Source organism: Astatotilapia calliptera, chromosome 7 (genome assembly GCF_900246225.1).
Source record: "Astatotilapia calliptera chromosome 7, fAstCal1.2, whole genome shotgun sequence".
In the NCBI taxonomy this organism is placed as follows: domain Eukaryota; kingdom Metazoa; phylum Chordata; class Actinopteri; order Cichliformes; family Cichlidae; genus Astatotilapia; species Astatotilapia calliptera.
The window spans coordinates 12,154,300-12,298,478 of NC_039308.1; the positions used below are offsets into that span (position 1 = coordinate 12,154,300).

Genomic DNA, 144,179 nt, shown 5'->3' on the forward strand with positions numbered 1-144,179 from the left:
TCATCTACTGGCTGTGGGATTAAGAAGCTCCATATAGAAAAAGAAAAGACAACTTAATCAAACTGGTACTCGTTGCTGTGAACTTGGATGTTTGAATGTCACATTGCTTCAAAACGTATCTGAAGTGCAAGCGAAATGAAAAGCATCATGTGATTAGCTGCATATATTTTGTATTCAGTATTATTGTTGGTACACTGTTACTAATTTTTTTTTCAAATGTAAATTATATGCTAATTTATTGCATTGTCACTTGTACATTGATTTCACTGCATGCAAACTGAAATTTAGCATAGTGAAAAAAATGCCATGATACGGCCCTTCACCAACTTTTTTTTTTAAGTAGATAAATGAATAAAAAGAGCAGCTTTTAAACAGAATCCTCTGTTAACACATTCATTTTTACTATGCTTGTCAAAACATATTAGAGCGTGCAACCTTAAACTTGCATGGCAAGGTTATTTCCATCATTAACTGGGTTTTGCTCAGGTTCAGTGGTTTGGAGACAAAGAGGTGGAGCTGAGATAGTTTAGATGTGCAGCGGCAGGATGGTGGCTATATTAGACAAAGGATGTTGAACATGGAGCTGCTAGGCAGGAGATAAAGTAATTCAGTTTTATTTATATAGCGCCAAATCACAACAGTCGCCTCAGAGAATTGGAATCAACATTATTTATTTGTATAAATGTTAATAGCCATCCTCAAACTAAGCATTTAGTCTTTTTATTTATTGTATTATTATTATTTATATATTATATTTATTTTATTATGTTATATATTTTATCTTTATCGTTTCTTCTCTAACCCTGGGTTTTAGAGAAAAGACAAAATAACTTTTACTGGGGAAAAACAATTAATGTATTAATGTTCATCAGAATGTGTTTTTTTTCTGCCAGCTTATTATCAATACTTGTGAAGAGAATCCCACACTGGAACAGCATGGAGTTGGAGTTATATGTTAGGGTTAAGGATTGCAATACCTCAGCAGTGATTCCTGTGAGAAGGAAACACTCAGGATGAAATATGGTGCCAGGGTGGATGCCCCACTCACAGGGTTTAAGAGATGTATACTCTTTTTTTAAATTCAACTCTTGGAACATCCTTAGAGTGAGAACGGCTGATGGTGTTACACCAGGATATTGGTTACCAGCTTTAAAGAAGTGCATTGATTTGCTGCCTCAGTTTAGGGTGACCATATCAAAGAAGGGACTTTTGTTCTGATCCACCTTACTCGAAATCCCCAGCCACATCATTATCTGAGATTCAAGGATAAGACTTTGTTTGAGCAGCGTCAAACAACTTGCCAAACATTTTTGTTGATATAGTTTTATTATTGGACTTTACGTTCTCTTATCCCCATCAGAAAGTGTCTAGGTCCACTCGTAGGAAGCTCTGAGATTTCCACTCTCCCTGGTAATTAATTCCAAATAAACAGTAACTAGCCCACTTGGCTGGGAAACACAGCCATCTCTGTCTAATCCAGTGTCCAATTACTGGGGGAGACAGATGGCCTGTTTGGTTTAATGTAACCAGTTTAGAATACCTGTATGTCTGGCCCAGCTTCTGTCTCTTACACTGGCCCTTCTGCAGGGGTCTGTGATTACATTAGCCCCAACCTGTGGAGCTTAAGGTGACAAGGAGAGAGAGAAAAATAAGAAGCTGAGGGATCGTGTATCTGCAGATGACCTGACAGCCATGAGGTGACTGCCTTACATGAAACATTTACACCTGATTATGTGAGCACATACGTCCATGAGAGCTTGCTGTAGACTCAACACACAAACAGAAAGAAACAGAAGCCATCCACTGGATACTGTGAATGTACACATGGACAAGAAGGCTCCAGGCAATGAAAGCAAGATTTACTGGTATTTACCTTTCTTGGTTTCAGGGCTGCAGGTCTTAAGTCTCATGAGTTCAGGCCTTAGAATCCCACCAATCCATTGAGCTGACTTATTTGTCTGGGATGGTGACATGAAAAAGTAGTTTCTTGGTTGACTGGGAGGACTAACAATAGGCCATTCAACAATAGCTACAACTGCACTTTTAACTAATCAAATATAACTTAAAAAAATAAATTATGTGATTTTCTCTTAAATGTTAGTTTAAAAGAACAGGTTTTAGCTCTCCTGTGTTTGTGCAACATTTCAGGATACCAGTGTGCAACATCTCAACTGATTTTTTGATTTCCAATTCAACTGTAATACAGCAGGAGAAGAACCAAGCAAGGGGCAGCTTCCAGGATTAAAAAACAAAGCCAAAGCAGAAGTTCCACAAACTGCAGTTCAGTTGCTATAATGTCTCCAGAAACTGGCTTCAAAAGCAGCTTGGTTGGTTGGTTTTTGGGGTATGCAACCAATACAGACGTGTAGCATGACAGTGATGATGCTATGCATAGTTAGTGGAGGGGATAGAAACAGCAGAGTCCAGCATGAAGGTAAAAAATCTTTTTTTAAAAAGCTAATCGCTCAACTGCACAAACACAAACAAGAGTACCCCACCTAGCACTTCATTGCATGCTCACAACTAGTTATAACATGAAGACTACAGGAAAGAAAAGTGTAATCTTTTTACCATTATATGTTACCTTTAATAGTTAAGGAGATAAAATTAGTCTCTCTGACTTGCAGGGAGACACTTGAATGGAGGAGTGATAGTGTGATTCCCAGTACATCGGCTTAGTAAGACTAGGAGCTAGCAGGCTACTTATGATAAGAGGTGTGGAGAGGACGAGGATCAGATTTCTCTAGCAAACTCCTGACAATGAAAGAAGCCATTGCTGTGTTTTATCAGCAACACAATATCTTACAAGCTATGACAAAACAAAGCTGTGCAAAGATACACCAGTGATAAGACACCAACAATTCCCAGGTTGAGAACTCAGGCTCGACTACGTGCTGGAATTCCTCCGAGAGTTTTCTGCTGTGTGTCCAACTTAACAATCTGCCACCCCTTGAAGTTTAAAACCCCAAATACCTGTGGATTTACTCTTGCCTGTGGTCCTGTGGCCCTGTCATACCTCTGTTTGTGTGCCCATTCTCCAGCTGAGAGGTGTGAGGATTAGCATAGTGATGAATAACATAGAGTAGCACTGTAAAGGTTTATCTTAATCAGAAGAGCTGTGCCACTGCAGTATGTGCGATGAGTGCTTGAAGTGTTTTGGACACTCTTCCATTTGAACGCAGTGCAGCAGGACAAACAGCTCCAGATGGTGTGGCTGGAGACACTACATGCGTGGATCCAGGGGGTCTGACAGGCAGGAATGCTGGCCTGGGATGGGAAGGTCATGGCTTCAGCACCTGCTATCTACTGGGCTCTGTCCTGTTAAGCCCTGCTGCTTTTTCCCACAGCTGAGGCCCAGACTGAACTGCCATGGGTGAGATCAAAGGCCTGAGGGCCACTAGTTTCATAGGAGAAGGCAACAGTCATGCTATCACATACACCAGGACAATGTGCTTTTCTTCACACCTTTCTCAGTGGACTAAACACACTAATGTGTATATGGATGCCATACTGTTATATTTCAGCAGGGCAGTGTTTGTGAATGAACTAAAATATGGCACATTGAAATGTATTTGTATACACCACGGGAAGCCTAGAACGGAGTTGTTACTGGCGGGTTGTGCAGCAGAATGTGGCTAATGATGTGGCTATTTTTATTTTGGTGGAAAATGGAAAAAAAGAGGAAAACTTTAGTGGAAGCTCTTCTCATCTAGAAGAACACTGCTGTATTAAACCAAAGTCTCACAACTAGGCAGCTGTTTTAGTAGAACCTCCAATCTGTTGTTTGGGAACATATTAAAGCCTTTATCTAAATGATTGAGTGAAATAAAGTTTCCAGGTCATAAAAAGTAAACTGTCATTTAAAAACATCTTAAATAATGTAAAAATCATATTTTTCCAGCTACTGACTTTCACAGTCATGTGAAAAAGAGGAAAGAACCAGCTTTAGCAGCAATACTTGAAGTAATTCCCCAAAGTTTGATTCTGTTCATCTGGTTGTAGCGTTTTCAGTGGGAGAAACGTTTCATCACTCATCCAAGTGACTTCTTCAGTCTCAGCTGACTGCAGGTTTCCCCAATCTTATAAACAGTACATTGCATAATGACTGACACTAGCACCACTGAAGGAACAATGGGCTGGGAGGTCAGTTCGTTGATCATTAATATGCAAATTCTCATGACCATTGATTAACAACCACTGATCAAAGCTCATTGATCAAAGACCACTGATGAATGGCCATGAGTACCATTCACAGAGAGTTGGAGAATGGCTGCAATCACAGCATTGTAAGATGGCAAAAGATGTACCCTTAGGCCCTCTCTTCGATTCAGAAATGGTCTTTCCCTTTTCACATAAATGGCCTCCTTGACTCCGCGCTCAAATCCTCCTGTACACTATGTTACTCTGTTTGTGTTGGGGGACCCGGTCCTTAGGGTGGACCAATCTGTGGCGCAGCGTGTTTTGGGGTTTAAAAGCCACAGAGACTCGGTGTTTAGAAAAAATGTGTCTCAGCTGTTCCAATACTCCTGACACGTACGGGATCACTACGGGTTTTCTCTTAGGCAGCGGTTGTCCTTCTCTCCTGGATCAGCTGGAGCTTTCTTTAGGCGCCTTTCCAGCTTTGACAAAAGTCCAGCTGGGATAACCACATCTACTCAGGGCCTTCTTGATGTGATGTTCTTCTGCTTCCCTGGCCGCCGTGTCAGTGGGGATGGTGTTCGCTCTCTCGTAGCGTCCTGATGACACCCAGTTTATGCTCCAGTGGATGACGAGAGTCAAATTTTAAATACTGATCTTTATGTGTAGGTTTACTATACACATCAGCTTTTAGATGTCCCCCACTACTGATGGAAATCTCACAGTCTATGAAGGCTAACCTTCCACTTTTCATATCCTCCCTGGTGTATTTGATGTATCGGTCCACCGAGTTAATGTGATCCGTGAATTGTGGTACGTCCTGAGATTTGATTTTCACCCAGGTGTCATCCACATACCTGAACCAATGACTTGGTGTTGTTCCAGGGTAGGATAGCAAAGCCCTCTTTTCCACTTCTTCCATGTACAAATTGTCCACGATGGGTGAAACTGGGAAACCCATGGCACACCCATGTTTCTGCCTGTAGTAATGACCCTTGTATGTGAAATAGGTGGAATTAAGACACAGTTCCAAAAGCAAACACACTTGGTCGGTGCTGAGAGTGGTCCTGTTGCTGAGGCTGGGGTCATCCTGTAATCTCTTACGGACTACCTCCAACGCTTCCGTGACTGGGATGCAAGTGAAGAAAGATGTAACATCGTACGAGAACATGGTTTCATCTGCCTCCATAATGACATCTCTCACCTTCTCGACAAAAGCCAAGGTGTTCTGGATGTGATATTCAGAGCTGCCCACCAACAGGTTGAGGATCGGAGCCAGAAACTTAGAGATGTTAGAGGTGACTGAATTGATCATGCAGACAATTGGTCTTAAAGGTGCACCCTGTTTATGTATCTTCGGTAAACCATACAGACTTGGTGTAGATTCCCCTGGGTATAGCCTGTAGTATTAGGTCCGGTCTTGTTCTAACTGCTTCAGACAGTCTATCACGGTCTTGTTTCAGGGGCTCATAAGTATTTTCGTCACTGAGCAGTGACATAATTTTCTCGTGATAGTCTTTCTGGTTTAACAAAACCCTGCGCCTACCCTTGTCTGCTGGAAGGATGATAATGTTGTTGTCATTGCTAAATGATGTGAGTGCCTTCCTCTTCTCCATACTCATGTTGGATGCTGGGGGCTTCGTATTGCTGAGACAGGCTGAAACTTTCGTCCGTAGTTGCTCTGCTTCCATGTCTGCAATGTTGTTGTTTCGAATTGCTGTTTTTGTGGCTGTGATCAGTTCCACTAGCGGGATTTGTCTCTCACCGCCAAATTCAACCCTTTAGCAAGGATGTTTTTCTCTGCTTGGTCGAGCTGTCTGTCAGACAAATTCTTCACCCACTTGTCCACTGACCTCCCAGCCCATTGTTCCTTCAGTGGTGCTAGTTTCAGTCATTATGCAAATGTACTGTTTATAAGATTGGGGAAACCTGCAGTCAGCTGAGACTGAAGAAGTCACTTGGATGAGTGATGAAACGTTTCTCCCACTGAAAATGCTACGCCCGGATGACCAGAATCAAACTTTGGGGATTTACTTACCTGGATGATTGAGCATGCATCAAGATATTTTGGCCCACCGTTCTTTACACCATTGCGTCAGTTCACTGAGGTTTGCGGAGATGCGTTTATGGACCTCAGATCCTTTGAAGCTCTACTGCAACACCTTGAGTCTTTTATTTTTCATTTTTTGTGTAGATTTGCTGCTGTGTTTGGGATCACTGTCCATTCCAGTTTTACGACCCAGTTTTAACCCAGCTTTAGCTGTCAGGTAGGTGCCCTCACATTTGACTCCAGAATGCTTTGGTATACAGAGGAGCTCATGATGGACTCAATGACTGCAAGATGCCCAGGTCATGTGGCTGCAAAAAAAAAAAAACCTAACTCATTACCCTTTCACCACTGTGCATTACATTAGGTATGAGGTATTTGTATACATATGCTGTGTTCCCTTTTCACCAAATGCGGTGATATGCATTATGGTCAAAGGTCTCTGCTTCAGTTTCATCTGTCCATTATTCCAGAAGGCATGTGATTCATTCAGCTGTGCTACCTTCTTTTTTAGAAGAGGCCGTCTCTTAGTAATCTTTCTAAACAAGCCATAGTTGTTCAGTCTTTTTTCTAATTGTACTGTAATGAATTTCAGTGTTCAACATGCTAACTGAGGCCTGTAGAGTCTGAATGTAGCTTTTGGGTTGAACTTCTCAGATTCATGCATCTGAATGCTCCACAGCAGCAAACTGCCAAAACATCTGCTTTTATAGCAGATGCTATTATACATGCTGAAAATCAGTTATTCAAGGGTATTTCATAAGCAGCACCTTTTAATTAATTTGGAAACAGTAAGTGTTTACTTAGCCTTTCACAGAACTGCACATAGTCTAATGTTTCAATCTGGAGTGGCAATAAGATAATCTCTAGCTTATTCTGCTGAAAAAACATGTTAGTGTAAGTTATAGAAAGTAAATATAAATATATACAATTTTACTACAATAATACCACCACATAGCTTAAAGTGACATAAACTCTAACTTGCATGTATCGACTTACATCTTTTCCTATTTTACAGGGATCACAGGTGGGGCATTCAGCATCTTTGCCATTATAGAATTCTCCCAGAGATTTCTACGGTATTAAGGATTCTTTAATTGGAATCTTTCTCTCTTCATCATCAAAACCAAATCAAAAACAGGGCTAGAAGACTCAGATTTTTGAAAATTTAAAGGGTTACCAAGCGATATCCTAGTAGCAGCGCCATAGTGCTGTTTTTACTACTCCCTGTTTTCAGAAAGCTAAATAAACTGTCAATTTTGGCTTTCTCCAAAAGCAGTGTGTACTGTTTTACCAGCTGGGTTGTCTTTAAAGGATACGGCTTTGTTACATTACTGTCCTCTGTCAGCAGGACAGACAGCAGGTAAGTGGATTATATGTTTAAGCAATCAATAGCCAATCACTTAGGCCAGTGGAATAAAGCCAAGAGCCCTTGCTTGGTTGTGGATGGGGCTGAATAATTGTGTGTGTGTGTGTGTGTGTGTGTGTGTGTGTGTGTGTGTGTGTGTGTGTGTGTGTGTGTGTGTGTGTGTGTGTGTGTGTGCGCGCGTGCTGTTGAACTGCGTACTCTATATGCAGCACGCTTAAGGACATCCTCACTTCAGGACATTATGAAATCCATCAGGAGTGAATGATGTTGTGATTCATCCTTTTCTGCTCCAGCTGTCTACATCTAATAAATGAGAGTAAAGCTAATGAGAACAAATGAGGAGGCAGTGCAGAAAACTACAAGGCCATTCAGTTGCATTGTAATGCTGCTTCTGTCTCTGTTTTGCATGTCCTTCACTGCTACAGTAAAAGGTGAATCTCTTTGTAATACATGGACATGTTGAGGACATCCAGTCAAGGCACGCCAAGCGTTTGACAGCTCCAGTAATGTGAAACCTTTTAAAGATCTATTCTTTTAGTAGCCTGTAATTGTAATTAATTTATGAGGTAACAAAATGTCTTCTGGAGGAAAAAGTCATCCTGTTTAATAGTGTCTGTAATTTCGCCGCTCTCTCGTTACAGTGAAAAAGTGGCTGTAAAGATGAAATGGTCTGCTTGAAAGCAATTCAATTAAGTGAAAAAGAGATTCATCAGTAAGTTGTAATAATAAGAGAACAGAAGTCCATTACCACCCTTGTTCTTGTCTTTAAGATGGTAAAAAAAAAAAAGGACAAGTCACTCCTACGAACAAAATTGTGCAGATAACACAATTTTCATAAAACTACTGCAGCTATCATAACTTTCAGTTGCAGAAGGAAATATTTGGATTTGCAGTATTCTATGAGGTTCTGTGAGCCACTGTAAACTTTTGGAGGTCTAAATCATAATTGGTGATGACTCCAAACCCAACCCAAACTCTAACCCTAGGCAATCAGAATGTATAATTTCTGATTTTATTAAATTGTTCTCCAGTGTCCTGGCCATCAGAAACCACAACAAGACATACAACAAGTTGGGAAACATACTACACATAGTCATTGCACAAAAGTGATTACACTTCATTTAGGTTATGTAACACAGCAACCAAATAAGCACTGAACTCAACAGAGCGGTATGTGTCAGAAGTAACAACAGCAGTACCGTGTGATTTTTGTAAAAGTCACAGTGAGATATAGATGAAGGACAACCTGTCTGAGCTTGTAACTTTTTTTTCTTTGCCTGAGGATAAGCTTTGTGCTTCTTGTAAGACTTCTTGAAAAACTTAGCAATGTCCACTTCTAGAGAAATATAATTAAAAAATATCCATCCATCCATCCATCTGGGACTGTGGGAGTTAAAAAAACCTCAGGCCTCAGTCACACAGGCATAGACACTAGTCTATGTGAAATTTCCCCTTGTGGGACTAATAAAGGTATCTTATCTTATCTTATCTTATCTTAGTCCATGACTCTCTGGCAACCACTTGTTTATTGGGACTGATGGTTGCCAGGTTTGTATGGAAAACAAGTCGGTGTCTTCCATACAAACTACAGGCAACCGCTTCAATCTGCTAGTGCCCAAAGCATTTATAAGTAGGTTTTTTGGTGCAGTGCTTTATACAGATTTGCAACCAATTTCACATGGCAGTAGCAAGCAACCTCCTGCAAACAACTGCCATGCAGTTGGTCAGGGAATACATGTTATTCTTTAGCAACGAATGGTTACCATGGGGTCACTGACCAATACTGGGAAATAGTAACTGATTTCACAGCAATTACCAGCAACCACTCACAATCGGTTGGGGAAAATTCATTTTTCCCTATTGAATTGATCTAATGCTGATTGGTTGGGTTGAATAATACAACAACCTGCTAGAGCAGAAACCTTCAGTAAAGGTGAGAGGATTGAAATTGTGAATGGGTTTAAATACCTTGGGATGATTCATGCACGCCATTATTTCTAATATGTCAGATTGCATCACATGTTGGGGCCAAGCTGAGGAAACAGTCATTAAACAGTGGATTCATGTATACCGTGACTGGATAGAATTCTTGTCTGCGCTGAATCCAAACCACATTGAGGCCCATGTGAGCCATACATTTCTGGGCACTTATCAAAATACAGGTATATTTACATATTCCTGTACTCTGTCAGTATATATGCCCATGTAACTCAATTCTATGACTCGTTCCAGTTTGAGGTAAAACGCAGCTTTTCTGAGGGTTTTTTTTTTTTTTAGTTTAACCTTGGTGGTAGTTGTAGTCTTGGCCTTAATTTATTGTTTACACTGGTGTCCTTCAGTGTACTCAGTTTCTAGAGAATTGCATTCATTCCTTTTCAGCCCTGTCCAATTGCTGTGGTATTGGAAATTTCACAGGCAGGCCTTTGTTGGACTTAATATTTGGCAAAATGAATATGTTATTGCTCATATCCCAACACCCGGGCAGTTCTCTGCATCACCCAGCACTGGCTGGCATCTCTGCTCTGGCATGTCATTTTCAAGGTGTGTCTAAGTAGTCTCAACTATGATCCATAAATATACCAGCAACAAAAAGAACATAGCAACACTGCCAGACAAAGACTGCTCTGTGTTACTTTATCAGCTTAGTATGTTAAAACAAAAGCACTTGCTAATTTTGGTCTGGTGTAACACAAGAAGAACTTTTTGAGAATATTGTGTTCATACAGAGGGAAAAAAGAGAGGAAGCGCTGTAATAGGGAAGAGAAAGACTTGGCCTATATGAAAAATAAATCTTATAAAGTAGCTGTGAAATATGATCAGTGACATGAGGACTTTAATCTAAGCAAAGCATATTAAAGGAGAAGGAGCCCTGATTCAGCAGATGTTAAAATACCAATTCACATTTTTCTGCCTTAAAACAATACCCACATGCACATATGTACATCAAAAGAGTTATTGGTGACTGTAATTCTTCCTCCTGTCTGTGTAGTGTAGAAATCCTTTCTAATTTGCTCATGTACTGACTGATTTATTGTGTTCACCACTTCAGTTGACAGCTAAAGCTAATAATTAATAGATTCATAGTTTTACATTTTAGCATCAATTCCAGTAATGGCTCAGTTAGACTAAAGCTAAAACAGGAACCTCTTAGGAACAATTGGTAATTGCTTGGTGATTGTGTTGAATTTTTTGCTATCAGTGACTGACGGCAAATAGTTGGGATGAAACAACTTATTGACCAGAGGCTGAGCGTGCAACACCTTCAACCTCTGGACGACCACTTTCAGTCTTAAGGTTGCCTGGTAGGAGGCAACCTATCTCCAAACAACTTCAAACTGACTCGAAGTGACTGCAATCACTATATATTTAAACTCTTTGAGGTTTTGCTAGACATGGAAAGGAAACAATTAATGTGAAGTTCTGTATATGAAGACAGTAACAGATTTGGAAACATAACAAAAATTGCAAAAGATTTGCTGTACTTTCTTTCCAGTTTTACTTAGTTCAACCGCAAACTGATGCACATATGTTGCTTTGAGGATGGCAGCTGACTGCAGGTGGTTGCAGGTGTGGTCCCATGCTTTCAAGCAACCATTTCAAAAGCAACAAGATCACAAGTCCAATGCACATGCTCACAACAGTTTTGGTCCTGTCGCCGTTTTCTGTAGTGCTACTGTAGTATAATAGGTTTGTGCCAGATGTCATACTCATGTCTATTACCTTGCATAGCTGCACTATGATATTACTATTTAAGCCTTGAATTTAGCAATTTTGGCACTGGCATTTTGTTTTCTTGCTTAAAAGAGGACATGACTATATTTAAACAACAGGGTAATGCTGTCCTGCTGTCCTGTTTCACAAGTGTTGATGAAGTGATTCTCTGTGATATCACAACCTCAAAAGGTTGCTACTTGCGCTCATCCTTCTTTTCATTACATTTTCCCAAACAGTAAAATTCTGCTTATAACAACATCAGTATTAATTACATAATTTATAATGTTTAATTGGAGTGTCTGATTTACTGCAGAAACAGCATTTTCCTTATTATTCTAACATCACACAGTACCAGGTTATAGATATTAAATTGCATCCCACTGAGCATTACTGAGCATGAAACATGTGGTGAAGTGACTGCCTTTAAGTTCTATAACCAAAATGAATGAAATTCTTTTACATCAAATTTGTTTGTTGTTGATTAGAAAAACTAATATGCTGCAGTTTAAACAGCTAGAGACATTCGGCTGTTAATATAACATAACTGTTATGTAATTAGGATCCTGGATGGAGGACATTCTATTCTAACAAAACACTATTTTACACAAATAAACATTGTTTTCTGAAAGTGCACAATCTTGCTTCTGAGCATTGTAAACCAATGCACTGTGCGCTGTTGTCTGGTTATCTTTTAAATTCATGCATCTGATAAAATTTCATTTTGGTATCTACTATCACACTATTTCACCTTCACAAGCAAACCCTGTCTGAGGAGGAAGAAAGAATTTGTTCCTAAACCCCATATTCCACGTTTCAATGATACATGTTTAATTAAACTAACTTAAACTGCAGAGTCCTGATACAACATAAGCTTTCATCACTGACAGTGAAATGACTTTATCTGATGTATGGACAAGAAGAGCAGTCTGAGCACCAGCAAATCTTTCAGTGTAGTCATGTGTATGCAAGCGCTGTATTAGGATAGAGTGAGAAAATTTTGAATTTGTCCTTCAACAATAAGGTGCAGACAAAAAGCTGACAGCAGAGACAAATGAACTCACTGCTCTGTCCTTGGACGTCTGGGAATTGCCAGAGCTTAACAATGACACTCTGCTGTGCCTGTACAAACCATCTCCTCTTTGATCTTGCATTTTTCTTCTGGCCATTGCACCCAGAGGAGTTAGCTATAGAGGGAGGACTCATGGTCACAGTAACACACATGTGTTCTCTTGCATAGCTATTCAACATATGATAAAGCAACTGAGACAACTTGCCACAGTTCTTCTGTCTTGTCTCCACATGTAATCCCAGACTGACTCCATCAAGCTGAGATAAGGGCACTGAGGGGGCCAGACCAGGTCTCCTTGTACTTTTCATTGCTTGAGATAGCTGTTTATCTGACTCTGGATTTGTCATTGTAATAAAGACTCGATACAGACTTTTGGGACTGATCAGATGCCCCCAGTGGTTTTGCAATCTAGAAATCTAAAGAACCTTGCTTTCTTATGGGCTTTACGGTAAATCCCTTCTTTAATGTCATAAATACAAGTTACATGGAAAGAGAAGAACAAAACGCCCTGGTTCCAAAATGAATGTTTAATTTAATTAGTCATGTCTTTAGACATTAGAAGAATTAGCTTGTCATTTTTAATGCATACACCCAAGGGCAGAAGGAGAAGGCAGTGGAAGAGCATGATAATGCCATTACCTTCCCATCTCATTCCTCCAGAATCACATGATGAGCAAAAGAGGGGTATTTTCTACTTGAAGTTGGGTGCAGTGACGCAGAGAAATGTTAAATATTCTCCACCTTGTCTTTCTCTCTGGCTTCCCTTCAAACATAAATTACCGATTTACTTGGCAAGCAGAGTCCTTGTAAAGAACTAATTTATCTGAGGAGTGTCTTCAAGGCCAGTGTGGCCATTAGAAATTAGAGCGAAAGAGCATGGAAGTAGAGCTGGGCGATAGAACGATAACGATATGTATCGCGATATAACTTTTACTCGATAGAGAAATTAAGCTATCGCGATAGACCTCGCCGCTCTTGTTCCGCTAAAAAAAAAAAAAAAAGGTCAGCCAATCCAAATTAAGCAGCGCAGAGCCGAACCAATCACAGCCGCAGCGTCACGTCGCGGACTTGTTTACGTCAGCACAAGTGCCAAGCCGCACGTGTGTTTGTTGGGAAACAGCCAGCGGGTAATGGAGCCAGCGCGTAATGGAGAAATGAGTGTGCCGACTAGAAAAATCAACCGAGCGTGACCGAAGAGAAACAGATGATGGTTCCAATGCCGGAGAGATTGTCGAACGGAAGAGCCAAAGAAGTTCCGTAGTGTGAAGGTATTTCGGCTATTTCAAGTCTGACAAAAACAGAGTAGCGTGCACTGTAAATGTGCCGAAAGCAAGTCTGGAAATACAATAAACTGGTGCATGCGTCACACTGTGCGCCACGTTATTGTTTCGGTGAAATGAATTTCTACAATACTGTTACTGTTAATTCTACTCTCTGCAGTGTTTAAATGCTTACATATACACACAGTTACTGTCCCTCCACACATACGACTCTGTTCTGCTTCTATGCCCCAGCTTTGTTTACTTTTTCCCACCGAGGCTTCTAGACTTCTGATTGGCCAACATTTCTGCACGGTTAGGAATCTAGCGCCACCTGCTGCTTTGGCATGTTCATAGCAGCGTTTTCCTTCATTTCTGCCTTTATGTGTGGACGGGATTATTTTTTAAAACGAAAACGGAAAATCTCCGTTTTCAAAAATACCCGTGTACGTGTGGACGTAGCCTCAGTCTCTGACTGGAAGCGCTAATTCGTCATTCGGCTTTTGTCAGACTAAAGTAACTGTTAAAACTGTTTGAAAACTGTTTCTTTTCCAAATATTTATTTATAAGTGACTTATGTATGTATGTATGTATATATATGTATATATTGTACTATTCTTAGTTAGCGTATTGTCTGTCTTGTCTTAATGTTGGTTTAAAATGGAGCACTGTAACAAAAAATAATTTCCCCCAGGGATCAATAAAGTATTCTGATTCTGATTCTGATTCTGAAAAGCTAAGCTATACAACAAGGAGAGATTGAGAATTTCCTTTTAGTTCTCAGTTTATTTGATATTGACAAAGGTTAGTCAGTTTTGTCTGTTCTTCTGTAAAACAAACTAAGATTTATTTTTAGAATTAATATTTTGTTTCTAAGTGGAATTGACAATTTAGTCTGTTTCGTTTGTTCTATTTTGAAACTTAAACGCTTTAGCGGCTGCCTTTTGTGTAGTTTGCAATGGAAGTATTACAAGGCTTGTTTTATGACATACTCAAGAAAAAAGTGAATCTCTCGTTACATTTCAGAATATCTCAGTTATTAACACTGGCACATTTAATCGTGAGCAAGACCCAGAAGCACAGAGTCGGTCAGGCCACTGTATCACCTGTTTTAAATTTTCAGCAGCTTGGGCAGAGCTGGCCTCTTAATGTAACATTAACTGTACGTCTCGTTTCATATTGAAATTTAAGCATAATCCCACAAGTCCAGTTAAAAAAGAAGTGTGCGGCTCCTGGTCGCACACGGCAGCTGATCATTTTGGGTTAAGTGTTTGAACAGTTCTGCTTTCAACAAGCCCTGACTGCTCCAGTGATGACCCGAGCAGGACAATGAAAAAGAAATGTGTTCGGATGACTGAGCTGTCTCTGGTTTTTACCCCAGCATTAAAAAGTTGTTTTTCTATTTAATATTTTGTGAAGTACGCAATCATAGCAGAAAGTTCACTGAGAAAATCAATACTTCTCGTAACTGTTCATTAAATGTGTAATGATGTTTTTACATCTGCTCTGTGGACTGTGCCAGACTAGTGGCACAGTGTTGCCAGTTCCAGCTAAGCTGAGCCACTAACAGCTGTAGATTCATATTTGTCTTACGGAAAAGTGTGGTATCAATTGTCCATTCTAGGGTCTGTGTCCACAGCCAGCCATTTTTTAACTGAAATCCCCCATGACCCCAGTTTTAGAGGGCTTCTCTCAAGCGCTGTAATCATTGCTAGGCTACTTCTTCAGTGTTAAGTTGCAATTTACTGGCTCCTCAGTGACAACTACAATCAGTTTCTTCTTTGCAACTGTTGAGAGCTGATATTCTAAGACCCACCCCTTCTTGATTTTGATTGGTAAGTGAGAGCACTTTGGTGCTCTAGTTGTAAGCACAGAAGCTCCTCCCACCTGCTGTTCCTTCTACCTGCTCCTTGCCAATCTTCTGTTAGCAAGGGCTGCCAAGAAAGCTGGCTTAAAGACAGGGGGAAAGGGAGCTAAAATGTTTTTTTTTTCTCCAGACAGAGGATGAGCTAAGGGACTGCACCAATGCCCAGTATAAAATAGATGAATTTTATTTGAACTCAGATTCATGCAAACATACTTAAAGCATTTGGAAATCTGCATATTAGGATACCTGTGAAATGTTACTCCCTGTTGCTTGGGTTTGAATCATTCTTTCATTCATTTTTCATATCCAAAGACCCACAGAATGTGGTACTTTCTGCTGTTTTAACTGGCTATAACCATGAAACAGCATTCCAATGGTAAAGACCCATAATATATAGCTGATTTGGAGCATGTGCATTCGTTGATCAGCCTCAACATTAAATCCAGAGCCAGGCTGACTGACTAAAACGTTTTACATAACAATACTATATTCTGTTGAGGTTCATGAAGGTCATAGCATTCATTTGATATGTACCGCTCACCTAAACATTGATGCTGACCATCAAACACCTTCCCTGACTGCACAAGGGTTCCCCAGAAGTGATAACGGGTTCAGACACCACAAAAACTATCTAGGAAAGGCTTGAGTAACATGACAAAGACCATCACCGTCAAGCCAAAAGAAGCCACACTTGCCTGTCAACATCCTTGTGCCAGAAACCACAGGACACTCAGCTTTTCCGTATCCATACCCTGACCTAAATGATATTAGGCAAGCATTTTTTGTGCAAGTATTCTTGTGGTCTATATGCCTTACTTGTCCCAGACTGGCTGAAAGCTAAGTGAATAGTAGGGTGTCCACACAAGAGATTTACTTGCATATTTGCTCAAACTAAATCTGAAGAAACACTTGAATGTGGAAGTCAGCCATAGCACCAGTGCAAGCAGAGGATGGATGAGCTGTCCAAACACGAATAGTTGATGCCAGATGGAAAGAAGAGAGTGGGCACATACACCAGGTTTTATAGCCCTTCCATGTAAGCAAGAAAGGCCTCACAAACTGCATTAGAGTATCAATTTATCCTGAAAAATGGCTCCTTAGTGATACATTTGTTTAAAATCAAACAGAACAGAGTCATTACAGGCTGTTTATGATTGGTATTTATTTTTCTAACAAAGGCTCACATTTAACTGTAAACAGAAAATACAAAGTCATATAAATGAACATTACATGTAAGGTTCACTATTTTTTTTTCTCCTGATGAGTAACTGTTCAGGTGAAGCTGTGAAGAAGCAGTTTCCTCACAGAAAACGGGGACATCGTGTTTTCTGCTCAGCATCCTCATTTGTAATGTTCGCACCAGGAAATGGTTCAACAAAGCCGGGTTTGAAGCAATGAAAAGGTAGACTGCCAGGATGCTGTACGGCCAGTTTTGGTTTTAGTCACATGGCTTCGGCACGACCTATGACCTTGTGACCTCACCTCTTGGCCTTCTTTTCTTTCAGGATCTTCTTACTCTCCTCTCTCCTGCGTTTGTTAACGGGGTTGCGTGGGTCATAGATCTCAAAGGTGTCCTCATCCTGCATGTTGGCATCCTTGACTTTTCTGCTTTGCTCATCAAACTGCAGAACATGGGCCATCCTAAATCAGACAAAGAGAGGAGGTGGAGAGAGTTCAAAGAACAGCAGGACAGGATCCACTAAATCACTGCTCTGTGGAACCGTTACCTAGAGGCCAGTTTCTCTTTTGCTTTGAGAAGTTTCATAACAACAAACCCAATAATTAGTTGAAGCAGGGGAAAATAACTACTTGATCTCCTGCTGAATTCATAAGCTTGCTCACACAAAGAAATTAACAGTCTTTAATTTTAATGGTTGCTTCATTTTAATGGAAAGAGACAGGATATAAACCAAAAATCCAGAAAAAAATATTACATAAAAATTATAAATGGATTTACATTTCATTGAGTGAAATAACTACTCGATGCCATACAACCCAGCTAGAATTTGGGCTCCTGCAGATCGGCTCTGTGGCTGTGTGGGAAAGAATCAATTACAGATACTCCTGATAGGTGGCTGTAGCTCAGGAGGTAGACAGAGGTCATCTACCAATATGAAGGTTGGTGGTTCAGTCCTTCGGGCAAGATACTGAACCTTTAGTTGCACTCCAATGTGATCATTGGAGTGTGAAAATGTGTGAATGTTAAATAGAAAGCATTTAGGCATAGAAAATAGTGCTTGTATGAATGTGTTTTGCATAGCATAGCTGCAATGGCATCACCATTGGGGAAAACCAAAGAGGGTGGCAGGAACAAGTCTGTAGACCTACACAAGACTGGAATGGATTACAAGATCAAGAAGCTGGTTGAAAAGGTGCAAACGGGGCTGTGGCCCCCCCACACCCTCTAGCTCTAGCAGATCATTACATGAAGGAACCTTTTAAAAAAACAAGCGCGTCCATGCTCACAGGTGTACACACGGGTGATCACACCCACAAACTACACCCTTTTTGGCTCCTACCTCAAAGCACACTGTGTTCTGTTGATCTTATGTGCTGCACAATAATGTTTAATATTTAGTATTTACTGTCATATTCCCATATATCATTGTGATGTTGTTTATTCTATTACTCTTGTTCTCTTCTGCTTGTTTTCTTTTTTCTTTCTCAGCAGGTGACTGATATATGCATTTTTTCTTCTTCCTTTTTTTTCTGCTCATTCTGTTGGTTTTTGTCTTTTGCCCTTCTCCCCCGTCCCTCTTCTCAGCTGTTTCTCTTTCCCTCTTTCTTTCTCCCCTTCTTTCCCCCAGTCAAGTCTGTCCCGTATTCAGTAAGTGAAAATAAAATGAACAATAAAAGGTGAATCAAATGGACCATTACGGCAAGGCTGGGATGGTCAATTTGGTAAAGTAAATCCGTTGGGCATCTTTCTTTGCCTTTAGACAACAATTCTGATGGCAAAGGAGCCAAACGGGACAGGCAAAAAAAAAAAAAAAAAAAAAAAAAGAAAAGGTGCAAACTGTTGACAATCAATCGTCCTTTGGTCAGATGAAACCAAAATCGAGCTCTCTGGCAGATAATTACACACTAATCAACGTATATTTTGAAACTACAACATTATTTTATCTATTTAAGGATCTGAAAGGATTACTTAATAAACCTTTAAACCCAGTTGAAATGTTAAATCAAGACTAAGAGTCTAATTTGTCAATATAATAGTGTTCTTTAAACGGTAGCTAAAATGACTTAAATAGATGCTCTAAAATCACCAGTGTTTTTTGACATTAAGCCTATAGTATTGTGTTTATTTACCTAGTGTGGCTTACCCTCACTGTGGCTTTCTAAAAAACCAGATACAAGGAGGAGGGCATTTCCCAACAAAAAAAAAATACCAAGGTGAAGTCCAAGGGGGCTTAACCCTAGTGACTCTGGTGGTCCTCTAACTTTGCTACAGTTTTTCCACAGACCCACACATTAGCACTCTAACACAAAGAACTGACATAATAATCATGGTTAACTTGCATTCACATTCTTCTTAGCCTCATTTCCTGAGCTGAGAAGTAATTTTCCCAGCTTCAAGTCTTTTTCAAAATGTAAAAAAGGCAAAAATGCAAAACTGTAATCACTACATTTTTATCTTAATCGGTAATGGTTCCAGTTAGTTTTGCAGCATAGCTGCAATGGCAGTGAATGGCACAGTTCCCTCGCAGCAAGGTTTGCATTTTTAACCTGCTGGTAAGCTTTGGGCCTTTATCTGTGGAGTTTCATGGTCTCCATCATCCCCAGGTACTCCAGCTTTGTCCAGCAGTTAACCTTTAGGATAACTGGTAGTTCTAAAATGACTGGCTTAATTGTTGTTGTGAACCTGAATTCACACAAGAGTACATCATTACAATGTTTTAAGCATTTTAAGCATCACTTTAAGCATGTTAACTTGTGCCTAATTATGGCCTCACAGGGTTGCTGCAAAGGTGGCTTTACACTGTAACTGGTTCAGAACTGGTTGTGTGATACTCAGATACCTTTATAAACTATTACCCCCCCCATCTCCCCCCGGTGCTGGTACTGGAATTGGGGGAAGGGAAAGTAAAATATAAACCACACACACCCACCATATAGGTACAGTGCTTTAGTGTTTTATTTAATTTTTTAAAAAATCTATTAGACAACCTGTCATAAAAAGACGACGACACAACTTTTAGAAATCTGTCAAAACTGGTTTAAAACTTGAGATTTAATTAGGGAAATAAACTGAATTCATGTATGAAAACCCAAACTTGAGCTGGTACACATATTATGTGCATTATTTGAGTCAATCCTTCGATGAAAAATACCAACCAACATTACATGGTGGAACAATTGTGGCGCCAAATTCTATTTACAATCAGCTCATGCTATGCTTGTCGTATGAAACCAGAGCAAACCAGAGGAAATGCAAACGTAGTTTTGTTCATACCTAAAATAAGAAAATCTTTAAATGTTTCCTTCAAAGTTCACGATTAACAGATTGTTTCAGTGTGTTTCCACATGCCTGTATTAAAAAAACAAAACTCCATGCTGTAAACTTAAACAAGGGTTGTTCTAGCGTGCATGACCTCTTCTACGTGTCTGTGCGGTTAGGGTGTTTTAGTATGTTGGTGCGATCTGGATTTTCTCCTGTGTTCATTTGAAATCGGCAGGAGTTGTGACAGCTCATCTAGAATGCCACGGTTAGACTCTGGCAGGCCCTGAGGACTCCTGCTGCGTGAGCATGCCGCCTCTGATAATTTGTCTAGCAGTCTCTGTGATGACAGTCTGCCGGTCATACAGCCTCAGAATCATCCAGCTCTGAAACATGATGTGGAAAGGCAGCGTTAGGGGCTTATCAAAACCGCTGTGCTGCCATAACGCGAGTCTACAGAAGCTTTTCCTCTATTTATTTGTCTTGCATTCTTTTTACTCAAGCAGGGGGTGGGATTTACTGAATATGGAGGAATGGTGAAAGCAATGGAGGGCTCTTTGCTTTGAGAGAGTGGGCTCTGAGGTTGTGTGTTAGCAAAGCAGAAGGAGTTGGGGGAGGAGGGGGAGTCAGAATTTGGAGACACAGACACAGATGGAATAGTTTACCTCCTCTGGCCCAGACTTGACTTCCAATGTCTGACCTGTTGTAACCCACATTCTGTTCGCAGTACTCCTAGAGTGGCACAGACTTCCCCACTGGTATTTTTCTAGGACTGCTATGCTACTGCCCCGTCCCTCCTTTCTCACCATACCTGGCAGGGGCAACACCGTGAGGTGTCTACAGCCGGGAGAGGCCAGCCAAGGCTTCTCTCAAATTCATTAGGACCCCCACATATGCACGCTGACACACAAACGCACACCCAGACTGAACTTCAAGGAGGCTTCTTGAGACTAATAGGAACTACAGATTTTGTTATTCTAAATCTCTTGCACACAGACACTTTGCTCACGTTCAAACACATGGTATTCATTTCAAACCCTCACTCTGTGCAGTTAGACTTTGAGATCTTTGGTGAAAAACAGAATATGAGAGGAAAACACACAGTCAGGCCTGATTTCCTGATGGCCAATCTGGTGGCTGTGGCTTGAAATCCCAACGTGACACACATACACAAGCACACAACCTGAACTTTCACACACATTTATCAGAACTTGGAGTGAGCTTTAGATCTTATAGAGTTCAGGTTCATCTGTACAAGGAAGGATTTTGTTTTTCCAGTGTCTCATGTTTGTTGCTCCTGATATTATGTTGTCTTTTAGCGATAGTCATCATAATATCAATGAAATAATAAAACATCTTTTTTCTAGCTAGCCTGTCATGCTTAAACTTCACTGTCCACAAAATGGTGTGTATGCCGGACTGCTTCTTGGGCTCTGGGAGGACTGATGTGCTCACGTATTGCTCAGAGTTTCTACTATTATTGACTGCAGTGAACAGTGAATTTAAGTTATAGACCAATGATGTGGTACTTTTCTTTTCTTGATATAGAATCAGCATTTCTGTTAACAGTTGGACAAGTAAGTTTGTTCATTATATTAAAGTAGTCTAACCAGAGAAAACGAAAAACATGGACAAAGATTCCCTGTCAGAAAAATGAAGCCACTGCGGAAGTGCCTTAAAAACTGCATTCTGTCTTAAAGCCACCAGATGGCGATAGCTGGGGTTGCAAACGTCCAGCCCGAGCCTTTTCCCTCCATAGAAAGCTATGGGGGTGGGCGGAGACAAGGCTTTCTTTGTTGACCTTTTTGCTCATACCATGTTTTGCTCATTGACTTGTCAGTCACAAACCATCTGCCGATGAGTCAGTGGTTTTACACTCAGACCCACCTCTTCTTGTTACATCAGTTTTTCTTGCAACCAAGATGTTGATGGCGGAAAACGGTAATCTCGAAAAATGGGAATCCAGACACCAGTGGCTGACATCATATTACTTTATTACTGTCTATGAGTATAACACTATAATCAGCAAGTTTTAACTAAAAAAATAACCAAAAGCAACATTTAAATGAAAATTTAACCGTCTTCCATTTAATCTTTTAAATGTCTTCAAATTTTAAAGAACTAAATAGTCATTTTTAACATAATTGTGTCAGGCCAGGGTCCTTCTGTGTGGAGTTTGCATGTTCTCCCCATGCTTGTGTGGGTTCTCTCCAGGTACTTCAGCTTCCTCCCACAGTCCAAAAACATGCAGTTAGCGGGGTTAGGTTAATTGGAAACACTAAATTGCCCAATGCGGGAGTAAATGTGAGTGCGAATGGTAGCCCTGTGACAGACTGGCGACCTGTCCAGGGTGTATCCTGCCTCTCACCCTAAGACAGGTGGGATAGGCTCATGATCATGCTTGACTTTGCTTTATTCAGTTGCATAAATTGAAATAAATGAACAATGTCTGGATTCTTTCCTAAAAGATGACCATGAAAGAAGAAAATGAAAATATCCCGCTCATTTATCTCGAATAGTGTCAAGCTCACTGACCATCCTTTGTCATCATCCTCTGCCAGCTCCTCCATGTCCTCCTGTGGACCCTCAGTGATGGCCGATGACAGCTTGGACTTGAAGCTGTTGAGCAGGGCCAGCGTCTACCGTAAAGATCAGACATCATTAAAACATACGTTAACAACTACAGAATTTACAGTCTATTTCAATTTCAGTAATTTAGTGCAACAAATTGTGCCCTCTTGCCTGTTCTTCTCTGCTTGAGCCTTTTTTCAGTTTTCGGTTCTTGAGCCCTTCATATTTCTTTCTTCCCTCCAAGTACTCAGCCACAGCTTCACTGGTTGGCTTTTTCTCCACTTTAGAGAGTCAAAAGAGACAAAGTAGACAGCTGTTATAGCAGCAAAGCAAGAAATCAGACAAATCTTAACTAACAACTTGAGAAATCTCTGCATGTCCGTACTTCCAACTGTTCTTTACCTATCTCAACAACTGTTTATCCAAACCACTTCAAGCTTGCAGGCTGTGTTGCCAAGGAAATGAGTTAAGTGCACTGCCAAGTTTGAGCTTGTTTGGATGAGCGACTCTGGCCTGAGGGAGCCAGAATGAAAGCCGGCCAAGAAGTTTTAACTTTTACAAAATTACATTATTTGGATGGTCTAAAATTCAAACTGGTTCATGCAAAGATAACTGGAGAGGTTTTTAATAATAGTCTTTGTTTTCCTCTTTTTGACCACTTGTGAAACTGTTCCTAAACTGAACAGAATTCAGGGATGTTTTACCAGATTTAAAATAAATGAATAAATATTTATTTTTAGATGTTCAGTTTTAAGTGTAATTAACTGCTACTTAACAAACGACAGGTAAAAAAAAAAAAAAAAAACACAGAACAAGAGCAGCAAGAAAACATAAAAGGAAAAGCCTTCACAGATGCTGCTGTACATGCTCCATGACCATGATTACCAGAAAACTGAAAAGATAGTCCGTCCATCTCAGACTGTCATGCTCTGTACGTATCCATGCTATTGCTCACCATCACAAAGAAGGAATTAAATAATCATCCCTTATTTTTTTCCTGATCAAAGATGACATACGTAACGAGCCTTAAGATTTAACCGAGTCAGTTAAATTTTAGCACAGATTAGAGCAAGTGTGAACCACATTCAGCTGATTTGAGAGGAGTGAAGGTCACTTAACTGGTCCTACTGAAATATTATCAAGGAATTAAAAAAAATCTATTATTATTATTATTTTTTAATGATTATAGAAGGTGACAAATGTAAGGAAAATAGTGGTTTGCACAATCTCCAAGTGTCTGAACCTGTTTGAAAGGACTGAACAGGAGTACATTTTAAAATTATTTTTTAAATTAAGCAGTTTATTTGAAGATCAAAAGCTCTTTTTAAACTTTTGAATTCAAATAAGACAAAGAGACTAATTATTTTGTTGTTTTATTATTAGCGTATCCTCCAGTTGATAATGAAAACTATAAATGTCGAAATACTGCACTGACTGTACTTAACAGCCTTTGTTGACTACAAACAGAAACTGATACAACTGTTAGGCTACTTCAAAATATACTAGACTAAATTATAACGTATGTGGAACTTGACTTGCAGGAGCCGGAGATTCTTTAGCTAATCATCGCTGATCTCTAATGTGGAAATAAAGCTGCACTGAAAAGAAGAGGATTAATCATGTTGTTGATTCATTCTTTTTTGCTTTTTTCTGTTTCACATCACCGGCTGGACAAAACCCATGAACTGAAAAAAAAAACCCCACTTAATAAAGCTTCTTAAATGTAAATATTTTTATTTTTCATAATCTTCTGAAAACTGAAGCAGTTTTAGACTGCAAGTCAGACAAAACAGCACCAAAAATGGTGTATAAAGATGCCACCCTGGATTTTTACTTCTTTATACAGTGGGGCAAAAAAGTATTTAGTCAGCCACCGATTGTGCAAGTTCCCCCACCTAAAATGATGACAGAGGTCAGTAATTTGCACCAGAGGTACACTTCAACTGTGAGAGACAGAATGTGAAAAAAAAATAATCCATGAATCCACATGGTAGGATTTGTAAAGAATTTATTCATGAATCAGGGTGGAAAATAAGTATTTGGTCAATAACAAAAATACAACTCAATACTTTGTAACATAACCTTTGTTGGCAATAACAGAGGTCAAACGTTTACTATAGGTCTTTACCAGGTTTGCACACACAGTAGCTGGTATTTTGGCCCATTCCTCCATGCAGATCTTCTCGAGAGCAGTGATGTTTTGGGGCTGTCGCCGAGCAACACGGACTTTCAACTCCCGCCACAGATTTTCTATGGGGTTAAGGTCTGGAGACTGGCTAGGCCACTCCAGGACTTTCAAATGCTTCTTACGGAGCCACTCCTTTGTTGCCCGGGCGGTGTGTTTTGGATCATTGTCATGTTGGAAGACCCAGCCTCGTTTCATCTTCAAAGTTCTCACTGATGGAAGGAGGTTTTGGCTCAAAATCTCACGATACATGGCCCCATTCATTCTGTCCTTAACACAGATCAGTCGTCCTGTCCCCTTGGCAGAAAAACAGCCCCATAGCATGATGTTTCCACCCCCATGCTTCACAGTAGATATGGTGTTCTTGGGATGCAACTCAGTATTCTTCTTCCTCCAAACATGACGAGTTGAGTTTATACCAAAAGTTCTACTTTGGTTTCATCTGACCACATGACATTCTCCCAATCCTCTGCTGTATCATCCATGTGCTCTCTGGCAAACTTCAGACGGGCCTGGACATGCACTGGCTTCAGCAGTGGAACACGTCTGGCACTGCGGGATTTGATTCCCTGCCGTTGTAGTGTGTTACTGATGGTGACCTTTGTTACTTTGGTCCCAGCTCTCTGCAGGTCATTCACCAGGTCCCCCCGTGTGGTTCTGGGATCTTTGCTCACCGTTCTCATGATCATTTTGACCCCACGGGATGAGATCTTGCGTGGAGCCCCAGATCGAGGGAGATTATCAGTGGTCTTGTATGTCTTCCATTTTCTGATGATTGCTCCCACAGTTGATTTTTTCACACCAAGCTGCTTGCCTATTGTAGATTCACTCTTCCCAGTCTGGTGCAGGTCTACAATACTTTTCCTGGTGTCCTTCGAAAGCTCTTTGGTCTTGGCCATGGCGGAGTTTGGAGTCTGACTGTTTGAGGCTGTGGACAGGTGTCTTTTATACAGATGATGAGTTCAAACAGGTGCCATTCATACAGGTAACGAGTGGGGGACAGAAAAGCTTCTTACAGAAGACGTTACAGGTCTGTGAGAGCCAGAGATTTTCCTTGTTTGAGGTGACCAAATACTTATTTTCCACCCTGATTTACGAATAAATTCTTTACAAATCCTACCATGTGGATTCATGGATTTTTTTTCACATTCTGTCTCTCACAGTTGAAGTGTACCTCTGGTGCAAATTACTGACCTCTGTCATCATTTTAAGTGGGGGAACTTGCACAATCGGTGGCTGACTAAATACTTTTTTGCCCCACTGTATGTTCTATGTTTTGTCTAATTTACAGACATAAAATATAAGTGAGAGCACAACCAACTGAACTAACTGATAATGAAGATATTCCTTAGTTTCATCTCTAATACAAATAAAAGGAAGGAAACTAGACTGTAGCCGTCTAATGCAACAGATGTACTGTATGAGCTGTGTGTGTCACAAAGTACAGACAGAGAGGGTAAAATCACAGTATGCTGGGAATACTTTTCCACCAAACTGTCCTCTCTGCAGTATGTGTGAAAAATTCTCTCATCGTGAATAGAAGGAGAGACAATCAGCGTGCTGACATCGGTGTCTCATGCAGTTAATGTGCTTCTGTAAATCTCAGAGTTCAGGCGTACAGTCTGTGAAGTCACAGAGTGGCAGACAGTGAGCACAGTCTGCTGGCTGTCTGAGCACTTTCTTTCCACAACAAAATGTGATGTCACACACAGACACAAGCCCCAGATCACCGTCACCTCACTCGCCAAGCTGTGCCACTCCTGACTGGATGCTCTGACATATTCAGCTGCACTAAATAAATGATGCAACAGAGAAAACACACGAGGCCCCTGCTTGTCATTTAGGAGAGAGCTGCTATTTTATGAGTTCATGAGACAACATATTTCCCAAAATAAACTAACAGAACAACAAAGAACTTAAGGCAGGCATATGAACCAGACCTTACTGAAAAGCTTGTTTAAATGACCCAAGCATGCACAACTAACTAGAGACTATACCAACTGAAACCCTTAAATATCCTCCTGAGAACCAGGCTGTTCATTTATGTCCTCTGTAATGGATATTTGTTTTTGGTCTATATCTTTTGACTTATTTCAGGTAACCTACTAAGTCCTAAAGTACTAAATAGAGGAGCTTTCCATTGATATCGCATGTGTTTGAGTGGCGTCTTTTAGCTGTAAAAGAAGAAGGAAATCACAAAAAAGTGCAATGGGGAGATTCCCTTTTCCTTGGTTCTCAGGAGAATATGATTAAAAAAAATAGAATAACAAACTGGACAGGTCATGTTTCATGTAAGTCATTGGTCAATCTTGGTTTGAATAAAAGACAAATACAAATGTGTTATAACTACAAAAAGAAAAAGAAAAAAAAACTATTTGTGTGTCTTTAAACAATAATTCATTATGCACTTTAAGAAAATTAGAAGGAGTTGCTCCAAACCAAATGTTAAGACATCGCCCTCCCTGGGCCTGGGTCTGCCGGAGGTTTTATCTTGTTAAAAGGGAGTTTTTCCTTCCCACTGTCACCAACTGCTCAAAGGGAGTTGTCTGATGTTTCTCTCTTTACTTTACAATATAAAGCACCTTGAAGTAACTGTTGTTGTGATTTGGTGCTATACAAACAAAAACTGAACTGAATAATGTAACTTGCTTCGTGGTACAGTACAGCTGATTCAAGAAGTGAGTGCTTCAGTTTTGGTGAGTGAAATTCTGGTGGATCCTTTGCAAATAACGCCAAATAAGAAATCACTTAATTTCCAAACCAAATGCACACAGATCACAAAAAAAGGGGGGAAAAAAATCAAAGTATAACACTTTCCCCCACTTGACTGGTGTCATTACTGAAGTCTGTTGTGCTGCTTAGAGGGGCAGCCCTTTTTCTGACTTGATTTATGACACAAACACGTGATCTTCCTCCATCTCTTGCCCAGTCACCTCTGCTGCAACCTATGACATGCCGGATGCTGACTGATGATGCCCTGAGGTCATGCGCGAAGAACACACATCCCTTCTCCAGCTGTTGTCACTGACTATCCCTGAGTTTGATGACATTTTAAATTATATTCCTCCCCTTTCCTGTCACCTGGGATCTAGAGAGCTACAAATCAAGCTGCTGTTATAGCAACCGAGGTGTGTTGTGGACGACAAACGCCCCTTTTACAGGATCAAGTTTTCCCCATTCTCTGTTAAACAATCAGGAGTTTTTAACAAAGTCCAAGTGGCACAATAAGAAGTAATAAATACAGGTAGTTAAACTGAGTAAACTGTGTAAACTTAAAAGCTGCTCTGCTGATTGTTTAAAAAGAAACACAAAAAAACCTCTCTGAAATGAATTTTTAGATGGCTTTGTGTTGCTGTTGTATAGATGCATGACACATGCCTTACTAAAGTAACCACAATTCAGTGATATACTGCCTTTTGTGATTCATAAACAAAATTAAGCAAGGCATTACGAAAACTAAAGGGACTCCATCATTGAGAGTACATGCAAGAAATGATGTGCTTGTGATTTACTTGCATCACTTTGTAGCTGATGATTGGTAACTAGTGGACATCCCAGGCTCCTGTTGCCTAGGTAAGCCTCTAATTTATACTACTCTATCATATGTCCCCTACTGGCAGGCTTCAGAGTCGTTGGCAATTCAGATTCAATTCCCTGACTTGCATTGCTCTGTACCTGCTGGTTGCTAGCGAACATTTTTGTCTCGAGTTGCCTAGGTAACCCTCTAATTGGCAGTAGGTTCAATTGCTTGCCTCAAAGCAGAGAAATGTTTAAGTGGCAACATAATGTTTCTGGTGGTTATGTTGCCCGTTGTCACTGAATGTTATCAGTTTTCTGTGTCCTCTGGTCACCATGTTGTACTTGTACTTGCTTCCTGGGTGTCATTGAGATGACATAATAGATGTTTTTACTGTAATCAAACAGTAAAAACATCTAATTTGATCGCATGCTATCAAATTAGGAAAATATCTGACTAAAAAAAGAAAAAAAACAAGGCAATAAGTTACCTTATTTTATCTGAGCAGTGCTTTTGAGGGTTTAAAGTGGATGAAAATACCAGAGATGTGTTTTGAAAAAAAACAATCAAGCTGGTCTAAGACACCCAGTTGATCTGCTGAGCAGTTAAAATAATAATTCCAATCACAGTATTTGGCATTTCATATAGCATTCAATTGATACATGTCCTAAAAATGAACAACATGACTGACAAGCCACCAGTGTAATACAACGCCAGGAATACACACGCAGACCTGTATAATATCTAAGTGGGATACAGTATGCTGCCACATCATTTTAGAGGGTTTTGAATGGACAGTAGTTTCAGAATGCCTCTCTTATTTTTGGCTCTGGTACCCAGTGGTCATGCCAAGAAAGAGAAATCCAGACTGCAGGAACATGCTATAATTTCTGTGAAAGCTGAAGAGAAAACTGAAGTGATGATTGTGATGAACTAAACTGTGTGTTAAAGGTGAATTCTGAAGAGACGGTTTGCATTTCAGGCCAATCAAGTTTAATGCCAGGCACAACGGTGAGTGAGGATAATGAATGGACACAGAATGACATCAGGCAGGCATGCAGATCAAGAATCATATACACACTGATGGTATATTACAGGCTGAAGAATATGCATTTAAGAATATTTTAGTGCAGGCACAATAAATTACTATTATTATTATTATTATTTTTATTTATTTTTATGTTATTTCAAGTATTCAATTACTTGCAGTAGAATAATCTTTGATAATCTTAACTGCCTTGTAAGTGATAGTAAACTGATCATCTCTAGGACTTTCCACTGTCAGCTGCAGAAAATGGGAATTTGGAGATGCCATCATGACTTTTTTTGCCATATCTCAGATGACATAATTTACCAAGAACATATCTAGTGGATTATATGACAACCCCCCCAATGATTTGTTACAGATGCAAAATAATTCAAACAAGCATCAAGTGTTCACTGAGTCAGCACTGACCAATTAAAGAGACATGTGAGCGAATGGCACCAGACGCTGACCTTAACAAAGTGGTCAAAGCAGAATCAGGAGAAAATTTTTAGCTTAAAGGGATGGCATTGTTTCTGTGTGTGTGTGTGTGTGTGTGTGTGTGTAGCCCTTATTGCCGCACAGCTTCTCCAGTGAGATGAGATAAAACAAAAACCTCACCACAGTGCTCGTCTGTGGCTGAGTGGAGTTACAAGATTTACTGCATTTAAGCAGACATCCGTCTCCCCTGCAGCGGCCATTGGGCCGTGACATCTATCCATTCCATTTAATGGAATTAACTTTTGTTTCCAACACAAAAATGTAACGAGGAACTCTTTAAAAGAAACCCCTGCCTCTGGCTAAGCTGACAGAAAAGAACAAAACAAAGGCCCCTGGCTGAATTTAAATACCTTGTAAGATAATAGAGGAGCTTAGGCTACTCGCCATCAGGTATAACAATGCAAGGCTGCTACCGTCTCAACACCTGAATCAATAAGTGGATTTTTTTTTTAGAGACTACGTCTTCTTGAGTGTTAGAACAGAGATATAATTGAGAACAACTCAAATTTAGAGAGAGCAAAAGAATTGTAGTTAATGATAGTATTGGAGTACAACATAGTGACTGGATCTTGTCCTCTTTAATCTAAAATCATGCCGCCAATTGGCAGCAAATAAACATTAGGGTCTGTGTTTCTACTTAAAAGCATGACTCCATCAGTGTTTGTGGAGACAAAAACAATGTTTGAGCTCTTCGTGGACTTTTGTAAATTTTGGCTGGTGGTAATCCCACACTTAGGCTGCTCCCTGCAGACACCCCCTGTAAACCACTTTGTTTTGTTGCACAACAACACACACAACCTCAGGCTAACCTCTGTGTCTGAGTGGTTTTTGTAATTCTCAAAAATGCGTTTCAGCGTCAGCAAAAATCCAGTGATTGACGGCATTATGACAGACTGGAGTGTGGTGAAGACCAGAGGAGATTTGGGGGCAGATTTGTACAGAATTTAGTTGGGCCAAAGCTGCAAACTAACAAACACATTGGGTTTGATGTGCAACCATGGCGGCCACTCAACAATTTTTACCCATGCAATTTTCAGAAAGCTTCAACACAAAAATGCAGGCCGTTTAGGTGGTGGGGGGGAAATAGACGTCTGCAACTAATTGACAAAATCAGAGGGTTGCCTGTCTCAGTGTCCATTAGCAGAGAATGTAGCACAGACCACCCTCCTAGAGACTTACTTCACACTTAAATCTACTTTTAAAGATCATTAAAAAAAAACCCTAAACCTATAAATATATATTATATACATATAATATACACCCACTATATCATCTGCCACCAATAAATGTAAAATATAATGGGTTACACCAGGACACTTAAGAGTGCATGTAGGGGATTAAACATTTGCACACATACCCTCCTTGACTTCATCTTTTGCAGGTTTTGAACTTTCTTCTTTTCTTTGCTTTATGGCCTGCAGTTCTTTCTTCAACTGTCGCGCCTCTTTCCGTAATTCATCACTGTAAATGGAGAAATACAGTTTTGAGATCATAAACTCAACGTATACATCTGTTATAAAAGGAATACACTTGTTAACAGACGAGAAGAATCCCAGAGCGGCAGGCCCAAAGAAAAAAGTCATCCATTACAAACAAGAAGAGAATAGTTTGAACAGACATTTGGCTCCACTGGCTTCATCGCAAAACAAACACAAGGCATACATTTTTTTTTTACGTTTCAAGAATATTAAATGTCTTTATAAACAAGTTGCTACTTGTCATTATGGTGGGCACACATACGAAACACAGAATAAAGAAGGCACATGGAAAAGCTGGTGTTGGTTCAGTAAACAGAAAACACTTTCCTCGAGAGTTTGTGCCCTTAGTTGCTTGTTTGAAGTCTTACTGAATGCAACATGATGTTCACTTTTTAAATTATAGTTCCCATTTAGAGTCAAACAAGACGCTAGCCTGCAAACGACCAGTGTCCCCCAATTTCTCAGTCAAATCGGTTCTTCGCTCATCTGATCGCGTTTCAAAACATCCAAATGGTGACAGCAAAATCACTCAACTTGACACTTCAAACAGGACTTCACTAACCAGTGGATGATGTCACAGTGGGTATTACCCATCTTTTTATTGTGGTCAAGACCAAAGTGGAGAGAGGCGAGTCTGGAATTTGAACTTTGGTCTCAAGTGAAGATCAAGAACTCAAAAATCTAATCCCAGGATGATTTAGACACTTTCCAAGTCAAGTCACAGGTAATAACTAACAAGAACCATGTCAAAGCCAGTCAGTCTAAAGCCAAAATCATCTTCCTCTTTTTTCGACTGCTTCCTTTAGAGATCTGCTTGCATCTCACCCTATCACTTGCATCCTCCTCTGTCACACCAACCAGCTGCATGCCCTTCACTACATCCATGAACTTCCTTCAGGTCCCTCTCATTTCTTCCTGCCCGGCAGCTCCATCTTCAGCATCCTATGTGTGTAATATATTCAGTCTCTCTCCTTGACACATGTTCTAAATGTCTCACTCTCTAACTTTGTCTCCAAACCGCTCAACCTGAGCTGCTGAAGAACCAAAGCTGTGTTTCAGACCATAAACTCATCCCTTTTGCGATATAAATGGAAAGTGATGAATCTCTGGGGTTGGTTTTTAAAACTGATTTACAGTACTTTTTTTTTTTGGCAATCTAAAGCTAAATTTGACCTCAACAAAATTTGTTAATGAGGTCAGTATCATGTTCATATTTGTACAAAAGAACATGCACATATTTAATTTGCATATAAATCAGAGCACTACACAAGTTGTATGAAGTTAAATATGAATGTTTTTCGATACATAAAATACACAATGCTCTGAGTGGCAGAAGTAATAAAAAACTTTATACTTCCTCTGCTCAAGTGGCACTGCAATAACTATCCCAGGCACTCCTCTCCTGGCTAGCCACCCTTGTAAAACCTTTAACTGGATGACAGAGGCAGGCCAAGGCACATCCTCACTTCCTTAACTCCAAGGTGGTGTCCTTTTTGGCAGGCGGCCTGCAGCCCAGCTCATACAAGGCCAGCAATGCTGATTATTGTTCCCCATCATATGACTGAGACTTCTGCCAGTTACAGAGCAGATATGTTATGTTAAGAAATGATAATATTTTTGTACTGCCTGACAGCTCTGTTTCATCCCATTCACTTGCAGAGCCACAAAGCACAGGTAAGCTGCACAGTCTGGGCCCCTGGCCTAGAAACATCTGAGGCATCTCCAGACCAAACAATGGCTGCTTTTGTTTCCTACATCTGCTTTTCTGGACAGACATTCATTTATATCCTTTCTCTTTCCTTTTATGTGGAACTTTGATTCTTGTGTTTGTAGCTAGTGCTATATTTGTTTAATTCTCTGACATTGTCTGTGGCAAAGTACTGAGGCATCAAACTGAGTGATATTTTAACTGTAAGTGGCTCAGCAAATATTAACAGCTGTGTCTGACTTGATGTCATGTCTCTTCCTTGTTAGCTTTCCTGGTTCTTCTGAGGATACACATAAGGAATCAGTCAGACATACAGTTGTTAGTCCTCTATTTTGAGGTCAGTATCAAGAAAAAAAAATTGCTTCAGCTGAATCCAAACTAAGTTGCCAAGGGTAGAAACTGGTTGGCAGAATCAGACACTGCCTATGCGAGGATGTTGCTTGCTCAGCTCAGTCTACAGAAGAATCAATAACAACAAACCTCTTTTCTAAGACATATTTTACATAAAGCATTGTAATGCAACACAGATGTGAAAACCCATAGGTGGGCAAAGAACGTAATAATTTGAAGACTCCAGCTGCCATTCACACTCCCACATGATGAATGGGTTTTTGTCTCTCTGGTGGTACTCTTTGATTAAAATGATAGCAGAAAACTCTCCATCCACGTTACTGCAGAATTACTGCAGTAGGTGGCCAGTTAACTATTTTGTTTTTTTTAAGGTGATGAAGGCAACAACAAACCTTTTTAATACCAACTGTCAGATTTAACAAAGATTGTGCAAATGCAAGCTGAGCTTCAATAATTTAATATTGCACTTTCATTAAGATGTTTTAAAAAAGTCACACACACAACAAACGAGGGTTTAACAGCCTTATTAGTAGTACGGATCAAGTTTCAAAAAAATGCTTGATCCTGCTCTTCCCATTTATGCAATGTTCTAGCAATTTTTTGTACTTCTTGGTAACAATTTCAAAACTTGTCTGCTATCATCTGATACGATTTGGGTACAATGGCTAATACTTGGGAATAATATTGGTATCGAATGTAGCCAGGGACTAAAACCTTTGTTCCGTGTATTGACTATTTCACTGGTACTGTCTAACCATATTCAGGAAAGGCATGCAAGGATTGAAGGATGCTGGTGCTAGGAATGCTAATGTTTATCAAGTTAAAAAAATATTAGACCTTTTAATTGAAATTAGCTGCTAGGAATATATACTGCTGTGGACACTGAAACATCACAGGGTTGACCAGCTGAAGATTGAGGTTTTAGCCTCTTTAGCCAAACACTCAAAAAAGTGAATTTGGGTGGTTCTTACATTTAGAAGAGTCTAAATTGTAATTTAATTAGTGCTGTCAGCGTTAATCTTGCTAAAATGACGTTAACGCCATAACTGCATTAACGCGGCAAATCTCCGTTAACAAGTTACCACGGTTACAGCGAGATTAATGCTGATGGCACTAAATTTGATCAAAAGAATTTTATGTTTATATGGTGAATCATATAAGATCTTGTTGAAATGATATGATACAGTCTTGCAGGAGTGGTTAGTTGCCTGGACACGATACCACAAGATCACATGAGATTTCAAACCAAAAGAAAATCACTGAGGTTTTAAGAGGCAGAAAAGCCTACACACACCACGTGTATGCTATCATTATTGTATATTGACAAAAAAATATATATATATATAAAAAAAAATCTATATCTATCTATATCTTTCCTTGTTATTTGTGTACTTGTTGTAAATAATCATTGACAGCTCGGTGGTGCACTGCTTAGCACTGTTGCCTCACAAGAAGAAGGTCCTGAGTTCAAATCAACCATCTGGCCTGCATTGGTTCTCTCCGGATACTCTGACTTCCTCCCACAGTCCAAAGACATGCAGTTAGTGGGGTTAGGTTAAATGGTAATTCTAAATTACCCATAAGTGTCAATGTGACTGCAAATTGTTCTCTGTGTTAGCCCTGCAATAGACCGGCAAGTTTTATGTTATCCAGACTCTAATTTTTTTTAACATTTCAAAAAAATAACCCTTTAAATGAACTTAATCATGGAAAGGATTTCAGCATTAATAAATGGCTTTCTATTAGCAGCAACTACTTTTGTTGGACTAATGTAATTTGCATGGGTTAAACTAAGTTGGACTCAACTGCACTAAATAAGTTGATTCATCATAAGTTGGTCCAACTGAAGTACATTAAGTTGGAATAATAGAACTGCATAATGCTAAAATAAAGCAATTTAATCGCGTGGAAATCCTTTCTATGATTTATTTAATACTTTTTTTTTTGAGTGCACCTAGTCAACACAAATTTACCTGCCTCCAAAAAGTCACATAGGCTGCAGGCATGTTGCTTTTCACAAGTTTTTGTTATTATTATTGTTGTTGTTATTTTACTAGTGGCAGTAGCCATCTTTCACAGCTCACTGAGCTCAGGTGACCATTCTAATAGTAAAGACTTGTTGGCAAAGGCTGTGCAGTACACTATATTATATTATCCTTATACAGAAGCTCCCCATTCATTTAATAGTGAGGAGATTCTGTAGTTTTGGCAGTACTGATGATCATACATTTGGGATTTCCAAATGGCCTTTAATCTTTAATCTTGTGGGTTTTATAGGAACATCATCCCTGACACTTCTCTGGCATTAATGGGCATTAATAGGAAGGATTTTGCAAGCCTATTTTTGAGTAAAGAACACACTGGACTACGTGATCATTTTTGGCCTGCCTTGACATGTTGCCATTAGGAAAACAGGAGATGTATCCAAGGCAACAGCTGAACAATCAGCCCCATAACCATGGTGCCAATAAAGAAAAAAAGGGCAGAAAGGACAGGAAAAGCCCCACCAACACCTGTTAGGACTCCCCTCAGGGCTCAGCAAATTCCTCCCAAGACCCTCACATCATAACACAACAAACTACTCTGTTTCTACACTTGTTGCCCAGTCCGAATCACAATGTTTTGTCTAATGTATGTAAACGCATGTTTTAGTCATAGATTTTTTTTTAGGCAGCCAGCATTATCAATGTTAAGATGGACATTTATAACTCAGGTTCAGCAAAAAACAAGGAAAAAAACCCAAAAGAAAATAACACTTTAACAACACTTCATTCATTGCAAGGCAAGAATAACTGAAGAAGAGAATAAAGGATAGACAAAGCACAGGGTAGCTCCTTCTTGTCCCATTTCTGCAAGTCTACCCATCCCTTTACTCAATAAGGCAATCTATTTGCCAGCAGGAGAGACGAATTTAACAATCATTTTAAAAAACAAGGCCAATCGGAGAGGCACTCATCTGTTGTCATTTGTTGCCAGATAAACAGACCAAAACTGGCAGGACTAGATATATTATCAATCTTTCTTGTGACTCCCTACTAGCCCCTGCGGTCTGAGTGTACTTTGGGGCTGCCAGCTACTGTCACTCCTTCTGAAAATTCAAGAAATGTGAAAACCAGAGAGCTGTGGATGATTAACTTTTCATAAAGAAAGCATATGAAGTGATTGGCAGTAGACCAAGTACTCATGATTCCGAACCTTGCATTTAATACTCCAGTGTCTGGCAGGAGTCTGAGGCTGACACAGGAATTTGACAACCTTAAAAATAGTAAAGTGATGACTGTATGGTTCATCAAAAATTCAATAGTTTTTCCAAAATAGACAAGCACGCTGTGCTATCCTTTTTTGGATTTCTTTGTATTCTCATCTTGCCTTCAAATGGCTTTCACGAAATGTAAATACTGACAGAAATCAAACAGTTTTCACTTAAAATGTGGCCACAGCGTGATTAAGATGGGTCAAAAGTATGTCTAAAAGTAAAATTTAACACCTCAGAGTTGTTTAGAGTAAGTACACCACAAGGGTGGCAGCAGCAGCTTCTCTTTGCTACGTTGGATTAAATCCAGTCTAATGACTGAGCAAGTGATGTGGATGAATGTGCTAGAATAACAAGGTGGCTGGGTGAACTCCCCTCGGGGGGCACTCCATGGCTTGGTCAAAAGCCAAGGAGAACTGTGAGCTGGAGTTGAAGAATCTAACCTCAACGCAGGAATTTGCAGGACTTTGCAAAGTGATCTAGGTCAACGCAGTGGACCAAGGTTCCTTTTTAGAGTGCTTCACCTGCCTAATTTCTGAAACGATGCTTTAGCCTTCATCTAATCAGTTATGCTGGAAGTAACTCATTAATGTCATAGAGTATTAACTGTATGAATTATACTTAGTTTCACATTTTCTACTTCACTTAAATATTTTGCCTTTATGAGAGAATAAGACATAAATGTGCACAGTATCAGATGATGATGTTGATTACAGTCCAAGCCTCACTCCAAGCCTCACTTTTGCTTTTTATTCACTTTGAATTATATAAAACAAACAAACAAAAAAACCCTCAAAACTTCACACATCTTAGATATGCATTGCTGTATGGACCTGTTTCCAGCAAGCAAGTGCCCCATATGGTGCAGACATGCTACAGTGGTCCAGAGATGTGTAAACCTGGCAGTTCCAAAACATACACAACTCTGCTGCCAAGAACTGGATTATCTCAAGCAGGTTTCTGTACAAATGCAGCGCTGAATGCTTTCATGATCTCTGCAACCTTTCCCTGAGAACGCACTGGGTTATGACCAATGACAAGAGACAAGTGCAGCCAATTAATTCACAGTGACATATTGTCTGCAGCTTGGTCGGATAATTAGTGTCTGATGTCTCATTTAAGGTAAACTGTCCACAAGGCTAAGGGAATGCTTTCTTAAGGTGTTTTAAATACTGAAAAGATGTTTGAAATGTGGAAAGAGAAACAGACCCAACGTGGCAGAAGACCAACAGATGAAGAATAGAACTACAGGGGCCGGTCAATTCATTAGTTAGTCAATCAACGGAAAGCGAGTCAGCAACTCGTTTGAAAAATGATTAATCTTTATAGTCGTTTTTCAACTAAAACCTTCTCCAACATGAAGATTTGGTTTTCCTCTGTTTTATATTAACGTAAACTGACTCTCCCACAAACATTTACTCTCAGGTTTTGGAAAATTGTGGTAACATTTTATAGACTAAACAACTCAACGAATTAAGAAGACATTCACAAGATTAAAACACACACAGCTTTGATTAGAGCACGTGGCAGAGTGCCAGAGGGAACATAGATTTTTCTTTTCTCTCGAGGAGTTTGACACTATGATAACTAGAAATTATATATTATATACAAATTCACTGGTTCCATGTCCTCAGATGAGAATATCTCCTGGTTTTCTTTTAAGATGTTAAAATTTCTTTGGGCCGGGAATGTTTGAAAGGAACATTAAACATTAATTTACAGCCAATATAATATACTGATATTGGCATACTCTTATACTGGCTGTAAAACTTTATTTTTGTAATATAGTACAACACTCAAAAAAGATGCTTGGGTAGCTTCAGAAATAGTGTCATTAAACAGAATGTCATACAGAATGGCTTCAACTTCTTTGTTTAAAACACACTTAGTATTGTCTGTAGCACACGTAGGAGCGTTGCATCACAGAGGAGCAGTGTGCTGATGAATACATTTTTTACTACCCCAAAACTGCTGCTGGAATTGGGCCCCAAAATCCAGTATTCTTACACTCTAAAGAAGAAAATCTACATCATAATCAATATTGAAAAGTCACTGTAAATCAGATACTGGATCCTTTATTTTCCTACATTTATTCACACCTAAATACATTTCTATGTATCATGTGTATACACCTACACTAAAAATACACACAAGTCCCTACAAAATGTAATTTTAATTAGAATATTCTACAGATGACATGAAAATAAAAATCTGGAAGACGCACTGAATTTAAAAAAAAAAGTCATTCCATCTGTATTACTAAGTCACCAAATACACATAAGTGATAACAAGTGAAATAAATAACAGGATGTGCTGTTCTGTCATTATCTTCAGTCTGCTGTAACTAAAAAGCCATTACCAGAAACAGCAGAGGGAGCCAGGCCATGCTGGCAGAAGCAGCTCACCCTGTGTCCCACAGCCATATGGAAGCGTTTTGCTTCCCCAGTCATGCCCCGTCGGGTTTAACAAAAGTGGCGACTACCACATACACTGCTTTTGGGACTTCATTCCGTAGTGTCTTTTATAAAGCACCCCCCACCTTCCCACTCAAGACAAAGAGGCCCACTTGAAAGAGCAAAGGCACTTGATCAATAGTAACATAAAGGGAGTGTCAAACTGTAAGTGTAAAGGCTTAAAGAGAGGTACCCACAACATCGACTACACAACAAGTTGAGGCAAACTCTGAGAGAAATGAATGTGTTTTGATCAATTGTATCCTTAGTTTTAAAGTTATAGGTAAACTATTATTTGGAAACTGAATGCTGAATATGAACAAGTCCAAGCATTTTGCAATGACGGAATATTGCAGTGGAATATCATCTGGCTCCTGGAAGGCAACTTAAGACAGTTTTTACATCAAGTCAAAACTATTTTGGATTCATGCACGCTCCTAATTTCATGGTTTTCTCAGCAATAGGGGGAGCTTTGTAAAATTTACTCCGTAAGTCACTACAAACCTGTATATCTCTCTCACACATACTCACACACATAGCAACTACAAAGGAATTAAATGAAAGACCAAATAGCAGAAGTCATGCAGCAGTGAAGGCCATCAGACAGAATAGAGATTAGTGACTGCTGTTAACATCCTGCCTCCTTTTTCCCAGGTGACTAGATAGCAGTTGGTGTTCTTCCTTGCGGACAAAGTAGCTGAAAGCCCAAAGCAAAGCAACGGTGGGAGAGCAAGCTCACCCTGCAACAATGCCCCCTTTGTCCTGTACTAACACTGTACCTACCAGCCTGCTCTTTGATTCCCTGCCAAGACAAACCACTGTGTTGGGTTACAGTTCTTGTAGCAAAACAATCTGCGCTTGTGTTTAATATACTGCAGTCTGCCTGCATTGGGCTGGCTGTCAGTCAGGGCACGCACGCACGCACGCACGCACGCACGCACGCACACGCACACACACACACACATCTGACTGGGGGCCCACTCTTTATCCTATTAGCACTAATGAGAGAGGGGTATGTTGATTATGTGTGCTGAGAGCTACCTGTGAAGAGGATATTGTGGAGAGATAACTGTTAAATCACTCTCTCCATTCTCCACAGGTCATTTTCATCCAAATATTATCACACACACCATCACTCTCACCTCCATTGCGCTCATACGGCTGGCTTGGACAGACGTGCTGTTTACTGCTAAGTAAGCAATTCGTGTTGAATGCCAATTTTCCTGCTTCAAAGAGCAGAGTCCTGATGTTGGTCCAGTGAGAAACAACGGAGACGTGCGAGCTTTGGTGTGTGTGCGTGCATGTGTTTGTGAGAATGTATCAAAGTAAGTGGGTGTGTATTGACAGAGCTGGAGGTAATGTAAAAAAAAAAAAACCGGTTAGACTCCACTTCATTGGGTGAGAACTAAATAAATCATGTTGGGGAAAAAGTAGGAGAACTGGAGATAAGGACTTCTAGTGGACAATTTTTCTTGAAGAGCCACTGCAAGTTTAGTGTACTTGTCACAAGGAGGCTTTGAAATCAGTTGTTTAATGTCTCTTTGGCTCTGAAGAGAGTTTCGTAACAAGTGAAAAACACTTATCAGTTATACAATATTGGGTATTCTAAGTTTGGGCTTGTGCTTAAAGTTTAAATGTGAAGTTAGCTGTATCATGGGAAAAGGAGGATCTAGTGGTTTGTTTGGCGCTTTTCAAATACTATTGACTAGGACTTTATGGTCTGAAATTTCTGAATTCTGACCTCAAAGTTTTCCACGGCAAATGTAAAGAATCAAAATGGCTGTGAGCAGGAACTTTCTTAAGTTCATCCACTGCTACTCATGAAATCAGGGTGCATGATATTAGTCTTGGTTTCTTAATAAGAACTTCAAACTTCCATCATAGTTCTTCAAGCAGGATGTCTAAAATGTATGGCTTCCAGGTTATATCTAACAGCATAGGAGCAGGAAGATTCTTCAGTCTCTGCTACTTTGATTTAGACCATTCTTTTTAGTCTGTCTTGTGAATCGCCCAACTTCAAATTTCCAATAAAAATTCATAGAGTATTCCCTAAATAGGAACAGTTTTTCCATAGCTTGAGTTTCTCTCGCTTCATAAAAACTGTATGAGGATGATTCTTCTTTATATCTCGTGTGTGAACTTCATTGATGCTTCTAGTTAGGGCTGCAAATGTTCTGACAGACACACAGCTGTATCCTACAGCTGTCAGCTTTGTGTTAGGACTCTGCAAACTGAAGCCACTAAAGTGGACGTTTGGAAATATTTATGGTGCCTTTTGTAAACAAATGGAATTATACAATTCCACTACCAGGATATAGCCATACTCCATGACATGTATTCACTATGTTAATGTGGAATGAAAGTTATCCAGATTAAAAATCCAAACATTTAGCATTAACCAGTCAGAGTGACCCACCCTCGAAGACAAATGCAAACAAAGAGTCACACTTTAAAGACACAGAAAGATCCTGAATTCGCTCAAACACTGAAATGAATACCTTTGCATTCACGCATCAAATCAAACTATCAAAAAACTTCACACACAGATTTATTGACATTTAATGTATAACAACTGGTTCAGGACTGATACTTATTGTTTTAAGTATTTAACTGCATTGTTTTTTGTTCCATCATATTTTTTTGGTCCACAACCACCTCTCCTTTTTGAGAGGAAAGGTGGTTGAGAGGTGATTTAACATTATGCGTAGGAAGAGACAAGCAGACATAGTGGGCCCTCTTGAGAAAGAGAGAAAGCACGTTTGCCTCTATTTGTTTGTGGTCCACACCTGCTCCCATGGACACTGTGGAAAAGCTTATAGGTGAGTATAAGAGAGCTGCGCATCATTCAAGAATACTGTTTTCTACTCCTGCTGGCCAAAACAACCCTCAGGTCACAACAGCTCCTAGTGGGCAGCCCACTGAAGCTCTTGTCTAAATATGGTCACTCCTGACACTGGAAGATCAAGAAAGAGATTACCATGAAGATAAACTACAGAGGAGACTGTGCTTGTCTTTTATATAGACTGTGGTTAAAAAAAACAAAACGACAACAACAACAACAAAAAGACTTCTGGAGCAATGTTCTTCGGACAGACAAGGTCAAAGTGGAGATTATTTTAGTCAAAAAACAAGCACAGCATATCAGCGCAAACACCTTACACCAACTATCAAGCAGGATGGGGGAGGCCTGATGATATATACTTGTTTTGCAGCTAGAGGATTTGGGCACCTAACAATCACTGAGTAAACCATAAACTCCTCTGTATACTAACATACTCTAATGTCAAACGCGAGGCCATCTGTCGACAGCTAAAGCTTTGCTGAAACTGGGTCATGCGATGGGACAGTGATCCCCATCACAGCTGCAAATCTACAACAGAATGGCTGGGAAAAAAAAAAAGAGAAAAGAATCAAGGTGTTGCAATGGCCCAGCAAAGCCCAGACCTCAATCTGTTTGAAATGCTGTGACTGGATCTTAAGAAAAACGTGCATAAACGAATGTTTGCAAACCTCAATGAACTGAAGCAATGTTGAGAAGAGTGGGCCAAAATTCCTCCACAGCGATGTGAGAGATTGATAGGGTCAAACACAAAACAATTATTTCCAGTGAATGCTGCTAAAGCTATGATCGGGTGTACTAACTATTTTGTAAGACTACACAGGGTCCTGTAAAAATGTATTGTGATAACGTATTTGTAATTTAACTCATTTCAAGCCAAAGCTTCAAATATTCTCTGGATCCAGCTCTTGAAACTGGATAAATCACTACACATGAATAAAAAGAACCAAGTTGGCCCTATTACTTTTTTTCATAACTAATTGGGCTCACTTTTATCTAAAAATCGAATAAAGATTAAGGTTCTCCATCTATTTCAGGTTAGAAATCTCTCACATTAGAATGCTTAAATACATCTGAGGAATATTTTAAATAAATCCAGTTAATATATGCCTGTTAAAGATAAATGTTTTGCTACTAATGACTTAAAAAGGGGTATCTATTATGCATTTTCTTATCTTCTGTGACATATATAGTTACAATGGTGGGTGCTCAAATTAAACATGACTAAAGTTTCAAATAGTGACGCCAAGGTATGAACCACTCCTCCCTACATGCCTCAAGTGCCTCAGTCTGGAAACCTTCTTTCCAGTATGGTGAGCAAGGCAGCATCAAAGTGGCTGTAAGGGTGGCACTAAAGGATGACAATCTAAAATAGCTCACGAACAAGTAACACCAAATCTAAATTGTTAAATATACATTAATTTGTACAACAAAGTCCTCCAGCAATCCAACCACGACTGCATCAGAGAAACTGTAGCATGACTGTTCAAGAGGATTTGCTGCTGCAGAGAGGCACTAATTAATACGAGCTAATGATTGTTTCTACTGTGTCTAGGCCACTGAGCTGTTAAAATATTATACAAATCCTTCTCATCTCTCTTGAATTTGTTCTTGTTGTCATGAAATTTTAAGATTAGGTCAAGGTGGAGCTAAAACAATGACATTTTTCTAGTAAAGATGCTAAAGGTTTACCATTTCCTGCTTCTCATAAACTGAAATTTGGTGCTTTTATTTATCACATCTGAATGAAATTTGTGGGTTTCAAATTGTTGTTTATCATTGTGTTGCACTGCTATGTCTTTAGGAATCTCAGACTAACAATTACCTAATTGAAAAAAGAAAAAAATATGCAGCTATGAACACTGAAAAGTAACATTTTGTCTCTTGGACTCACTAAATATTTTCCTTGTCAGAAAAATAAAAGTTACAATAACAATCAGCAATAGGTAAGGTTTAGCATCATCTATATATTACATAGTCCAATAGCTCCCCCACCAGGATGTCACACCACATTACAAGTTCAACAACAACCATAAGACGCTGCTGAAAAAACTATGAAATACTATTTTTTTTGTTTTTAGCAGCCATGTAATTTTAACTATACACAACAGCTTTTAGTGGTAAAATTTTTCAAAATACATAATTTCAGAGAGATCATTATGCAGTAGCTACGTTTTAAATTTTTCTAGTAGTTTAGTTTAATTTATTTGCAGCAGGGTTGCAAAAAACCAAACAAACAACCAAGGAAAAAAAACATACCTGCGGCTCATCTTTTTTTCTTGCTCCTCTTCAATGGGCTCTGCCACTTTCTCTCCACCCTTTTCCTTCTTTAGCTTTTTACTTATGAGCTCTCTGATCTTCTCTTTCTTCTCCGAGTCATATTCCTCATCTGTGTCCATGTCGTCCTCAACATCATCGTCAGCCTCGTCACCTGACTGGAGAAACACATCAAACACTTAACGCTGATACTTCGCCTCTGAGTGCAAATGGAGGAAAATCTAAAAGACTTACCAAAGCTGCATCACCAGATGCAGATGCTTTTTTCTTCTTACCCCTGTGAGCAGAGCAAACATAGGTTCAGACTTTTTAATAATTCAAATTTAAAAAGGAAATTAAAATAGTTTTATAACTATTAATGAATTACTTATCAACTGCTGGAACAGAGCTCAGTCTGGGATCATCTTTCAAAAGGTCATGGCTGCTTTTGCTTTTTCCCTTGAATGTCTATTTAAAAAAAGAAAAGAAAAATGCCCAGACAACAGTTATTTACATGTCTATGTACTTTTTGAAATTTTTTAATATTTCTAATATACACCTAGTTATGATGTGTGAGTGGCACAAGAGTAAATGTCAGAGGTGCCCACATATAATGGTTTTATGATCCAGTACCTGGCTGACTTGGTTCACCATCTCCTCATCTTCTTCAGCTTCCTCTCCAAATGATAAAAGACTGAAATTCCTACAAAACACACCAACATGGGTAATTGCAGGGAAATAACATATTGTTATAAATCTTTATCAATAACATTATTGGCACTAAAAATAAATTAAACATGTAGCAAACAGTAATGAGTTTAAAGAGGACCTATTAAACTTTTTACCTCTAGTTCAGGCTATCATTCAGGTTCTTCAAAGAGAGGCCAAATATACTGGACCTGCCAATCTTTGCATTCAGGTGTTTTAAGTCACATTGCCTCAGGTGTATGTAAGCCATGCAGTCTGCCTTCACAACATTTGTGAAAGAATGGTCGCTCTAAAAAGCTTCATGACACGGAGCATAGACCTGAATTAGGATCAGCAAGTTAGTTTGTGAAATTTCTTCCATCCAAGATATTCCATGATCAATTGTAAGTGGCATTATTCCAAAGAGGAAGGCTTTAGAAACCACAGCAACTCAATCACAGCGTGGCAGACCATATAAAGTTACTGAGATGCTGAGGCACAATGCATGTAATCATCAATGCTCTGCTGACCTAGAAACTACAGAGTTCTCAGCCTCACATCAGCACAATTATGACGTGCTACTGGCTTCGTGGCATGGGTTTCAATGGCCGATCAGCTCCTGTAGATGTAGCGTGTAAGTAGCCAGACACTTTTGTCCATATAGTGTATAAACCAGAGCCAAAGTTTCAAATAATAATAATAATAATAATGATGTTAGCACAGGTACAATAAATCCCTAGGTGCCAAGAGACCAAAAGCAGAGGTTTCATACTGACCTAAGCAATCTGTGTGAATATATTGTTTTCTAACATTTTAACACCAACATATACACAAAACACCAAAGATCAGGGATAACAGCACATACACCAATCAGGCATTATGGCCACCTGCCTAATATTGTGTCGGTCCCTGACTCGACAAGACTGCTGAAGGTGTGCTATGGTATCTGGCACCATGATGCTAGCAACAGATCCTCTAAATAGAATTTGGATGCCAAGTCAACACTTAAAACTCACTGTTGTGCTTCTTGTCCTCACACCATTTTTGAAAAATGAAACAGGCCTGATTGTAGGTGTAAGGCAGGTAAACGATGCACATCCACGTAATTCATCAGACCAGGCCACCTTCTTCCATTGCTCTGTAGTTCAGTACTACTGCTTGGTGCTTTCTGTGGTGGACAGGGGTCAGCATGGGCATGCTGACTGGTCTGTGCCTATGCATACACAACTGTACAGTGTATTGTGATTCTATCAGAAACAGCAATACATTTTTGGCAGTTTGAGCTACAGTATCTCAACTGTTGGATTGAAACACGGGCCAGCCATCACTCGCGCCTCAATAAGCCTTATAAGCCAGGCCGCCAATGACACTGACCACTGCATATTTTTCCTGCTTCTAACATCAATTGGGGGGAAAAAGTTAATTTTCTGCCTAACATATCTCACCTACTAACATGTGCCATGATGAAGAGATAATCAGTGTGACCACTGTCAGTGTTATGCCTGATCGGTGTATGAGAAGCATAAACAGCAGCTACAGTGGACACTTTCACTGTTTGTAAACACTTGATTTCACTTCAGAATAACTTTGTGGTCTATGACCTCTGTAGTCTTCTGGCAGGTGATAAGCTAAAGGAGCAACAACACTGGGGGTAACTAAAAACATTGGCATATAGAATGGGTTACCTTAAAGGTTCAACCTTTTTTACATAAATGATGAACCATAGACCAAGGTCCAGTATAAGACTCAGTATAAGACAAATGAGTAATATTTTACACTGTGAATCATGCAAAGCTACTCTAGTAAAGTGCAAGAAAATATATATCTATATATAGATATGGAAATAAGCATAATATATTCCCTTATGTACAAAAATGCAGGTGCTCCTGGGTACAGTCTTGATCTTGTTTCAATCAGAAAGACAGATGAAGGCCGAGCACTCACTTTGTGGCTTTTGACTGTGATTTCTTCGTCTCTTCTTTATCCTTTTCCTTTTTGAGTTTCTTTATTTCACGAGGTATGATGTCATCAAATGGAGAATGTAACACCTAGGACAGACAAAAAGAACAGCTTAAATTACAGAAGCTAGATAAACATATTGCTGAGCAGGTAAAATAGAATGAACTAAAATACCTCAGCAGATTTGATCTTGTGAGGATTCAGAGGTCTTTCCTCACCATCACACTCAACTTCTGCTAATCTGAGCATGTTATACACGGTGTCTCCAGTGACCTGGAGTGGGGATTGCAGAAAATAGAAATGGTCAGGCACACTCTTAGCACATCCTGCCTGGGGAAAACGCCACTCATCTTGGTATATTCATATATTCATTGAAGACAGCATTCAATCATGAATACAGATAGAGAATAAGTCATCATGTTCTTACAGATTTACCTTGCCAAATATGGTATGTTTATTGTTGAGTTCATCTGCACGTCCCAAGGTGAGAAAAAACTGACTGCCATTGTCATGTGGCCCTGCATTTGCCATGGCAACCAAACCCCTCCGATTGAAGCGCAACCTAGAGTGAAACTCATCCTGAAAGGCGAAAGAAAGTTTAGAAGACATCGTATTTTAGTGTCACCTGCTCATAGGAATTAGAAATCCACTTCAGAATTAAAAATAAAATGAGAAGAAAAGCAGCCTCACCTTGAATGGTCGGCCATAGATGGACTCTCCGCCTGCCCCTGTCCCAGTAGGATCTCCCCCCTGAACGATGAAATCAGGCACCACTCTATGGAACACTGTACCATCATAATAACCTAGAAGATCAAGACATACTGTATACTAAATAAACAATAAGGCAACAACAGTTCCCTCAAGAAATCTGAGCCAACAAGGATATTTAAATAAAGACAGTGCTCAGCTGAATATAGTTTCTGGGATTAAATAAAGTCTTATGTACACTCATAACAGCCATTTCTCTGCTTACAAGAATTATATAAGTAACGATGGCTAAGACTCAACATTTACTCACATTTAGTCCATCAATAATCTTCAAAATAAGATAAAAATATGACACTTACACGCGCATGGCCTAATGCTTAAAGAGGCTAGTTTTACCAAACCAATATATTTTAAGGGCACGCCTGGAATAATTCGGCCTAATTTAGCGCAAACTGAATTTGACGTTGTTCTCCAGTGGTTTCTGCACTTCCTTGGTGAATTCTTACCTTCCATGCACAGCTGCACGAAGTTCCTGCATGCTTTAGGAGCCTCCTTGGACCACAACTCAATGTCAATATCACCTGCTGTTGTCTTTAACAGGACCTGCGAAAAGACCACGAAATTATACATTCAGAGCTAAACAGTGTTAGGAGTGGCTAGCTAATGGTGCCTACAAATCCGCAACATTATGCACGAAAAAACTGAAGTTCAAATTGTAAACGGGCGCTTACCTTCCCATTTGTTGGTGGCTCTTGAATGTAAATGTTGCTCATCCTGCCGCTACGTTTCTGTGTTTTGTTAGCAGAATAAAAAATATATTCTCACACGATCTGAACTTTGGGTTCCTCGAAAATACAGATAGTAAAGTTTGTTACAGTAGGTAACTTTAAATGTGATACATTTCACATTTCACTCTTTACAGCCATATTGGCGATACATGAGTTGATTGTTTACTTCCGAGAACATAGGGGGTTTCGGTTTAATTATTGATTTTCTGTTCCGTTTTTTTCAAAGAACGTCACTTAATTTGTTTTTTTTTCTGTTTCCATAAAATATATAAAAAGCTTTTATTCGCACGTGAATCAAACTCCGAGAGTGCTGATGACAAAACAATCCAAAACTAGCTCGGTACTTCACCCCGAGAAACAGATTTTTGGATCGCTCCTAGTGCGCTATCACAACAGCCCCTCTGGAAACAACAAGTTCCGTGTAATTACAGCGTAATCTCATTAATCCTAATAATTATGCATTCTTGAGAAAAGGTGAGACACATAACATGTTGTTTATAATTAATAATTGTAGAATTTTAGCAACTTAGACTTGAAACAAAAACAACTGCACAAAGAAATCAGAGATTTAGGCGCTGAACGGAAGTACTGTATTTACGGAAGGACCACACGGGCGATCACGGCAATGGCGGCTACTGAAAAGAATGTGGAACTGAAGCGCAAAGTAGATGATGATCATGATGGGGATGGGGACGAAGAAGATGCCGAGTGGGTTGGACCCATGCCAAGCGAAGCCACAAAGGCAAAGAAAAGGAAAGGTGGGATTCTGGCTGTTCATTCGGCACACTGGCAGCTTTTTGCGACTGCTCTCTAATCACTGCTAATAAAGCGCCAAACGCCGTCCGTTAACTTCTGTGTGTGTTTGTTTCTCTCAGTACTCGAGTACGAGCGTGTCTATCTGGACAACCTCCCGTCGGCTGCAATGTATGAACGGAGCTATATGCACAGGGACGTCATCACACACTTAGTTTGTACAAAGTAAGTCAGCAGCTACAAGGAAACGTTCCTTTATACGTGAGGAAGCGTTTCCACTTTACAGCACTACTCGCTTACATCCAGCTTATTAAACCACCTTAATAAAAGCGATGCAATGTTAAAATGCCTAAACTATCAATTATTAGTATTGCCAGCATACTTCATATTCCAGGATTTTCTTTGTGCTGATCCAGTGTTAGCATTCATGCTTGTGCCAACGTGAAAGTCAACCTAAAATGGTGACGTGTATGATACCATCACCTGGGAAATCTAAACGAAGCACCAGAATTTAGTAATTCTTTCATTTAAGAGTGGGCAGCCGTTTTAATAATTATTATTGATGTATTTTCTATCATTCCAGTGACAAGGCATGCCAATTTCCTGCAGCCTTCTGTTTATAGAGGAACCTTGCAGGCTGTATTACATGTTATTAGTTGGTTGTGTCTGTTCATTGTTTGTTTGAAAAGCCACTGAGTGCTGTATCTGTAATAACAATGAAGTTCCATCAGCTGATATAAGCTGTGTTGTTTGCTGTTGACCTGTAAGCTTGTAAGATGACATTTTATCAGTAATGGCTAACATTTATCTGTTGGGTCTTATCACTTTTAGCCTGAAAGTGTATTATTGTATTATTATCTGTTTCCCTGGCATAAATTGAATGACAACCCCCCCAAAACAAATCAGGCAAACAAAGAAAAACTTTGATGCATCCATATTCGCAATCCTGATTTTTTATTTTCTCTTTACTTCAGATAAAGATTGTCTAACTCCATCAGTAGATGGGATGTGGATGGGAAAAGTGGGCTGAAGCTGAAATAACGCCATAACATTGTGCTGTTTCAGGTCAGACTTCATCCTCACTGCCAGCCAGGATGGCCATGTCAAATTTTGGAAGAAGAAGGAGGACGAGGGGATAGAGTTTGTCAAACACTTTCGAAGTCATCTCGGTATGAACTTAATTTGTGATAACTTCTTTTTAACATTCTTAGTGGCACTGGACTGAGAGGAAGTTATGGAGACCCAGTGCATTGTATCTTATAATATAACATGTCTTTAATGAGTGAAAAGGATGTGTATAAACACTGTTCTTGCTTTTTGCCCAGGTGTGATAGAAAGCATTGCGGTCAGTGCGGAAGGGGCCCTTTTCTGTTCCGTTGGTGATGATCAGGCCATGAAAGTATTTGACGTGGTCAATTTTGACATGATCAATATGCTGAAGTTGGGGTGAGTCTAAATGAAGATTTTCTGGCCAGACACAATAATGTTTTTACTGCTGATAGATTTGGAGTGCAAGTTCTCCTTTAATTTGATTGGTTTCTCTACTGTGATCTGTCTATATGTAGCTTTCATCCAGGCCAGTCTGAGTGGATCTATAATCCTGGAGATGCCATCTGCACAGTAGCCTGCTCAGAAAAGTCCACAGGGAAAATCTTCATCTATGATGGCAGGGGAGGCAACGACCCCCTCCATGTCTTTGACAAAATGCACTCCGCACCGCTTTCCCAAATCCGCCTGAATCCCAAGTTTCGAGTCATTGTGTCTGCTGACAAAGCGGGAATGCTGGAGTACTGGACAGGCCTTCCAAATGAATTCAAGTTCCCCAAACATGTGGATTGGGAATACAAAACGGACACTGACTTGTATGAATTTGCAAAACACAAAACCTATCCCACCAGCCTTGCCTTTTCCCCCGATGGGAAGAAGATGGCCACCATCGCTTCTGATAGGAAAGTCAGGATCTTCCGATTCCTAACAGGAAAACTAATGCGAGTGTTTGATGAATCATTAACGGTAACCTGCCATTCACCTTTCAGCCTGGATCATTGCTAGCGTTATGAATTTTGCACACCAATCACAGCTGCTATATGTGTCTTAGATGTTCACAGAGCTGCAGCAGATGAGACAGCAGCTTCCTGACATGGAGTTTGGGAGGCGGATGGCTGTGGAGAGAGAACTAGAGAAGGTGGATGGTATCCGGCTGGCAAACATCATCTTTGATGAGACTGGCCACTTTGTTCTGTATGGGACCATGCTGGGCATCAAGGTCATCAATGTGGAAACTAACAGGTATGCTCACAAATGAAGGTGGAGACTGAATCACAGTTGTGTTTCGTAATAAAATAATGTTTAAGAGATGTAAACGAGTATTTTAATTGTAGTATACAAACTAATGAAATCAAATGTGATAACGTCACATACAGAGTTATATAGACATATAACTCCCGAGCCCTGTGTTTCTTGTTTTCTAGATGTGTGCGGATCCTTGGGAAGCTGGAGAACATCCGTGTGGTTCAGCTGAGTTTGTTCCAAGGTGTTGCAAAGGCCATGCAAGTGGCACCCACTGTGGAGATGAAAGCTTCTGACAACCCTGCCTTACAGAACGTAGAGCCTGACCCAACCATCTTCTGTAGTGCTTTTAAGAAGAACCGCTTTTACTTGGTGAGACAGAAAGGCATTCATTTCAAAGTGACAGCGCTGCATTTTTTCCTATCTTACTATAAGTTTTTTGTCGTCTCTTTTTGAAGTTTTCGAAGAGAGAACCAGAGGATACCAAGAGCGCCGATTCCGACAGAGACATCTTTAACGAGAAGCCCTCAAAAGAAGAGGTGATGGCCGCCACGCAGGCCGAGGGCCCCAAGAGAGTGTCTGACAGTGCCATCATCCACACCACTATGGGAGACATCCACATCAAGCTTTTCCCTGTGGAGTAAGTCCTCAGTGTGAATGCTTTTGGCTCCTCCTTTCACTTTAGAAGACAGGAACAGAACTTTTCCTCTCTTTGGTTTTAGATGCCCCAAAACTGTGGAGAACTTCTGCGTCCACAGCAGGAATGGATACTACAATGGCCACATATTCCACAGAGTGATCAAGGTACGTTGTCCTTTTTCTTTATGAAGCTTGGCGATCAACTGTGGGATTCTGGCTCTGAGTGTTTTTCTCTTTGTCGTTGACAGGGCTTCATGATTCAGACTGGAGACCCCACAGGAACAGGCATGGGAGGAGAGAGCATCTGGGGAGGGGAGTTTGAAGACGAGTTCCACGCCACGCTGAGACACGACCGCCCATACACACTTAGCATGGCAAACGGAGGCCCGGGCACCAATGGCTCACAGTTTTTTATCACCGTGGTACCCACTGTAAGTAGCCCAACTAAAACCACTTTCAGACGTGTATTTTATCATCGTGTGAATAAGATGTCAATTTACTTTTCTGAAAAAGTACGACAGCTACATGTAAGATGGTGATATTACCGTTTCAAACTTATAATTAGAATTATGGTAAAAAGAAGATTATATAAATTACACCCTTTATTGGCTCTAAGATTTTATTTAACAGGTCATAATAAAAAGAATTTAGGTAATTGGGTAAATTAGCTCAAAACAACCGCAGACGAAGAACAAAATATGACACTGTCTCATATTCATTTAACAAATCTCAGGACTTATGGTCATAATGTGTCAGGTTTGGTGAAACCAAATGGCATGGCAGCGCAAACCGCTCACATCAGCTCCTAAACATGTAATTGGTGAGGTGATGGTTAGACCTGGGCATCTTTCAGCCATTCACTTGACTGTGAAACTTCTGTGTAAACCAAAGTTATTCTAGAGTCAAATGTGAAGCCATCTGTCTGACAGCTAAAGTGAAAGTGGGTTGTGCAACAGGCAAATGATCCCAAGCACAGTGGCAAACCTACTACAGAATGACTAAAAAGAAAAGAATCAAGGTGTTTCCATGGACCACCCAAAGTCCACACCTCAACCTGCTTGAAATGTTGAAAGGTTGTATTTACCGAAGTGCTCATAACACCTAGATAATGTTTTATTACATCTTGATATGTAAAACCTTAAAAATTCCTGTGCACTTTCCTTTCACCATAACTACAGATGAAGTCATTTTTAATTTATATTAACACACTGTTTGCAATGCAGCAGAAAATGCAGGATTCAGCAAAGTCTGGTGTCGCTCCTGGAACAGCATCAGTGTCAGCAATCTTGTAACGTTACATGTAAATGACCAAGCAGAGTGTTGGGTTTCATTCTGTTTCTGTGTAACATGGCAACAGTAAACACGAATACTGTCAGGCACTCAGAGTGTAACGGAAGCCTACACAGACCTGGTGCATCACATTTACCAAAGTTTTCAAAATCCACAACATCACTACATGAGCCAGACTCACGGTTTAATACGCAAATTATTCTAAATGGGGGGTGAAGTTTGAGATAAAACAAAACTATAGTAATTCTCTTTTTTTAATTTTGAGTTTGTTTGTTTTTTATATAGTTTTCAATTGACTTTTTATGAATTGTTAGTTTGAGTCTTTTTGTTGTTATATGGGGGATTTTTTCTCAGGATAAAGATTCTGTGTTGACTCTATGCAGAGCTTACTACACATAATGGGTAATCAGCATTTATACCCGTCTTGCTTTGCAGTTTTGGTGCCAAAACTCTAGTTAGCAAATCTCTTCCAGTCAATTTAAAAGTATGGGGAGAAAATATTTACCAGACATGAATAGGAGTAAACAATGACATTGCAGGCTGAACCAAACCACATGTAGCTACAGTTGTCAGAAGAGCAGGGCAGGTTATTGAGTAGTTACTGGTGTATGCTTGAGAAGGTTTGCACTTATAACATAGTTTCAGCATTGGTTTAATGCAGAAACAAAAAATCCACCTAAGTCTCGATAAATGTGCACCAAAGCCTCATTTTGCAGGTTGTGTTGACAGATTTGATCTGACTAAGACTTAAATTTGGTTAGTTTGGGGTTAGTTCTATCCATCCGTGCATTTTCTTAGCTGCTTAACAGTTGAAGGCTCTATATGGTATTTAAATGGGAAGGAGGGACTCTGAAATAGAAAGAAGACCTGAGAGTGCAAATGGCAGCAGCTCAGAGAGGTACTGTGGAGTGAGGTTGTGAATCTCCTTAAATGCGAGGAGCAAAATCTTGTAATCAAATCTACCAGAAGTCGGTGGAGCTGCTGAAGGACGGCTGTGGAATCCAATGGAAGGAGTTTTGGTGATGATGCAAGCAGTGGTTGAAGTTGTATGGACATTAGAGGAAGACAGAAAAGAGAGTTAGAGTAACCAAGGTGTAAACAAGGATGGCAGTACTGTTAGGTAAGACATACATATTTTTGGACTGTGGGATGAAGCCAGAGTACCCGGAGAGAGTGTGCAAACAGCATACAAGAAGGCTCCACCCAGATGCTGAATCCAAGCCCTCTCGATTTGACGGTGCTAACCTCTGCACCACCCTCGTTTAACTTAGTTGTGTTTTTCAAATGTCTTGCTTTTTGCCTTTTATTTAACTAAAATGCTTTTTATTTAGTTAAGGATAATGACCTCGGTCAGCAATGGACAACAAGTGCTTATAAGATCAACATATGTGTGATTTTTTTTTTTTTTTTTTTTAATTTCTTTATGTGCTTCTGTTTTTCTGCAGCCCTGGCTTGACAACAAGCACACTGTGTTTGGGAGGTGCACTAAAGGCATGGAGGCAGTCCAGAGGATCTCCAATGCCAAAGTCAACCCGAAGACTGACAAGCCATATGAAGACATCAGCATTATTAACATCACCATAAAGTAATTGTATGCCTTTGTCATGTAATGTACAGCGATTTATTAAAGAAGACCAAATGTTGTTATAAGAGTGTCTCCAGTTTACATGTCGAAGTATCATCGGGCAAGATGCTGAACCCTGAGTTGCCCCGATGCGTGCGTGTGTGTGTGTGTGTGTGTGAGAGAGTGCGTGTGTGTGTGTGTGTGAGAGAGAGAGAGAGAGAGAGAGAGAGAGAGAGAGAGAATGATAGAGACAAGTGCTGTGTGACTGTGTGAAGAATATTTGTAGTAAGAAGTGCTTTGAATGTTCATCTTGAGGTGTTTTTTAACCATCAGTCACTTTACCAGTCGAATAAATTTATTATAGAGCATCACATTATGTATAATTTACAAAAGCCATATTCAAGTCCACTGGTAACAAAGGTTTCAATGCACTTTGTGCTTCTACGTTTCCAAAAAACCCCAAAACAAATTGAAATGATGTCGCAAACTATGCGTCAAGGCTTTTCACACGTGCATTTTTCTTTTTGTAGTTGTTTAAATATTTTTATACATAAGTACAAATAGTTAACATTACATAGCAATGAATAAAGATCAAACTTAAATGATGGTTCCTCAATAACAAGACAAGTGTAAGTGTTAGGTTTAACGTTTCACTACTTTCACATTACAGAATTACTGAAGGCTGATTACCGGTGTACCATCTTAAAAGCACTCCAGAAAAACAAAAACATAAAAGAAAACTTGTGTAGGATAGAGGAATATTTTCACGACTTTTTTTTTTCTTTCGCACTGAGGTTAACACTCATAGTCTACTTAAGAAACAGCAGGTGGTTCATTTGCTTTCAAATGGAAACTCTGGAGCGAGGCGGCAGACGAGTGCAGTCGACAGATTCTGCGTGCAGTACGCTCAACAAAACGGAGGCAGAGTCGGTGCATTTAAAAACTCTGATTTTTTTTTTTTTAACCCACAACAGCTTGTATCAAAGTAAAGTCTGCTCGTCCCGCTCATCAGTGAGCTCAGTAAACAGTTGCTTAGTAACAGAAAACACTACATTCAAATCAAACCTTACCAGCTGTGGCTTTTAAATATGTTCACACTCTTAAAAACAAAACAAAAAACTTTGCACACAAAGATCTAAAGAAAAAAATCAGCTGCTATTGCTCACGGTAGATGACCAGGCAAAATCTGAACATTAGACTGCTTGAAGCCACTGTGTTCATTTAAAGTAGACCTATTATGCTTTTCCTTCCTTTCTGCTATTTGTATGTTATTGGTGACATTATAATAAGTTTGGCTCTTTATGATGCCAGCGTGAGAGGATATCCTAATATGGTCATGGCAGGCATACAGTTGTGTAATGTGTAAGGGTGTGAATCAGAAGAAAACAGCTTGTTGCAGACGTGTGGCAGCCAAAGAATCCTGAATTGAAATCTATGGAAGGAAGTGGAATAACTAGAACTTCCATGGGGGAATAAAAAGCTTTTTGAAACCTTACTTTGGAGCAAAGTCCAAGTGGTGGGGCAGACTGTCACCAAAGCCCCAGTATAAGATGACTATGTAGTATTCTGATTTGAGAATCATGCAAAGCTACTCCAAATTTAATCCAAGACTAAAATTATGGAGCTGAAAGTGTGCATAAGAGGTCCCCTTTACACCATAGCAATGTTTCTGTTCCATCTCACTTAACCTGCAAGTGTACTGGAATAAACTGAAAGGGGACTAAACAGGACGATTTGAAGCGCACTAAAAAGCATACATAAATGATACTATCATCACAACATGGACCGGTGTGCATTTAGTTCAGTTCAAGGTCACATATTTGGAGGGTTATGGTGAGTTAACATGTGGGGTAGAAAAAACAGACACAGTTCACTTTGTCAGGGCACAAGGAGCATGTCTAACATTTAACTGGACCTAAGTTCAAAAGCTATAAATGCCAGATAAACAGCTCATCACCTAAACTATGAAGAAAAAATGAAGTGTGTAAGCCACATGAAGGCATAAAGCAGGATGGGAGGATGTAGTCTCAACTCAGGATTTAGGTCCAGTGACTATTTCTCAGAGGTCGGGAGTAGCAGGAAGGGCAGGCTTGAAGACATATTTGTAGTTCCCATATTACGAAGCTAGAGAAGATATATATACGTCTTTTGTTTTCTTTGCCGACAATGGTGCTCAGAGATGGAAAGGTGGAGAAGTCGGGTTTAAAGCTGCAGCCTTGTAGTGAAGCTCATGTTAAAAAGTTTTTGGAGAACTGATGAACCAGGCTCAGAGGCTGGGGGTTTGTGTTCAGATTTCAGGGGGTTGGGGGGGGAGAGTGAAAAGAGTCCGCATGTGGAGGGAGGCGGCATTTAGGCGACGTCCAGGACGCCGGCAGCTACCAGCTGTCTGGAGAGCCAATCCAGCCCCTCGTGGAGGCCCATCCCGCTGCGGGCGTCACAGCCCTGAATGTGCCAGCTCCTCCCACAGCACAGCTTGTGCAGACTTAGTAGCTCCGTCATCTCCTCCACAGACACAGCGCCGGGAACGTCCTGTAAAGTGGACAGGTGATGCAACCTGGCATCTGAGCTTAATCAAGATTACGTGTCTTTTTTTTTTCTTTACACTACCTGTTTATTTGCAAAGATGAGCAGCAAGGCATCTCGCAGCTCCTTCTCTGTCAGCAGTTTGGCCAGCTCACTGTGGGCCTCCATGAGTCTGTCCCGGTGGCAGCTGTCAATCACAAACACCACCGCTGCACAAATATGAGAGTTGAAAGAAAGAGATTTACCAATAGTGGTCTGTACGCCTTTCTCATCAAGACTGACAACAACTATGGCTATGGGTACAACGTTTTGTACATGTAGCACTAAAAGGCTGACACCACCCCTCTTCTGTTAAGAGCAGTAGGTGCTTTCTCCCCAGTGCAGTCATAGTCGCCTCAGTTCAGAACAGTTAGATTGCGGCTTCTGTCTACATCTGGTTTACTGTTAAAGCAGACCTATGATGCCTTTCCCTTTCTTCCATCATACAAATGCTGTGAAGGGTGATGCTTGTATAAATGTGACAAAAATAAATTCAAATATTTCCTATGAGCTAAAAGTTCAGACTTCATTAGCATCACCTCCCAGGGTGACATCAGCAGGGGGGGAAACCCTCACATACTCCGTGGACCTCCAGCAACGGGAAAGCAGTAGCGATGGGCTGAGGGTCTGTCTCTGCACAGCATTGTGGCCAAATCATTGCGCATCACAATTTCTCCTTGTGCTGTAGCAGCCTCACACAGCAAAGGGTTGCTGCCCAACAGGTTAGCCTGGCAAGCTAGCCTGCAGTGGAGTAGTTTGCATGGAAAAGCCACACAGTGGATACACTCATGAGTGGATGTCAAGACGGCCCAAACATGCAATAAGCCTGGGCATCCCTGGGCATCCCTCACTTTCTCCAAACAGCACCACTTTACCGCCATACTTATCAATGCTCTTGTCACATCTTGTTTATATTATTATAATTCTCTTCTCTATGGTCTACCTCATAAATCTCTCCATAAACTGCAGTTAATTCAAAATTCAGCTGTTCGTATTGTATCCAGAATTAGATCCACTGAACATATAACAACAGTTCTTAAACAGCTCCATTGGCTTCCAGTTCACCTACAAATCAATTTTAAGATCCTCCTTCTTACTTTCGAAGCCCTTCATAACCTCGCTCTTCCATATTTATCTGATCTTTTCCATACGTATTCACCCTTTTGTCCACTCTGCTCTTTTTCATTTTCTCTTTTGTCTGTTATACCTGCTCACCCGACTACCATGGGACACAGAACCTACCCGTAAGACTTTGGAATACACTTCCACCAGATCTCCGCACTACAAACTCTCTGGGAAACTATTGCTACTTCCCAGGATGAAAGTATTGCTACTAAACACCAGCAACAGGACAGTAATGCAACTGTTTGTATGCTAGTGAACAACTGAAATGTTGACAACAAAGCGCCTGGTGACAGAGCTGTTCACTTGAATTTGTGGACAGTTTAGCTTAGCACCTAACAGCACAGTTGTCTACAGGCTTCTGTGCTTCTATGTTTTTTTTAATCACATCTGGCACCAAGTCAGCCTATTATACAGGGACCCCGCCTGACATGGGCATCATTTAGCCAACCTGTAAGAGCTCATTTTCCTGTCTTTACTGTCCTATGTACTAAAAGCCCAAAAAGGTAAAACCTAAAATGAAAAATGGAAAGCAACCAATGTAAAACAAAAACAAATCAAGTAAAAACACAATATCCACAAAGGTTTGAAAAATGGCCACATGCTATGCAGGTGGGTGAGGGGTAAATCTTGTTCCTGAGGGGCAGCTGATCACAATAAAGCCTGCTTAAAGGAAAACAGCTAAAACTTCCTGAGGCCCATCACCGCACCTCATAAAATAAGGATTATTTTAAACTGTGAGTCAAGCACAAAGCTACTTCAGTAGAGTCCAAGACAAAAAATGTGGAGCTCTCTAATATATAAATCAAAGGTTATTTGTAGATTATGTTAAGACCAAGTGAATGTGTCTGGTATTCTTCCTTCTGAACAGAACCCATGCTTGATGTACTTCAGCCAGTGTGCTTGTATTGTCCTCAATTTATTTTAAAGTAAACGACAAGCCTTTCACATGCCTACACTTTAAAGTTAATAAACTCATGATAGCTGGAATATGTTAAATTTTGCAAGATAAATGAGGGTTTGCTTTGCTGTTAGCCAGAACCACGCTGTGTGGCCTCACAGTTTAGTGAGGCTGTAAATCAACCTGTTTCTCATTTAGCCAATGTAACCGATGGGTTTATTTTGGTATATTTTTCTAACTTTGTTTAATTCCCTCCCTGTGCTGAAACCACACACAGATTGAAGGTGCAACAAAGACATCTCTTTAGACCCCGCCAGGAATTTGAAATAAAAAATAAAAAAATCTCTCTTTTACTAGTACCTCTAGACTATTGTGGTCTGTTGTCTGACCAATCACTCTGTGGTGTGCCGTGATTTCCCTTAACCCATCAGTGGCCACTGTCAGCCGTTCTTTTTTTTGGTTTGATATGCATGGATCCCGAAGGATGAAACCGGCTGACTTTGGTGATCCTCTGACTTTTCCGCTCACACCACAAAGAGGTTGACATTTATGGTTCAGTCTGTACCATAAATGTCAACTATCTGATGGATTGCCTTGACATTTCCCGGAGATATTTCAGGTCTGCAGAGGATACAGTGTAACAACATTAATGATTCCATCACTTTACATAGTACTGTGGGTTAGAAGTAGATGGCTGCGAAAAAGATGACAAAAAAAGCCAATCAATTACTGTTTTTTTTTTTTTTTAATGCACGGCGTCAAAAAGCTTGTCTGGCAAGCAAAGGTCTATTTACTCATGAACAACAATGATTTTTCCTTCAAACCTGCAATGCTTTAGTGACATGATAGGGATCAAATGTTTCTCAGAAACCTTAAAGTCAACATACACTGATCGAGGGAAACAGTAAAATCACACACTAATACACTGTAAGTCCTACAGCTCTGAACAGTCAGATACAGTCCCAGTGTCTGTGGAATCATGCACTGGGACATTAGCTAGGATCTTTTGGGTGGGGAGATAGGGCCACCATGGATCAGGCTTGTTCCACAGACCTTTGATTGGATAGGGATCTGGGGAGTTTGGATTCTCGGTCAGTGCCTTATGCTCTTTGTTGTATGCCCGGAGCCATACCGGAACAGTTTTTAGACCGTGGCAGGAGGAATTGTTAAAAAATGTTTAAGAAGCTGACACAAAGCAGCAGTTTATAGGGCTGAAAAATGAAGCAAACTCAGAGCTTCAAAAAACTGAAGTAACTCAAATAGCCACTTTTACGTTGGCCCTAAGAGGTCAAACAAACTGTAAGTTCCTTACAAAACACAAGCAACGAGAAAAACGCTACAAAAGCTCACAAAACATAATTTCAATAAGACACAATGGAAATAGAAACAAATTGTGCAAAGCTCACACCAAAAATCAATCAATAAAAGAATTAACTTTTTTCTTTAAATCACAAAACTAAACGGAAGTGTTTTTGGGGAGACGATAATGTGATGGAACTGCTGCGAAAGTGACAGCAAACGGCTAATAGCAAACATGTATCGAGAGTATTATGTGAGTTATGTGATTGTAACAAACACTACAATGCAACATTTTCTCCCTCAAATCACTGATGAATCTTCCCCTTCTTTTACATGTGTTTCGTTTCAACCCTACACATGTTTTGGTTTCTGTCACTTCTGCAGCTGTTCAGTCACATTATTGTCGCCGTAAAGATATTTTGTTGTGTTTATTTTCATTTCGGTTGTGTGTTTTTGGACAGTTTTTTTTTTCCATTTGCTGGTGTTTCCTTACATCACAGTGCATTTGACCTCTCACTGGCACCACACCCTTGAGCCTGCCTATGAAATTGAGTCAATCTGTAGAGAACTCCTATTGGCTACTCCCTTTAGGGGTCGCCACAGGGGATCATCTGCCATGTCACCCTACCCTAGCATCCTCCTCTGTCAGTTTAACCCTGTCATCTTTCACTACATCTATGAGTGTTCTCTGTGAACTTCCTATATACCCCCTGCTGACAGCTCCATCTTCAACATCTTTTGTCAAGTATATCCACTATCTCCAGAGCTTCATTCAAAAAATACTGGTGGTCACCAGTGCTAAACCTTTAGACACCTAGCAGATGGATAAATGGATGTTTGAAAATCATATGCTATTTTCTGAAAGTTGACCACTGACCTTGCTATTAAAGTCAGTGTTACCAAGATTAAAACTCCCAGAGGTTTTCAGCAGATGCAAATACAGTATTGAATGACTTTAAAAATCCTACATCGCCTCACAAACTTGGGTATCCACACCACCTGCAATCAGCTCTCTGCTGGACCTCACTTCTGCCTTAAAACTGGACCCAATGGGCACCGTGACTACATTTGTCTTTTATATACCGTCTGTGAGCGTCAAAGTGAAATACACACAAAGCCAAGATTTCCCAGCTAAACTGTGCATTTAACTAGATGCTCCAAGTTATTCACTTCACCTGTCAGTGGTCCAAGTCACACAAAAGTACTAGTTAAATCCAAGAACATGCTATAAATATCCAAAGCACAGAAAGCACAAAACATACCTTGAGTGTTTAGATAATAGTGTTTCCAGAGGGGTCTGAGCTTGTGCTTCCCACCCACATCCCAGATGGTGAATTTTAGGTTCTTATATTCAACCGTCTCCACATTGAAACCTTGGACAAAGATCAAAAGCAAGCTTTATATAGGATAATATATATATATATAAAAAAAGAAAGACTTGTATTATCCTGACTCTAAAGTGACTCTGTGAACCATTAAACTGCAAGTGCATTTACCAATGGTTGGGATGGGCTGCATGAACTCGTCTTGTTTCAGCTTGAATAGGATGGTGGTTTTTCCAGCGCCATCGAGCCCCAGAGTCACTACGCGGATCTCCATCTTTGGACCAATGTGGACCCTGTTGTCCTGAAAAGACATTTTCAGTGTCATTACTACATTTATAGGAAAACCCAAGGCCTTTCCATTTTTTGCGACACATTTGGTTTACAGAAGCAAATTTCTATGAGCAGCGACAGCGTGTACCTTAGTGAAGGTGACTGGGATGCCGGCATCCAGCTGAATGTGATCTGCCAGCTCAGTGAACTGGTGTTGCTGCTTCTGAAGCGTCTCCAGCAAACAGTTGATCTCCTGCTTTGCCAGAACAACTCTGCAGTCGTCCTAAAAGACAAAAGAAGCAACGCACATCACACCTTTAACGGCATTACGCAAGCATTTCCCCAAAATCACCACAGCTTTGATCTTAATTGGGGTGAGGAAAAGAAAGAAACAAGTTCCTAAACTCACCAGTACTCCTCACATCTCCTACCTGCTGAAGTGTTTTCTCACAGTGCAGGCAGGCGGTGGACACCTGAGACAGCAGGATGGTCATATCCTCCTGCTGCTGCCTCAGCCAGATGAGCCTCTCCCTTACATGGGCGTCCACCACGCTCAGCGCCATCTCCTCCTGCCGACACAGGGTCTCGTGCAGATCTGCAAAGTAAGCTCGGACGCAGGAGCGGGCGCTCTCTGCTGTGCCGGGGACCTGAAGCACACATGGGAAAGATCTAAGAGCCAAAACAGAAGCATGATCATTCGTGTTTTATTAAGAAGCCCTTTGTCTTACATGTTCAGTGTGTGCCATGCCTACTCCATCCTCAACTATCTGCTCGCCACCTTCTATCTGCTGCACGATGCCCACCAACTTCCTCGAGTACTCGGACACCTCCTCTGTGAAGGTTCGGATACAGTGGGCCATGTCCAGAATGGATGCACGAATCTGATTGGCTTCAGTCTCAAGAACAGCATGCTGTTAGGGAAAATAGGGCAATATAACATATATATATATAACCATATCTTTTTCAGTGACTATATCTAATATGGGAACAAGTTTTCCAGCTACCTTATGGCCCTGGTGCTTGCCGTACTCCTTACATACACAGCACATGAGGGGCCCGGACTGACAAGCTTCCTCCAGGCAGACAAACTCGATGGCATGGACCTGATGCTGAGGGCACAAGGTCTTCTCGTGGGGCTTATCAGCCAGTGGCACCCGCCGGTGTTTGGCCAGTGTGCGAGTGGAGTGGGTGAGCTGAGAGCACTCGCCACACAGGTGGGTGGCACACACGGTACAGTACATGGAGGCTGTGTGGCTCTCATCCTCGTCGCAGCGAATTATACACTAGTTTATAAAAAGATGGATTGAGGATAAAGCATGCAGAAGGTGTGAAGGTGACACATCTCTTATCAGTAAAATCATAGCTGCCTTACTTCTCCCATGCCTTTCAAGGCGTCCTCTGCCATTCCTGACTGGTTAGTCGCTCCATTCTGGAGTCTCTCCAAGAGTTCAAGCAGAGCAAAGTTTTTCTTTAGACCCCAAACTCCAGAGTCCCCTAAGCAAATGTGAAGAAAGCAAACTCACTTTGAAAGGCAAATAATGCAAGTACTGTAGAGCTCCATGCCCTCAAAAACACCCTTAGCCTCAACTGGATGATGGATTTCTGCAGCAAGAATAATGTTTTCTGTAATAAAGACAACTTCAATTTTTCACAACTTCTGGGTAAAAGTCTCTTTTTTAATGGGGCTTGCATGAAGTCAAATAAAGAGAAATGTGAAGATCACAGGATGTTGTTCTAAGGTTCTTAGTTGGTTTTGAAAGCTCTTTTATGCTCTTGTTTTTAGAAGAACGATCAGTCTCAAGATTCAGCCACTGAATTTCACTTACAACGATTTATATAGCAGGTATTACACATATAGTGTCCGCTATATACACGATGCTGGAAAGCGTGATGACATCACTCACCCAGCTCAGTGACCTGCCTGTCAAAGGGGCAGCGGACCGCTCTGCCATGGAGGGGCAACCGGGTTAGACAGTCATGGCACACTGTGTGGCCGCAGAGCAGAAGACGAGGGACCTTGTCCCCCTGGAGAGAGAAGACATCCTCACAAACACCACATTCCAGCACCTGCAAATAAACCAATACCAGTATTAAAGCACCCGATCACAGGAGGGTACAGATGCTTCTGGGTTACTGCAGAGAGATGCTCTATAAGGTCTCAGACAGAACAATAACTAGTCGGATGCAGTCATCTTGACCTGTAGCGTTACAGCTGGATAACACTTCTGATTTCTACTTTCAGTGATCTTTAAGTGAATACATTGAAAGCAGTACGAAAAGCATCTTCTGACACGATCACACTCTGAGCTGGGCTCCCTCACAGAGGAGCTGCAGCAGTGAACAACAGCTAGCACTGACGCCAACTACCGACGGAAGACCAGCCAGCTCATCTGCTAGCATGATGCGGGCACAAATACCAGCCATGTCAACGTGCACCAGTCTAAGTTTATAATGCAGCGCTAAAAAAAAAAGATCGTCTTGTGAAACAGTGTTTACACATGACTCTGGTCCGATCTATAAAATAAAGCTCTGACATCCTCCTGCCAACGACGCCAACGCAGCAGCGTTCGCCCAAAATCAAAAGCGTCAGAGGCAAGCCTGATGTCGGTCATTCGCTCAACATAACAAAATAGCCAAACACCACCGATCGACATGTAGTTGGATCTAAGATTGCAGTGACAACATTACAACCTTAACCGTGCTCCCATTAGCTCCTCTCCCGTGTCGGATACAGGGCTCCATCGTCGCTACGGCGCCCTGCTTGTTTATTCCTGCTGCAGCAGCGGCCATTCTTGGACGACGGCGCAGAGACCCGAGCAGGTTTGAGAGGACAATCCCCAGAAGCACTTCCGGTTTTGTTCTTTTTCGCTCTTTTAGCATCTCTACTAGCATAGGCTACCGTGCCTATATATTTACAGTCATTTATGTTCAATTTACGAAAAAATACCCTGCCCCCAAAAACAACCAGGGGCATTTGAAAATAGCTGAGTAGCGGCAAGATTTTCTCCTGGAAAGAGTTTTTAAAATTAATATGGGGTTTTAAAGCACGGATTTAAAATCTTAAATGAAGACGTGACGGACAACTGAATAATGTAACTTTTTAAAACATACTTTTTTATTTTATTTCATTTTTGAGAGGATTACGTATGAAACGCATGACAATGACGTATTTTTGGCGCGTCACGCTTGGCTCAAACAGAAGCGACTAAACGTTGAGCATTTCGCTCGTAATGGTAGGTATAATTTTTATTTTAAGGAACCAGGCGTTTGCTGTGTTAATCATTTAAGTCTCATTGTGGTTATATTTTTGATAAATTTTGATATTTTTGATTCGGAGAGGAAGTTCACTTACGCCGTGTTTCTCATTGTTTACGCTGTATTGTCTTTTAGTCATTGCACCTTATTTTACTTTCTTATTTAATCTAACCCCTCAGTTCATTAGTGATGTCTCAACAAGCACAACAAACGATTCCTTCCGCCCCTGACTCCCCTGCGCTGGTTGTCACATCTAACGTGCAGAAATATGCAATAAAGAAGAAGAAAGTCCTCAGCGCCGAAGAAATTGAGCTGTTCGAACTTACTCAGGCTGCAGGAATTACTGTGGATCAGGAGGTTTTTAAGTATGTCTAATAATAGCCTTATCTGTGGGTTACATGGAAGACCATGGTTTTATGTCCTCACCCCCTTCCTCCTCCTCACAGAATCATAGTGGACTTGCTGAAGATGAATGTGGCTCCTCAAGCAGTCTTCCAGACCTTGAAGGCAATGTGTGCAGGACAGAGGGTAGCTGAAAGCTGTGGTGGAGACCTTTCAGCTGGCGCCCACACCACAAGCATGACCACAGCGCACACAGAAGCCAGAGGTTAGTATCTGAAGAATGGGATGTAATGCAACTGAAAGTATTATGTATATTTGTCATTTAAATGTTGACTATCTTTCAGCTCACATAGTCTACCTTCTTTTAACTAAGAAACATTGCAGAAATCAGGCTGGGAAGTTTTAGTCTCCCCATTTATACTGCTTTATTGTAGTCCGTTCCTGTTTTCCCCCTCTGTTGGGTCCTCCTAACCCACCATTGGTCAGTCCAGGATGCAGCAGCCACAAACACTAGTTAAGATTCAGATGTCACCCCCCAGGTCACAATTGACTTAGGAAAAGAGGGCTGTCATTTGTCACCTACAGTTTAACCCTCTGAAAGTCAGAAAAGTTCAGGATGTGTTTTGCTCTTTTTAATCATTGTGGGTTCACATTTTTGGCAATATAAGATAAGATAAGATAGAACTTTATTAATCCCTCGGGTGGGTTCCTCTGGGAAATTCGGTTTCCAAAAGCACAGCACCGACAGAAGTTACAGTTACAGAATATTATATATATATATATATACACACACACACATATATAAATACAGAGACATATATAAATAAAATATATGAAGGGGATAAATAGAATAAATAGGAATAAAAATAAAAATACAAGTGAATTGCACATTTCAAGTATTGAGGTCTATTGCACCATTGACTATTAACAAAAGTATTGCACAGTGAGGTGAAGAGGCACTACAGCTTAGTTGTTCCCCCCTCCTTTGTCCTCCTGTTTCCCCTCCCTCTCCCCTCCAGAGAGGAGTTAAACAGTCTGATGGCGTGTGGGACAAAGGAGTTTTTAAGTCTGTTAGTTCTTGTCTTTGGGAGAAGCAACCTGTCACTGAACAGACTCCTCTGGTTGTTAATGGCCGTGTGCAGAGGATGCCCAGCATTGTCCATAATGTCCAGCAGTTTTTTTTAGTGTCCTTTTCTCTGCCACTGTCACCAGAGTGTCCAGCTTCATGCCGACCACAGAGCCAGCCTTCCTGATCAGTTTCTCCAGCCTGGATGAGTCCTTCTTTGCTGTGCTGCTCCCCCAGCACACCACAGCATAGAAAAGTACTCCAGCAACCACTGACTGGTAAAACATCCTCAGGAGCTTCCTGCAGATGTTAAAAGACCGCAGCCTCCTGAGGAAGTACAGTCGGCTTTGGGCTTTTTTATACAGATGCTCTGTGTTGCATGACCAGTCCAGTTTATTGTCCACCCACAGCCCGAGGTACTTGTACTTGTTGACCACCTCCACCTCCTCCCCCTCTGAACCGGCAGTGGACCTTCTCTGGACCTCCCGAAGTCCACAACCAGTTCCTTAGTCTTTGAGGTGTTGAGTTATATATAAAACTCTGCACCTTTAATGAAAGCCAAGGCTAGAAGGAGAAAGAACTCATCACTGTTTTTTGTAAAGTGTAGCATAGTTATGCCACAAATCATTATTATATTAGCATAAATTATGTATGTCGTTTTTTTTTTGTTTTTTTTAATCGATATATAAACTATTGTTGTATAAACTATCAAAATTCCCAAATCTCAGTCTAATCGAACATCTGTGAGATATGCTGGACAAAGAAGTCTGATCCATGGAGTCCCCACCTCACAGCTTAAAGGACTTAAAGGGTCTGTTGCTAACCTCTTGGTCCCAGATACCAATGCACACCTCTAGGGCGTCTAGTGGAGTCCATGTGGACCAACACAATATTAGGCAGTTGGTGATAATGTTATGCTTGATTGGTGTATGATCTGGTGGGAATGGACAACATCAAAGGTCCAAGAATAGAACATTAGGGAAGAGGACTGGTCAGAGGGGATCCTAAGACCAACCTACTTTCCAATGCAAACAAGCCCAGTTGTTGGTAACAGTAATTTCTGATAACAACAAGCGTGTGTGTGGCTACAGATATGATTTTTGATGCAAAGACTCAGAATGTTAAAGTTGGTTTTTTTTTCTAACAATTTATGTTATATCCTTTCTTTGCTCCTCTCTTTGCTTTTTAAGTGTGTGAAATAATCACATTCCTCCATTTAAGTTCTGTACGTGCTGTAGCAGAGGTTCTGTGCTGCACTCTTCCCTTACCCCACCTCACTAACTAAATCCAATCTTCACTTCACCCCACACAGCACAGTTTTCCACATAAAAGGAGGGCATCTGAAGACAGGCATAGTCATGCAAACTCATCTACAAATTGCTCATTCTCACTGTGTTGCAGGCTTTTCTGATTTCCTCTCTATCCCGGTCAGTTCTTTCCTTTCTGTCTTTTTTTCTGTGTGTCTTGTTTCCTGAAGAAGAGGACTCTTTGGCCTCTGGAAAGAGCCCTAAACTTGCCGCAGCTCCCCCCACAGCAGCAGGCCCCAGAGCCACAAGGGTCAACACTAAGATTGTGGTCTACGGCCCCCAAGACACTAGTTCTCCTCACTCTCAAGGTCCCTTTTGCTGCACTCTGTCCATCACCTCCATCTGCCAACTTGCTTGCCTTACTCATTAACAAAAGTTGTATTTATGTGCCATTTGATATGGAGCAGGATTTTGGAAAACAAACTGCATGCTGTGCTTTCGTTATATGTGCATGCATGCAATTGTGTGTGGATCGCAAAAATTGAATTTGCCCTTGGATGTTTTCATACTCAAGGAGATTTATTCACCGTGCAGTGGATTTTTTTCCCTTTGTTTTTAAGTGGCTAGAAAGTTATAAAAGAAACTCTGAAGTACTCTTTTTATTGACTCTTTTACACAAGAGTAGCTTGAATTTACAAGTTAAAAAAAAAAAGTATTTTATGTTGCTGTGTGATGGTTAACCTGTGACGGAACAAGAAAAGAGGATCTTGACTTGGTTCATACAAATATGCACTTACTGAGTTCTATTTTCAGGATTTCACTTACTGAAGAAGTGTTCTTCAGTATAAATGGTCAGAAACTTAAACTTGACAAATAAAGCGGAGAAAAGTGTGCGAGCACCAAGCTTTTTATGACTTTTTAAATAACAGATTAAACATTTGACTTGCTAAGAACCTTAACCCTAAGCAACCCCAATGGCTTGATTTTGTATTTCTAAATGGTTAAATCAGTTTAGTGATAGATATATATATATATATATATATATATATATATATATATATATATATATGTGCACACACACACAGAACTTTAACTTGAAGAAGCAATTTCAAAATAAAAAAAGAATGCTAAAATCTGTGATTATAGTACAAATGGAGAGTATAAACGCTATAGAAATACTTTTTTGTAAAACAATGAACAATATCACTATCAGCTGGAACAATATATATATATTTTTTTCCTGTATTATTATTTTTGCTAAGGCTTATGGGATATTGTGGACTTAAGTGTGGACACTTAAGTTTGTGAATGCAATAACTTGAGAACGAAGCGACATAGCACCTTCAAATTGATACCATAGGTGATTCTACTAAAACTCTCGGGTGAGTTTTAATCTCACTAACCTTGACCTAAAGGTTTTTCAAGAATATAATGATGTAGGGTTTTGAAATTGATTCTGTAGGCATGTCTTCTAGGAATCTGAGGGGTAGTACTGGTAATTTCCAGTATTTTTAAAGTGGTCTTAAGAAATATTGCTCCAGGCTTTCTAAAGGTCCTTCAGAGTTTTTCTTTGACTGCTTTTTCACTCCTTTTCAGTCCAGTCCTTGTAGTTGATCATCTTTAAAGGTGTGATTTATTTATTTTTCTTTCCTGTTGAGCCAGTTGAAACTGACCTGTAAAATATTCAAGAAAACAATTCTTTGTCTGGATCTTTAAAAAATGCCAAAGTTAACATTGGAGAAGTGAAGGACAAACCAAGAAGTTGGCGGGTCAGAAAACTGTCTGCGGTACATGGACAGTATCTGACAGTCATATGTTTAAGACATAGGGAAAAAGTTCCAGAAACAACTGACACAGGACCTGAGAGGTGGATCTGGCCCTTCAGCTGATCCATCTACTCTTTGCTGAAGCCTCATTTGAAATATGCTCAGTGGAACGTGTGGCCATCAAGAAGCCATTCTTAAGGAAGGGAAACAGAGAGAAAATGCAGAAGTATGCCATATTTCAAAAGACCTAGACTGAAAATCAGTGGCATCAGGTCTTATAGAGTGATGAATCAAATGTGAAACTTTAAATAAACGTGTCAAAATATTCTCTTGAATTGAGAACATAGAAAGTACCGTCAGTTTTTGATCCACCATACAGTCCCATCTGGAAAGCTAAAAGAAAGAAAGAAATCTAGCTGCCAACAGGTTTATTTTTCCCACATGGCAGTGAGCCCAGACATACTGCCAATGCACACAATCATACCTGGATAGAAAAACACAAACTAGAACACAAATCGGTCATGGATTGGCCTTCCTAAAACTCTGACCTCACCATTATTGAAGTGGTATTGAATCATCTCGACAGAGAAGAAAACAAATGTTCTTCAGAAGCCTAGAGAAATGTTCTTGAAGGCTACTTAAATAAACAGCTAAAGAGAGTTCGGGTTGTCTATTCTTCAGTTGTGCTGAAGAATAATAAAATAAAAAAAAATAAAAAAATATTTTCTTCCTTCACCAGTAAAATAGTCAGGTCTCTTGACACATGCTATATTTGCAGTTCATAGTTTCTGAGGGCACTTTCTCGCCACTTCATAGTTAGTGTCAAGTATATAAGAAAACTAGCTGTTTTATCAGCTGCACTTTCTCATTCCCCGTCATTATTATTTCCATTTTTATTTTTCTAAAATGCCATATTGCATGGTATATGCGAAGCAGTCCTATAACAGTTACCTAAACATTTATTTCCTCCTTTCCCTGAGTGCATTTTCTTTTTTGCTTCGTTTCAGGAGTGCGCAGTAAAGCCGGTACCAGCCACAGTGAGAAGAGCAGGGAGGCTTCCAGCCAGAGAGTGCAGCGGCAGCCCAGTGCCACTAGAGGGCAGAAAACCAAGAGCTCCGGCAGCAGTAGTTCTTCCTCACAGATAAACTCGACCTAAAACTCTGGCAGTTGGAGGCCATTTGTAAATATGTAGGTTACTTTACGTTTAACTTGTGTGTACGTTTCTCTGTTTTACATCTTAAAGGACTGGTTTACCTAGATTACAAATAAATATAGGTGTTCTGGTATCATTTTCCTCCTCCTTTTAAAAGATGAATGTGTGGTGTAAATAATCAGTGTTAATCTTTTTATGTGGTTCAGACACCGACAATTAACTGTAAGATATGTTATGAGGGAGTGTCTGCTGTATTGAAAAATTAAAGCTGCCTACATCGCTTAATCAAGTGTCATTGATGTAAAAAAAAAAGAAGTAAAAAATAAATAAATAAAAAATTGCCTAATCCAGTTCTTTAAGATTCTAACTATTTCAAAATGGGTGTGCGGTGTGTCTCCTTATTACTCTGTCAGATTTTGGTGGGTAAAGCTTTTTGCCCAGTTGCTATCAAACGAGTGAGACACAAAAGAAGACAAAAATAAATGTTTTAATTTGAATATTTTCTACTGAGAAATGTCTATTCATCGTGAACGTTTTTGTTTTTTATATCACATCTTTAAAAAAATCTAACAATTTACTTATCAGATTTGTCTCTTTTACTCTGCGGCAACATACACCAATTCCACATTTTTATAGCATGCAAAGAATATGTACTGGAATAGTTGCTTGTATTTGATGTAATTTAAAAAAAAAAAAAAGATACCTGATTCAAATTCAGCCGATTTCATTCTCAGAGACATGTTGAAGGTGTTTAAAGTGAGTGCAGAGGTATGCCTCTCAGCAGCAGCAGTATGTGGTGCACAGCAACATTGCATCTTCACGATTTTCCCAGTGTTTGATTTTCAGTTGCTTTGTGACATTGTCAGTGTCTTTCACTGACCTGTTGTACTGAAGACAGTACGGCACCCAAAGGTAAAGAGTGGCTCTTTTTCTCTTCGCTGGTCAGTAAAAATGGCTTTCCATCTCAGACAAATGGTTCTTTGTCTGAACCCGAGAGAGAAATGCAGCAAAGAATTTGAGACATGCAAAAGAGATGAAATGCAGATTTGTGTCACTTTGAAGATTTCTCACTGCTTTTGGATCTTTCGGTGTTTTGATGATGAGCATGGAGTGCTGTAAAGTTAATATGCGCTTTTAAAAGTTTGGACTTTTATTTTGGCTCTGTACTGGTGACTGGGTTTTCATCTGTCACACGGGGGCAGTAGAAGCACACTGCAGTTAACACAGTGAGCCTAAATCTTCACATAGTTTTTAGCCTTTTTCATAAATTTGCCTCAGTATCATGAAAGAGTCAGGAATGCATGCATTGTGCAGTTTTTTTTCTTTCCCATCTGTATTTGAAACAAACCCAGACTCATTCAGAAACAGAATGACACCTCAAAAAGGTAAAAGGTGCAGAGAGAGAGAGTGTTTGTGTGTGTTTGAGAGAGGCAGGCTGCAGGGCTTTATGTCTTTTATGTGGCCGTTTGTCCTGTTTATGTGCTCCTGCCTCTCCTCTCCTCTGCGCTCTGCATTGATGGCAGCGTGCCTGTAATTGATGGCACCATATTGCTGTGGTGTAGCAGGTTTAATGGGGCTTGACAGAGCAAGGGAAAGCAGCATGCAGCCAGGGAGGGAACTTAACCCTTTCACACGCACTCCACCCTCCATCGGAGACCCTCCCCGTTCTCCCCTGCCACCCTCGCCTGTTCTCTAGTTTTTGCGCCCTCCCCCCTGCACATCAGCGTGTGCAAACACAAACGAGAATACAAATAGGCCCTCGGTGATTAGCTTGTTTACGATTCCTACTGTTATCAGTGGTCATGGTAATGGCAGTTTGGTTCATGATCAAGGAAGCTCAGACACCCCTCTGACTCCACTTCTGAAAATAAATACTCGCCAGCTGTTGGGGCTCCTTACTGTTTTGCTTGGAGGAGCCTAAATGTGTTTGACAAAGGTAAACAGCTGGGAATTTATTTCTTCAAACTTGCTGCCAGCCTGCAGTGCCTCGATGTCACCTACAGGGGCCAGTGTGGATCCAAGATACGAGGAGTGGCCTTCCAACTGACTTGGATTTCCATTGGCATCCGCTCCAGTATTTTGGATGTGTTTATTTTGTTATGAGGGAATTTCGTAGCCTGTACAGTATGGGGCGCCGTTTGTAAACTGAAACATGCCGAAATTAACAGCAACATTTTTCCACATTTAGCTCTAAATCTTACAAAAACATGTTTTTTCGAGTCATTTTTTACAACATTTAGTAAAATATTTGTAACTTTTCATATTTAAAACAGGATTTTAAATGTTAAATCTAAATGCTAAATGTTAAATCTAAATGTTAAATGTTAAATCTAAATGCTAAATGTTAAATGTAAATATTATATTTAAATGTAAATGTTAAATGTTAAATGTAAATATTATATTTAAATGTAAATGTTAAATGTTAAATGTAAATATTATATATAAATCTAAATGTTAAATGTTAAATCTAAATGTTATATATAAATCTAAATGTTAAATGTTAAATCTAAATATTATATATAAATCTAAATGTTAAATGTTAAATCTAAATATTATATATAAATCTAAATGTTAAATGTTAAATCTAAATGTTAAATGTTAAATCTAAATGTTATATATAAATCTAAATGTTAAATGTTAAATCTAAATGTTACGGGAAACTAAATATTTAGCTAATATGCAAATTTATTGTACGGGTCAACGGAAATACCAAAATAAAGCTTCAAGAAAACCTCCCGCGCTAAAGTGTGCCGGTCGCGGTCAGGTTCTGTGTTTGCGCTCCTCTTACGGTCACTTTTGACTGCCATGAGCTGCTTCGACTATTCCCTACCAGCATGTCCAGCGATTTAGCTGAAAACATTGGAAGAGCCGTTTTGTCGGCCATCCAACGATTCAGCGGTAATGCACCCTCGACCTCACAAACGCCGCAGCACTTGGTAAGTTTATTGTATAGCATTTTGGACGGGTTGATAGCAGTGTTAGCAAAACTAGCAAAGCTAAATTACTTAGCTAGTCCTCAATTATTTCATTTGGTAGGCAGCAGACAGAGATCGAACATCATACAACTCTATTTATTTATTTGGTAGGTAGGTAACAGTCGTTCTTGATGTAAATGTTTCCTTAGGAATCCAGCAATGCACCTGGACCAAGTAGACCTGCCGTCTCCACTGGGATACCATACTGCTCGGTAGGCCTTCTTACACATATCATTTAGCTGACTAATTTCTGTTTTTTCTTTGGTGTAATATGTCACCTTAAATTAAATCCTGTCAAAGTAATGATTCTGATTCTACATACATTTCATCTTCTTAGGGGTCCATCACTAGCAGTGTCACATCACCACCAACAACATTCACAAGTTTTACGTCATATTTTATTACTGTTTTTGCTCTGAAGTGTCTTTTGATTGCTCACTTTCATATTTTAAAACTATTGATAAAATATTACTCTAGCTAATCTGTCACAGTACAATTGCCTCAAATTACCCATCTTTTGTTATAGAATTGTGCTCATTGAGATTTTCTGTGCCGTGTTCTAGGATGGTTACCAAGGAAGGCTTCAGATTTCCAAAGAGGAATTGGAAAATGTTCTTTCCCTGAAAACATCTTTTACTGAAGCTGCATCTATCCTTTCCATCTCCAGGCCCACTCTGTATAAGTTACTGCAAGACTATAATATCTCAGAGTCAAAATTCAATGTAATCAGTGACCATGAGTTAGATCAGATAGTGTCCCAGATAAAAACTGAACATCCAAATGTTGGAGAAGTGATGCTGATGGGTCATCTGCGTTCCAAAAACATAGTGGTTCAAAGATGGCGCGTAAGAAAGTCACTGCGGAGGGTGGACTCTGCTGGTGTTCTATCCAGGAGAAGAACTGCAGTTGCTCGGCGAGTATATTCTGTGCCTCATCCAAATTTCATATGGCACATAGATGGAAATCACAAACTGATTCGTTGGAAGTTTGTTGTTCATGGTGCAATAGATGGATACAGCAGGATGTTGATGTTTCTTCAGTGCTCCAGCAATAATCGAGCTGAGACTGTGAAAGCCCTCTTTACTGCAGCTGTTGGACAATTTGGCAGACCCCTGCATATCAGGACTGATCACGGAGGAGAGAATGCTCAGATTTGGGAGGACATGCGAGCAAGCAGGGGTGAAAGCTCTGTCTTAATGGGAAGTTCTGTGCACAACCAGAGGATTGAGCGTTTCAACCGAGACTTAAACAACAACTGTAGCCGCATTTATGCACCTATATTTTATGAATTGGAATCACTTGGTATCCTAGACTTAGAAAATGCAACAGACCTATTTTGCCTTCATTATGTGTTTCTACCACGAATCAACCGCACTTTGAAGGAATTCAAAGCTGGATATAACAATCACTCTGTTTCCACTGAAGGTAATAGAACTCCCATCCAGCTTTTTGCCTGCGGAACTCATGTGTCTCATCGTCACAACCCAGAACTTTCTACAGCAGAGGTCTCCATACCCTCCTTGTCAAACTCTGAAAGTAGGTTTGTCCCATTAAATGACAGCGATTTACAAGAGCTATATACAAGCATTCACCCTTTTGAAGAAGACAACAATAATGGTAAAACATTGTTTCAACGAACACAGCAGTATATTTTTAACAAACTTGTAAATGTGTGACCTCAACCACAGGATACCAGCGATGTTCTAAAGAGTGATGACACTTAATATTCTTAAATGCTGTACAGCAAATGCAGTTTTTGTACTACTGCAGAAGCCCCTCCCCTCTAGCAGTGATGCCTCCTGCCACATAAGGACTCAGAGTTAATGACTGACAGTGACTCATAGGCTATTCAGAAGGCTACAACCACTTTTAGTTTATGGGTAAAACCAGTTATTCAGATTGAAGTAAAGATCAAATTCACACTGTAATACAGTATAACAGTGAAAATTATCAACACGGAACAGTCAGTCTTTAAATCAATTCACAAGATTATCTACAGTATTGTTTTAATCATTGTAAAGTTGCAATAGTCTTAATAAATGTTGCTGTTAGATGTCTAAGTAATCCTGGCTTGTTCTACAAAGCATGTTTAGTATACTCTGTGCATAAACTGTTTTGAAGTGTCCTTGTTTAAAAAAGAAAAGCTTAATAAAATTGTATTACACCAGTGACTTTATTGATTTGTCGTTGAAAATACAGAGTTAGCATTTTTATAAATCTATTGAAGCTTTGAAAATTATTACATTTCAACATTAAATGCAGTCAGAATTTATTTCAACTATCTTGTATGAAGCAAAGTTACTTGAAACTACAATTAATGAACAGGATTAGAGTTAACAAACCCACCATTTTAATTTCACTTTTTTTGGAACATGTTTAGATGGTGCTGAATAAAGCTCCATTCATGAGTGCTACTAAGAAGCAGTAATGAAAAGCATCATCATCAGCCATTGTTGTTTCATTCACAAAAAGCTGAAGCTCATTTGCACATGTGTGTGCAATCGGGAGATGTTTGCTTTCATCGTGAATGAATGTTATTTTAGGAGCTGGTTGAAAACCTATGGCTGGAACCTTGCTGCTCCCGGTGGCAAAAGCCAAGATGTGACCAGGCCTCAAAGCCTTCACAAATGCCTCTTCATCCTTGGTAAGAGTCCTTTCTCCAAGTGAGTCTCTCAGCTCTTCATCTAAAAACAAAGAAAAACCACCGTTAACCTGGGGACACTAAAATAGTTAAAGCTTGAGCTAACAACTAAATGATGGCTAATGTTTTTATAAAAAATACAGAGGTTCTGTCTTTGCCTTGCTTGTCAGTTGTAAGCTATCATACATCTTTATTCCTGTTTTGTGTGCGCGCATGTGACATAAAAAGACAAAGTTTTACTTTAGTGTCCCGAATTGTTTCATGGCCAGACTACATTATGTGAATTTCTGCTTACTTTCGACACACTGGAGAAATTCCCGAAATTTGACCACCATCAGCTCCTCTCTAACTCTTCTGTTGCTCCCAAGGACAGAATAGCTTGGCCTGAGAACCCCAGCAATTAAACTGGCTGTCAGATCTTTGTCCTCCCCCGATAGGTCAAGCAGAACACGCAAACTGGGGTTCTCTCTCAGGAGTGATAAAATCTAGACAGAAAAGTTTAAATAATGGTTAAATTCCAGTTTTAAATATAAAAAGTAGCTCACTCTAAATGATTATAAAATAATGACCAATTGATACAGAAAAAAAATATAAATCTCACTCCATAGTAGGACAAGCCATCAGTTAGTTGATCAAAACAGCTTTGCCGTTGCAGAACTGCAAGGTATAGAGCTGCATTTTTCACAAACAGATCTTTATTGGCCATGGTGACTGTGAGTGGAAGACCTTCAACTTGATATCGCCATGAGTCGCAGCAGCTGACTGCTTCCTCCAAATCATGTTGAGTTGTTGCATTTACAACCTAAATATTTAAGAAAAACACTTTAAATGTTTGTTTTTTACCAGTGTACACAAATACTGCAGATGGTTCATTTTAATTGGACTCGAAACGTTTTTGTTTTGGTTTATTTGGCTGTATTTCACCAATATTTTTTTTTTTTTTAACAAAAAGGAAACAAATTGAAAATATAATACATGGAATTGCCTCTAATAACCAAAAGTGTATTTATTATATATTATAAAAGAAGACCAGAAGACTTGTGAATATAGGAAATATTACAATATTCTTGTTATAATATTGCAATTCACCTTTTTCAGATTCTCTCTTAACTCAGGGTCACCTATATCATCCGGTGTTAGGTGTACTTGAAGAATGTCTCCTGACACAATGTAGTCTACTACATGTGGAGAGAGAAAGGCAGGTGCTTCTCCACCTTGCACTATTATCGTGGACAACATCCTGCCAATGGTTCGATATACTCCATTTTGCAAGTGTAGGATGTTAAATTTCAGTGTGCATCCATTTGGTGTAGCTGAAAAATAACACACAAAAAAGTATATTCTGTACAGACCCCAAACTGATATCTTGAGATTGACAGACAAAAATGTATTACTTTTTTTTTTTTTTTTACTGTTTCAGACACACAGAACATAACAGATTTATTATCTGTAGTCATTTATTAACTTGTTAATGTTCTGTCAAACAATGTTCAGATCAGGTGGTTGTTGCGTTTGTAACATTATAAAAACGAGTGTCGTCAACAAGCCTTTAGGCCTTGAGTAAGTAAGTTAGTTAGACTGTGAAATCCTATTACCTTCAAAAGCACCACTGTCCTGAAAGATGGCCTTCACCAGTAAACGGAAAAACTCCCGCCTTGGCCCCCCAAGGTCAGCAGCATCTTCCTCTGTATCATGTTCATCGCTTGCAAATGTGACATAAAGCATCTCACAGCTTTCTGCAAACTTGGGTCTCTTGAACTGACGCAAAGCAGTCGACCACACATTGGCTCGACTGATATGGAGTTGTCTTGTTCCTGGTGTAATGACTTTCTCACTATGAGCTCTAAGAAGACCTTCAATTTCTTCTTTGCTGAGCTTCTTAAAAGACCTATATAAAAAAGGGACAATGACAAACAGATCTTGGGGAAAAATGGAAATTTGCTGTACATTTGACTCAAGTGCACAGAGTTACAACATATAATTATGTTGTGATAGTCCATATTAAATTAGTCAGAAATGAGCAATTACCTTTGTAATTGTGTAACTGCAAAAAAATGATGCAAGTAAAGATGCAAATAAAATATTCAATTATCAAAGGTTACTTTCAAATCTTACCTTGAAATATGAACTTCACTCTGTCTATCAGACTCTTCTAGGAGGCTACGCTGAATTGCCTCTTCAAGAGCTTCATCTTCCTCCAGAAAAATAGGGCTAAGTAGATAAGAGATATTAGAAATCATAAAACATGTCAGCCTTGAAGAATTTCTCACACTACATCATTAAAAAAAAAAAAAAAAAAATTAAATGTAAATCCTAAAGTTGCAGTCATTCAGCAAAAAAAACCCCAAACATGCAAATTGGAAACTTGCATCAAAACAATATCCTAAACAACATCTAAAATGAAGGATTTCTTTAACCCCTAGACAACAGCTTACACAAATTCTGCCACATTATATGGAAACATCTGCTGTCCCTCTGCCTGTCCCTCATTTTCACTCTCTTGAATGCAGCTCTCTGTTTCCTGATGCTTGGCCTCACTTTCACCTGGTGTTGTAGACAACGCATGATGCACTGAACAAAGGAAAGAAGGTCAGCATGACTTGCTTCATAATGTTAACAGCCTTTATATATCCTTATATTAGTTTAAGTGAAAGTTGGGCACATATTCCTCCTTGGCTGTAATCACCTGTGATAATTCGTAAACATTAAAATGGTAAATGGACTGTATTTGTATAGCACTTTTACTAGTTCCCCCTAAGGACCCCAAAGCGCTTTACACACCCAGTCATCCACCCATTCACACACTGGTGAAGGCAAGCTACAGTTGTAGCCACAGCTGCCCTGGGGCAGACTGACAGAGGCGAGGCTGCCATATCGCGCCATCGGCCCTTCTGGCCAACACCAGTAGGTGAAGTGTCTTGCCCAAGGACACAACGACCGAGACTGTCCGAGCCGGGGCTCGAACCGGCAACCTTCCGATTACAAGGCAAACTCCCAACTCTTGAGCCACGATCGCCCCAATCGGACAAATTAACGATGCTCTCATCAAACAAACCCCCCAGGAATTATTACGCACTGCAGTAACAAAATCTAACTGGTCATCGAGCTTAGAACCTCACTAGGTTTTCATTCACATCACATACCTCGTCTTCTCCGGCAGACTGGACTTTCAAAGTCACTATCAGACAGCTCTTCTGGTTCCTCCTGAGGGAAAAGAAAGCATGTTCTACATAAAATCAAATACAGTTGCACCAAATCACTGGTAACACAGAGGCACATGGCTGCACTAAAAACTGTTTACACCTGCTGAAACTGCAATATTAATTAATACAATTAATAAAATTATGTTAAGGGAACAGACTCACTTTTTAGACAATAAATATTTCTGCACTGCAATATAAAATGTTTACCTGTGCAGGTTTTTGTATCCCTGCCATTATATAGAGGCAGGTGGTGGAACAAATCGAGCCAACTTCTTGGCCACCCCAAAGAAAACTGCTAGAAACATTTGGTTTCATTAGTCGTTTACATCCTCTAATTGTACTCAAATACTCAAAAGGGAATGTCTGGCCAGTTGACAGTGCAAATGTTCTTCTGAAGATTGCTGCTATTTCTTCTCTAAGTTGTGCTTCAGACCAGTCAGATGTAAAGGAGATCTTCCCAATAAGGCCATCTTGTGCTAGTTTTGCTCGTGAATCTCCTCTCGGTATGAGAAACGTTGATGTTGAAGACAAGGGCAAGCACACAACATCTTTTGTATAGTGTTTGCAGGTCTTGTTTTTTCTCACAAAATGTGAGCGCGTAGCATGAGCTTGAGGAACTGATGGAAGAGGAACCTGAAATGAATTCAAACACAGATACAGATAGACACCTATGCATTACAATACATCCGTAAGGTTTCTGTTATCTGTTCATTAAAAACAAACAAACAAACTGTAGACTCAGACCATCTTACTATTGTCTACCCATTACACAGAAAACTGAACCTTTTGTATCTTGTAGATTAGCATTTGGTGATTGTTGGTCAAGTTGGTGATTCAGTTCCCAGGTGCTCTAATCTAGAGCTCCCAATGAGTTTATCCGACTATGACTGTGTGCGAATGTTGGACAGAAAAAGTGCTTGTATTAATCTGTGCATGTGAATGGGTAAATGAGATCTGTTGTATAAAGTGCTTTGAGCACTCAATTAGAGTAGCAAAGGCCTGCAATTAGGTCAGTGTGTATTTGGACCCTAACAAGTTTTATTTTGTTGCCCGTTTACTGAAACATATTCCAATCAAAATTATATCATGGACATGATGTGCAGACTAAGCTTTAATTTAGGGTATCCATATTAAAATGATGATGTCATTACCAATTAAGCAGATAAAAGGCCTGGAATTGATTTGAGACGTAGTGTTTGCATTTTGAAAATTTTACTGTGAACAGACAACATGCGGTCAAAGAGAACATAACAGAAAAAAGAAAATTAAGAAATTAATACAGCCACTACAGTGACCATCAAAACGATGAAAAATATTGACGTAAAATTTATTTTGCGACACCACAGAACAAATGATAGCGTATAATATGAAATGATAGATGTTTTCATATCGTCATATCGAACAGCCCTAATACAGAGGGTTCACTGCAAGGTGCAAGCCACTCATAAGCCTCAAGAATAGAAAGGCTAGAATGGACTTAACAAAAAAAAAAAAAAAAAAACATCTAGTAAAAGCCAGCTAAATTTTGGAAAAACATTCTTTGGACAGATAAAACCAAGATCAACCTCTACCAGAATGATGGCAAGAAAAAAGTATGGAGAAGGGTGGAACGACTCATGATCCAAAGCATACCACATCATCTGTAAAACATGGCAGAGGCAGTGTGATGGTTTGGGCGTGCATGGCTGCCAGTGGCACTGGTAGTGTTTACTGAATATGTGACACGGGACTGAAGCAGCTGAATGTGTTCAGATACATACTTGTCTGCTTAAGTCCAGCTAAAAGTAGTCACATTGATTGGGCAGCATTTAATAATAAAGATGGAAGATGACCCAAAACATACAGTCCAAGCACCCCATGACTTTAATAAAGTAAAGAAATAGAATATTCTTGAATGGCCAAGTCAGTCACTGGATTTTAACCCAATTGAGCATACATTTCAGTTGTTGAAGACTAAATTTAGGACAGAAAGGCCCACAAACAAACAGCAACTGAAAGCCAATGCAGTAAAGGCCTGGCAGAGCCTTAGTAAGGAGGAATGCCAGCATCTGGTGGTGTCCATGACTTCAAGACTTCAGGCTGTCATTGCCAACAAAGGGTTTTGAATAAAGTAATAGAAATTATCATTTTATTTTCAGTTATTTAATTTGTCTAATTACTTTAGAGCCTCTGAAATGATAGGATTGTGTTTACAAATTAATTTTTCCCTCTCACATTTTTATGCATTCATTTAGTCCAACCCACTGAATTAAAACTTAAAGTCTGCACTTCAACTGCATTGGAGTAGTTTCATTTTTAATTCATTCTGGTAATGTACAGAAGCAACATTAGAAAATGTGTCTGTATCCAACTACTTATGAACCTGACTGTATATCAAAACCAGTCAGCTAAGATAAGATAACATACCTTTATTAGTCCCACAAGGGGAAATTTCATGATAAATGAATTAAATGATATGTGTAAGAAGGCCTACCGAGCAGTATGGTATCCCAGTGGAGACGGCAGGTCTACTTGGTCCAGGTGCATTGCTGGATTCCTAAGGAAACATTTACATCAAGAACGACTGTTACCTACCTACCAAATAAATAAATAGAGTTGTATGATGTTCGATCTCTGTCTGCTGCCTACCAAATGAAATAATTGAGGACTAGCTAAGTAATTTAGCTTTGCTAGTTTTGCTAACACTGCTATCAACCCGTCCAAAATGCTATACAATAAACTTACCAAGTGCTGCGGCGTTTGTGAGGTCGAGGGTGCATTACCGCTGAATCGTTGGATGGCCGACAAAACGGCTCTTCCAATGTTTTCAGCTAAATCGCTGGACATGCTGGTAGGGAATAGTCGAAGCAGCTCATGGCAGTCAAAAGTGACCGTAAGAGGAGCGCAAACACAGAACCTGACCGCGACCGGCACACTTTAGCGCGGGAGGTTTTCTTGAAGCTTTTATTTTGGTATTTCCGTTGACCCGTACAATAAATTTGCATATTAGCTAAATATTTAGTTTCCCGTAACATTTAGATTTAACATTTAACATTTAGATTTATATATAACATTTAGATTTAACATTTAACATTTAGATTTAACATTTAACATTTAGATTTATATATAATATTTAGATTTAACATTTAACATTTAGATTTATATATAATATTTAGATTTAACATTTAACATTTAGATTTATATATAACATTTAGATTTAACATTTAACATTTAGATTTATATATAATATTTACATTTAACATTTAACATTTACATTTAAATATAATATTTACATTTAACATTTAACATTTACATTTAAATATAATATTTACATTTAACATTTAGCATTTAGATTTAACATTTAACATTTAGATTTAACATTTAGCATTTAGATTTAACATTTAAAATCCTGTTTTAAATATGAAAAGTTACAAATATTTTAGTAAATGTTGTAAAAAATGACTCGAAAAAACATGTTTTTGTAAGATTTAGAGCTAAATGTGGAAAAATGTTGCTGTTAATTTCGGCATGTTTCAGTTTACAAACGGCGCCCCATAGTACAGAGCCTTTCATTAAATAGGGAGCGTTATTCGTCACTCAGGCACGCTGAAAAACATTCAGGCCTGCAAACACGTGCACGCGCCTGCACACACTATATGCTCCATTAATCAATAGAGAGGATGAAATGATGCTATTGTGTGCGAGGCAAGGCGAATGGCATGTTGAAGAATGAGCTAGTCAAAGCTGTTGGCAAATCATTAATGTAAGGTGCTGGTCTAAACCAAGTTCTCACATTCTCTGTGCAAGCTGTTCCCAGGTGACAAAAAACTGGGGAGAGACGCTATTTTAAGAGTCGATATCACACCTCTTGTCTCTCCCTCTCTCTCTCTCTCTCTTTCTCCCTCTCTTTTTTAACCAAGTCACTTATATTCCCTACTGAATCGCTTTCTCTCTGAAAGGATTTGGGTGTGGTACGCAGGAATATCCTGTTTCTCTCTTCTTTCCTTCTTTCCCCTTTTTTCTCTCAGGTATTATCACTTTCCGTGAACTCTCGGTCCACATTTCTCTGGAAATTTATAGGCCACTTTCCCCTCACTTGTTGTCTATACATCCACTCCCTCCCTCTAACCCCTTTGCTCTCCATCATCCCACTCCCCGCCATCCTCCCTCCTTGCCAGGCCGGCTGCAGATTGGCTATTTCCTGCACGCGCCCAGTAGAGCCCTTATCAGAGGTAGAGTGCTGATTGTTGGTCTGTCTCTCAGGCTGACTGACAGTTCAGGCTGCGCTGCTGAAATGCCTGATTTGGTCAATGTTTGTCTGTGGGGCCTTATCTCCACACCTTATATTAACTGCCTTGACAGTATGTGCAGGCAGTCTCTCTCCATCTTGTTGCACCCTCCCACCACCACCACCAGCACCTCCCTCTATCCTCTGTCTCTATCTCCATTCACTCTCTATACCCGCCTCGCACTATAGTCTTTCAACCAGCAGCTAAACATTTTCCCACTGATCCTCCCCTTCCATCATTGTTCCTCTTATAGCTGGATCAGCACTAGAGGACCATAAAAGTCGCTTTATTTCTTGCTTGTTATTTCTGCCAAAAGCAGTAATAGTGTTAACAGTAGTCCAAGTTATAAAACAACGTATTTGTCCATTTAGTCGAATCAGGAAATGTCTGTTCTATCTTCTGAACACCTAAATCTCCTGAGATTCCTAGAACACTGATGACTGCTTTTTCAGCTTTGAGCATTGTAAGAATGTCACAATGTGGCCACACTTTATGGTGTGAATTTGTTGCGATTTGCAACACATTTTAAAATCTTAGTAAAACATAGATGGATTTTCTTGGTCTGAAAAATGATGCTAACACATCAGGACTGTGACTACTCAGTTTGACTAACTCCTTGTGAGTCATAATTATTAGCCAATGAGCCTTCAGTGTCTCATTTTCACAGTCAGACCCCACATTATTAGTCACAATTGGTTTCAAAATGCCAAAAATGGTGACCATTGGGTCACATCCGCGTGGCTGAATCCATTTTTTATATACAGTCTGTGTAGGCTATGCAATAGCTGCTATTTTTAGAAAAGCTGAGTTCAGAAATCTCCCTTTTTAAAGTAATTACATTACCTTCAGTACCTCTCTCCAGGAAACCTCCTCCAAAATCAACAGTCAAATTGCATTCCTGCATACGATAAAAAAATAGACCTTGAAGACCTTGAAGTGACATTATCCTGTCACACATAGAGCAATAACATGTGACAAGACAAAATGTGGTTTCAAAGAAAAAAATACATTTCTTTGGGATGACTAAAAACACCATACTCCTTAAAGAAAATTCAAGGACATGACCTAAGTATTGTCAATTATAGCTACAGCCTTGAATGTGAACACCAGACAGGTTCACCTGTATTGTTTCTGCATGTAGGCAGTAAAGTCAGTGAAAGATATTTCAAATACAAGAGTATCTACATGGCTAGATACCACTAGAGATAAGTGAGAAAAGATAATGATGTGTGTGTCTCTCTCTGTGTGTGTGTGTGTGTGTGTGTGTGTGTGTGTGTGTGTGTGTGTGTGTGTGTGTGTGTAATATAGTGTAAAGGGTATCTTAAAATACTGTTTTGCATTGCTGCTTTTGTATTCTAGGACGAAAACTCAGGTGTGATGTTAAAGCAGCTTTAAAGAAGAGGTAACACACTTAAAAACCCCCACAAGAACGTATCCATTGTGAATCACTTAAACTGACCACCTTAAAATGTGACTTGGAGTTGATCTTACTTTAAAATTGCTGTGAGTTCATAAAATGTCAAACCAATTGAAGAAAGTTAAAACCACAAAAAACACAAAATAGTCAGAATATGGTAGACAGTGCAGAGAAAAAAAAATCAGAGGCTCCCTGCTGCTTTGTCTGTGTTCTGTCTTCTTATGCAAAGCGAAGCTACACCTTTTCCCACAGATTTTCTTTCTGTTTATATAAGGTTAACAAGAAAATGTCAGCTGATTCTACTCTATTCTTGTATGAGTCACCAAAGATTTACAGTCATCTTTTCCCATCTATTACCTATACCTATTTTGACCATCATCAAATAACAATTTGGCTTAACAAGACTTCAAGTTCTTCTATTTGGGAAAACAGAAATTCTGGGGAGAATGCCAACAAAACACTATCCAGTAAATTAACTCTGATATAAAACTCTTTCTCTTGCTACCTGGCAGCTTTCTTGACTTGACTGAGGTACTGTAAAACTCCTATTGAAGGGGGAGACGACCAATAATTTCATGTCAGTGGAAGAACCTTTAGATAATTTAATCCACAAAATAAATTTTGAGTTTGTATTTATTTATTTATAATAATTAATGTAATATAATAATATATGCTATGAACATGATAATATTACATGTAATATTATAATATTTTTATGTATTAAATACCAGTCCAGAATGTTGACACCATCAGCATCTCTGCTCATCCCATTGAGCATATTGTGGATAGAGTAAGCCAAGAAAAAACAAAAAACAACTTAGATCTTTACAACTTAGACAAGTGGATACAGTGATGGTAAAAAGTCAGGACTGGATATTGAATTATCTACTTACAAAGTTTTAAATTAGATGAATTCTAAGTTAGATGAACAACACATGACATATTGCACAGTGTGATCAGTTAACAAAAACAAAGCCAAAGAGCAGACGCTGTGTGTGAAAACACTCCATGATTCAAAAGCTTTTAGAACCACCTTTAGCGGCAATAACTAGAATAATCACCTTGTGTATGACTTTATCGGTCTCTCTCATTGTTGTGGAGGAATTTTGACCCACTGTTCTTTACAACAGCATTCAATTATAGAAAGCTGTCTTAATGTCCCGCCACAGCATTTCAGCTGGGTTGAGGTCTGGAGTTTGACTGCCTGCTGCAAAACCTTGATTCTTTTCTTTTTCAGCCATTCTGTTGTCGATTTGCTGCTGTGTTTGGGATTATTGCTTGATCCAGTTTTGGTTGCGCTTTACCTGTCGGAGAGATGACTCTAGAATGCTTTGGAATAAACAGGAGTTCCTTCTTGGCTCAATGGCAAGATGGAAAGGTCCTGTGGCTGGAAAACGAGCCCAAGTCATCACCCCTTCACCATCATGCTTGACAGTTGGTCTGAGTTGTTTGAGCTCATACACTGAGTTTGGTTTTCACCAAATGTGCCACTGTACACAGTGACCAAACATCTGCATTGTGGTCTCCTCTGTCCAAAGGATATTTGTCCCAAAAACGGTCTTTCTCCTGACAAACCTATCCAAACAAGCTTACATACTTGTTAAGACCTTTCCTAATTGCACTGCCATGAACTTTAACAAACTAACTGAGACCATGCTATTTATCTAACAGCATACTAATTGGGACATCCACATATGGGAATTAATCTTTTCCCTTTTGTTTGTTTTGGACCTTTTTAACCCTTCCCTTATGGGCAGGAGCAATTACTTGTTTAAGATCCCTCCTTGACACTGTGTTAACACACACTTGAATGCTTCAAACCAGCAGACTTCCAAAACTTTGGTTTTATAAGGACCACATTTCTGTTATTATGTCCTGATAACAACTACAAAGTACAAAAACAGGCGTAGTTTATGTTTCACCTTGACTGTATAGCTGCCACCACACAGCTGAAACTGTTGTGAACCTCTATAAAAACCATTAGTAGCTCACATGTTTCCCAAGTCTGCTGCTTACTTGGCTCTTGAAGGGAAGGGTAGGACAAACGCCATCTTTAGTGTTTCACAATTCTGCCACAGACTTCAATTTAGGATTCCTTGAGTGCTATTTCAGCTCCTTCTATAATGTCTCTGTTTGTAACTTGCATTTTTATTCCCGTGTGTCTCAGCCACATGATAAGATGATAAAATGCTCATTTGGGCTTTGCTATTACAATAAACACTCACATGCACCATGTAGTTTATTTAAACCATTTCCGCGTATACTGCAGCATGGGTGTATTAATCCATCACACAAAATAGACGCAAATTAATTGATTATTCAGTGTTTTTAATCTAATCAAATCGAATCAAATCACTTTTATTGTCACATCACATGTGCAGGTACATTGGTACAGTAAATGCGAGTGAAATTCTTGTGTGCGAGCTTCACAAGCAACAGGTGTGCAAAAATACAATAACATAAAACAAGCAAAACATAAGGACGGCTAAATCTGAGAGTAATAAATATATGTACAATATAAGAGTGTATGCATTACTGGATGTGTATACTAAATATGTTTTTTCTACGTGTGTGTGTGTGTGTGTGTGTATACATATTTTACAAATTAAATAGAGTAAACAATAAATAAAATATATAAAATATACAGAGGTTGGTAGTTGGATATTGTGCAAAAGAAGTGGCATTTATATACAGTGTGGAGTGCATGATGTTGAAGTTCCAGTAGTGAAGGTGAGGTGTCTATGAAGTGTTCAGCAGTCTGATGGCCTGGTGGAAGAAGCTGTCTCTCAGTCTGCTGGTTCGGGACCGGATGCTGCAGAACCTCCTTCCTGATGGAAGCAGTCTGAACAGTTTATGGCTGGGGTGACTGGAGTCCTTGATGATCCTTCCCGCTTTCCTCAGGCACCGCTTCCTGTAGATGTCTTGGAGGTAGGGAAGTTCACCTCCAATTATCCGTTCAGAGCACCGCACTACTCTCTGGAGAGCTTTGCAGTTGTAAGCGGTGCTGTTGCCATACCAGGTGGTGATGCATCCAGTGAGGATGCTCTCAATGGCACAGCAATAGAAGGTCCTGAGGATGTGGGGGCTCATGCCGAATCTTTTCAGTCTCCTGAGAAAGAAGAGGCGCTGCTGCGCCTTCTTCACTGTTTTGTTTATGTGTACTGACCACGTAAGATCCTCAGCCAGATGTACACCAAGGAAGCGGAAGCTGCTCACTCTCACTCACTCACTCTTAATGAACTAATCGTTGAGCAATTCTAGAAATACAAATCTGCTGCCACATGTTGTATGGTTTTCTACATTTGTAAAGCAACAACAGCAATACTGCCTCTCACAGCCTTGTCTTTTAACAGTGATTGAGTTTATGACTGAAGTGTGGAAACGAAAACTTTCTGCAGACACTTTTGCTGCTTTCTTGTTCACTTGCTGCTGTTTTACATTATCCATAATCTGATTTACAATCCACCAAACAGCATGATTCTCGAGTAACTGTAATTACCAAAGTAAACATATAAACCCTGACTGTAATGACAAAGAGTTAATCCACACATACATACCAAATCCTGCTTTTTTGTTAAGTAGCACTAATCAACAGAGACTGAGGAGGTAAACAAGGCCTCTTAAGCTTTATTTATTTATTCACTTTATTAGCAAGAGGCTGTTCATTCCGTCTGTTAATGGCAGCTGTGGGAACGAATAGAACTCACACTCACTTGGACCCCTATTGTGTGGCAGGCTGTCAGGTTACACACACGCTGACACACACGCACACACAATAGGGGAGGCACTGTGCACAGCTGTTGTCTTATATTATTTGTTTTCTGAAATCTCCATAGTTACAGTAGAAAGGTGCTTCTAATCTTTACTGTTACGACTATATAAATACAAGCTTGTCTAATCAGGCCACTCCAGGCCAACTATCAGATTTAGTCTCAAATATGTTTCCATACAATGATAGGAAGCAAAGCCAAGCCATTTTTGACATTCCAGGAGAAACAAGTTTAAATTGAGTTTTCCATAATTATTGTCTGCATAGATGTTCAAATACTACTGATTTATGCTTGTTTTTTCCCTTGTATGGACATTATCAGTTATGTTACAATTCATCTTTGATTGTTGTTGCTCTGTGATCTGGCAGGGGACAGTCTTGAGGTTTAACTTGCAACGGAACACCATGACTTAGACTCGAGTGTTCATGTTCAGGCCTATTAATGAGCTGTTAGCTAAATTAGTCCAACTTTTGAGTATAGGGGCAAAGGCAGTTTGGAAAAAAAATCGAAGGTAATATTAAACACTTAAGTTTTAGGGAAAAATGTATTTCATCGTGTTTTTTTAAGTTATTCCCACTCATCAGGGTCTGGGGGCAGTTTGATAAGGATCAAACCCAGTGGGCCAGTTTCCATCTATAAGAGGTATCTATGCATCTCAGAATAGGGACTAAAATCAAACTTAACAGAAAAAAGGCAAACATGATGATCTTACAGAGAAAGAGGATGAACTGAAGCATACATGATTACAATATTAATGATAACTGTAATATTGTTCACCCTACAAGCCTAACCATGCTGCCATTGCTGTCCTAGAGTCCGAGCACCACTCTATCCCTAGCGGGACGTGATTGTAGTAGCAATAGCCATAATTTATTGATTTATTTTCCATTCCTTTTTCCCCCTTCTTCATCCCCTCTTTGGTTCCCCCTTCTGGTCAGACAGTATTGGAGATAAGAGGGATGCACACATGAACATACATGCACACACACTTTTCAAGTGCAGAGACTCTTACTTGTTTGTCCTGTTTTACCCTGCAACATATTTGTCTTATCAGTGTTTCACTGTAATCACTTGCCTGTGTCTGTGTGCTGTTTTGCATTTTGTTTACTTTTTTCAGTCAGCACACCTAAGTTATGTACAGTGCAGCACACATGCTCCTGCACAGTGTATCAGGTTCATGTGACTTGTGTTTTTTTTTTAAGGTTATTTGTACTACTTAATTGAAATATCACACTTGAAATAGACATGTTATTATAACTCATCATCTTCAGTTAGCGCTTAATGGTTCTGAGGCAACGAGTTTGCATATTTTTAACTCGTTTAACATGTTGGTCAGACAAAACAAGCAATTTGCCACTGGTGAAATGTAACTAAATATAATCAAGTGCCTGTAAATTTTTCCCCATTCCATGCTGCTCAAGAGTGCCCCTCTAATTCATTCCACAGAATATTTTACTTTTCATTTCACCGCATTTATTGATCGCTATCAAAGCAAGTGGCATTTTATGTGGAAATAAGCTGCTTTTTAAATTAAAAAACTTAAATGATCCACTAGTTTAAAAAAAAAACAGATCCACATTAATTTTCAATTTTTAAAACTGATTTCAAGTAAATGCAATGAACCACAAATAATACATACTTTATATGCCCATAGCCTATTTTTAATGTACAATATTGCTTTTAATAAGCAAACTGTAATATCTGATGGGATTCCCCCCCTCGTTTTCTGGTATTTTCTAAACTAAACAATTTCCAAACGATCAAAAATGTCTACAGCTTTTCCGATTGATTGCACTGGGGTAAGCGATAACCACAGTATTCCTAGACCTTTGGCAGTGTGTCCAAGGCCTTGGCATTCTTTTCATAGTAGTCAGTGTAAATTAAAATCTGTTTAAACTTTTTAAAGAATACGTGTAATAGCTGTTATGAGGAGGAGAAGTAACAACAACTGTGTTGCTGATTATGAGCTGCTAATTGTCAACTTAAGAATAAACAAGGAAGAAAAGAGGATTTTAATCATTTCCCAATTAAGACACTTTCAAAGGTGTTTTGTGTGCATGTGTGTGTTGCGGTGCTCCAAATTCTATTTAATTAAGGCAGAGATGGAGGTTACTCCTCTACCTTTGTCTATGTGAGATTTAGATGATTCTTTCTAATCTGTGTATTTCAACTCTGAAGATTTTTAATTGATTTTTATTTCTGCATATTTAATTAATACTCGTCCAATTTGCAGTTTACAAACTTTTAAACCTGTTGGGTAGGAATTATTTCTGAGCTCTTTCTGTCTGAGTACCCATATTTGTTTGGATCAATAAAAGCAGGAGAAAAAACAGCAATCAACATCTCCCATTTTTTAAAGAAAAATATATTTGTTCCATGTTATGTTTTTCTTTTTAACTATTAAACAAACCAGCTCCTAGTTTCTGGTTGCATGCAGTATTTTAACCTTTCGTGTCTGTATTCATGCATCCATGCCGGTACAGGTGTGTGTAAGCCCAGAGATAAAGCACCCAGTTGTAGTGCAGGACATTTCCCCCCTGAGGAGTCCTTTATATGTCAGTGCTGTTATGTCATGTTATGTTACAGCCCTGACTCCCTGCTACACTACAGTATCGGCACAAGTATTTTGCATGTGTAAAGACAGATTATGTACTTTTTTTCCTTCCTCTTCTTGTGACATGCTTTTACCCCATTTTGTTGATGCGTGCATGTGTGTTTGCACGTGCACGGGCTGGCTGTCCAACATCACCGTGCTCCATGCTCATTGTGTTGGGTCCTCACTCACTGGCGTGCTGGAAATATGCCAACAACTGCCCCCCAAAACCCCAACTCCCCCCCCCCATTGTACCCACTCTGAAAAGAATGAAAGACCTGTCTTGCACACACACACACACACACACACACACACACACACACACACACACACACACACACACACACACACACACACACACACACATTCATTTGTCTATCAAATCACATAGAAAAAGCCATAAATTAGCCTATAACATAACGAATATTTACATACATTGCTGATCCCGTTAAGGTTAATCTCATTTTCATTCAACCCCTGTGGTGCCTCAGAGAGCTGAACCTCTCTGTGCAGTTGCACCTGAATTTTGAAGTTTAGAAGGGACTTGACAGTTTATTAAGGAAGGCTGGACCATTTGATTCTGGTCATTTTTGTATTTTTCCTCATTCTTTCTTCTGCTTCTAAAATAAAGGCTTTTGGCCACTCTTATTCTAAGTAAATAAATAAAGTTTTTGATTTTATAACAGTATCCATCCATGCAGAAAACAGTGGAAAGAGGTTTAATTTATTTATTAGATTTTATTTTTTAATTTATGAGTTAATTCATTCAGATTTGTGGTGCTGGTCCTACGATTGTTAAATAATGAGGGGAAGTCTGTAGGAAAATTCATGGTTGTCCAATCTAAGTGAGACACTGTTTCTAGAACTTTTTAATCTCAACAAAACTAAGCTGCTGAACTGAAAACTGTTATGCTAAACATTTAGTTTATTTTTAATTCTCCAAGCCCTGCAGACTAAATGTTACTCCCTGCATTGTCTTGGGGTTTGATTGTATTTGTGTATATACTCTGTTTTTAGAGTAATGCATAACTGAAAATAATGTGTAACGACAAACTGAATGATATCACCACTTTTTAACAAGATTTTTAGAGATAAAAAAAACCAACCCCCCCCCAAATCATAGTTTCCAGTTATTCTCTTTGTCCTCTGGTCGTGTCTCACACTGTTCTATCTTTAAATTTGTGTTTTTTCTTCCTGTTCTGATTTTTCCTTTCCTCCCACCCCAAAAAGCCTCTTTCTTCCTTCCTCTCTGTCAGCTTGCTAGCACCCTCATATTCAGTCTCACTCCCTCTATCTCTGCCTGCACCCCTTCTTCATTCCCTCCTCCCTCCCTTCCTCCCTCGTCGCCCTCTCACTTCCCTCTCTCCCTCTCGCTTTTCCCCTGGCAGGCTGGTGATTGACACTTACAAATTACCCGGCGGCAGTGGCATTGTGTGTGACCCCTCTCTCTCATCTCCAGCCCGCCGCCGTTTTGTCATCTAATTACTGTGAATCCCCGGCCTGCTCCCCACTGCTGCATTTTTAATATGCCTGCCCCCGCCCCTTCTCGCTTTCTCTCTCCCTCCCTCTCCCTCCCTCTCTCCCACACAGCCCCCCTCTCTTCCATTCACCTGCAGCCGACTTTACCTGCTCCTCTGTCCAATACTTGGAGTGCATCCGTCGTCTCTATACTCTTCCCGTGCAACCCTCGGAGTGTTTTCTCTCCACCGCCTCCATTATCACATCATCACCTCTCCTGCCTCCTCTCCCGGCTCTCCTCCTCTCTGTGGAGTGTCGCTCCATCCCACACATGGACCTGTCCATGTCAATCTCTCTGTTTGCATTTCACTTTTCAGCAGTATCATTAGTGTTTGGTAAACATGTTGTCCGGTTCACTTGATCAATAGGCACTAATGAAGGCACGGTGCTTTCTAGCTTTGATGACTTTGCCTTCAGATTTGAATATTTTTGGCCGACTGTTCTTACATTTTCCATTTTTCGTTCTTTTTATGAAAAAGCCTGTTCTGCTGTTCTGTGTGCGTTCGTGCAAATGCAACTTTTGTTAAAAATCAAAAACATCCTGTTGTCCATCCTAATTAATTTCAAGACAATGAGCTGTTTCCTTATCATTAATGCGTGTTTGCAATGCTAATTATTTTATTTACTGTTTAAAAAAATACATAACAACAAAGAATACCAAAATGTCAATGCAAGTGACAAATGTAGCGACTGCAGAATCTCCCTTGGAAACAAAAATACATTTTCAAAGTTGCTGAGATATATCGTCCTTCCATCGTGTGTAAAGACGTAAATATAGAGTCCTTCTTTCTCAAAAGGATAATGTGTGTCGGAAGTTAAAGATTTCAGTATGACAAGGTGCAAATGTTCACCTACAGTTCCTCTCATAGCTGGGCTCACATACAGTCTCTTCCCATTTCTTTCTTTGTGTGTGTGTCTGTATGTGTGTTCTGTCCAACGCTCAGCTGCCCACAGCCAGACTGAGCTCCCCCGCCGATCTTCATCTTCCAGCTAGAAATCAGCAGAGCATGGCAGGCTGCTGCTATAGCACCACTCTGAAGGGAGGAAGGAATGAAGGAAGAACAGAAAGAAGTGGGAGAAAGAGCAGAAGGAGATAAAGACAAATAGAAAAGGATGAGTGGGGTTGTTGAAAAAGCAGATTTGTTTTTTAGCTGCATTGCCGTGGAAATCAGAAAGTGTTTTTCTTTTCTTTTTCTTTTTTTTAAATTCAGAGTACAAGTGATGACAAATGCCTTAAAGCAGTTGACACAGATGTGGAGGCAGCTGGGATGGGCAGGGGCTGACCTGCCCCCTCCACCTTCTGATGTAGCTCCAGGGCGTGGTAGGATTTAGCATGGCCTCATTACCTTGTCATGAGTTTGGAGAAATATGGGCCTCCTGAGAGAGACTCAGGGACGTGCACTGATGAAAAGAGAAAAGGAAGGGAAGCTGACAGCCGACGCATGGAGAACGCAAAAGAAAATGGGAGGGAGGAGGTGGAATGAATAAGAAAAAGGAGGGAGGAAAATAGAGTTAAGGAAAGGAAGGTAATTGAGAGAGAAAGGGAGGAGAGATGTTGGCAGATCTGGAAAAACAGAGGAAAAGTGAGGAGGGATAGAGTATGGTGGGGAGTGGCGAAACTAATGGTCCTGCCTGGAGAGATAGTAGTCAATCAATCATGTTTAAACAAAAGCAGCAGGCCCAGGAGAATATTTAAAAAGTGCTTATTTAATTAAAAGTCCCTTTGCTCATATTTATGAGCCATCCTTCTTTCAAATATTAACCTTCCAGGTCCTGGGAGGCTCCTGGCAACTCAGCCCTGCACTGTGAACTGAGTTGCTTGGATGAGACAACAGAGTTGAAGTTGTAGAGGCAATACAGTAGCTATGATTTTCAAGACACACTCAAATTTTAATCTATTTATTCTTTTCATATGCAGAAATCATTTAACCACAAAAGAGAGAGCTTATATTTATAGGACCTGATTGGTATCAATCAATAGTAATAAAAAAAAGTAGGATTGCAGCCAAGTATTTTTTGTATTATTGGCAATCTTATTCTTTTCCACAAATTAATAATTTGAGCTGCAAAATATAAAGGAAAAAGGAAAAAAACCCACAGGCCTACAGAGTCCTACAGATTCAAAGGTTCAAAGCCCAAAGCTATATAGTTAAAAAAAAACATAATAAAAAAAAGAAAAACAAAACTGAAAATCTTCATAACAGTGAAGTTGGAACCTGAAAAATTAATATGTTTATTTAGTGAGCCACAGCATATTATTCTTTAATCAATCAGTCCTCTACAATTATAAGAACACTGTAAACAAATGTTCCCTTCAATTGATATATCAGCTAATTATTAATATCAGCCAATTCTGTCACTACTGACTGATATCAACATACTGACATATGTCATTTATTCTTGTAAGTCGCCACTGTGTATCAGGTGTGTCTTATCCTTTTTCATGTGTGATGACGAGCTGAAAAAAGTCAGAGGATGAAACAAATAAAGACAATTCGAAATTGTTAATTAAGCAAATAAATACTGTAAAAAATAACTGTTAGAAACCAGTTTGTTATTTTCAACATCAGTATTGGCCCCAAAATGTGCACTCTACAGCTCTTAAACCTCTTTAAACTTAAAACAGGATGTTTTATAAGGAAATATCTGAAGTAATACAGTTGAGAAGATGCATTATGTGATGCCCCCAAATCTAAACATATTCAGATAGAGAAAAGTAGCCGATACACACAAGGAGCTAGAGCAAGATCCTTTGTATTGTTATTGTTGTTTGATTTAAAGGGGTGCTTCTATAACTCGATGTTACAACTGCTTAAAAATCACTACTGAAGCAGCAAAGGCCTAAACAGCTGTTTTTTCTCTAACGCAGCTAGTAGCATCTGTTTGTTACACCCTACCATGTTAAAGCCTTACTTTATAAAGCAGGTTTTCTGTTATAGTCTAAATACTATCCTGTGAGACCAAACTGAAATAGCTTAGTCTGTATATAAAAGATGGGTTTGTAAAGTAAAGCCAGTGCAGAAGTGGATTAAACCTGCATTCTTTTTAATGGCTAGCGGAGAGGTGACTTACGTGGTTGCAAAAAGAAATAATTGATTGTATTGACTATGAGAAACTGACCCTGATGCCCAATATCTGTAACGTCAGCAAACACTTTCTTGATGAGTTTCTTTTCTCAGTAGCTAGTTTCACATTGATGACTCCAACATGATATCAGTTTGTAAATGATTTTCCAGGATAGAGTAAAATAGACAAGGACCATATTAGCACAAAGTGTCCTCACTCCTCAGTCAGATCCACACTGCGCAAGTGTAAAATTATAAAGATAAAATGTATACACTCAAGTAAAGTAAGTAAAAATATTTTATAATTTTATTTGATAGTATGTAGTTGCTCATATTTCTCAGTCACTACTTAGAGTGTTTTTTTAATTTATGTTTCTTTCATATATTATATATATTAATATCTTTCTTAAACTGCAAGGTTAACCATTTCAGCACAGCTTTTATCTATTTTGTCTCACTTTGAAAGTCAGCTCGCGAATACTTAATAAACCATATAGATCAAGACCAAATTTCCTAGAGCTATGCAATACAAAGGTATTCACTGAGCAACTCCTCTGTATTCTCACTTATGGCTATGCAGTCTGCACATCCAATATAAATCAGCATTTCTCTGTTCCTGTATCCTTCATCTCCTTTGTGCCCACTTCAGCTGGTGTTTGGAGCTAAAATCAAACGGAGGAAGGGATTTTTCTCTCTTTTCTGACATCGGCATTTTCACACATTCACACACATCTTCAGAGTGCAGGGAATATCAACACTTCACAATCTTCTTAGTTTCTAATGAGAATGCGATCACAGGTAATGCTCACTTCAGACCTTCAAAAACACTTCACTGTTTTATGAGCCTCTTGCTCACTTTGTATAATCACCTCACTGTGTTCAAGCATCCACCTGAGAAATTCTTTCATTGCATTTGGTGTTTTTCCCAGTATTTAAGTACATAATGTTATGAGCACCAAATGGTAGTTAGCCACTTGCTAATCATGTTTGAACATTTAGGGCAGGGGTGTCAAACTCAATTGCACAGGAGGCCAAAACTCAAGGCACACTTTAGGTTGCGGGCCAAACAAGATAAACATTTATTGAACACACTAAAACAATGTTTTTTAAACATAAATATGAATAAAAACAGACAGGAATATTATTCCAGATTAAATTAACTTAAAAAATAAACTTTAAATATTTTGCTCTTCATAAAAATATATCCTCTCAAAATTATGCAAGTTAGAAATATGAACATGCTGCCAAAAACCCCAGAAAAAATAAATGAAAGCATACACAAGGTTCGAGCCGCATGTAGACGGAGCTGGGCGTTGCTTCAGGAATGGAACTAATAAACTGTGCGGCCCATTCAGTGTCGTACTTTCCCTTGAGTGTATCATTACACTGCAGCTCCATCTGAATCTGCACAGGTGCAGTTCAGCAAAGTGCGCTGATTTGGTTCAACATTTCTTGGCAACAGGGAAAGTGAGGCAAGTTGCACTGGTGCATTTGTGACAGCTTCACTTGAAATGCCTTCACCGCATCATACATGCCATGTCCATGAACTGACAGATTTCCTTGCTGAGCTCAAAAACTCTATTGAGAACTTTTCCCCAACTCAGCCAACGGACCTCTGTATGATAAGGAATGTCGGCAAACTCCGAATCTATTTCCCACATAAAAGACTGAAATTAAAGGTGATTTAAACTTTTAGCTCAGATAAAATTTACGGTTTGCGTTATGGTGATCATTACATGCTCCATTTTTAGGACTTTACCACACAGCCTTTCCTGGTGTATGATGCAGTGATATGCTGTTAACTCACGGTACAGTTTTCCTCCTGCATCTTTACTCGCATCCTGCTGGCTAGTTGACATACGTTTTAAAAAATGTCTTTTCCTGTCGTTGTCCCGTGCATCGATTTAATGTTCAATATTTCCTCTCCAAGGATGAAGATGGCCAGCTGTGCAATGTCCATCATGTCTATACTTTCATCCACAGCAAGAGAGTATGCAATGAAGTTTTTGCTTCTTTCACACAACTGTGTTCTTAAATCAGTGGCCATCTCACAAACCCGATCAGCAATCGTATCTCTGCTCAGGCTCACATTTGCCAAAATCTGCGTTTTGTCTGGACACAAGACGTCACACACCTTCATCATGCAGCTCTTCAGAGTGGTACCGGGCTAATTTGGCTGTCTCCTCTGCTACAATAAAACTTGCTTTCACAACAGCTTCACTTTGTGATTTTGCTCTGGTGAAAAACGTCTGCTGAAATGTCAGATTCTTCTTTAGCTCTTCTACCTTCTGTAGTTTCTGCTCTGCATTTAGGTTTTTCAGCTTATCCTGATGTTTTGTCTCGTAGTGCCGTCTTAAATTAAAATCCTTAATTACAGCCACATTAGCTCCACTAATAAGACACATGGGTTTACCAGCAATGTCTGTAAACATATATTCAGTCACCCACTGGCGCTGAAAGGCTCTGTTTTCAGAATCAACTTTTCTCTCCACCACTGTGAGCAGCCAGCTTCGCAATAAAAGTTTGACTTGATTGACGCAGGAATTTTCCCAGTTAGCCTAGCGTTCAGCAAGGAGGCTGCAGCACTGCATTATGGGATCTGTTGTTTGTATATTATTAGCACCTCATATTGCTGGGCCATGCATAACAATAATAATAAATCTATATAAAATGATCTCGCGGGCCGGATATAAATGCACGCCGGGCCGGATGTGGCCCGCGGGCCTTGACTTTGACACACGTGATTTAGAGCATTTGGTAGAGACCAGAAGAGTAAATACTGAACTAGCGGTATATTTATAAAATGAACACTAAATTAATGATAAAGTTGCTCTGTAACAGATATACGAATAAACCACAGAATTAATATGACACTTTGCGGTAAAAAGCCACCAACAATTTTTAAGGAGACTTGGGATTTAAGCAAAAAACCATCTGTCTTCCAGGTAATGTTTGGAACTTACTTGATTTTAGCCAGATATTCCCTATATATATATATATAGTCCCTTCTTTCGAATGTTGGAACACTGAGCTACTAGTTGTTTCGCCGTCATTGTGGATGTTGGGTATCGAAGAATCCATAGGTCCCTCATCCTATTCATGTAGCCCCTTCCGCCGGGGTTACTTGCGTAGTAGCATTCCAACAACGCCCTGTTTTCGTCTCTTGCCCACCGATGCCTTCTTGTTCCAGTAGCCCACTTTTCATCAGGGTGCCCTGGTTCCTCAACACCTGACGCGGACCTTGTTGATACGGGCGACGTCCGAGCCGGCATGCCTTCATATTTATCTGTCTCGCTCATGTCTGCAGTAGGCTTGCTTAGCATAGGGGATCTAGCCTTAGGACCCTTACTGGATACAGACGCCCCAGGCAGGAATCGAACTTGCGATCCTCTGTTCCAAACCACTACTCTATCCAGCTGCAGTACCCTCCATGGAGAAGGAGGCTAGAGGGCAAGATCAAAGTAGCACGGAGGGAGGTTAGCCAACTAACGGAGATGCAGAAAGGTGCGACAAATAAGGTGCATAAGAAATACAGCAAGCTGTCCATACCTGAGGCCTTGGAAACTGCCAAGCAAAGACTCACAGCCTTGGCCAGCTGCTTGAGGAGGTACACCAGAGAGATAGAAGGCAGGAGAATAAACCAGCTGTTCTCCACAGAACCAGCAAAGGTGTACTCTCAGTGGCAAGGGAACAATAAGAGAACAGCACCACCAAGGCTGGAGACGGAGCAATACTGGAAGAGCATATGGGAGAAGGACGCAACCCATAACGGCAATACTCAGTGGCTAGAGGATCTGAGGGCAGACCACAGCGACCTCCCTGAACAGGGTCCAGTAACCATCACAGTGGCAGATATCCAAGAAAGGGTCTCCAGTATGAAGAGTTGGACAGCACCAGGGCCCGACATGGTTCACGCCTACTGGCTGAAGAAGCTGACTGCACTCCACGAGCGTCTGGCAGCACAAATGAACCAGCTGCTAGTTAACGAGAGACACCCGGAATGGCTAACCGAAGGCCGGACGGTCCTGACCCCCAAGGACCCCAAGAAGGGACCGGTCCCCTCCAACTACCGACCAATAACCTGCCCCAGTACTACATGGAAGCTCCTGTCAGGCATCATATCGGCTAAGATGAACAGGCACATGGGTCAATACATGAGCGGGACACAGAAAGGAATTGGCAAGAATACCAGAGGCGCAAAACACCAGCTACTGGTAGACAGAACAGTCAGCCGAGACTGCAAGACCAGACTGACCAACCTGTGCACTGCCTGGATTGATTACAAGAAGGCCTATGACTCAATGCCCCACAGCTGGATACTGGAATGCCTAGAATTGTACAAGATCAATGGGACCCTAAGAGCCTTCATCAGGAACTCAATGGGGATGTGGCGTACAACACTAGAGGCCAACTCCAAGCCCATAGCACAAGTCACCATCAAGTGCGGGATCTACCAAGGAGATGCTCTGTCCCCACTGCTGTTCTGCATAGGCCTGAACCCCCTCAGTGAGATCATTAACAAGACTGGCTACGGATACGGAGCAGTTGTCAGCCACCTCCTGTACATGGATGACATCAAGCTGTATGCCAAGAGTGAACGAGACATCGATTCACTGATCCACACTACCAGGATATACAGCAATGACATTGGAATGTCGTTTGGACTGGAGAAGTGTAGTCGGATGGTAACAAAGAGAGGGAAGGTAGTCAGAACTGAGGGGATTGAACTACCAGAAGGCAACATTGCAGACATAGAGGACAGTTACAAGTACCTGGGGATCCCGCAGGCGAATGGGAACCATGAAGAGGCCGCTAGAAAAGCTGCAACCACCAAGTACCTGCAGAGGGTCAGGCAAGTCCTGAGGAGTCACCTGAATGGTAAGAACAAGATCCGGGCCATCAACACGTACGCCCTGCCCGTGATCAGGTACCCTGCTGGGGTAATAGGCTGGCCAAAGGAGGAGATAGAAGCCACTGACATAAAGACAAGAAAGCTCCTTACCATGCATGGAGGGTTTCACCCCAAGTCCAGCACCCTGAGGCTGTACGCTAAGCGGAAGGAAGGGGGCCGGGGACTGGTGAGTGTCAGCACCACAGTCCAGGATGAGACAACGAACATCCAAGAATACATTGGGAAGATGGCCCCAACTGACCGAGTGCTCAGTGAATACCTCAGGCAGCAGAAACCCAAGAAAGAGGAGGAAGATGAGGAACCATCATGGAAGGACAGGCCCCTGCACGGTATGTACCACCGGCAGATAGAGGAGGTGGCTGATATCCAGAAATCCTACCAGTGGCTGGACAAAGCTGGACTGAAAGACAGCACAGAAGCACTAATCATGGCAGCACAAGAACAAGCTCTGAGCACAAGATCCATAGAGGCTGGGGTCTATCACACCAGGCAAGACCCCAGGTGCAGGCTGTGTAAAGATGCCCCAGAGACAATCCAGCACATAACAGCAGGGTGCAAGATGCTAGCAGGCAAGGCATACATGGAACGCCATAACCAAGTGGCCGGCATAGTGTACAGGAACATCTGTGCCGAGTATAACCTGAAAGTCCCGAGGTCAAAATGGGAGATGCCCCCAAGGGTGGTGGAGAATGACCGAGCTAAGATCCTGTGGGACTTCCAGATACAGACGGACAAAATGGTGGTGGCTAACCAACCGGACATAGTGGTGGTAGACAAACAGAAGAAGACGGCCGTAGTGATCGATGTAGCGGTTCCGAATGACAGCAATATCAGGAAGAAGGAACACAAGAAGCTGGAGAAATACCAAGGGCTCAGAGAAGAGCTCGAGAGGATGTGGAGGGTGAAGGTAACGGTGGTCCCCGTGGTAATCGGAGCACTAGGTGCGGTGACTCCCAAGCTAGGCGAGTGGCTCCAGCAGATCCCGGGAACAACATCGGAGATCTCTGTCCAGAAGAGCGCAGTCCTGGGAACAGCTAAGATACTGCGCAGGACCCTCAAGCTCCCAGGCCTCTGGTAGAGGACCCGAGCTTGAAGGATAAACCGCCCGTAGGGGCGTGCTGGGTGTTTGTGTATATGTGTATGTATGTATATATAATTTTATGTATGTATAAAATTGAATGAAAAGCAAACAGCAGAAATGGACAAAAAATGAGATTTTATCCAAAGTGCTATGGAATAGCTGCAGCAATATTGAGGAACTCCTGTTGTCAGCAGTCTAAACAGCCAACTTTTGTTTATACATGCAAATGTAGGTGGCTGGAGGTGGAGGTGACAATTATCCCACTGGTGTCCACCCAAATAGAAAAATTCAACTGAGTGCTGTTCATCACAGGTAGAGGTCAAATGATGCATGGCTGGAGCTGTGTGCCGTTTATTGTTTGCCCTGTCCTTCTGTTTGGAATTAGATGTTAGCAGAGTCTGAGACTGAAGGGGCTGTGGAAGTTAAGCTAAAACAAACAAACAAACAAAAGTAAAAAAACGTAATCATTTAAGAAAGATTAATCAAGATTGGGTAAGTTTAGTTATAGTGTCAAATACAACACTCGATCAGTGCATTCAACATAAACAGCATTGAGGTAAAATGGTTTTCACCACTGAATGTGCATGTGTAGCATTGCCATTGGACTGGTTCTCATAGAGCTCTTTTCTACTCTACTTGAGCACTCAAAGTATTTTATACTACACGTCTATTTTAGCCACTGACACACAGATTCATAAAAGTACTTTTTATCAAATATTCACACACGTATTTATACTCTGTAGACCACGTCGATATCTTTCCCAAGGATACTTTTGTTGGGTTTGAACCATCAACCTTCTGATTAGTAGATGACCTACTCTACCTCCTGATCCACACCCGCCGCAATTTCGGTATTTTCATTGACCACAAAACGTATTTACATCCACTTTTATGTCCAAAACCACATTCTGTTTATATGACGCATTCACTTCTTTCCTCCATACATTTGCAAAGTTGACAGTCTTCAAAGTATGAATCCTGTGTTGTTTACAGCCATACTTGCCAGTAAGTAGTCTACTGTGCTGCCTTTGCAGCCACCAATGCCTGTGTGTGTTTTTTGTTTTTTTGGCCCATTACCACCACCTGTTGATCACCTGAACTGAATGTAACACTATACTGTGTATAACCTCACCCACAAATGTACAAGGCAAACAAAAATGGGAACACATTTCCTGAAACACGGAAGAAGTCTTATTTTTTGGGGGAAAATGTACAGCTATTTTTATTATTTATAGTTCTTCTTTATTTGATTGCCTTTAAAATACATACATTAAGTACATTATACAAAATAGCAAAAATAATACCAAATCTAACACTGTAGAGTACAAATATGGAGTAAATAATTATCCAGGACCACGGTAATCCACCATCATATGTTAGGAATAAAGATAAAGATAAAGGAAAGAACTGGAATTCACTAAAGCCTTAATGAGAATTAATTTTAAATCTCTTTTTTAGGCATGAGGCAGTGATCACGCTAACAGTCTATGCTTGGCATTGTTGCCCTTGTGAATGGTGGCATCTGAGAAAAATTATGTCACAACTTCTGGCTCACGGTGTGCTTTGGTGTTGATTTGGCTTGCTGTGCACCTCCCTGTTTTTGTAACCTGGTGCAAAGCTGGAGGCACAACTGTGTGAGCAGGTTACTCTGTGCATATATTTCAAATATATGTAGATAAAGGGGCATAGAGACTCTCAGGTAACTCAGAAGGAGATTGCTAAAAAAAGAAGAAGATGAGAGTTGAAAAAACTTTGAAAAAATGAACGAACTCTGCTGTCACTTTGTTCAGTTCAACTTCTATTCGTAAACCTGTTATTATTCTCTTTTATGAATTGCAACACCTACTGCAGTAAGCTGAGTGCACCTCAAACATAAACATAGGTGGTTACGGGACTGCGTTGACATCACAGTTCATAGTAGCAGTGACAGTAGTGTTATCAGTAATGGCGGCATAAAATGGAAAGTCTCCACATACAGATCCAGATGGAGGTCACTGTGACCATGCTGAGCTTTTCCTCCTGGAATTCAAATACACTGGGTGTTTTCTTACCAGATAAGCAGATTGCTACCAGTCCCTGAGTGTGGTTCTGCCTCAGACCTCTTCCTCCCCTCCATCACCAAGTGCTTGCACACATGGGATTGTCTCCAGTATTACATTTTACCTTACAACATAACGTGCCCTGACATGACTACATGTAAGCAATAGATGTGTTCATTCACTTCTTGTAAATTTTGCTGCTGATTTTAGTGGAGTCATGCTCTTCAAATCTGACTCCTGTTGCCTAAAATGTATGTAACACCTTCACACATCTACTTACACTGCTGCTATTTTGGCTCCCACCTCATTTCAAAATTGGCTTACAATTCTGTTAGGGCTGTGTATCAGACACCTCCAACAGATCTCCAATCCTGAGCTCTTAAATCTCTATTGATTCAGGTGCCTCTGATTATCACCAGCCTCCTGTTTCTGTAAGTAATCAAATCCAGTTAAAAGAAACTGTCCACTTGCAGGTATTATTATTTTCAGATTTATTGCACCTCGACACACTTCCTATAAAATATCATATTGTTTTAAAAAAATTTAAATTTATCAATAAGTCTAAGCAGAAAAGTCCAGACCCCGATTTCCCCGGCCACCTTCTCCAGCTCACTTGGGGGACTCTGAGGCATTCTGTAGCCAGTTGAGAGATATTATCTCTCCAGCATGTCCAGGTTCTGCCCTCGGGGCCTCCTCTTAGCAGGACATGCCCAGAACACCTCACCGAGGAGACACTCAGGATTCTGGCATCCTAGTCAGATGCCCGAACCATGTCAACTGTCTCTTTCGATGTGGAGCAGTAGCAGCTGTACTCTCAGTGCCCTGAGCTATACAACTCCTCCTCCTCTAAGGGAGCCGCACCAGCCTTTGGAGGAAGCTCATTTCCTCTGCTTATATCTTAAACGAAATCTTATCTTATTCTTCTGGTCACTACCCAGAGCTCATGGCCAAAGATAATGGTAGGAATATCAATTAACTTTAAATGAGTGCATAACAAATGTATTTCAACCATAAATCTGCTGTAACGCCACCAACTGGTTTTTTGACTCACTATTTTGATGTTTCATTATTTGCATTCTGTCCAAATGGACCAAAAGCTGAAGTGCTGTTATTAGTAAAAGCTAGCGAGCTCGGTCAGTCAGCTACATGGGAGCAACAAGCATACATGGATAATTAGTGCTAACCAACAGGCCACTAATTTAACACACTAAAAGTAAAGAACATCTTTTTGAGGTGTACAACAAGACCAATATGTCAGACAATTTTAATTAAAAATGCTTCAAGAAGCACCAAACATAGCAGAGAGTTCCAGTTCAGGGACTGTAGTTTGTGGAGTTAAGGTCAAGCAGAAAGCCTGTGTTGAATTAGCTGCCAGTCAAAACCTGCAACTTTCAAAACAAAAATAAAAAGAAATAGTTATAAAATTAGAAATTGATTCAGAGACAAAAACTTATGTTATTGCAGGTGCACAAAATATTTTCTCCTTCAAAGTTGGGCATTTTAACCCTTTATCATCCAAGTACCAGATAGCCTTCCTGGATTTATTTTGACTGTAAAATGAGAGGGACCATTTGAATTTTTCTAGCCCCAAGTGGTTGAGGAGTTATGGTAATGTAAAGCACACACGGTATAATCCAGGGGGAGCTGATTTTTCTGTCTGTGTATGAACAGCAATAGCTTTGTGCTACTATGATAGACCAGATAGCCTTGTAAAGCTCATCTCTTTTTCTTAAATTTTGTCTCTTGCACAAACAATAATGGAGTTACTATGCTTGTAAAATGGGCTCACCTCCAGGCCAGTGGTAAAAAAGAGAATTTAACAAGAGACGAAGGTTGACAATTAGCAATAGCTATAAACTCTGTGTGCAGCACATCAGTTTCATGCTCCATATTCGAACCATATTACTCTACATTGAAATTGAATCAGTGAAGATTAACCCACTTTTGGAGACAGCCTCAAGTGGCCATTGAAGGAACTGTAGCAACCAAATTTATAATGGTTTTCCAGTGTCCAGGAATTGTTGGAAGAGTCCACCACTACACTTTTCACTTGATTTGAAAAGTGCTCCAGCTTGCTCCAAAAATAAAAAAAACCATGTAAACTTGAGTATATATTTGTGTGTTCCAAATTGAAATATACAAAACAAACAAAAGAAAGCAAAAAAACTGCTTCAGTGTTTGGACACATCTATGTGTTAGGTCCCATTTTTGGGAAATAAATTCCACAAATAAGGATTTCCAATTAAATCACTCAGATGTTCAGTGTGGTCTTATTTCAGGTGATGTATTTTACGCTATGACAGAATATTCTCTGTGCATCGTGTTTTGTTTGCGTTGCTTTATATAACCCAAATAGCCTTCAAAGATAAAATAGACTGGAATTTCAAGTGGTTAGCACTGACAAAATAACTAAAGGATAAAGTCGAAAGGGACTGAAATGAAGCACTATGAGACCAAGGAGTGGGTGTGGGTGTGTGTAGGGGATGTATGTATATGTGTGTTTATGAGGCAGGAACATAAAAACTGACTGGAGAGAGGAAGAGAGATAGAGAGAGAAGAGAGGTTATTGCTGGAAAGCGTGAAGACAATAATGCAAACTGACACTTCAGAAATGAGATCCCGGTTGCCTTGGCAACAGGCCCTGGGCTAGGGTCTAGCGAGGGGTGAGGATGGGTGAGGGTGAGCGAGTGAGGGGTGAGAGGGGCTGCGGAGAGGGCCGAGATAGTGAGTAAATTATGTTTGATTAGAAGCGCAATCATTTGAAAAGAGCAGAGAAAAGCCTGTGGTGAGGCATCCAGCAATCAATGAAGGACAGGAATGTGCTGCATGTGAAGACGGTGAGGGTGCTCCTCACTCGAAGCAGCTCCACATGGACTGATGTGCCTCTTAAGGGTTTTCTCAAGTGTTTCTCACTGGTGATGTTTACCTTTAGAAGAGTTTGTTTCAGAGCTGGAGAAAACAAATAGCACGCCGTTTAGTTTTTATCTGAGATACAAAGCATTAGCAGGAAAATTACTATACTGCTTGGTATTTCTTTGCTTCAATGATGTGAGCTGATAACAAGGTGAAAAAGAGAGCATCTGTTAGTTCATTTTATTACTCGTATTAACTCCTTTCAGTTTTATTCACAGACACACCTTTAATGCAAAGTGCTTGCACTGCACTGCAGGTACTGTCTCATGTTACCAGCAGTTAAAAGGACACTAGCAGAAAAGCTAAACTTGAACTAAAAACAAACAAAAATTCCCCTCAGAAATTTTAAGTTCATTTTCTGAGGGGAACATGTCATAATTTTACAAAACAAAACACATTACAAACTTGTATTTAGCAGCATAGAAACATTTAAAGAGGACTTATTGCTACAGCTCCATATTTTTATTCTAGGACTCTGCTGGAGCAGCTTTGTGTAAATCCCTGTTCAAGTTCATCTTTGTTCAGTCCTTCAGTTCATCCTCTGTATAAAACAAGCTGTTTTAGCTCCCATCTCCTACCCTGACTGGATGCTCCTGGCAGTAAACAGAAGATCTGAAAAAGTAGGTGGGAGGCTGATATGTATGTTTCGTATGATGATTCACTATCATAAGAATCGAAATCTGTACATTCTCAAAATAATAGGCTCCTTTTAATAGATTTGTTGCTTTCTATAAACTAATTGTGAGCAGGTACAGAAGCCACGTAGAGTCAATTTGAGTGTTTTATATTTACAATTTACATTTTCTCTTTTTGTATTATACTAGTGCGCTTGGTCTAATGTCATTAGTTACTTGGCTGTGTACTTAAATTCAGTGCAATTCAGTTTTATTTATATAGTGCAAAATCACAACAACAGTTGCCTCAAGGCACTTTATATTGTAAGGTGAAGACCCTGCTCATATGTATGATCACAGAAAGAAGAGATATAGTAAAATTAACACTTTTACCTTCTAGTATTGCATGAATATTAACTACTTGTTCATATTCTGCAAATGATAATGAAGGAGGTTGGAGCAAAATTACCCAGCATGTTAATTTTTTTGATTTTGACTCTTTTTTTTTCTTCATTTTTTGTTAAGTAATCCAATAAAAGTATCAAACCCAACAAATCATTAGTCTTCCAACCTCTCGTACCCTCTTGTTGTCGCTCAGCCTCAAGCCCACAGATTTCTGTTGGTGATGTAAATCTTTTTTTTTTTAAACATTTTTTATGAAAGACTACTACAGCCAGTGTGTCAGTGTTGTTTTTTAGTAAATGCTATGGAAACTGTAGCAAGCAGCACATTTGCGGGGGAGTGTTTTCAGCTCCACACAATGTTGTTCTTATGAGCATTTGTGACAAAAAAGGTGTGTGTTTATGACTGTCCATCATAATAAAGGAAGAGGTGGGTTTTTTGTTTTGTTTTTGAGGAAGAGATATAATAGTCTTTGGACGTACAAATAATGCTGGCTAGTTGATCAAACTGACTGTTGGTTTTGGTTTTATTAAAGAAAAAATGTAGATGTTATCCTCTAAACAACGTCTTCTTCAATACAATCCAAATTGTATTTCTGGTGAAGCTGTGTGATGAAATGCTGAGGAAAGGGAAACAGATGTTGCTAGTCTACAGGCTCATGTCTGCATAGCACCAACAAGTGATGCTAATCTTAAACATGTTTAATTTAAACAAATAATTTTGCAGCTATTATTCTGATATTATGTGCCTGTCAGCCCTGGTCATTTAAAACGGCTGACTATGCAAAATGACAAATTGAATTATTTTGGTCTGAATATTAGGCTATATAGGGATTTTTACTGTATATAGTACATTCAGTCTTTCGATAAAAAAGGAAGGAGTACTGTTTCATCACAGTATTCCAGGAAATGCTGGACTGAAGCCATGAGAAACACGCCAAACTGTTTTGAAATTACACTATGGGTGTGTCCTCCTGAAGGAGCTGGACTACCTGTGCAAGCTGAATGCACTGCAGGTACTGTCTCATGTACCAGCAGTTAAAAGGACACTAGCAGAAAAGCTAAACTTGAACTAAAAACAAACAAACAAAATAACTTCAAAAAGGTGGCTGTCTCCTAGAAAACTACTCCTCTTTTGGGGGTTATCTTGTTGTTGCCTCTCCGGTGCACCTGTTGTCACTTTCATTTGCACCAAAGCAGGTAAAATGGAGTTACAATGGCTGATGTTCTATGACAGACAGATATCCCTGAAGTTTAACTGTCTGTCTGAAAAATATTCCGAGTGATGGATGTGGGCGGATTTCAAGTAGCTTCAGGTGACACCAAACAAATAATAGAGCAACAGGTGTCACAATTGAAAATATGAACAGCAACATGAACATCACCTGAGTTTGTAATACTTTAAAGCAGGGGTCACCAACCTTTTTGAAAGTGAGAGCTACTTCTTGGGTACTGATTAATGTGAAGGGCTACCAGTTTGACATACACTTCTCAAGTAACAAATTTCCTCAATTTAACTTAATTATGTGTTATCATTAATAATTAATGATATTCATCTATGTAAAGACACTTATTATGTTAATTATTTTTCACCATAATTATGCAAGTAGGAAACAAGGTAGGAAACTGATAAATATGAATATGCAACGCTCTATTTCTATAAATCTCTGATAGTATTTACATTTTGAAGTGATCACTTCTACAACATTTTCACTTACCACTAACAAATTTTAACAAATCATGCACTGTTACATACATTATTTTTGTATGTATGTAACATACAAAAATCAACTTTCAAATTTTACAGAACTTTTCACTAAATTGGCAGCATTTTAAAGCAAATTGTCACATGTTACACTTAACAAACACATTTGTTTTTCAATAATTAAATTCAACTTTGACACGACACTGTAATGTTGCCACTGAGAACATCTAATATGGCTTTCTTTGTCTATTAGTGGGAAACCTGGCATTGCATGCTGTTCACCAGTGTGTTGTAATCTGGGGTATAACTTGACACTGCAACTCTGAGTGAGTCTTGCAGATGTGCATCAGAGAGGCGTGTTGTGTTTGTTTTTGATGAAGTTCAATTGTGATTAAAAAAAAAATAGCAAGAAAAAATAAAAAATAGATGCAGCTTACTGGCAAGTTGTTATGGTGAGCTATTTTTAGAACAGGCCCATGGGCGACTCATGTGGTCCTTGCGCGCGACCTGATGCCCGCGGACACCGTGTTGGTGACCCCTGCTTTAAAGGAATCTCTTCAGTTCATTTTCAATTGCCAGAGGTGTGGACTCGAGTCACATGACTTGGACTCGAGTCAGACTCGAGTCATTAATTTTATGACTTTAGACTTGACTTGAAAAAATGTTCTAAGACTTGTGACTTGACTTGGACTTTTACACCAATGACTTGGGACTTGAATTGGACTTGAACCGGTTTACTTGAAAAGACTTGATATTTTACCCCAAATATAAAATTTAACATGCATATTATATAGAGATTGAAAATGTGACGTCATTCATGGGTAGAACCGCAAAGGATTCTGGGAACTCGTGGCAAGCGGTACTAGCGCACGCAGGCTTTCAATTAAAATCAGTTATACAGCGATAAAAAGAAACACAAAAATGTCAAGAAGCCGTTGTATTATTAACTGCAAATAGCCGGTCGCATGACAGCCACGGGAAGCCGACGGGTAAAGAGATCGGTTGTTATCGGATTACGTCGTTGAAGAGAAATTGTTCAAGCCATGTTTCCGAAGTAACAAAGATGCGACGGATGGCCTGGATTGCAGCCATTCAAAGATCAAATATAACGTCCCAGAACCCTCCAGCTCACAGGTTAGTCTGCTCCAAGCATTTACACGAAGGTCAGTGTTTTTTAGTCGTTAATACGTCATTTTCATAACATAATTAGTGATATAGGTTACAAGCAAGTCTGGCGCTGAACAGAAATTGTCGCGCTATGCTCCTTTATTTATTGTGCATAAATAGTGAATTGTCCTGACACAATATTGCGTTTCGCTTCTGTTATTATGGTACATTGACAAAAACATATACTTTTATTCACAGGATAAAACAGGTTTTTTGTATCACTAATTGCCCAGTACGATTACAGCATACAATATTGTTGTCACTGCTACATCTGTGATGGGTACCAGAAATTATTTCCACTACTAATTAATTACCGTTGAGCTCAAAGGTCCTATTAATAAACGGTTAAGGAATATGTATTTATGACGACAATTTGTGAGACTGGTAAACTTATGATACGTACGATGGTCTTTCGTTCGACACGGTGCATTTCAAGGTCCTGCACCCATCTGTCGGTAAACTGTACCTGGGCTTGTTGCAGTGACCGGAAGTTACTAAACTTCATGAGTGTATGCACTCACTCCAAGAACCGTATGATTATAAATATGCATATAAATATGCTAAGATGAGATAGCTGACTTCATCTAACTAGCAAATGTTGTCCAGGCTATGTTGGTGATACAGTTTTTTTTTAATGTGTATGATATTTTTGTCATGCGATTTTAAAGCCGGTCCTACAACCGCATCCAAGAATAACATGCAGCTTATCTCAGAACTGTCGGTGAAAATTATTCTTGGAGCTAGGTTTAATTGAGCTGCATTTTAAAGAGGTGCAATTTCACAATTTGTGTATATTTTCTAAGTTCACTATTTTGTCATGTGTTGAGAAAAACACAGATTTTAAAATTACATGGTCTAATATTTACATTTAGCATATAACTGCAACATTATTTTTTCGTTTTTTTTTTTTAAAGACTCGAAAGGACTTGAAATTCAAAGTTTCAGACTTGTGACTTGACTCGGACTTTTACACCAGTGACTTGAGACTCGACTCTGACTTGCCTGACATTACTTGAGACTTGACTTGAGACTTGAGGATAAAGACTTGAGACTTACTTGAGACTTGCAAAACAATGACTTGGTCCCACCTCTGTCAATTGCATATTTCTTATTCTTGGACTAGAGTAGCTTTGTACAATTAACAGTTCAGAATGATCCTTATTTATTTTATACTGGGCTCATCTATTGCCTGAAACAACCCTATTTAGCTCTTCGGCTGCTCCTTGTAAACAGCAGGTAGGTGGGGCTTCTGTGTTCACAGTCAGTGTGTACCTTGGATGACCATATTAGGGATATCCTCTCTCACCAACGTCACTGATCTCATTATTTGAAACTTTGGCCATATTTAACATGACCACCAACCCCTATAATAGCATATATATGACAAGAAATAGGGTAAAGCATGACAGGTAGAATGTATTTAGACAGCCACCCATCTTAAAGATCACTCCTAAATATAGATACTTTTGTTCTTACATTAGCTGGACATTTACAAGTTGGGAATAAATTCTGGGCTCTGACTCAGATGTGAATAATGATGTGAGCAAATCGCAAACCAGTGAATGTCATCTTTGAATGTGTTTACATTTCACAAGAAAAAAAAGCACAGCAAAGAGGCAAAGATCAGAACACAGTGGGTCTCTGTTAGTTTCGAAGACGCATTTATGAAAAGTTAGAACATGAATTTCTAAGCAGCAAAAGCTCCAGTAGCAGTGACCTCTGTTCTCAGCAGAGACTAAAACTTCTGACACCTAAACAAGAACTCTTCTTTGAATGTCTCTGCTGCCACCGGGGCCACCCGTCAGTTTGTTATTCTAAGTGTATTTTGGTTCTGTTTGCATGATTCACACCCGCAACTTTATTTTTAACATTCAGTTTCAACCTTTGAAGCTCTGACGATACCAAAGGCTGGCTTAAAAAATAAAATAAAATAGGATGACCCACAAGACATATTTTTTCACTGTCTTCCCTGAGCAATGATTTTTTTAAATTTCAGCTGCAAAAGTTGAGCATGTCATTCAGTATGTCAACGAATATGGTAAATAAAACAGAACATGTTTGGTTTTGAGTGAAAACAGGGCCAGAATCATAACCAGGAGAACAGATTTGATAGTAGTATTTTATATTATTTATGATGATTTCTGAGTTAATGCATTATATGGTCTTCCTCTGAACCTCTACTAATCACTACTACTACACTATTGTGATGATTTGTTTGTATTTTCTCTGAAATTGCACACAAGAGACTGAAACCCATGAATCTGATGCGTTTTTTGCTAACATGTAGCACAGACAGTATAAAACATGGACATGGCTACTGTGGCATCTCCAACTGGTTTTGGCCTCAACATTTTGAAGCTTCAGTGTTGTTGTTGTTGGTTTTTTTGTTGGATCCAAAAGGTTGCCTTATTAGCTATACGCTAGCTGGGTTAGCAAGCTACATTCGTAAAGGAGTTGAGACATAGCAGACACCAATATGCAGCAGCCTGTGTCCCTTAACTCTAGTAACCAGGTGGATGAGTTATAAAAAAGAATATCTGTATATTTTATATCACTTTTTAGTGTTGTAAAGTTGAACATTTTAACATGTGAGTCTGTAGGGACTGACTTCCTTTTAGAGCCAACCTCAAGTGACACTTAGAGAAACTGCAGTTTGTGGCTTCAGTGTCGACTTAATTTTTTTCAGCTCCCGAGGTAGCCCTTTGGTGTAATCGCTGAAGATTTTGATCTCACCTTAGTTATATATATAACTGCCGCATTTTGATAAAATGCAAGTTAATTATATCAAATCTATAAGATGGGGGATGTCCCTTTATGCAAGGTTGAGGATGTTAATTAATATCTAACCTCAACTGGAGTAGTCATTGATGAATCTGTCACTTGTCCAGTGCTACTGGTACTTTTAAAATACTAATCTACACTTACAGTTGGACCAAACAACAGTGTGAAATAGATCTCAGTGTGTGATGGTTGCATTGCATTGTCAAACCGGAAAACGATGTGTTAACGCTTTTGCTGGCTTGAAATGTAAGAAAAGTAATTAAGCACGAGTCCAAGAGGCAGCAGTCATTACACACCTGGGCCATTTAGATCGCTGATAGTGCGCTAACATTGCATCGTTTACAATTGTCAGTCTAACCACAGATGAACAAAACAGGGCAAAACAAAAGGATTAAATGACAATGACAGTTTGAGTCGACACAAAGAGTTAGTGAATCTAACTGCTTTAGGTTATTCCATTTCCAAGCATGTGCAGCCCAGAAGCAATGACAAAGCACTACTATCTTCTAACCTTTCACTGCTACTTTAAAGCTCTTTAAAATCTATATTATTTAAATATCAGCATAATAATTAATCAGCATATACCTCTATGGAAATAAATCTAAAGTAAACTTGTGAAAAAACAAAATTTAGATTTAAGATTTTAGATTTTGAAACTGCTAGCATCATTTTGCATAAATTTTTAAAGTAAATACAATCGTGTGTACAAAGTTTTAATGCCTTGTGTATTGCCCCTAGCACAGATGGACACATATGCAAGAAGCACAGTTGTACACGTATGCACACACACACACACACACACACACACACACACACACACACACACACACACACACACACACACACACACACACACACACACACACACAGAGGAACACACATGCACACAGGCAGCAGAACTGAATGCGATAGGGAAGTGAAAAATGATTAACCCAGGGTCAGCTCTCAGCCTCAATCTCAGCAGCGCTCAAAGAACATCCTCGCCTGATTTACACTCGTCATGTTCCACAGCACACATTTGCATATATTTATTAAATTCACCACGCGTTGGAGAATAAAATATAACGGGTTGGAGGGGATGGGAGCGTGAGGAAAGGAGTGGAGGAGGGGAACGAGGGAGGGGGTTATTTAAAGGAGGCGTGTTTCTGATAGATTTGCCTTTCATTCATATTCATTTGTTCTCTCTTTCGCTCTATCTCCCTCTCCCTCTCTCTCCTGTGTTTTGTTCATTAGCATGGAGGTCAGCGCAGGCATCAGATGTGACTGCTCAACGCTTTGGGGAAAACATTGCTGTTGGTCAGCCTATTGAATTGACCTTGTTATCATTGTGACAGACTGTGTTATTTATCAGTTAGTTAGATAAGCCAGCATGGAGGATGGTGATAGTCTACCACATGAAATGAGTCTCGATACTGAATCTGTGGTGACAAACGTCGCCCCGGGGTGTTTTCACATTCGCTAACTAAACTCAGTTATCTTTAAGTGTACCAAAAAAGTGAAATGCGAGAAAATAAGTTGGCCAAACATATCTTTCAGTTTATCTGTCGTGACATGGACGCTGATATGCCGAACTAAAATGATGAACAGGGTTCTGTAAACACACACTACCTAATATCAGCATGCTAGAATTTTCTTTTTAACACTCAAAGCCTCACAGAACTGCTTGCAGACTTTTGTTTTGTGTTCTGTGTCTTTATTTGGGTAGGAGGATGACTTTTTATTATCATGAATTCAAAGAGATAATCATGCTGATAAGTAGCATTATGACCTCATTATGGCTCCATGTAGCCTTCACAGACTTGTTAAAAAGTAGCAAACAAGATGCTTTTCATTTAGTCCAGAAACACCTAATTAGCAAAATGTTTCCACCCGCTCAAACCTTGCAAACAACATTAACTTCCCTATTCTCACTTGAATTTACAGACTTTTTTTGGTTGGAGATAAACAGTTAATGCTGGAATAAAATGCTGATTAATCGCCCCAAGTTCACATAAAATAAGGTTCAAACCAGGTAGGTGTGAAAACATTTTGCAACCCTCCTGCTGCCCGCTGCCCTCTGTCCCGTCTTATCCCTCCTCCGGCAACTGATGTGAGCAGCCGTGGCAGGTAAGATCAATAGGGCCGAAACCTGTCCAGAGCTTTAATCCATCAGCTGTGAGCACGGAGAAGAGACAGGGCAAGGAAGGTGTCACTCACACACAAACCCCTTTCTACTCCAGTCTGCTAAATGGGCATCTTTTGAAAACTGTCAATCAGCAAACTTCCTTTAATGCAATTACTCATATACCATTACCTACCTGGCTTCCTTCCTTCCTCCCTACTGTCAGTGCTTTCTGTGTTTTGATTCTTTCATCTCATCTCTTTCACCTTCTAATACAAAAGTCAGGGTAATGAGCAAGGCCAGATTTTTTTTCTCCTTCTGCCTGTCTTTGTTTCATTCTAACATATCTATATCTATATTAATATTTCATGTTTTTATTGCAGTACTTGCCATTATTGATAAATTCTACATGACCTACATGCCCCCCCCCCCATACTTCACCACCTTTATTGCATACAAGTATTGACATGTAGCAATAAGAAGATAAGTAACTATTAAACAATACATTTATTTCTTTTCTCTTTTCATAACTATCCATCCATCTGCCATCAGTGACTTTTCATATTTTTTTCTCTTTATACCACCATAATTAATTTGACATGAAGGGAACACGCTAAAAATATGTCCGGAGTCCAGGGAGGACAGGGAGGACAAAAGACACTAAGGTGATGCCACAGGAAATACTCGAGAAGAAGACTGAGTTTCAGAAGCCAGGGTTTCACTTCCAGTGTAGATCAACCTTTTAGTGATGACTGGCAGTCATCCCATGCCTCAAGTAGGAGCCCCCTGATTGGCACAGACTCAAGAGCCCCAGCCACAGATGATCTGGAAACCAAGCAGAGAAAAAGAGACAGTCCACTGGGGAGCCTGGGTCCTGACAATACTACTTCCTATGTCAACATTGATTGTTCTACATAGGGCTTTACTTTCTTCTCCGATTTTGTCAAATGGCCAAAACCAACAAGGCACTATATCACAGTGCAGGTGGTATAAAATATGAAGCTTTAGCAATCTAAGAGCTTCTTAAGTCAAAGTCACTCACCTGGCCTCAGCGTTGGCCATCCGTCCAACCATTCATGCAACCAACTACGGCTGCAAGATGCTGGAGCGGGACAGTGGGCACCAACCCATTACATGGCAGAGAGACAGACAACCATTCATACTTAAATCCATGCCTACAGCCAATTCGGAATCACCAATTAACTTAACATGCATGTCTTTGGACAGGAAATGGGCAACAACATGAACCGTAGCTCCAGTCCCTGCTCCACCACTCACTCATCCAAGTATTAAACATAATCCCTCTATTTATAATTATAAACCTCCTTGAATTAAGGGTGATACCCTACACTTCAGTCATACCTTGATTGGATTATTTCAAATTTAAAGTGATGCCATGCAGAGGTAAAATGATAAAAACAAAGTCACTGTTCAATTATTTAGGGACCGAGTATATGTTTGTGTGCATATCCATATGTACACAAACACAGGCATATGTTTGCGTACATATCAGTATGAACATTCACACATGCACGAGAAGATACACACACATATTGTGTGTCTGTTTGTGTGCGTTTAGAACTGTATACTGTATGCAAATATAAACAGCCTGTACACATACTGTGCAAATCTTAGGTTGCATAGACATGTAAATGTGTGTACATGTGGAAATACACAGAGCACATAGAACACAATGAAAGAAACAAACAAATAAACAACAAAAATAAAAACACTGGACAGTCTCCACAGTTCTGATGGCAGGCAGCCTGCCTCCCTGGAAGGCCCCTGTCTGCTGTGTAGTAAAACAATTGGCAAGAAGGACGCGAACCTCGCTCGCTCTCTCTCTTGCTCGCTTCCTTTCTCTGAGATAGAGAGAGAGTGATGGCAGAGAACCAGTAGCCTGTGCCAACGGGCATAGTGGGACTACTGGGCATGCTGGGACTAGCCTCAGGAGTTAAGACTTGCTGAACTACAGCTGCAACCAACCCAGCCATCACCAGAGCAGGAGAGAATGACCATGGGATACATGTGCTGACACACTGCTACAGATTCACAGAAACACATATGCTCTCCACCATCTCTCTCTCTCTCTCTCTCTCTCTCTCTCTCTCTTTCCCTCACACACACACACACACACACACACACACACACACACACACACACACACACACACACACACACACACACAAAGATGTCTGTCTGGTCCCGTGCCATGTGTCTCAGCTGTGCCAGCATCACCACCCCCACCAGGCCTGGACCTCCCGTGTATGCCACCCCTTTCCACCTTCTTCTCCCTCCTTCTCCTCTGCTCCTCCCTGCCGGTAGCCTTTGTGGGCTAATTAGCGGTGAAATTGGTGAATTGCAGGCTCAGGCACACACGCACACGCACACACACACACACACACACACACACACACACACACACACACACACATATATATATAGTCAGTGAATTGCAGGCTCAGGCACAGCAGTGCAGACACTTCAGCATAGCCAAGCGCCACTTCAGCCCCTGAAAAGCCTCTGAAATGGGGCATGCAACACAAAGACAGGAGTGGAGAGGAGAAGAAAGGAAATTGTGGAATGGAAGAAGAGAAAGAGTGTGAGCAGAGATGGGGAAATATGTTTGCTCTGGGTTTCTTCTCACAGTTGAACACACTGATAATTTAGAAAGACATTTAAATGAGTGACTTTTTTCATATGTGGTCTGTTTGAGGGTTACCTGACACTCACCTGCGTATCATCAGTTCCTGCTAAGGAGTCAGCAAGAGCTTTTTTCTAAGATAAAGTGAGAGTGAGAGCTTCTAGTCTATAATGATTTCTGTGATGGACGACAGTCATTCCGTCATCCCTCCATCCCACCCACAGCCCATAAATTACCTCTCATATTAACAGGCTGTATTAAAACCATGCAACGTGTTAGGGCTCTCATTTAAAATTAATAAGTGGTAATTATGGAGGAAGGGAATCTGATAAAGAAATAGTAGAGGCTGAAAAAGGGCCCAAGCTAGAAAAAAAAGACCAGAAATGAGAAGAATAAAGGTGTGAAAGGACCGAAGGATTTCTGCTTCTTTGCAGGAATCTCCACAGCACTTTTCACATGTCAGGAAAATAATCAAGAAAACATGCAAATAAGTAATTTGAAGAAGAACAGCTTCAGCCCCACAGATGTTTTGATTGAATGCCAGATACCACAGTCACAGAGACAACATGGCTTCCCAGCTGAGCATGAAATAAGAAAAGTGAGTGGATGACAGGAGGACAGTTGCATTGTTGGATCTGCCTGATGCTTGCCACAGGCACAGAATGAGTATGAGACAACAAATAAATTAACATGAAATTGCTGCACATTCTTCATCCTGCTCTGTCAGCTCACTGAATACTTTGAAGACAACCAGTGTAGAATTCTTCATGAAGCTCTTTCTTTCACACTGTCCGCCAACTAGCTGGTTGTTGAAGGATCATTTTGTTTTATTACACCTCGATTCACCTGTCCGTGATAATAACACTGCACCTATTGAGATAATCACGCTGCTATACAGAAGTGAAATAATGCAGGGAAAAACAGGCAAGATATCGGACAGGATTTAAACCAGTACAGGTTAGCCTATCTTATTTGGAAAAGAAATCGTGTAAAAAAGAAAAAGGTCTCAAAATGTTTAGCTCTAAACATCTGTAGACTGTTTTAGTGACTCACTTTTACATTGACTTTCTTATTAATATATATATATATATATATATATATATATATATATATATATATATATATATATATATATATATATTAGGGGTGCAACGGTACACAAAATTCATGGTTCGGTTCAATACTTTGGTGTCACGGGTCGATATTTTTTCAATTCCAAAAAATGTTCATGCTTTTTTAATTTGTCATTTATTAAAATTATAAATATATATTTAAACTCAAGTGTACAGTTTTTAAATTTAATGTTGCTGAAACATGGCAGCATGGTGGCACGGTGGTTAGCACCGTTGCCGCACAGCAAGAAGGTCCTGAGTTCAATTCCAACACCAGGCCGGGGTCTTTCTGTGTGGAGTTTGCATGTTCTCCCCGTGTTTGTGTGGGTTCCCTCCGGGTACTCCGGCTTCCTCCCACCGTCCAAAGACATGCAGCTTGAGGGGATAGGTTAATTGGAAAATCCAAATTGCCATGGTGTGAATGTGCGAGTGAATGTGAGTGCGAATGGTTGTCTGTCCCTGTGTGTTGGCCCTGCGACAGACTGGCGACCTGTCCAGGGTGTACCCCGCCTCTCGCCCTATGACAGCTGGAATAGGCTCCAGCGCCCCCCGCGACCCTGAAAAGGATAAGCGGAAGCGAATGGATGGATGGATGTTGCTGAAACAACAAAAATAATAATTCTATCTGATTGAGAAAACACTCATCTTTGGAAAAGAGAGTTTATTACAGAGAAATGTCTCTTTCCAAAATAAAAGTTATACTATACGCTTCTTCTGGGGTATACTCTCAGCAGCATATTAAACATATCAGGTCCTCATAAGGAGAATCATGTGCTAACGGCTGTCTAAATGACTCGGGTAAAGTTTGTAGCATGCGTGCTTGTTAGTGATGGGATTTTCTGGCTCCTTTTAGAGAACCAGCTCTTTCAGCTCTGAACCGGCTCTTCAGGTTGTTTTGTTGCTTTAATTCATTTATTATTAACAATAATATAAAATTATGCACAAAAGGAATTACTAATGTAAAAAAAAAAGTGGTTTTATTTATATATGTTTATATATAAATATATACGGTGGCCCCTAGAGACAAAACACGTACAAACTCCAAAACATATTTCTAACATTAACTGAACTTCCAAACCAGAGCTACCTAGATCACTTAAATTACACAATTGAAAGCATATGTGTATTGTTTGTGTATTTATACACAAGCACTCATATATATTCAAATAATAAAAAATAAATGTTCATTTACCTGTTTCTACCACACACCAAATCCAGTTGTTGGTACTTGCTGGCTTGTGTAGCCACTAGGTAACAAACGCTCAACACTGCCCCTAGCATCCTGGAGCACTTCTGTAGTGGAGATGTCAAAGATAGGCACGGCTGTGGCACTGATTCAGTCTTTGAGCACTACGGTCACCCCGGTGTGTCGGCCAGAACACCACTTAAGGCCAAATTGTCCCAGAGTACGAAAGAAGGAGGGAGCTTGAGGTTCCGTTTGAGGCACTTTATTGTCACCACTTAATTTCTGGGGCTGTAAACACAGCGGGTGTACATAAGTGTGTGTCTGGGTGTGTGTGTGTGTGGTTTCCTACAAGGAAATAAACAAGGGAAATAACAATCAATAAAGATAATAGACAAGTCAAATACTCAAATATAAACATAATACAACATAGTTAACATTATCAAATATAAAGATCAGAAAAATATAATACACTTCAAACTGCTCACACTATGCAACTAAATAGCATCAGTGCGAGGTTAAGCAACCGTCAGTACACAGGAACTACTTCCGGTAGTTATACAAAATAAAAGCATCCCCCGTTATAATCCGCTATAATGCTCTTATTGTGAAGAGCAAGCGGGACGCTATACTTCCGGTCAAACTACGTTCGCTATTTTATTAATCCACATACCTAATTGTTCGCTACAAATTCCGCTACTTCAAAGTAAACAATCACAAGCATCACATACAACATACAGAGAAGGTCTGATAACACAGGAACGACATTATGGACATACGAACGACCGTACATGCGTCAACAAAGCTAAACCGGGGTAAGCTAACAACATAAATTAGCTTATGAAATGAGGGTGAACTCACGCGTTGCATGCGTGGCCTACAGCTCCAACTATGGACTACATTAGCTCCTAAATGGTAACGTACTACAGTACCAGAGATGGGCAGTAACGCGTTACTTGTAACGCGTTACTGTAATCTGATTACTTTTTTCAAGTAACGAGTAAAGTAAGGGATTAATATTGCAAAATCGGTAATTAGATTACCGTTACTTTCCCGTAGGAACGCTGCGTTACTGCGTTACTAAAACCGTGATTTTTTTTGCGAGAATGTCTCATGACAGTGACGTAAGCAAGTGCGACGTTGGTGACAGCAGCTGTGTGCAGATCAACAATGGATAATATATCGAGTGCGGGAGAGAGTATGAGCGTGCAGCGTTTAAAGTGTGGAAGTACTGACCTTACTTTGAGTTTGATTCCATAAAAAGTGACAAAAACATTAGCGTCCATCGTGCGTGGGAAGAAAACTTTTTACAGCGAAAAAAACCCCTAAACTTCCGAGCAAGCACCGAGTAGCTACGACGTGATGGGAAACTCACAGAGACACTCGTGCGGATTCTTCAACTGACCGCAGCACACCTACACCAGGGTAACCCTCCGCCTACCCTGCTCCTGCTTTACAGGTGAAAATAGAGCAAAAGGACCGCTGAGTCTTTGACTTTATTTATTTTCTGCTGTGTTTTACTTGCATCTGTTTGAAAGAGTGAGTGAAAACACAAAAAATATTTTATTTTATGTGCTGGAATGTGTAGAAAATAGGTTTAAATGTTAAACTAATTTATTCAAGTCAGAGAATGTTGCATATAATTAAATGTTTTGCTTGATGCATAAAGTTAAAAGATTAAAACTGATAAAACAAGTTAAAAAAAAGAGACTTTTCCATTTGATTACATTTTGTATGATGGATTATGTAGAAAAAGTAGAATTGGGCTGAAAGATCTATCACTTTATCACCTCTTCAGGTTGTAAATCGTGTTTTTAAAAAGTAACTAAGTAACTAAGTAATTAATTACTTTTGAAAATAAGTAATCAGTAAAGTAACGGGATTACTTTTTGGGGGGAGTAATCAGTAATTAGTTACTGATTACTTTTTTCAAGTAACTTGACCAACACTGTACAGTACTGACACAAACAAGGGCAGAATATAACACAGGTCACTACTCACTTGTCATTTACGCACACCTAACATGCCCCAGGAATCAGTGCACCCCCTCCGGACCAACACTGCCCAGCCGCCATTAAACTGCCCACCTTACTAACCGGATGATGTCACTAGAAGGTGGGCTGGCCCAAACTGACAGAAGACGGAACATTACATGAACTTATATAAACTTATAAACACCAGTAAAACTATTATATGAACTTTGGGGCCTTTTATACAACTTCTGTTATGTTTTGTACCTGTTTTGGAGTTTTTACGTGTTTTGGAGTTTGTACATGCTTTAGGATTTGTACGTACTTCAGAGTTCATACGTGTTTTGAAGTTTATACGTACTTTGTCTCTAGGGGCCACTGTAAATATACTTTTATTTATTCACTCCACATAAAATGTAATACATAAATCATATCCATGCCTAAATCATATAATACAAAAACCAACTAGTCACAGTTCAACTTTTAACTATTTAAATTTTCAGCTTTTTCCTTTTAAACAAATTTAAACTGAAACAACACAAAACACTGCAAACCACAACACAATTAAATATAAATTAAAATATGAAAACAAAAAGAAGATGCACATTCTCTGTCATATAGGCCTGCATGAATAAACTTTCTGAATCCTTTATTGGATGTGGATGATTACTATACCTTTCTAATGTGACGTTGTTGTCCCTGGCTCTCTTTCTCTCTCTCTTCCTCCCGCTCTGTTCCTGTGCTACTGCGAGTGTAAGTACCGCCCCTTCCCTCTCTTCCCAGCGCAAACCACAAGGCTCACATGCTGAGTGAAGCGGAAAAAGAGAGAGAGAGAGCGTGAGAAAAGGAAAAAAAACCCACAGCTTGCGATAGGGAGCCGGCTCGTGTCGTTCACGTCAAAGATCCCCTTTCATTCGCCACCGACACATCACTAGTGCTTGTTGTTTTTGTCTGCTTCCACTTGTCTTTGCACTAGGATGATGTCGGCGTAAATGTGCAGTCATATTCATTGTGTTCCCACTAGTGCTGTCAGCGTTAATCTGAAATGACATTAACGCCACAACACGGCAAATCTCCGTTGACGAGCTACTGCGGATCGCCCCGTGCGTGGGGCTGGACAGCGTCAACACGTTAACGAGCAAATTGCGCTAATGCAGTAGTTCCCACCCATGTAATTGAGCATTGTGTGGCACATCCGACATACTGTTTTACTTTTGTCCATGACGTGCTTACCTTCAGGGTCATTCTTCACATGAAGACCACAATAGTTCCAAAGGCCAGATCTGAATGAGGATGGGGGAGGTTCAATTTGCCATGTTGCAACGAGCTTAGCTTCTGTCTTGCTAGCTTGTGCTACGCTCAGTGGATCTGCGCTTGACAGTGCAGCCTAGGCGGAGTAGTCGAACGCAGATCCAATGAGCTCTCAACACAGACAGCATCGTCAGAAGAAAAGTTGATCAAATAAATTAAAAATTTTGTATTGTTCGATACATATGCGTACCGAACCGAAAGCACTGTATCGAACGGTTCAATATCGATACGAGTATCGTTGCACCCCTAATATATATATATATATATATATATATATTTGTTATATTTTTTTTTTGTTATATATTTTTTTTCATGACTTCTTCATATTTAAAGTGGTGCCTGTTCTTGTATTTTTAAACTTGCCTAGTTATCTGACTGCTCAGGATAATTAGCAGTGTTGCTATGTTGCTCAGCGTTGCTATCTTTGGAAATATGAGGCCTAAAGCTACTCTCTTGCTGGCAAAGGTTAAACAAAGACAGTGTCTCATGCTTCATATCAGTTTTTCATTCAACATTAGTAACCAGCGCCAGTATACAGCGAACTGATAGTTATGTAAGCTGTAGTAAATAGCACTTTTACTGTACTTTACTGTATTTTACTTGTACATAAACAATAATATTGTTTAGCAGTCATCACTGATGCTATAGTTTAACTGTAGGTCAGCTTTTTAAATGAAAACTAATTACTTTTTGAATATATTATTATTGCATCACAGCTTATAGGAGATAGCGTTCTGATGATATCTGCACATAATGTGTTATATACCATGATCTATATATTTTTTATTGTTACTAGTGTGATTTTTGAAATGAAATGCTCTGTTTTCTACAACATCAAAGGTGTTCCTCAGTGTTGGCCCTGAAATACATGTTGTGGCACATGAGGGCAACTGAATTCCTCACATGTCAAAAACTAAACAGTGAATGAAAAAGGACACAAACTGCAGGCCCCAGATCCCAGTCTTTCGATTTGTGCCATTAATGCATCATCAGTTATATGTCAGCATGCTTTTTTCTTTTACAGCAAGTATATTTTAAATAATTATTCAGAGAGTTACTCTGATAGTTTGTTTTACAAACCAATTATTTGACAATTTTTATGGTTTTATGGATTATTATTTCATTGTTTGTGAAAAGTAAATTAACTAATAAAATTAATGAATTTTAATTACCTTCTAATTTACTGTTTATTAACCCGGTTATATAGTGTTACCTCTGCATTTTATTTAGATTAAAAAAAATATACTTGTGAAAAAGTTTATGACTAATGTGATACATATTGGCTCCACACTGATTGGATAATTCACAGCTGGTCCTGGCTAGTTGTGGCTAGTTCTGACAATTTCAGCATCAGTGTGTTTGGATTGTAAATAATAAAGCCAAAAAGGGATGTTATTGGTCAGTTAAGGTGTAAATTCATTAGCTAAAGCATGAAATCCACATAAATATGGACATAAAACTGTACAAAACACAATGGAGTGCTTTTCATTGATATTTACTGTATAATAGGCACAGAAATCTTATTATTAGATCTTCCTGAGAGACTTTAAGCCATCAGCATCATTGCTTTAAACTAATAATACTCTGAATAAAAGGAGCAGAGCAGTGTTGTCTGCTGAACTGTCCCAGTCATCCTTCTTTGGCCCTTTATAGTCCCTAGGGACACATTAGCCTCTTAATGCTTTGTCATCACCATAGGTTAATGGACCTCACAGCAGTCTGTTAAAAACAATCCTGATCAATATGCCATGTGTGCAGAAAAGGATAAGATCCAAGAATAGACTAACTGGACTTTTCTTTTTGTCTTTTTTTTCTAGCTTCCCTGAATAGTGTCTATTTTTCAATATTTGTGAGTACTAGGTAGAAAAAATCTAATCATGCACACCAGACTGAGAACTGCAGCTCAGTTCGTGACAGTGTACGAACCATGAAAAGGATATACTGTTAATTTAATATGCACAAGTGCAACCACACCTAGGGACAACAGTTTTTGGAGTCCCTTTCAAGGCTTTAATTGAACCTGTTGTGCTAATTTTCTGTCACATATCCTGTTACAGTGGTGGATGCTCATATTAAACACTGCTTAAGTTTCAAATAAAGAGATCAGCGTATGTAGAAGTGATCTTGGTGAGCCAAACTCTCAGGCTTCAGTCTGCTCTAAATGCTCCTTTTCAGACAAGTTTTAGTAGTCTTGACAAACAGAGAGGATTTCACTAATATGGTCATCTCGAGCACAGCTCGGACTGTGAGCACAAAACCCCTTCCTAACTGCTGTTTAAACAGGATGTTGATTTAAAACAAGGGTGGCCTTGAAGGGAAAAGAGCTTAAATGGCTTTTTTTCAGACATAGGTTGCAATGTGGGTTTGCATTGAAGCCTAGTATAAGATAAATAATAAATAAGGATTATGTTGAACTCTGAGTCATACAAAGCTGTTCTAGTAGAATCCTAGAAAAATAAATGTCAAACTGAGGAGTAGAACGGGTCATCTTAAAGCTTAGCCCAGAGAAAAATTATGCCTGTAAAGGAAACACAGGTGGGATTTTCTAATGGTCCAAATCAGTGTAACGTTCTTCACTGCCATCACTGCTCAGCTTTCCTTTGAATGGTTTATCAGATAGAAAGTAGATTGTGGAGGGAGACATGCTATCTGTAGGCTAGCATTTGGGTTCTAGTTAGCACTTCTGTAAAGTCATTCTCATCAAGCAAAGCAAGGTTAGAGGGGGACAATCAACACAGTCCAAACAGTAAGTAAACAGGCTAACACTTGTTCGAACCAGACACATGGAAAACTGCTTGTACACACACGCAGGCTCACACACACACGCGCACACACGCGCACAATTCCAAGCCTCTTTACATCATTATTTCTTTCTCCCTCTCCCTCTCCAGCAGAGTTAGTCCCTGGTCTGGCTCAGAGTGTCTGGCACCTTTTGCCCCAATCGTGCTCCAAGTGGGGGAGAAGCTGAGGGGGGTAACAGGAACGAAATAAAGGAAGGAGAGGAAGGAGTGAGGATGCAGGAAGACAAGGTATTAACACCCTTTTCAACACCAGAGCCCCCTCGCACAAACCGAGCAGAGGGAACAGTCTAATTGCAAGGTGTGTGTGCGTCTATGTGCACGTGCATAGATTCATGTACATAATAGTGAGTGCCCATCAAGGTTTTCTCACTAGCTCTGAATATTTCTTTGACTGCAAGAAAACAGCTTTAATGCAAGGCCTTCTCTTTATATTTAACAACGTCTGTGACACTTCTCATCTTTAATACTTTCAGATTAATGCTGTCTTCTGTTTTTCTTTTTTTGGTCATCTTTGTAAAATAAGTTTGTTCTGACATTTTCTTCTTTGTCTGCCTTGCCCTTCCTTTTCTTTGTCTCTCTTTCATTCTCTTCTTTTGTGTGTGCTGGTGTGCTGCTCATTCTCCTCAATCCAGAAAATTCAGACAGTCTCTTTATTTCTCATTAGTGCATTTTGACAGTTAATGAGTGGACTGGTGCGTTTTCATGCGAGCTCCACCTGAGTCTGCATAGTGAGTGAGAAAGTGAAGGAGGGAGATAGTGGATGGGGGTGAAATTCATGTTGATAAATCATGTGGTCAGTAGCACAGGCCTATGTTTATCTCCTGCTGTCAGTGGAGTATGCAGTCTGAGATACTGCTCACACACTGCAACACACACACACACACACACACACACACACACACACACACACACACACACACACACACCAACAAAAACGACAGAGGATTGTCGCTACTTGCGATTTCTTGCTTTTCCTCTTCCTTGCACCCCCTCCCTCACACCTCTTTACTCCTCCATGGGGGGGATGAGGATGCCAGATACAGAGCAAATTGCCCGTTTACATTGCTCTGTCCACCCCAGAATCCCATCAGTTAGCTGTTTGTGCTGATTGCAGGCTGACTAATAGACTTTAAACCAGTCTCTCCCACTCTCACTGTTTTATGTTTAACCTGCTCTCTCTGTAGTTAGGAATATTTCCAGTTAAATGCCATTCCTTCTGTGCACAAATAAGCAAAACTTGCACACTATTTTGGTCTTAGCTTCAAAGTTTTGCCCTTGTGTAAATTTGTTGAAGTCTGCACATATCAAGTCACTGTTTTAAAATGGCCAATGGCTGGCAGTGAATGAGTTAAGTAATTGTTTAATATTTCCTTCACCAGTGATCAATATGGTACGAAATTCACATAGCCTTCACTTACCCTCTCATGCTTGTGCCATGTTAATCCATTGTTATACCTTTTCTATACACCGGTGTGTCATAGAGACACGTTTCATCGTGTGCTCATTGTTCGCATACTGCGCATTTACATATGTGTGCGTCATGACACATGCTGTGAAGTGTGTGCTCTCACACTCATGTTTGACAGTTGGGAGTGTCACCGTGACATCCTGGCCTCTGTGAAAAGACATGAGCCACAGTCTATGCAGATGAATGCGTGCGTGTGTGTGTGTGTGTCTGCAACAGGCCGGTGGGAAGAGAGACAGATTGCGTTTTAACAGCCATCGCTGTCATCTCCAACAGCTGTCTTCTTCCCATTCTCTATTCAGAGGGCCTGTGTTTGCATTGTCTCCCTCATGACTCCCTACACCTTCTGAAGAGAGAGAGAGCGAGAGGGAGAGAGAATGAGAGAGGGAAAAAGAAAGATAAGCCACTAGACCATCCATCCATCCATCCATCCATCCATCCATCCATCCATCCATCCATCCATCCATCCATCCATCCATCCATTCATCCATCTCTTATGATTAGCCAGCTGAGGTTGTGGCTGTCTTAGGGCAAAATGTGTGTTACACTCGGGACAAGTTGCCAGTCTGCCACTGGACAGTAAAAATTAAAACAGAGAAAAATTCAAATACAGACAGAAAAAGCAATATAAGAATCAAAGTTAAGAGGTTAATGTTATGACAGAGGCAACAATAGTTTTTCCTGCTATCCCTCTCAATTTTTTCATTCTCTTCCATCTGCTCTAAATGTTCTATATCCTCAGTTTTGTGTTTCTCCATTAAATTGCATCTCCACCTCCCACCACCCTTTACCCCAGCCTCCTGTCTTGTATCTCTCCTCCAGCTCTGCTTCTTTCGCCTACCTCTCCACCCGCTCATTGCCTCCCCCTCCACCCTGCTGCTGCTGCCGCTGCCCTGTCTCTCTCCCATGTTGTCTCTTATCAGGTAGAGACGAGATAAGGCCGCTATCTTGCCGTGCCAGGGCTTTGACATGATGCTTTAATGCATAATAAGTTCACTCATCTTTTAATCAATGCAGTCAAATGATAAATTTCTGAAGGGTTAACAGTCAGTCATTGGCAGATTTGGAGAGAAAAAACATAGAGATAAAGTCTGCCTCCAAATCAGACAGGAGGGTGTTGGATTTTGCACAGACAAGTATGCAAATCAGATGTACATATGTACAGTCACTGTCAAATTCATAGCAGACCCCAGGAGCATTGTATCTTTCTCAGTATTTTCTGGAAGAACTGGCTATGATATTTCTATAAGTCCACATTGCCTGAAATCTCCCACCATGTTGCTGTTGTTGTAATTGTGTAAGATCACAATGAGTTCTATTTCTATTTAATCTTTTCTAACCCATTCCAAGATAAATATCTTGGATGCATAATCAACCTGTTCAGCAATAGCATAATTAGTTCTAATTTTTAGGACTTTAGTCGTACTTAGAGGGATATCATATCAAACACAGATACGGTCACATTTAAACCTCATTGTGACAGTCTCCAGTTTTCTTTCAGTTTTGGCAGCCACACTATAAAAGAAAAACTGGTAATATTCCAGATGATTGGATGCCAGAAAAACACTGGATCATCCAGGGTGGAACATCCATATTTTCTGTTGCAAGAATATTTGCTGTGTCTTCAAGAGTGTGGTAAAGATACCAGGAGAAAGGCTGTTACAAGGGAGAATTAGGTAGGGCTTTAGAAGAGCATCAACCCAGCTGAAGGATTAGTATCTACTTCTTTGTGCAAGGAGGAACAGAACAAACACCACCACAAAATGACCTCATGAGCATGTTTCTGACCAACTGTCACAAAACAGTCATAGCCCAGACTCGTGCCAATCAATTGTTATTCCTCAGGAATTCCCAGAGCTGTCCCCAGAAATTACTCAGGGAACTCGGAATCAGGTTAAACTGAAAACTATGCATTAATTAGGATGTATTATTTTCAGCAGTCCATGATACTGAAGCAAATGTTCACAGAGAAAAAAATAAACACCAAAAACCTAAACTTCTTCAGTGAACACATGAGGCGAAGCTAACAGAAAGATCTAAAAAAAAAAAAAAAATTATAAATACACCCAAGAGAATTAGGGGAAGTGGACACAGCTAGGGAACAAGGGCTGGCTGAAACTAATCAAGACAACGATAAAAAGGAAAGCAAAATTAAATGAAATACACAGGAGATAAAAGACAGTCAAAATAAAATGGAAAGTGAGAAGCAATAACTAAAATAAGGACACAAAGAAAAAACAGCTTTACAGAATGAATAACACTTAAGGACACACAGGGAGACCAGTAAGGGAACAACGTAAACTCTACCGTCAAGACTGCATTAATTGTACTTTTCATGTGGCTCTATAAAGGGAAAGTCTGCAAAGTCTCACATTTTGACACCAAAGGTTAAAGTAGATGGTCATGATAAAAAGCATTTCAAAGCATTGTAATTTCTGAAGTGAGTCTTGCAACCTGCTGTACAGCCTGCTGACTGCCTCAGTCTTGTGCAGCCCTTGATGATGCATAGCTAACCTTAAAGGTTTTCACAGAAACACCACAGGTATGAGAAGTACAGGGTGGGCCATTTATATGGATAAACTGTAATAAAATGGGAATGGTTGGTGATATTAAAGTTCTGTTTGTGGCACATTAGTATATGTGAGGGGGCAAACTCCTCAAGATGGGTGGTGACCATGGTGGCCATTTAGAAGTTGGCCATCTTGGATACAACTTTTGTTTTTTCAATAGGAAGAGGGCCATTGTGGTTGCATCCATCTTTTATATATCTATAATCTTATGGTACAGTGCTCTGGCACAATCCAAGACAGTGAACTTTGACATGGGAGACCTTCATTTAAAGGCTTGAATGTTTCCACAAATCTCTCTTTGGCTCTCTTTTCGAAAGTGAAGAAATATTAACTGTGCTGGATCTTTTTCTCAAACAAAAACATTTTTTGCTAACACTGCTATTTTAGAAGTAGAGAAGCCGCCCTCACTAAACCCTGCCTTTCTGTCCTCATGTTCTTAAGTCATCCATTCAAACTTGCTAAACCCCTCCTACTCCTCTTTCTTCTCTTTCTGTCTTGATGGTTAGTTCATGGGTCACCCAGGTGACAGGGCCTGAGCTGGGAGATAAGAAGTGGTCAAAATGGCATTACTATAGCCGGCACTCTGAGAGGTGACACTGGGGCAGTGGATGGATGGTGAGAGGGGGTGGAACTGGGATGGTTTGGCCAGTGGAGGTGGGGGCTAATCTGCCATCATTTCAAGTAATAACACATTAGTGATAATCATCGCTACACACAGAGAAAGAAGGACATACACGCACACATATGGAAGGTGCACACAAAGACAGAGCCACGATAACAAATAGAAATACAGAAAGACTGCTTCTTATTCACTCTCTGTCTCTCACTGTAAATCACAGCTCTCTGTACTTCACCCCTGCTGGTGCCCCTCCCTCCAGTCCTACGTGGATATCAGGCTGGTGCAGAAGGGCTCAGCCCAGCTGATAGCAGGTCCTCTGGGGGTTGGGGGCGGAGTACTGAGGGGTGAGACATGGGTGGGTGGAGGTGGCGAGCAGTGGCGGTTAGCGTTTGTGTGTGCGTGTGTGTGGAGGGGTATGGGAGCAGCAGCTCAGGGACTTTGAAGCTTACCCTGCTCCCTGCGATATGGAGGTCAGGGGTTAGGCAGGGCAGGATGGCTCGAGGAACAAATTTGTGTATGTGTGCTTGTGTAGGTGCTTGTGTTTGCTTGACTTTTTGTTGAAATCATTCCTGTGAGCCAAGATAATCAGAATTTCTGAGACTCTTAATATGTGTGTTCTGACTGACACCCTGCAAGTTCTACATGTTTATAGCTTTTGCCAGTACCCAGCAGTCAGCCAGGCAGATGAGTGTGTGTGCAGGTGTAACAACTCATGAAGAGAAATTGCCCTCTTTTCTTTTTCTTTTTCAGAGTGATTGAGAAAATATAATCAATTTAGGAGACACTTCATCGTGAGGCAAAATGGCAATTTGACCCCTGCAGAGCACAGGTCTGATGAGAGAGCGAGGGCTGTATTGTCACAGGTGCAGAAATGCTATGGAACCACATGTTAGCATTAAAAAGAGAGAAAGCAATTTCCTTTGTTTTGTGTCTGCTTGGATTTACTTCTCGCTTGGATTAGATGACACACGGGCAGAAGTTTGCCAGAAATTAATGAAGAAATTTGTCTGGGTATGAAAGAGTCTAAAAAAATGATTACTTAAATACTTAGTTTATTCGTGTTACTAAGTCATGTTTTCTGTGTATTACCATATAAACAAGTCCTCCAAATTAAATGCCAAAAAACATGTGCTACACATATAAGTGCGTTCTCAGCTTCCTCCCATATTGTAGAACAACATCCATTCTCAGTGCCTTCCAATGCATCTAAAAATCACAGTTCCAGAAGAATAACAGTCAAAGAACTTGAATCAGAAAGAAAAAAACATTTGCCTAGTTAAGATGGTGAAAAATGGTGAATATAATTATTAGACATTGTCAGCCTGTTATATCAAAACCCATCATTTTGTTGACCCAACTATCTCTCTAACCAAAGCTTCTGTTTCAGTTATTGTGGCTTCAAAATAAAGCAACACTATTTACGCCTTTACTGCTGATGGACAAATCTTAAGGGCAATATAGCTGCTAGAATTATTTATCACTTAAATGTCAACCATAGACTGTATATAAAGGATGGATGTAGCCACTGCACTGTCACCCACTCGGATTTGTGTAATCTCTGAAGATGAAGTGACAATATTTGGACAGGAGTGGAGTGGGTGGAGTGCTGAGTTATCTGTATATGCTAGCAGTTTTGTTGACCAATACAATTTCACTCACAGAAACTACACGGCAAGCTTCCAGATAGGCTAGGGATGAGAACTGAAAACGGTCCCAGGAGTTCAGTTCATTGGAATGGTTAGTCTGCTTGCCTACTGATTCCTCTTATCGGTTCCACTTGCACATGTGCTACAATCAGCTGATTTCAGTTTGTGTGCAGGAGGAGGAAAGTAGCAGTGCAGTGTGAGTGTGGATATAGGCATTCATTTTTATTCCACAACAGAACAATTGTGCGATGGTAAAGTGTTAATTGCATGCAGAACAGAACAGTGGGATTATTCCAAAAACTGTAGTCGTTGCAAGAAAATGTACAGACACCATGCTCATGCTAAACTAGCCAAGAACCCAGAGGGATGTTAGCTGAGTGAATGCGACCCTAGCCCACCAGCCAGACCTTGAACTTTAACAGGTAACAACCTAATGAGCAGTCAGACTGCAGTGTCTGTTTCTACCTCTTCATGTTTGTACAGTAGAATCACTGGTGATATCTATGTGATACTTGTGTTCATATCTAAATACTAAGAGAAAGATCATAAGATGTTCTCATTAGAATAGGGATTTGATGTGTGGGACTGTAGTCTATAGGTTTATATTGATAAATGGTAATTATGAGACAATTCATTTCAGGTCATTCATTCTGGATTATTTTAAAGAAAAGTGTTCTGTGTAATATCTGTAATACATTACTTTTATTGAGTAACGAACCAAACACTGCTCACAACAAAGTGGGGAAATACCGCCAACGTGCACAAGATGTTTGAGGTGGCAACAAATCTCCAAAATGACCCATACCAACAATGACGTCGTGATTATGTTGATATACGGTGTCCCATTCCTCTGTGTCATAGAGCTCAGTTGTTACCAGTTGTTATCACTCTGATCAGTCAGCCACTCTGCCGCATTTAGTAGCATGTTGTTGCATTATTATAACTGCTGGCATGTAACATTTGCACCGGAGCTAAATAAGTTGCAGAATCAGTCAATATGGACATAAATCCCAGTCACATTGAACTGGTAAATACTCACAACAGAGCACAAACTACGCATTAATTGGTAGTGGAAAATGTTCCCCAACAAATTCTATAATTCATCCTTGCTTTTCAGTATATGTTAAAAATTACAGTCCCTAGCTTTGGAAATTTACTTTCGGAAATTAAATCATATATCAGCGAGCTGTTTTTCATTTTATGTCTTCGGTAGGAACCAATTGCCTTATAGCTTAAGGCCAGCACTGGGAAGTTATTTTAAAAGGACTGATACATTGTTGATTTTAGTCTAGTCGTGGGATTTTTTTGGACTGTGAAAAAAATATGGAATAACACCAACATGTTTTTTTTCCTTTTCTTTTTTTCCCTGGACTTTTCCTTTATTGCTTCTCCTCGTGCCTGTCTCTACATTGTCATCTTACTTCTACCTTCCATCCTCATTCTCTCATGCCTCACAGCCTCTCTAATATACCTTTACTATGCTTCTTCTTGCTGCTATAGTTTTTCTAACCTGTCCCCCTTCTCTCGTTCTCTCTCTCTCTCTCTCCCTCCCTCCCCCCCCTCTCTTTCTCTCTCGCCATTTCAGCTCCTGCATTCTTATCTCTATGTTGCCGTCCTCAGTAATTATTATTATGTGCTGCAGAGATAATTCGAAAGCTGTGAGGAGAGAGAGGAGAGAAAAAAAAGGGATGAAAGAAACAGTGGCTGTTGCTTCCTGGGCTGTGCTTCTCTTATCTGACCTTGGGCAGAGCCACTTATTGTTAGGCAAATCTCATGTGCAGAAAAATGGAGTGAACGGCTGTGAGAGCGAGAGAGGTGGTGGTGGTGGTGGTAGGGTAGTCGGGAGGGGATAGAGAGGGAAAGGGGAGGGGGGGACTGAGGAGGAGATGGATGGAGGTGGAAGGAGAGACGTCAGAAAGCAGCGGGTAGAAGGAGTGTTTTATGGAGTGATAGGGAAAGAACTGAGCGGCAGAAGAGAGGAATCGAGGTGTTAAAAATTTTCCCAGAGAGGTAAAAGCGGGCAGATGTGTGCGCGGTTCAGGGGAAGGGGACAAAAAAGGGAGGGAGCAAAAGAAAAAAGAAGATGTGTATTTGAGGCAGGATGTAATGACGACGAATGTTGCAGAAAAGTAGAAAATGAGAAAAAAATATTATTTTTATGGAAAGGGAGAGAAAAATAGTTTAATATGTAGTGTCCCGTTTTCATTGCCTAGTCAAGTACTGTAGACACTTTAGGCTTGTTCAAATAAATCCCCTTCCCCCGCTGGAGAGGAGTCATAAAATCAATTCACTATTTGTTTGGGAAGAGAGCATTCTCAAATTTGTCTATACTAAATTGTACTTCTTGTGGACGTGACGCACGATGTCTGCCTCTATTGACTGCTACCTATTGACTATATTTCACGTTATCTCCTAGTGACCTCTTCTTAGTGAACACATATTATATTTGCATAATGTACAGCTAATGTTTTTTTTGTTATACATAGGAAACTTTCCAGTTTTTTTTATAAAGGGTGCTCACTTTTGTTGCATCTTAACAGTTATTTCCAGGCTGCAAGGTGATTTAGAAGGCTTGAAGCGGTGCAGTGGGCACGTACACATGCGAGGGGGAACCATAAATTCCCATCAGTGGCATCTTAGGCCCATGAGGGGCTGATGTGTGGCCTTTTCTGCCTGCTGCAGCTCGGCTTCCTTTAATTACAACCCATTCTGCAGGAACAACAGGCTGTCCTTCCACCAGATTTAAAATGACCTACTCCTAGTAATTAATCGGCCTTCATGTCCTTCGCTAAGTGTAAAGTGTGTGCGTGTGTGGGTTGGTGTGAATATGTCATTTTCTATTCAGATTCACAAATATGAAAGGAAATCAGCAGAAATATAAGATACATGTTAACAACTTGGATGGTCAGTTTAAAGTTTTGAAACAGTTCACTGTGTAACGTATAAAGAGGTGAATTAAGTACCCTGTCTTATTATCCCTTTTGAAATAATAGCTATAACCACTTGCTTTGCTTTTTGGTTATCTTTGTTATCCTGGATTTCAACTGTGATGTATTATTTTTAGTTTTATTTCATTTTTTAATTTTTAACCTTAATACTATTTGACACCTCTTTGAATTTTTTTATAAGACTTTCCAATGATAAAATCAATTTCCACATTTAAACGTTTGGGTTATGTAACAGGAAATATTTGCTTGACAAATGTTGCTTACTTCTTGTGGAAGTGAGGCATTACGAGGCATCAAAATCATGCATGAAAATGAATCTGGAAATGTCAAAAACTGATGTTCCTCTAATGGCCATTAGAGGTTGGCTCCAGGAATGACTCCCATGTTAAATGCTAAAAAGCCCGATTACAGCGTTGTATGAAAAAATGTGTTTGGCCTCCATAGTTAAATTGTATCTTCATGAAAACTGTACACAGGGACTTTATTTCTATGCAACATGTCCTTGTAAAGTGTGTTGACATGGAGTTTCTGTTTGGTCCAGTGGCCAATCCCACCATACGTAATGCGTTAGAGCAAAGAGCGTGATTATGTGAGGTAATACCGGTTGTGTTACTAATGCTGAGAGGTAATCTGAAAATTTTATATATCTTAGTTTTAAAAAACAAAACAAAACACAAAAACCCTAAAAAAAACAACAAAAAAAAAAACGATTACAGTTTTGTTATCAGTTCTATAAAGAACAAATACAAGTACTTTATTTTGTGTTTTTCTCAACTAACATGATAAGTAAATACAAAAATCATAAATATATTGATTTTATGAGATTATGAAGTTGTCATTTTACACTCCTATTCCCTTTTTTTCTATTACAAAAAGTACTTAAATAATTAATTGTTATTTCAGTTGTTGCTCTCTTTGGGTTTTAGTAAGGATGCACATCTCCTTTTGAGCAACATATTTGTTAAACATAAGCTTATTAAAATGTGGAACATTGTCTCAGTGTCTGGGATGATCAACAAAGGACAGATATGCCTGGCAAATAGTACTCAGAACACTGAGTGAATAAAAAAATGCATCTTCTGAAAAGTGCTAGCAACAGCTCATAAATTTCCAAAACTCTCCATTTGTCGAAGTATGCCAACGCCTTTTTGAACAAATAAAAAAATAATCCAAAACACAAAAACAAGGGTAGATACATCCATATTTTCCATACAGTCTATGATCAGGATTGACGTACTATACCTTTCTCTAAACCGAAGTGTATTTTTCACTTCACTTAATTAATCAATGAGTTATTATCTGAATAACAGTAAAACTAGAGCAATAATAGCAGGCTGTATTTGTAGTGAGTAAATGCTCTCTCCTATGACTAGTATTTAGGAAAGCACTTCAAAGATTGTCTGTGACAGCATGCTTGAAGTAAACACTCATGCCTGGTCACGCAATTTACCTGCACATATGAACAAGCTGACAGCATTCCTGGGAGTCACTAAAACAACATTCAGTGTGTTCACTTTAACGTGTACATATGGCGTTACAGAGCACAACATATATCATCATCAGTGGCAGCATCATATTGCCTGTGATCATTCTTATTATCATCATCACTGATGCAAGCATTCTCCCATGGCCTCCTGCCCTGTGATTGCTGATCTGTCCTCTCCAGAGCCACAGGAGCTCTTGTGTCCTCTGCCCCTTGTTCCCTTGTAAAACCACATCTTTATTCCCCCTCCCCTTTTTTTTAGCCCTTCTCTCTCTCCAATCCACCCCTGCCGGCTGCTCAATTCAGCTTCTTTAACCAAGGAACAAACAAACAAAACACCCTAGGGTAATGAGGCCACCTTGGGGAATGGACACAGTGAAAGAAGCCTTGCGTATTGATGTGGGATTGACCATTATTGAGAGAAAGAGAAAGAAAAGGAGGGAAAGGAGAGATATGGAGAGAGCAGCTCTGATCTGATGGAGTGGATTGAGCTGTCTGATGCTGCTTGAGTGAAAAAAGGTGACAAGACAAAACCCTGATCAGTGACTCAGGCAATGAGATAACCACCTTTGGGCCATTGTACTCAGAGCAGTGGTCTGGATTTAACTCACGCTTTCCCACACTATGAAGAGGACTGGAGTGTGAATATGTGGACAGTTGGGTGATGTGACCGGAGTGACCCAGGGGTGTAGAACAGTTTTTCCCCTCATCAACCTACATGACCACAACAAGCTCGAGCAAACCATTAAAATTTAAATGCATGCTGAATGTGGTTAAGAGTTTGGAACAATTAAAGACTGTGTAAGCTTAACTTCAATACCTTTTCTTTCATCGTCTTTTCACCAGTCAATTTGTCTCAGGTATAAAAAGTAATTCTTAACACTGAAATCTCAGTTTTAATGAATAAGACATGTCTTTTATAAGGAGTGGACTGGAATAAGACCTATATACAAAGCTATCCACAACTCCACCAACTCTGTTTGAAGATGTGCTGAAAAGCCTTCAAATGCAATCTGCAGTAGTAATGAGATGCTGTACACTAGCAAAAAAAAAGAAGAAGAAAGAAGCAATGACAATGACAATCATGTTCCTTTAATCAAACCGAATTGATCAAGTAATTGTTAATTTAAAAAGATAGCAGCTTAAGTATCGGTGTCCCGTCTTGCACGGCTAATTAACTTCCTTCCTAACTTGTTTTTTTCTTTTATTCCTTATTAGAGTGGACCACTTCAGATTTGACCCTCTCGGATTAGAATAGTTATGGTGGGTTTTTTCTGTTGTTGTTTTTTTTAGCATACAACGTCTTTTTCACGTGCTGTTATCTGTTAGTCTGTTTACACTGGAAAAAATACCTGATTGTACAATGTCTACCAAATCAGCTCTTGTCATGTTTCTTTGGTGTGACGCTTTAGTACATCGAGGACTTCAACTGCAAGTTTGTTTATATAAAAAAAGAAAATAGAAGAGAAAGATTTATACCTGCAAAACCTCACAATTTTATCATAATGCAGCTCTGAATTCTAAGTAAAAAATGTTTATAATTGACAAAGTAGACCAGTTCTGGTTTAGGCCATGCCCACAGTGATAAAAGACTGCATGTAAAAAATATAATGTATTTGCAACACAGTGCTAGTACTGTGGCTTTAGTTTGAAATACATTACTTCAAAATCTGTGACACAGGTCGAGTAATGCAATACCTTTCTAAAAGTATTACATTCAACTCTTGCATCTGACTCACATCCTCTGCAGAGGTGGACTATTTTGGATCTAGTGACACAACACACTGAAATACCATAACATAAGTTTAACTCAAATGATAGATATATGATTTATTTTGCTCACAAATATATATTTAGATCCAGTAATTGTTCAAATTGTAACCAACTGTGCTGGTCAGCCCCTAAATAATTAGCAAATATTTCCAAAGATCAAGAAATGCTATTTCTGACATGCACAAGTAGTAGCTGCTTTGACAACTTCAACTGCAATTCAACAACAAATCCAAAACAACTGTGAAAAAACTGTAATCTAGACACTTTCATAATTGTAAGGCAGGACTGCCATGCTACATATTATAGTCTCTGATTTTCCTGTGTAGTATTTTGAGTGGAAAATGAATTGAAGGAAACTACAGGACTGGTTCTGGCAATGAAAAAAGGTCTGGTTGAACTTGCTTATGATTGGGCAACGCTTTCTAATGAGCGTTTTTCATAAATCATAATGAAAAACGTTGTAAAGAGAGTAAATAATGTTTACTAATTGTTTGAATAATTAATTTATAAACCATGTATCATTATTATACCGGTGTTTTGTTTCAGTCTATAAAAAAAAAAAAATGTAGTGTGTCTATTTGATGACTATTACAAGGCTAAAAGTGTGTTTATAATAGTTCTTTTACAGAGCATTTAAGTAGGCAGGTGATGTGCCAGTGACATAAATATCAAGCTCGTCCTCTGGGAGACCACTGGTTTTCTGTCCTGTTTGACTTATTTTTTACTTTTGTTCTCTGCGTTTCTAGGTTTGACTTAGGTTCTCAAAGTACATGGTTAGATTTAGGAAAAGATGGTGTTTCATTAAAAACTCCTAGTAGTCCTCCATAGGCATCCTCCATAAGCACCCATATGTGAAAGGCTGCAAGTGAGCCTGGTGTCAGTATTGCCATGACTGGTACATCACAGCAGTGTTGGCAAAAGGACACCTTGTCCTTATCTTTAAAGCGCCAGCTTTGACAAACCATCATTTGAGACCCTGGGAATGAGAACAGACACACATATCAGTAATGAAACCTTTATTACAAGGTTAACGCAAACATTTGATCATCATTAACAGAATGTAGTAAAATGTTCTGTGTCAATGTCATCAGAATGTCACTGTTGACAAGTAGAATGCAATACATGCTAATGCTCTTTAATCATCATCAGTAATAAATGGTAAAGTATGTAAATATTAGTTGTTTTACTGTTAACAGTACTGAAAGAAGAAATAATGTTTAAAAATCATTAGTAATGTTATCATTTGTGAATTTTATGTCATTAGTTTGTGTAAAAAGAGATAATACAGACGTATGCCAGGTGTTGTCACAGAGCAAGAGGACGAGTGCTCCCTGGGCAGTTTGCCAGTCCATGTGAGCTAAGACATATTATCAGTTAACATAACCCATACATGGGAGGAAGCCAGGTTATCTGGAGAGACGACGCACACAGACACGGGGGAAACTTTTCTAAACGCACACAGAAAGGCTCCAGCTTGGATTCAAACTCAGGACCATCTTTGCTGTGTGGCAACAGTGCTAACCGTCACACCGATATCTGTGAGAGAGAAGCAGGACACAGAGGTTCACGGTCTTTTGAATTATTTCTCACCTCAGTCAGATTTGATAAACAGCCTCACTGAGGGCAAGTGGCTGCTGGCAGCTTTTGAAAATACCAATCAGATTATCAGCATCATTTTAGCATAAAAGGAAGGAATTATTTCATTTTCAAATCAAGGCATCCAGACAAGGTTCCAACCTCTGCATTATGAAAAACAAGAACATAAATGGCTTTTATTAACTTTGCAGCCAATGATGCTGATAATTGTCATTGGCTGTCATTTGTAAAAGGGAAATCTCATCATGTATCTTTTGGATTTTTTTTCTCATTAAATGTGCTCATCAGTAATCCCCAGTCTCACTTTGTACTTTGCTGCATTCCCTTGTTGCATGCTGATAAAATGTCCAATTGTCAGCTTTTGAAACAGCAACAATTCTGGCAAAAACAGAAACAAGAAAGGTGTAAATATACTGGGATTCATTCGTTGCCTTTTTAATGCTAACATTCTCACTTTTAGGGTTTCAAACGAGTCAGTGAGGTGCGACTTTAGTTTATTTGAACTCACACTATTTAAGAAAAAATCTACCTATGTTTCATATATCTGTGCTCAGACATCACATCGATGGCGTTGCCATGCAGTATGGAGGATGTTTGTGACAATGAAGACCAGGGCCAGAGTGAAGGGCAGCTGCCAAAGCAGGAACCTGTGTGACAGTTGTAAATGACTGGCCCGATCGGCTCCTTGTAGTAATTATCTAAATGGGCTCATTCAAAACCTCTTCATTGTGGAATCAGTTAATTAATTAGCTGTTTCACTGACAGGATAATGGTGAGAGCATGCTAAATAGATTAGTCTGGAACTTGATTTATCGTTCCAAGGCACCCCCCACCCAACTCTGTTTATCACCACCTCTCACCCCCCTTTCTCTCTCCGTGTGTGTTTTTCTCTTGTCTTTGTAGCATCTATAGCAGCCACCCACCTACTCTCTGAAATTTCTGCAACTAGATACAAAGCTGCTGAGGTGATAAGGCAAAAGGAATTCAGATACAGCATCGCTGAGTTACAAAGAGATTTCCAGCCGGACAGGTGTTCACTTTATACACCAGCGCAAGCTGCATCCCTGATAGTTATATGGAGCACAGAAACAATGCATGGAGATACTGAAACTGGTATAGGCAGGGTTAACGAGCCAGCATGAATGACTGAGTGGTGGCATTTACTATTACTTTTACCATTGTTTAGCCTAATTTCATCTTTGTATGTAGTGCAATTTCTGTCAATTATAAAATGTATAAAATAAAATAAAATTTTACTTGAAACGTGTTTGATATGTTAGGAAAATGCCTAGACTCAAGATCGCTGTACGCTAATTTGATTGTTCTACAGCAGCACAACTGTTGTAGTCAAAGGTAGAGTGTGTATAGCAGGGAGTATATGACAGTATGTAGGTATAGCATTAAAAAAAACACACTATGCTAATGTGTAATGTGAAAAGCACTTGAGTGGTTTATAGGACCAGAGAGCACTGTACAAATGAAATCCATTAAAAGGCAGAAAGAAAGTCAGGCTAAAACGTAAACTGTGTCAATTAGTAGACTTTGGCTGTCACTAAGGCACAGGTAGGTGTGTCTATAAATACAGTAGTTTACTCGATTAAATTAATATATTTCATAGACATTTCTTAGAGTGAGTCAAACATTTTCAGTAGTATTCTTTCAACTGAAGTCCTGGTGACATTGAGGACAAAGAAAAAGAATTTGAAATGATGAGTAGTCTTAAATGCAGATTGCCATGAAAGGTCAAGAGGCTTTGGTGTTCTCTGTTTTAGGAGAGTCTTTAAAATTCTCCCACAGGAAATGACACCATCAAGATTCTCAGCAGGCAATAAAATACCTGCTGAGAATCATGATGCACATCGATGAAAGCTAAAGACTCCTTGGGTCCACTGGATAATTGGGTCATCTTCTTTGAGCTGCTCCCTTTAGTGGTCGCCACAATGGATCCTCTACTTCCATCTACCGTAGTATCCTCTTCTGGCACACCAAACCTCTGCTTGTCCTCCTTCACTGCATCCATGAATCTTATCTGTGGACATCTTCTTCTCCTGCTGCCTGACAGCTCCATACTCAACATGCTTTGCCAAATACATCCACCATCTCCTGTCTGCACATGGTCAAACCATCTCATCCTTTCCTCTCTGACTTTGTCTCCAAACTACTAAGCCTGGGCTGTCCCTCTGATGCGCTAATTTCTAATGCTGTCCTTTTTGGTCACTCCTAACAAAAATAGCATCTTCAACTCTGCCACCTCCTGTCTTTTTTGTCAGTGCCACTGTCTCCAACCCATACATCATAGCAGGTCTTACTATCATCTTGTAAACCTTCTCTTTCACTCTTGCTGCTATCCTCCTGTGACAAATCACCCCTGACACTTGTCTCCACCCACTCCACCCTGTCCGCACTCTCATCTTCACCTCTTTTGTGCACTGTCCGTTACTTTAAATGGTTGACTTCAGGTATTTAAACTTGTCCACCTTCACTACCTCTGCTCCATCAGATCTTGAGTGATGACACTAATTTCCAGAGAACTTGTTGATCCGTGGACGGTGATTTTGTGCATGTTGACCTCTTATCTCAACCGTAATCTGAGCAGGTTAGGCCTGCAGCCTATGTTACCATGACGATGTACCCTGGTGAGAAGTGAAGCACCTCCATAACCCTGAAAACCCAGAGTTAAACCTGAAGGTACCTCACTAAGTGCCCAAACATACTACACAGCAGAGGCCTCTGGTGTTTGCAAGATGCACATGACCTAACAGTGTGGCATGCTTAAAAATCATGAATTTATTGTGTTCAACCTTTGTCTTATTTTTGGCATGTCTGAGCAATTATCTGAAGACGGATATGATTAGATTAGATTATCTTCACTG

The 144,179-nt window shown here is 39.9% G+C and overlaps 6 protein-coding genes and 1 pseudogene across 8 annotated transcripts; 3 read left to right on the top strand and 4 right to left on the bottom strand.

The window, feature by feature from the left end:
* Nucleotides 1-2,981: 2,981 nt before the first annotated feature.
* On the bottom strand, nucleotides 2,982-7,391 carry LOC113027280 (uncharacterized; annotated as a pseudogene).
* Nucleotides 7,392-16,604: 9,213 nt separating this feature from the next.
* On the bottom strand, nucleotides 16,605-48,512 carry cwc27 (CWC27 spliceosome associated cyclophilin). The gene is made up of 14 exons (XM_026173128.1): nucleotides 48,122-48,512; nucleotides 47,897-47,993; nucleotides 47,373-47,485; nucleotides 47,118-47,261; nucleotides 46,857-46,955; nucleotides 46,668-46,771; nucleotides 44,670-44,739; nucleotides 44,425-44,504; nucleotides 44,292-44,334; nucleotides 44,040-44,215; nucleotides 31,056-31,159; nucleotides 22,643-22,752; nucleotides 22,436-22,539; nucleotides 16,605-17,103 (listed from the first exon to the last, which is right to left on the bottom strand). Exons 1-14 carry the CDS (start codon nucleotides 48,161-48,163, stop codon nucleotides 16,941-16,943), a joined length of 1,449 nt encoding a protein of 482 aa, XP_026028913.1. The 5' UTR covers nucleotides 48,164-48,512; the 3' UTR covers nucleotides 16,605-16,940.
* A 126-nt stretch (nucleotides 48,513-48,638) lies between these two features.
* On the top strand, nucleotides 48,639-54,799 carry ppwd1 (peptidylprolyl isomerase domain and WD repeat containing 1). Its single transcript, XM_026173127.1, has 11 exons — nucleotides 48,639-48,936; nucleotides 49,054-49,156; nucleotides 49,997-50,100; nucleotides 50,257-50,377; nucleotides 50,497-50,944; nucleotides 51,030-51,220; nucleotides 51,403-51,592; nucleotides 51,679-51,860; nucleotides 51,943-52,024; nucleotides 52,108-52,290; nucleotides 54,595-54,799. The coding sequence occupies exons 1-11, from the start codon at nucleotides 48,804-48,806 to the stop codon at nucleotides 54,736-54,738; spliced, it is 1,881 nt and encodes a 626-aa protein (XP_026028912.1). The 5' UTR covers nucleotides 48,639-48,803; the 3' UTR covers nucleotides 54,739-54,799.
* A 154-nt stretch (nucleotides 54,800-54,953) lies between these two features.
* Nucleotides 54,954-65,620, bottom strand: trim23 (tripartite motif containing 23). 2 transcript variants are annotated; one of them, XM_026173130.1, is made up of 11 exons: nucleotides 65,545-65,620; nucleotides 64,097-64,259; nucleotides 63,565-63,686; nucleotides 63,197-63,475; nucleotides 62,921-63,103; nucleotides 62,624-62,839; nucleotides 62,341-62,475; nucleotides 62,094-62,223; nucleotides 61,860-61,970; nucleotides 57,321-57,445; nucleotides 54,954-57,242 (listed from the first exon to the last, which is right to left on the bottom strand). In XM_026173130.1, the coding sequence occupies exons 1-11, from the start codon at nucleotides 65,584-65,586 to the stop codon at nucleotides 57,063-57,065; spliced, it is 1,686 nt and encodes a 561-aa protein (XP_026028915.1). In that variant the 5' UTR covers nucleotides 65,587-65,620; the 3' UTR covers nucleotides 54,954-57,062. The 2 variants fall into 2 exon arrangements, with proteins under 2 accessions (XP_026028915.1, XP_026028914.1); XM_026173129.1 differs by lacking the exon at nucleotides 65,545-65,620 and adding an exon at nucleotides 64,884-65,152.
* On the top strand, nucleotides 65,342-71,399 carry mzt2b (mitotic spindle organizing protein 2B). Of its 2 annotated transcripts, XM_026173132.1 has the most exons (5): nucleotides 65,342-65,425; nucleotides 65,627-65,812; nucleotides 65,894-66,054; nucleotides 68,333-68,470; nucleotides 70,876-71,399. In XM_026173132.1, the coding sequence occupies exons 2-5, from the start codon at nucleotides 65,637-65,639 to the stop codon at nucleotides 71,022-71,024; spliced, it is 624 nt and encodes a 207-aa protein (XP_026028917.1). In that variant the 5' UTR covers nucleotides 65,342-65,425; nucleotides 65,627-65,636; the 3' UTR covers nucleotides 71,025-71,399. The 2 variants fall into 2 exon arrangements, with proteins under 2 accessions (XP_026028917.1, XP_026028918.1); XM_026173133.1 differs by lacking the exon at nucleotides 68,333-68,470 and having other exon boundaries at nucleotides 65,344-65,425.
* A 2,344-nt stretch (nucleotides 71,400-73,743) lies between these two features.
* On the top strand, nucleotides 73,744-76,163 carry LOC113025420 (uncharacterized). Its single transcript, XM_026173135.1, has 3 exons — nucleotides 73,744-73,957; nucleotides 74,146-74,208; nucleotides 74,560-76,163. Exons 1-3 carry the CDS (start codon nucleotides 73,856-73,858, stop codon nucleotides 75,670-75,672), a joined length of 1,278 nt encoding a protein of 425 aa, XP_026028920.1. The 5' UTR covers nucleotides 73,744-73,855; the 3' UTR covers nucleotides 75,673-76,163.
* Nucleotides 76,164-76,228: 65 nt separating this feature from the next.
* Nucleotides 76,229-82,818, bottom strand: LOC113025419 (uncharacterized). The gene is made up of 11 exons (XM_026173134.1): nucleotides 82,565-82,818; nucleotides 82,314-82,376; nucleotides 80,048-80,473; nucleotides 79,781-79,841; nucleotides 79,073-79,208; nucleotides 78,753-78,848; nucleotides 78,233-78,525; nucleotides 77,727-77,950; nucleotides 77,239-77,439; nucleotides 76,933-77,122; nucleotides 76,229-76,680 (listed from the first exon to the last, which is right to left on the bottom strand). The coding sequence occupies exons 1-11, from the start codon at nucleotides 82,664-82,666 to the stop codon at nucleotides 76,373-76,375; spliced, it is 2,100 nt and encodes a 699-aa protein (XP_026028919.1). The 5' UTR covers nucleotides 82,667-82,818; the 3' UTR covers nucleotides 76,229-76,372.
* Nucleotides 82,819-144,179: the final 61,361 nt, after the last annotated feature.

Bases quoted from the DNA above. Each gene is read 5' to 3' on its own strand.
- LOC113025419 (XM_026173134.1), bottom strand. From the start codon at position 82,666: ATGTCCAGCGATTTAGCTGAAAACATTGGAAGAGCCGTTTTGTCGGCC. The intron at 78,849-79,072 runs GTAAGCTGTTGT...TTATCTACTTAG, and splicing joins TATAATGTGGCAGAATTTGT to CCCTATTTTTCTGGAGGAAG. The intron at 77,440-77,726 runs GTGAATTGCAAT...TTAAATATTTAG, and splicing joins TAAGAGAGAATCTGAAAAAG to GTTGTAAATGCAACAACTCA.
- trim23 (XM_026173129.1), bottom strand. From the start codon at position 65,084: ATGCTAGTAGAGATGCTAAAAGAGCGAAAAAGAACAAAACCGGAAGTG. The intron at 63,687-64,096 runs GTGAGTGATGTC...ACATTTGCTTAG, and splicing joins CAGGCAGGTCACTGAGCTGG to GGGACTCTGGAGTTTGGGGT. The intron at 62,476-62,623 runs GTAGGAGATGTG...TTTGTCTTTTAG, and splicing joins GTGAGAAAACACTTCAGCAG to GACGACTGCAGAGTTGTTCT.
- LOC113025420 (XM_026173135.1), top strand. From the start codon at position 73,856: ATGTCCAGCGATTTAGCTGAAAACATTGGAAGAGCCGTTTTGTCGGCC. The intron at 73,958-74,145 runs GTAAGTTTATTG...ATGTTTCCTTAG, and splicing joins CACAAACGCCGCAGCACTTG to GAATCCAGCAATGCACCTGG. The intron at 74,209-74,559 runs GTAGGCCTTCTT...GCCGTGTTCTAG, and splicing joins CTGGGATACCATACTGCTCG to GATGGTTACCAAGGAAGGCT.
- mzt2b (XM_026173132.1), top strand. From the start codon at position 65,637: ATGTCTCAACAAGCACAACAAACGATTCCTTCCGCCCCTGACTCCCCT. The intron at 66,055-68,332 runs GTTAGTATCTGA...TGTTTCCTGAAG, and splicing joins AGCGCACACAGAAGCCAGAG to AAGAGGACTCTTTGGCCTCT. The intron at 68,471-70,875 runs GTCCCTTTTGCT...GCTTCGTTTCAG, and splicing joins TAGTTCTCCTCACTCTCAAG to GAGTGCGCAGTAAAGCCGGT.
- cwc27 (XM_026173128.1), bottom strand. From the start codon at position 48,163: ATGAGCAACATTTACATTCAAGAGCCACCAACAAATGGGAAG. The intron at 47,486-47,896 runs GTAAGAATTCAC...TTGATCTTCTAG, and splicing joins CGTGCAGCTGTGCATGGAAG to GTTATTATGATGGTACAGTG. The intron at 22,753-31,055 runs GTATGTGTGCAA...GACTCTCTAAAG, and splicing joins AAAAGATGAAGTCAAGGAGG to TGGAGAAAAAGCCAACCAGT.
- ppwd1 (XM_026173127.1), top strand. From the start codon at position 48,804: ATGGCGGCTACTGAAAAGAATGTGGAACTGAAGCGCAAAGTAGATGAT. The intron at 48,937-49,053 runs GTGGGATTCTGG...TGTTTCTCTCAG, and splicing joins AAAGGCAAAGAAAAGGAAAG to TACTCGAGTACGAGCGTGTC. The intron at 50,945-51,029 runs GTAACCTGCCAT...TATGTGTCTTAG, and splicing joins TGTTTGATGAATCATTAACG to ATGTTCACAGAGCTGCAGCA.